Here is a 144,179-nt window from a genome sequence, read left to right as displayed (position 1 = left end):
GCTTGCTGGAAGTTCACCCCAATAAACATTGAATTGTTTGCACCTTTGGACTTCGGGTATTGTTGCTCTCTGTTCATGCGAGAAGGACCAGGGAAGTAAGCAGGTGAAGGAATAAGCCCCCTAACAACTGGTATCACTTCATACTCCATAATCCTCATTTCTAGACTTCAATGAAGCAATCTCCCCACACTCTTCAATGTAAGAATTCAAAAAGAAATAGCTGCAGTAATTAGTACACTGGTGGCTGTAAACAATTGCTTTTCAGGTAGATAGGCAGAAATCCTAGCTTTTGTTGCTATTTCAGGTATCAGAGTGGTAGCCATGTTAGTCTGTATCAGCAAAAACAACGAGGAGTCCTTGTGGCACCTTAGAGACTAACAATTTTTCCTTCTTTGATATTCACTCCTTTTTCGCAAAAAGAAAAGGAGTACTTGTGGCACCTTAGAGACTAAGAAAACGGCTGCTACTCTGAAACCTGTCACCCCTTTTTGTTAACTGTTGAGAATAGGCCACTTCCACCTTAAGTCTCCCACAGTATTCTTGACAGCAAGTTAAAGAAATATTGGCTGGATGAATGGACTATAAGGTGGATAGAAAGCTGGCTAGATTGTCGGGCTCAATAGATAGCAATCAATGGCTCCATGTCTAGTTGGCAGCCGGTATCAAGCGGAGTGCCCCAAGGGTCGGTCCTGGGGCCGGTTTTGTTCAATATCTTCATTAATGATCTGGAGGATGGCGTGGATTGCACCCTCAGCAAGTTTGCAGATGACTTTAAACTGGGAGGAGAGGTAGATATGCTGGAGGGTAGGGATAGGATACAGAGGGACCTAGACAAATTAGATTGGGCCAAAAGAAATCTGATGAGGTTCAACAAGGACAAGTGCAGAGACCTGCACTTAGGACGGAAGAATCTCATGCACCGCTACAGACTAGGGACCGAATGGCTAGGCAGCAGTTCTGCAGAAAAGGACCTACGGGGTTACAGTGGACGAGAAGCTGGATATGAGTCAACAGTGGGCCATTGTTGCCAAGAAGGCCAATGGCATTTTGGGATGTATAAGTAGGGGCACTGCCAGCAGATCGAGGGACGTGATCATTCCCCTCTATCTGACATTGGTGAGGCCTCATCTGGAATACCGTGTCCAGTTTTGGGCCCCACACTACAAGAAGGATGTGAAAAAATTGGAAAGCGTCCAGCGGAGGGCAACAAAAATGATTAGGGGACTGGAACACATGACTTATGAGGAGAGGCTGAGGGAACTGGGATTGTTTAGTCTGCAGAAGAGAAGAATGAGGGGGGATTTGATAGCTGCTTTCAACTACCTGAAAGGGGTCTCCAAAGAGGATGGATCTAGACTGTTCTCAGCAGTAGCAGATGACAGAACGAGGAGTAATGGTCTCAAGTTGCAGTGGGGGAGGTTTAGGTTGGCTATTAGGAAAAACTTTTTCACTAGGAGGGTGGTGAAGCACTGGAATGCGTTACCTAGGGAGGTGATGGAATCTCCTTCCTTAGAAGTTTTTAAGGTCAGGCTTGATGGTCAGGCTGGTATGATTTAGTCGGGGATTGGTCCTGCTTTGAGCAGAGGATTGGACTAGATGACCTCCTGAGGTCCCTTCCAACCCTGATATTCTATGATTCTATGATTAATTGAATTGGCCTCTTTAGCACTGACCCCCCCCCCCCGACACACTTGGTAAGGCAACTCCCATCTTTTCATGTGCTGTAATATTTATACTGCTCACTGTATTTTTCACTCCATGCATCTGATGAAGTGGATTTTAGCCCACAAAAGCTTATGCCCAAATACATTTGTTAGTCTCTACGGTGTCACAAGGACTCCTCGTTGTTTTTATATAAGATATGACTCTCCAGCCTCTTACACCAGTTTTAGATAAGCATCGCTCTAGGGATATAATGGAATAGAGACTCAGGCCCATTGTCCTAAACTACTATGTAGGTCATTGTGCAATTTCTCACAGTATATTGTATACCTATCTCTAGACCTTTGGAAATATCACTTGCCTCAACTCAAAAAGTGAAATATAAAATATTCCCTCCTTTTATGAGAAATGTATCCAGAAATTAGTAGAAGTAGTAATAGTTTGGAGCCTTCATAATGTGGATGGAACTGCTTCTCTGCCTGCCAGTCTAAACCAGGCATTAGCCAATGGAATCACACTGGTGTAAATGGGTGGAAATCACAGCCAAGATTTATCATGTATTTGCAAGGGAATTGGTTAAACTGGCTCTAAGTGCATTTCAAAAGGGTTTTCTGTGCCACTGCTTTCTTTGGTTATCATGCACATCTACGACTGTGAGCTTCAGCCAAAGCATCTGACATAGTGTATATCTTTTCTAGCATGGAGCCAGATCGACCCAAAGGGAATAGTTTGAAAGCGAAGCTAAGTCTCATTGTACTTGCTTGCACCAAACCGTCAAACCTACAACTCAGTGACTTCAAATGGCTATTTCACAAAAGTCTGAAGCTTAGTACGACAGACCTCATTGTGCTGCTGCAAAGAATACGTGGCTTTAAACAGGGCCTAAAAGCAGGCTGCAAAATGTGGTTATAGGAATAGCCTACTGAAGATTACACATTCACTTATAATTCCTGGTACTGCTGCCAAGAACCAATACATGATTGTGGGCCAAGATTTTTTACAATTATTTGAGGCTCTAGTTTAGGGAACTCATTCCAATCCTTTTAGGGACTGTGGGAGTTCAGATGCAGACTGCAAGCCATGCTGTTTTTGAGCTGATGGTGTGGGAGAGATGTGGGCAGACAGGAGGAAACATATAGCGAACCACAGCGCTCTATGACACCATCTGTTGAGTCATTTCTGGAGTGGCATAGACATTACCCTAGGGCAGATGGCTCATCTCACCTTCCCTGATGGAGAAAATGTGATGCAATAGGTAGTCATGCAGGGATGACAGATGTAGAGAAAAGAGACTATATGATGGTTTAGGGATAAAGGAGTTAAGGAGGGAATCCATGGATCCAGGAACTAGGTCAGACTAATAGATCCAGCAGGTCTATAGGTCAGTAGCAGATGCAATATAATCCAACAAAATAGTAGGCTAGAAGAGAGATGGTTATTCAGAATACTTCCCCTTCTTCTGGCTTGGGGTTTTCACCGTCCTGATTTTCATTGCATAGCCCTGTATGCTTCAATGACACCAAGAGGAGCCTGAAATATCTCTGGGGCCAATGTAACATAGAATCATAGAATATCAGGGTTGGAAGGGACCTCAGGAGGTCATCTAGTCCAACCCCCTGCTCAAAGCAGGACCAATCCCCAACGAAATCATCCCAGCCAGGGCTTTGTCAAGCCTGACCTTAGAGACCTTTAAGGAAGGAGATTCTACCACCTCCCTGTGCTGTTTGTGTCATAGCATTAGCACACTGTGGTACAATGTCCCACATAATGACTGTGTCCGGGAGGGCAAAGTTTTAAAAGTGTCACCTTTGGCCTCATCCTTGGAGTGGGAAACAAGGCGCTATACTCAGCAGTACTGGCCAGCTGCTTTTGACAAACAGGTGAGGCAAAGGCACTGTTAACCTGCCTTAACCATCGAGTTAAACTGCAGTTACAGCTGCTTTGCTGGATTGATACAAAGCGGGCAGACTGTACTTCAATGTCAGTTCAGGAATACAGAAAAACAGCTTTACCTGCTCCCTTCTGTATTGTTAATTTCACCCATTCAGAAATGAGTAAAGAGCTTTCCTTTAAAATACTAATGAATGAGGGTAACCCTAGGTTAGACCCTTTATTGCCACGCTACAAACTGCAGGAAAAAACTAGGTGCTTCAGATGCAAATGAGAGTAGCCTTTTAACTGCAGTATAATTAGGACAGTAATGTTTTGGGCCAAAATGGAAACGGTCACCTGACAGCCCCCTACATCAGTCCATGATATACGATGAAACATGTCACACCAACACTCTATGCTAGAAAGAACACTTTCCCAAGATCTAGGTAAAGGATTTTTTTTTTTTAAAAGACACGTTCCTGACTGATGGACCCAACTTCCAGGAGGCTGCTTTTACTTTTCCCGCCTATTTTCTTGCTCAGTTTTTACATTTCAGTCTTCCTGCTTTAATCACCTCTTGCTTCTCCCTTATTCTCCACCATTGTGGGGTGCCCTACCTGCAGGGAGCAGCATTGAATTAGCACTAACCCCACCTCTTTCAGGTGCTACAGTTTCCATATTTGGACCCATTACCAACTGTTTTTGGAAAGAATGAGTGGGACTTTCCTTTTTCTTTTTGGTAGGGATGTTTGGCTGGGAAATGGAGGAAAGCATTATGTCAAAGCTGCTCTGGCAAAATCCAGTGTAAGCTGCATGAAAACGAAAAACTTCTCAAAGCCTGTCTGTTCATATCTAGGATCAAGGATACTTAAGTCCTAAGGGCATCACTTCACAAGCTGTTGCAAAATGTAGAGTACACCTAAGAGTGTAAGTATCCATTTATAATTTATTTACTCAGAGAATAACAGCTTGCCTAAATTAAAAAAATGACCTCCTATACTGATATGCTGCTGTTTCTACAAGAAGGTCAACATTTTCAAGTGTGGTGTGATTTTAAATGCCCAGTTTTAGGCACCGTGGCGGCTATCTTCAGGCCCTGATAAGGATTGACATCAAGGGGAGTTAGGGGTGCATAGCTCCTTTGACAATCATGTTTCTTGAAAGAGTCTCAAGTTGGACACCCCTAAAATCACTGGCCCCTCCTGAAAATTATGGCCTACATCAGGACAATTAGCACCTTGGTCAAACAGTGCAGGGAGGAAACTAGTTTTTAGAAATGATCTGAATACAATTCTAGCAACTGACACCAATATTATATGTGAACTAATTCCATTGCAAAATATATTAGCATGTAATACTTGTGAAAAGTAACAGGTGACTGTAGCAGTGGGGAACTGCTTTTAGTTCCTTTTGTATTGAAAGAAATGGAAAAGATCAATCACACCATGCACCTCTCTCCATACACTGCATGGCTATGTGATCTCCATGAGTGGCTGCTACAAATGCACTAGATATGGGGGTTGTTACTGGCTATGTTCCTCTTTTCAAACTTCTGTTTGAGCTCTGAGACCAGGGCATTATGGGTGCTGCTGGGGCCCTTTTTCTTCCCCGGCTTGTTTATAAACTTGGGGTTTAGGGAGCCTGACACTGTGGTCACTCTCCACTCAGTGGTATTTATCTTGGGCGCTAAAACTGGGGAAGGGGGCAGGGCTGGGGCAGTAGGTGGCAGAGAGGGCACCTGGACATTATTGTTGCTGTTCTCATTCTGCAGACTCTTTGTGTCATCCTCAATGGCAAACTTCTCGGCAGGATTGCTGGACAACTTGAATTTCAGCCACTCCATCCTGACCGTCCTGGGTTGATGGATCTGTCTCTTTTTTATGATCCGTCTCACCGGCATGATTTTGTTGGATCTCTTATTGCGCCAGAACATGGCAGTAGAGATCATGATTGTGATCACCACCATTACGCCCATGACACCAGCTAGCACTCCTAAGGCTTTCATGGGGTTATCTTTAGTGTGCATCAAAAAGGCGGCCATTGGCCCTTTGTGAAGAGTCTGTAAAAGAGTACAAAGAGAACATGTGACTTACTCTATGGGACAGACAGAGATTCTATAATTTCATTTGTCCAAAATATGTAACAATGAGGGTGGACCAAGATAAGTTGTCTTTTTGTAAAAAAATAAATAAATAACCAATTTGATTAGTTTACATTTGAATTTGGGTCATTTAGATTTGATACCAAACTGGAGAAAAAGAAATCCCTACAGTATTGTACTGTAACAGCCAAACACTGATGCTTACAATGGTGTTACTGCAATGATTTGGATCAATCCTGTGTGATAGTGGAGTATTTAAGAGAAGAATTAGTTCTGCAACAGACAGCTGAACTGTTATGCTGTATTTTAGAATTAATTTCAAGGAAGGAACAATACTGTTGAATCCCAATAGAAATGTACAAGTGGGACATAATCTTTTGAGAAGAGCTGCACGTGGTACAGTTTACGGGACTGTGACTGAATATGGCATTAAAGATATTTTGAGGCAACCATATTTTTTTTATTGCAATGCACACAATAAGTCTCTAGCAGATCTGTGTTGCATTCTGTTTTCTAGTACTCTTTTACAGACATAACAAAACGGTTTGAGGTAATGGACCTGAGTAGAACAAGATGTTTCTTTTAAAAAAAACTAAATAAGAGCTAATGTGCACTATATATGGCATATTAAGGACAAATGAATGAACAGTTCATTTCACAGCTTAGCACACTGAGTGCTTTGGAGGTCCCCGTATAATTTTTCGGATTTTGCCCTGAGGATGAAGTCGGGATCTTTTCACACTTTTCCAGTATGTGATGGTGGAGATCACCATTGTTACAGAAATGGTGGAAAGGACGCCACTCATGCAAATTCCAAATATTGTCCATGGACGCTTCTTGAGGCCTAAAATATAGGATTTTACCCTTGACTTGATCTGGAAATGTCAAAAATAAGAGAACTTATCAACCTGTGCACCATTATATTCCAAAGAAACTGGCAATTTGTAAATATGGGCATAGCACTCTGGAGACACATGATGCCTAATTTTAGGTAACCGTGTTTGATGTAAATCTTTATCCTACATACAAGCTAAAATAAAAATTGCCAACTGTGTGAACTAATCCTACATTTTGCCCATCCCTCACCAGCTCCACAGCCATGAGAACTGTGGTAGATGATGAACACAAAAGATTCTTATCCACTGTCTTAGAGCAGTCAGATTATTTCCCACCCCTCCATTGTTCATGTTCTCCCCTAGCATTGGCACATGTTCATGGGAGAGCGTCATGCAATTGGTGATTCATGTGATTTGAATGATCCCCAGCGCCTTGACAACACTTACATCTGCGTAGAGTGAGGGCGTACTGAGTGTCCTCACAGGCCTAACAAAGTAAGAGCACTGCTCCTTGGAATGAGGGTCTGAGTTGCCCATAGACATACAAGCATCTATATCATACACAAACTCATGGAACAAAAACAGACTAGGCTCTCCTTAATAGCATTCTACACAAGCTAGAAAGCTTCACATCGGTGCACACACAAAATGAAATTCCCTTTAGAATGACCAGGAGTGGTGGATGTGTGAGGCAAAGTATCGCATATGGAAAAACATCAAGAAAATTAGCTTTAGCATGCAAGTGGCCATATTAATCTGATATGGCACGCTCATGTTCTTTTAATTAAAGCCTTACCCAGCTATGGGAAAGGACAGGAATAAAAAGCCTGGTACATCACAGTAATATATCTTCACCATACACACTGTTCAAATATGCAACTTAAAAGACTACTAATACCACCTTTTTGCAGTGTAGTTGTAACTGGGTTAGTCTCAAGACATTGGAGAGACGAAGTGGGTGAGGTAATATCTTTTACTGGATCAACTTCAGTGACCTGAAGAAGAGCTCTGTGTAAGCTCAGAAGCTTGTCTCTTTCCCCAACACAAGTTGGTCCCATAAAAGATATCACCTCACCCACTATGTCTCCCTGTTAATACTACTTACCATTTGAGACTTGTGAAGGTGACTCAAGCCGAAACTGTCATTGGCAGGCATATAGGCAATGCCACTATTTCTAAACACTAAGGCAGTGCAAGCATCATCAGCACAACAGGTAGTAGGCAAAGGTAGGTAATAACTAAATAACAGAAGTGGGTCTTAACAGCTTATTTATTCTTTTCAACGTAAACCTTGTTCCAGGCTTGGGCTTTCCATTCTTCAAAATTGTTATAAACCTCTTAGCAACCTTGAAACTTTTGCCATGTTTCATCAGCCCTATAATTATTCACAGCTCCTCACTGGCTAGTTTTCTCATTGTAACTGTGAAAATCACAGCAGTAGACATCAAAGAATCTTCTCCTGTTAAAATTGGTGTTTTAATTCCTTTGATGTGCTGTGAAACGATTGTTAAGGGCTAGCTTCCTTCCTACTTAAACTAGAGAAGACTGGGCTATTTAAACATGCAAAACAATTCACGTTTGTGAAAATACTACCGAAGCTTTTGGGACTAGCATTATTTAATTTCTGTGTATGAATATATTTAATGTGTACAAGCTGAATTGAAGATCTCAAACATACAGAACCGTACTATTGCTTAATATTCATAACTGAACAAATTACAGAGAAGTAATATTTTTCATATCCATTCCTATGTGCTGATCTACAAAGTATTAAAAAGCTGGCCAGTTTTCATTGGCCAATTCATTTCATTTCCAGTATAATAACTTGGGGATGTTTCATGTTTAATAATCCTATCTGAGCTGGATAGGTCTGAGGCCAAAATGTTCAAACTCCAGGACTTAAATGCTTCCTGACCTTCCCCTTGGGGTTATGTATCTCCATACCACTCCCAAGGTTGGCCTGTATGTTAATCACACAAACTGGGCCAGAGTGCTTATGCAAATCAGGCACCCGCAACTGATTATATAAGTGGTTAAACCCCCAACTATTACAGTCATGCCATTTTGATTTGGCTGAGAATTCCATGTCAGTATATTTTTACATGTTGTTTTATACATGTATCCTGTAAATGTCCTGATATTGGCAAAATGTGTATGTTCCATATGAGAGTGACAAAATGCATAATATTTTCAATATGAAATTAGAAAAATCCATCTTCTCATATGTACTTTAAATCATGCAGATTATGAAGAATATAACAAATACATCGGAAAGAAACTCTTTTCAATATAGGCTGAATCTGATTAAACCAGTGATGTTTTAGTTTTGGCATAAAGCAAGCTATTATAAATATAAATGCTCTTAAGAGGCCCCAAATTCAGTGAGATGGGAAGACAGTTCAAGGGAGTTGAATTCTGAATCTTCTAACATGAACGGTTGTGTATTTGAATTTAATAATGATTTGAGATTGTCAAATAGGCTCAAATAGAATTATTTAATCAAAGATTATTAATCAAAGATTAATACTGCACTATACAGAATACAGAAAGAAGAAATAGATGGTGAAGGGAGGGTAGTGTGGTCCCTTTTGCTGTAGCTACCTTCTACTGACAGGGTTCATTCTCAGTCTAACTCCCCAAACCTCTGTCCTTTCATAGGGTGTGAGACAAAGAAACTCCTTTTTGGAGGGAAAATACTTTCCCATTATTAATTTTTATCATGTGTTCTGTTTTCCTAATTAGTGATGGAATTTCTTTTATAAACCTCAGTTTATCTGACTGATGAGTAAAAAAGGAATCTCTAACCCAGTCATTATTACCAACTGCTGTGAAATCAACAGTTCTTAATGAGTTAAAAGCAAGTTTCTGTGGGTTACTGGTTCATCCATTTCAGAACCCTTCTGTAAAAAAAATTATTCCATATTCATCACCCAGTCCCTTACAGAAAACATCTGCTGTAACAAATATCCCTTATCAATCACCCAGTTTTATTTATAACATACTTTTCTGTAGATACTTTTATTAGTTTGAGGGGGGTCTTTTCCCTGGACACCTATATTCCACAGACTTGGAGATGCTGAGGATAATTAGATACAGCCCAGCACTCAATCAGATAAAAATTCCTGAGTACAGGTCACTGACAAGAGCCAATGCTCTGGGCCTGAAAATTTAAACACACTCTTAGCTAATACAAAGATTCTAGGATAATAGTTAATATGCAAATTAATTTAACATACCAGAAAAAGTGGTCTAAAAAGGTTAATATTTACTAACAGAACTCAAGGCTATATTGCCATGCAGACAGAATCTAAGCAATTTCATCTTTAAGCTGTATCCCTCTGGAACAGCTCTGTTCTGCTAACATAGATAGTGCTGGCTAATCCCATTTATTCATGACTTTCAGATAATACAGAGATGAGCCCAAGCAGCAAAATTTACATCTGGATCCAAACTTCCCCATGGTAAAACACTATCAGAAAGGTGGAAGTGCATCAGGGATCAACATTGAGCGCTTTCTTGTTTAGCCTCATGCTGGGTACACACACAAGGTGCATACCTTAGTGCATGCTGTTCACAGATGATAGAATTCAATGCAGTGAGGAGAAAGATAGTCTAGCAGAGGATTCTTGATAAATGTAGATATGTGCTGGACAAACACGGGCTCAAACTAAGCAGAGGAAGAACAGAGTATATGGTATGTTATTTTAATATTGTGAACACTGAAGAATTATCCATGAAACTAGCTGGGCAAACAATATCAAAACCACAAAGTTTTCAAGTATCCAGAAGTATGGTTTCCAGAATCTGGGGAAAAAATAGAGGACCAACTTAGAGCTAGGATAATAAATGCCTGGCTCAAATGGAGACAGATAAGTGGTGTAGTATGGAACAGTAGGATACGGGTAAGATTAAAAGGGAGAGTCTTTACAATGGTGGTTCATACTTTTTTAATGCATGGCACTGAATGTTGGGAAACCAAGAAGAAACAAGAGCAAATGATTTATTCCATAGAAATGCAATATTGAGATGGATGTGTGGTTTAAGAAAGATCATGTAAGGAATGTGTACGTTTGAGTCATGCTCAAAAGAACATCCAGAAAGGAAAAAATGAGGGAACGTGTCATCTCAGATGGTTTGGTCAAGTCAAGTGGAGTCCTGACAACTATGTGGGTAAGAGAGTCCAACCGATCAAGACTGAAGGGAAAAGATAGAGGCCAAGCCCAGAAGAAGTGGTGGGATGTCATAAACAAAAATATATTAGCATGAGGAATGACAGAAGACATGGCATTGAACGAGCACTTCAGCGGGAGTGGACTTATGGAGTGGACCCCATTTGATGGGATTAACGCACGAAGGAAGAATAAATAGCAACCTCTTCAGTATATATAATTTTTCTTCCTTTGTTGTTCCTATACTATGCAACCTTCAGTATCATGCTACAGAATAGATTTTGACAAACACTCACAATTAATGGAACTCATTTCAGGTCATGTACTACTCAGCAGGGTTTATCTGACACTTAATTCATCAGGCTTTCATATACAGTTAAGTAACTCAGGGGTAGAATTTTTTCATGCGTGTGGAATTAAATGCACAGTGATACAGCGATGCATCTGAACAACAAAATTTACATCTGGATCCGAACTTCCCCAAAATTTTGGGGAGTTCATATCTTGGGTTCTAGTTCAGACCCATCTCTATTTTAATAATGGGAACATTGCATCTACTGTCTTGCTCATCATGATGAAAACTCATAGGTGGATGAGGCATCATTGAGCTTCAATACAGTTCCTTTGCCAATTTCCCCAGGCAATAGGATACATTCAGGATGTGGTAACTAGTCTTGGATAAAGGTGCCTAGCGTGTGTTATAAAGCACAAAGAAATAAAAGATAATGTGCCTTATGACAAATGAGTTGTTCAAGAGCAATCTCTCTGCATGCCACTTTATAATAACCACTCGTCATTAAGCTATTTCCAAAGGACAATCTTATATAAAGTGGCCTTTCCCAAAGGTAAGGGATCAATCCAGGTGAGAGAAATTCTGTCATATCACTGGGCATTCATTGATTGCTAGCCTCACCTTACATTTGTGGAAACTGATTTTAAGAACTTCTATATGAATACTAATGCTATAAATACAAACCTCTTGTGGTAGGTTCTCTCTTTTCCTGATCATCCTGGTGTTAAAAAAAAACTCTCTTAATTCCTATATAAAAATGTTTCTATTTTAAATTTCTACCTTATTACACCCTGTCTTGTCTCTCATGCCTAATGTGTATGCTTATCTCCTGTACTTTTTCATATTATCCATTATATATTTGTTCTGTCATCATCATCTATATTTCAGAAGTCTAAATAAATACCCAAGTTGCTGAATGCCCAAATATACCACTGGTTTTAGGAGCCTAAATATGAACTTATGCCCAGTCCTGCAAAGAGCTGTGTCCAAATAGCCCCATAAACCTGCAGAGTCCCAGTGAAGTCAATGGGGTTCTGTGTGTATGCAGGGATCTATCTATGTGGAACACCCTAGAGAACTGGAGCGTTAGGTGCTTAGCTTTAGTCACTCACATTTGAAAATATTGGCCCTAGAGAATAAATTTTAAGCAGGACATAATGGAAAAAAAAAGAAAACAGTTGCTTCTTCAGCATATGTTTCTTATTCTGTCGAGCAAGGATAGGAGATAAAGAAAAGCATTGGGCACCAATCAACACCAATTTCCATCAAATCAGACTCAGTTAAATTAAACAGCTTCTGGATTTTTTTTATTGCTGTATTATTCCAAGAACAAAAGGCCTTTTTGATGTGCTCTACTGATGCACTTAGCCTCAAGGCATCTATCACGAAGGGCACAGCCCTGCACTAATTGCAATGGTAAATGTTAATCAGAAAAATATGCCTGTTTAATTACTCAGTGTGATTAACACTGTGAGAAACCTCTAGTTATGCTGTCAGAAAAGCTCTGCATCCAGAAGGGAGTAGTTAAAAAAAAAATCACTCAGCATACAGCACTCTAACCCACAGAGATGGTGCATGCACAGAGAAGAGAGAAAAGACACATTCACCTATAGCCAGTGTGTGGTTGGTGCATGATCCTAACAAAAGACTGTTTCTTCCACATGGTTAAGATTGTGTTGTCCAAACTAGATTTTGGATGCTATACGGACTCTTTTCCAGCACTTATGACCTCAGACAAAAGAGAGACAACCCAGATGGACTCTTCAGTGTGCTAACAGGACAGAAACTTAGCAGAGGTGGTCATAAAAAAAAGGAGAACCCATTCACAGCAGATTTTTGTATTTGGAAATTGAATCTCCCCCACAGGCTGAATCTGAGAGTATTTTTCACAGGTAACTCTGGTCACCACTGAAAAACTACAAGTGATGTAAGAAGTGATCAAGCACTGTGCAAGGATTTTTCTGTAGGGCATGCTACAAGATTCGTTTTGTAGCTTCTGCCTGCGTGGGCTAATTATGAAGGTTGTTATAAAAGGTTGTCACAAGGAGGAGGAAGAAAAATTGTTCTTCTTAACCTCTGAGGATAGGACAAGAAGCAATGGGCTTAAATTGCAGCAAGGGCAGTTTAGTTTGGACATTAGGAAAAACTTCTTAACTGTCAGAGTGGTTAAGCACTGGAATAAATTGCCTAGGGAGGTTCTGGAATCTCCATCACTGGGGACTTTTAAGAGCAGGTTGGACAAACATCTGTCGGGGATGGTCTAGGTAATACTTAGGGTATGTCTACACTGCCTGCCGGATCAGCGGGCAGCGATCGATCCAGCGAGGATTGATTTATCGTGTCTAGTCTAGACGTGATGAATCGACCCCCGAGCGCTCTCCTGTTGACTCCTGTAGTCCAGCTCTGTGAGAGGCGCAGGCGGAGTCGACAGGGGAGTGGCAGCAGTTGACTCACCGTGGTGAAGACACCACGGTAAGTTGATCTAAGTACGTTGACTTCAGCTTCGTTATTCATGTAGTTGAAGTTGCGTAACTTAGATAGATTCCCCCTCCCCCACCCCGAGTGTAGACCAGGGCTAAGTCCTGCCATGAGTGGAGGGGATTGGACTAAACGACCTCTCGAGGCCCCTTCCAGTTCCATGATACCTTATTGGAATATAGTGGACTGAAGTCCATAAATGCAATGCTAGGGGGATGGAACACTGACAATCATTCTATCTGAAGTTGGACTGAATGGAGGATACACAGTATCAGCAGGTTGCTAGTAGGAAGACATTAATGTAGAAAAAATAGGAGGAAGGATTGCTCCTCATTTCTGGTGATTGTGTCATCATGGTTGGGGAAGTGGAGGTGCATTAACTTTTTGATGAGCTGGTGCATGGGAAAGAGAATGGGGAGAAAGGAATAAATGTATCTGAAAAGTGTGCACGTCCCAGAGCAGGCCCAAAGTGCATGAGCACATGCAGGATGAGAAAATCCCTTGGTTTCCCAGCTACTTTCCCCACCTCTGTTCACCAACACTCCCCACTAGGGAATTCCAGGAGGGGAGAGGACACTCACAGGACCGTTCTGTTGCCTCTGCATTTTGCCCAGGGAAGAAAAAGCTGGTGTCAGGTCTGCCTTTTCTCCTGGAGGGGCAGGGGAACTGGAAGTGGCAGGAGCTCTCTCTGTCCCTCTCTGCACCTTGAGAGGGGAGGTGAAACTTGCTGAGGGACAGATATTTTCTGCAGGAGGCAGGCAGGGGACTCCCAAATGGACACATTCTCTTATTAAGAGCCAAAGCTGCTTCACCCACTGGCAGGAATTCTTGGAACCTTTAGATAACCAGCCAATCAACAGCTTCTCCTGCCACTCCCTCCTCAGCTTCTCTCACCTGAGGAGACCTCCTTTCGTCAGCCAGTGACCAGAGAGAAGAACTGGGAGGTCTGGGGAGCTGACCTCCCCAAGTTCAAGAGAGGGAGATGGAAAGGGGACATGGGGGAGCTCAGCTCCCCCATCCACAGAAGATAGAAAGGAGGGAACTTTCCCACTGCTTTTAGCAGAGCAGGAGGAATTATTTTTTAAGATGAAGAAAATATTTTAGTCATAAGAAATCCACACAGATATTCCTTAGATTGATCTCTATATATCTTAATATATATTATTTATAAATCTTAAATTTGGTATCTAAAAGTTCTTAGGAATAGTCCTTCAGCAGTGGCTAAGTGTGGAGCTCCTTGGAGGAGTTGGGAGAATGTTCTATGAGTTCTCTGCCTTCTCAAGTACCTTCTATGCATTCACCTCTTTCTTTTACCCACACTGAGATTATGGAGGTTACTACACCCAGAGGGCCATGCTGCTGTCACAGGGTAGAGAAATGGATTACAGTTAGTCTTTGATTCGATTGCCCCCAGAATCCTAGTTCTGATCACCTGCTTTCCAAGCTGTAGGGCAACTTTTGGTCCAGTTCCCTTTCATCTCTCTTGACCGACAGCTCAGAAATGTAGTAGTCCGACGGAAGTTTGGTCTCAGGAGCACATAGGTTCTTAACTGTCTGACATCAGATGAAAAGAACTAATCTCCCAGACAGATTCTAACCCCTCGTCCCAGCCCTTTCCCCTCTCCTCCAGTCAGGATTTTCTTAGGCCTCTGATTCCACAGAACATGGTTGGGCCTCAGGGTTCTGGAAAGGCATTAAAGTGTGGAGCTACCAAAAATCTGTTGGGAAAACTCTGATGGCTGGCATTTTATTTTATTTTTTTGCTATTATTAACTCTTGAAATATTAAACAGTGCTCTTTAGAAATGGTGTGAGTGGAAACTCCTCTTTGGTTCCACCCAAACATCTCCCAAGGCTGGTCACTTCTGTTCAATATCTGCTTACCTCTTCTGTGATATCAATCTTCAGCACTGCCGTCGTGCTAAATGAAGGGGAGCCCCGGTCCTTGGCTTGAACTACCACAGACCATATGCAGTCTTTGTCCTTGGTGATATTGTGAATGATATCCAGGGACCTGATATAGGACTTCAGCTTTATTTCCCCAGTACTTTGATCTATATCAAATACATTGGCTGGATCTGCTTGCATAATGGAATAGTCTACAATGTTGTTGGGTTCTTCTGCATCTTGATCTATAGCCTGTTCAGGAGAAATGTTGAAAAGAGACATTCATTGATGATGAATTTGGGTGAAGGGAGAACGTAAAAGTTCCTGGGCATGTATTTGCACACTTTAGGAATAGTCAAGAATCTGCTGTGAGATTATTGAAATATTAATGTGTGACTTTAGATGACAAAATTAGCAGTCCTTTCCATGTGAACAATTTTATTTTAGATTAAAGTAAACAAGAAAGTCAGTCCAAATATTATATATCCATGGATGTGATGGTTATAAATGATTCACTTTATAATAGCAGGCATCTTGTACTAATTTAGTGGGTATTTCCCAGCAGCCAGACTAGAAGGAACACCTTACACTTACAGGTGAAGTTGATAGAAAACAATTTGACAGCGAGCTAGCTCTACACCACCAAACTATATTTGTTTTTGTTATTATACTTCAATATTTACTTTTGCAACCATATGCATATTCTTGTCATCAGACTTGATCATGTATGTTTGCTAATATATATTTTAGGCAGATTCTCATTTAACTGTAGATGACATCTGCATTTTTTTTCATATTCCACACCAGACCATTACATACACTACTTGGAAACTGAAGTCCTCTCATTACAGAACCAATGTAACTACATGGACAGATGCAAGTATCCCCACACAATGGACTTGATTTCTGTTTTGAATGGTAGCCTGGTTTCAAGCTCCATGCACATTTACCCACTCCTTGGCATCTGTGCCAATGGTGATGCTGATGGACTTATTTTAAATCTAGCACTATACAGCCCATTATGTGCAAACTGATAATTTAAATGATGTAACTTGGGTTTATAATTTTTTTACAGAATCACATTTCTTTTGATGCACTTACCCTTTTGAACAGTATGTAAAATATTATCAGTCCATGTTTTAGATCTCTGTTCTACACTGCCACACCCAACAGGCAAACTAAAACATACTAGAGGGTAACAAATGTGTTTGTTCACCCTCATCCCATGTATGCACACTTAGGGGTAGGATATTCAAAGCACTTGGTGTTGTGCTAACTCTGTGTCCTCTGAAGTCTAAGACATCATTTCATTCCTCACCTCTATTTTCACTGGTGATCCAATGATCATAGTCTTTTCCTGGATGTTCTCACTGAACTCCGGAGAGTGGTCATTGACATCTAGCACAGTGATAAATACCTCAGCCAAGCTATACTTCCCCTCTGTGTCTTCTGCCTTCACATAGAAGTTGTACTTTGCAGTGACTTCAGCATCTAATGTGGCCCATGGCTGAGTATAAATAATTCCTGTTGATGGATGGATTAGAAATCTGGAGGAGATGCATGAAAAACAAGCATTTTGAGTGTCACATTGTGGATGCCCACATCCTAGTCTAGATTATTGAACTGCTGAGGTCAGATATTGGTACCCAGAACAGATGCAAGCTCAAGTTAATTTACATCTTGTCTTGTTGTCTCTGCATAGGCTCAGTGGTGTCACACGGCTTACACCAAAGGCTAAACAGTCAATTGACAAACACAGAGGCCCCCTAAAGAAGCAGTTGCGGTTTTCCTCTGACATTGGGAAACCTTGTGTGGCACAAAGATAGCATAGCTTGTTCTATGCCACCCATTTCACTGCCTCACAATGCAGGGTGGTGCATCTGGGATGGGCAGGGCTTTGTTGGGGGTGGGGGTTCACACCAGACACAGAAAAGATGCAGTACATGACACTTCACCAGATCTTTGGCCACTGCTCTAAGTTATATTGGATGCCTCTGCCCAGGACTGAGGTAGTGGAAACGTGGACTAGAGACAGCTTTCCTCCACCTTCTTCTCAGCTGCACTGAGTGTGAACTCTGCCTAGCTGACAACTGAGCCTATTGTACAGTACCGTTCAGTTATGGTCTAATCCAAATGAGTATTTAAAGATGTGAGCAGTGGTATAATGCTGGAATTTATGCAGCCAGGAGCCTTATACAAGGTCTCTCCTGTTCTGAAAACAGACCTAAAACCTGACAGATCCCAAATCACTGGCCCTACATATTTTTGCTTGTCCTTTTTGTTTTGAAAAACAGAGAATTATTATTATGTGGTGTTCTTTTATTCTTTATGTGTTAGCCCTTTCAGTTGCATTTCATAGAAGCTTTTGTACTTGTGCAATGCTCAGTGTGATGGCTTTTTCCCAAATGTGATCTCTTTGTGTAGAAACATTAGAGAACTGCATATTTATTCAGGTTATAAGTACAATGTATTAGATCATGTCCTGAATAAAATAAGATTGATTGATTAAAGAGCTGGTCTGGGCTCAGCCACCGCCACCTGGCCACACCTACAAGAGAGCACAGACTGGAGGAGGAGCTTTAAAATGGGGCAGAACAGCTCACTTGTTGGCAGACCAGGGAAAAGAACAGATCTTCAAACCTCTGCTCCCAAGGAAAGTGCTGAATGAAGGCAGGAGCTTCTCAGACAACCACTGCCTGATGGTCCCTGCCTGAGGGAAGCGAGGGCCAGATCTGGATACATGCTGAGATGGAGTCACTCCTCTCTATCCTTCACTAACTCTCTTTATTTGCATTAATTCCCCTGGTTTTGTGTTCACCAACTACCCTAGAAAGGGAGAGACTTTGAAGTGACCTGGCCAGAGGGCCAAGTCCCAGGAAGAGGCAGACCATCGCAGAGCAGCCATTGGCAGGAGACCCCAGTGGACAGAGTGCTGCTATGCCACACCCCGCCATGAGGAGGTGCCAGTGGTGAGTCGACCCTTTCACATACGGACATGGCTATTCCTATTTGGGAGGGGGAATATTCCAGTATAATGCACCTTCATACCAGTACAACTACATCCATGCTGGAGTTGTACCAATTTAACTGTTTTGGCAGAAACATCACAGCCCTAACTGAAACAGTTAAATTGGTACAAGAATTGCATGTAGCGCAAACCTAAGTGATGTGCCCAAGCTCACGCTGGAAGTCTGTGGCCGAACTGGAAATTCAACCCAGATTTCCTGAGTCTCAATCCAGTGCCTTAACCAAAAAAGTTCCATGTTTAGGAAAACAAACAAAAAGCTCACGGCAACCTCATTTCCCTGGTTAAATTCTATTTTAGCTTTAGGAGTGTGAGAATCACAATAAATTTGCACACACTTTTTTCCCCCACAACATCTTTTTTCCCCCCAAGCCTTCAGAAGTTTTTTGGCACCAGCTGTTATATTTTAAACTTAATAGGTCTGAGTGCATTGGCTGGCCTTTGCTTGCTTGCTTCTACCCGATTAACAGCTTGCTTGAGGATTTAGTGAGAAGCTCAAAATAAGCTGTGATTTAGAAGCTCCTGTATGTGCACCCTTGTTTGGATATTTCCCAATAAACTCCTGAAATTCTGGATTTTGACTGCCATAATTAGCATCCTACTCAAAGTGGGGAACAAAGCTTTAAAACCAGGTGGGGAATTTATAGAAGAAATAAAATTTTGCAGGAAAGGGGGATGAGAGTCTGGACAACGGACACATTTGCAAGTTCTTCTCTCCAACCACTTAAGTCATAAGGGTCAGGGGTTCAGCAAAACCATGAGAGATGGCCGGCCATATTTAGGATGGCTAGGAGCCCCAGCCAATTATTACATATGCAATAACGGGGTGGGGTTGGAGAGCTGATCAAATTGGTGCTCATTTTCATCTATCCTATAACAGGAAGCAGGAGCTAGGTATCTATTAGAGACCTGGTAAACATCCTGTTCCCTTCCTCCATGCCCTGCTGCGACTAGTGTTTCATGCAAGCAACAGTTCTAATACCCTGTGCTGCCAGCCACCAATGCTAGAAGTGCTAACAATGTCGGACATCAGAGAATGTTGTGGGAATTTGTAGATATGGTTCCCATGAATTTTTGGTCTTTTCTGTACATTGGGTTGAGTGTTGAAATGGCACCGTTTTTGCAGCTAAATGGGTGTGTGTGTGTGTGTGTGTGTGTGTGTATGTATGGGGGTGGGGTGTTGTCCACAGAACTTTAATAATAACCAGCACAAACAACCCTTCCTCCTGTGAAAAGTATTTTTTTAAAAATGGTAGTTTGAACAGATTCTATGTATTGTCACTTAGCTGCTCTATGTTTTTTGGGGGGCATGTGGGTAAAACACCATAGACTCATACAGCAAGTGTTTGCCGGTTTTTTGCAGGAGAAAATATTTTAACAGAAACAACTCAGGAAAAAGACATAGGGTAAGTGCCTCCCGGCCCCCCAGATAATCTCACCATGCATTAGTCTGAGATGCCAGCCGCTGTCTTAACCCTCTTATTTTGTCAGTAGTGATTTCTCTTTTTAATGTATTCAAAGGTTAACTTTTTTACTTACAGATCAGCTCCTGTTCCATATATGGAGTATTTGACTTCTCCCCAGAGTCCTGAATCTGGGTCTGCAGCCTTAAGAAAAGAATTCAAAAGAGTCCTGATTTATTAACCTGTAGTAAAGTATATTTTCCTATTGTGCCTAATAATAGCACACTGAATGCCAAACAGATTTTTCCCCTTTTAAAATATTTTGTCAGTATATTTATGGAACTTTCATTAACAATTTGCATTTGGAAGTTTGCAAAATCTTATAAAATCAAATGGTAATGAGTGATACAGCAAAGCTTTTTCATACAACCACCTCCTAAGCACTCTACATGAACATAAGCAGTATAAACTATAATATATATATATATATATATATATATATATATATATATATATATATATATATATGTATAATCTATAATACTTATCGGGTGACCCCATTCTTAGGCATTTGACATTATCTTGTAACATCCTTTCTTTCATAGGAGTAAGGAGTGCATTAGTGCACTGACCAAACAAACAACTCCTTCTCAAACTTTACTAGAGATCAGCTAAATATGAGTGCAGTGTCCTTGGCCAAAAAACTGTCTTTTAAATAACACAGAGATTTTTTTAAAAGTGTCTCTGCTGTGGTATATTTAGTTGATATCTGTACATAACATTATTTCAACCTGGCTGGTGTTTTGATCATTCTTGTGCATGTGGGCCCAGGTTGCGTTGCAGGTATCTCTTCAGATGTTGCAGCTTTGTTCTGCATTCTTATTAGTTTCTCCATGGGCTCAGGGTTGGGAGAAGCAGTTGAATTGATAGAGGGAGCTATTTATGTTTTCTTTGGTACCTATGAGGAATTTTTTGTTACATCAGTATGTCTGTCCATCTACCTCTAAATGCAGAGATACTTGATGTAGGAAGGTGTGCTGTTGAGTGCATACCTGGCTCCCTCAGTTGCTTGTTTAAACATTTCTTGCTTGTTTTGCAGTCTTTAGCAATGTCTTTGATTTCTAAACTCATGCAAGGCCGGTGTAACTCATCTGTGGCCTTGTGGGGAGTGGGGACATGCATCTGGTTCCTGATAACTACCATGGATTCTTGTCAACTTCTCAGGTCTCATAACTTTGGGTTCTTTTTACTGAAATCCATTTTGCGTGCTATTTTTTCCTGGGATGTCCAGTATTCTCTAATACATTTTTCATATCTACCCATCCTGCTAGAACAGTACTTTCCAAGCCCGCAGTATCTCAGCTTGCTGGGTGTATCTCTGAATCTGGCACTAATCTGGTGCCTACATGATGTTTAGTATTGAATATGAACTGTTAAGATTCACTGTCCTCTTTGCCTTTGACCAGAAGGACCTTATTTTGCTGCTTTTGCAAAATGTTTTTTTTTTAAACATTTTCTGCAGACCACCTCAGTGTTGGACACTTCTTCTTCTTCTTCTGACTACTACAATAAGGAACATCATAATCTCTATGCTGTGCTGCCTTGATGCCAGTGTGTCCTATGGTGAGCCTCTTCTTTCTAGTTTTGATGTTCTTCCCTACATAGAGTTTAGTGTTTTCACCTCCAGGATCTGCAGTTAGTACTTTCAGGCGCATGTGTGTCATTTCACTACCTCTGCAGCACATGGTAGGACTTAGTTTGGGCTCCCTTAGCATCCTGCCTCAGGCATCTATGTCTCTGGTGCCCAGCACTATGTGATCTTGTATCACTCCCAGATTAACACGTGGCTGTCGACTGCCTTAGCTTTGTGTGACATACTGAACTATGGGTTCTAGCTCTGACTCTAGTGGTTGTATTAAACAGATGTATAACATTCCTTTTGGGCTGGAAACATTTCTTCAGTGCTCACAGGGTCTATGTAACATTTTGCTTTCCTTCCTCTGGCAGCGTGAGATATTGGTAAATGTATAAACAATCTCTTCCCATTTCTGAACACATGAAAGCAGTTCTTACATTGGGGTCATTCTTTTCCAATTCTGGTGCATTTTTATAGTCTTGCTCGTGAGCATCATAATTATGCATGTAGCAATCATGTCACCTTTGCAATCTATGGAAGATGGGACTAGAAATTCACTAGCAGCCATTTTCCTTTTCTTTTTGTTCACCCTCAATCAAATCCAAGTCTTTCTTACAACAATGCCAGCCTCACTCAGCTATCACATCTTTCAGCTGAAGTGTGTGACATTTTTATGGCTTAAAAAAACAAATAAAATAAAATAAAAATGGCACTTCAGACACATTGTTTGAAAATGCTTTGCTGAAACAACAGCTACCTTGCTGAGCATTGTGTGCTAACATAATGTCAGACACTGAGTGGCTCTACACATTAGAGCTTAATATACCTGCTACTCTGGGTATGGTGATAGCTGTGAGTCCATATTGCCTTTATCCCAAATGCACTTAGTTATGAGACTGCAGGAGCAGGTATTCTTTTACTCATTGATTGAAAGATGTTTCAGCAGGTGAGCAGCCAACGAACACAGGAATGACTCCCACCCATGTTGAGGTCAATGACAAAACTCCCATTGACTTCAACATGGGAGTAGAAGAGAGCACATAAAGAATAAGAAGTTATTAGGAGGACAGAGCCACTGACATGTTTTGGCAGTTTCCATAGACAGATAGTTAGATCAGATATATCTCTGGAAGACTGAATAAAGCTTACTGTTACAGCCACTACATTGGACCCTCCTGGGGAATTCTCTGGAATCTTGGCAATGTAATAATCAGATGAGAACTTTGGGACATTGTCATTGGTGTCCAAGAGACGTATCACTATATCCGCCGTTGAGCTAAACTTCTCAGGAGTGTTCACCTCTATGGCAAGAAGCTAAGAAGATAAAATAGTGAATTCTACTATTATTATTGAACGTATTTGGGAAGCATCTATCACTATGCCTAGGTGCGTTTTATCCCAATTAGAATGGAAACCAACACCACAAGAAGGAAAGCACGGGTTGAGTAACTGGGCATATCATGCAAAAATCAAACTAATTTTTTAAATTGATAAATATTTTAAAATAAACTTCAGCCATGTCCATGCCCACTTTGTGTTTGCTTTCCTTGAAAGTCTGAGCAATCCATTTGAATTTTTGTGGGAAGGAAATTTCAAATTTGTCTCTGCAAGTATGTGCAGAAACCAAATTTTAAATCTGTATGTGTCATTATTTACAGAAGAAGTGCTTGCCTGACTGTCTGACTAATCACAGTTACCAGCATCACTCAGAGAGTGTGTATTGAAAATCAAATATCTGCAGAGAACTGTTCCAGATTTTAAAAAATGTCTCAAATACATTGATTAGCTTGAACGATGAATAAAATGATGGAATCATGATCTGCTGGTGAACATTTTGCAGACAGAGGCTAAATCATCAGATTATTTGCACCATTCCAGTGTTCTGCAGCTATTCACAGAAGGTGACTCAGCTTCCTTGGATGGACTTAGGATGGGAGACAGCAGCTAGTAGATAAAATATTAGGGTCTGCAGAACCTGGTGTCACTGAAAAGCCTAGAACAAGAAATGCATTTTACATCTCGCCATAAACACAGCCAGGCTGGGACTCATGTATTTAAAGGAGGATCAAATTCCAGAGGTTCCACCAATGAGAACTCCCAGCCCAAATTCCCTTGAGCTTCAACCTATCTGAGTCATACCTTCTGAGTGTAGGTGTCCTGGTGAAGCTTAGCGGAAGAGACTGCCTTTGTGCTGGGCCTGAGCAATTAGGACTTTATTAGATAGTGACCAGCGCCTTGAATTCCATGTTGAAATGACTACTGCACCAGGGCAGCTAGACAGAGCACTAGTCAGTGCGGGTTTCAAAGTAGCAGCCGTGTTAGTCTGTATTCGCAAAAAGAAAAGGAGTACTTGTGGCACCTTAGAGACTAACCAGTTGTGCGATATGTTATCATTCTGCCCCTCTGAAAAGGCAAGCAGATGCATGCTGCACCTGATCGAGCTGCTAAGTGGCCTTCTAGATTAGCCCACTGTAAATTTAGATTGTAACAATCCAGTTTGGAGGTGACCCCCAAGCATGCCCAAATAAATGTGTTAGTCTCTAAGGTGCTACAAGGACTCCTTGTTGTTTCTGAGTTACAATAGGCCTAGAGGAGTGGGCTCATTTGTGTGGTCAGTTGAAGACAAAAGATGTTTCTGGCCACTGTGCTGCTAACTGGGCATCCAGGAGAACTGAGGAATCTAGCAAATGCCCACGAGGGTGAATCACTGTGCTAACTGGAGGGCAGAAGCTCTCCACTGAGCCATTGTCTTTGTCAATTCCTCAGAATGTGTTCTGGTCAACTAGCTCTAGATCACTCCCTGGGTGTCGTGCTTTCCACCTACATCCTGAAGAATGGACCTGGCATGCTGCTGTGTACACTAAGGGCAGACTAATGTGTGACTGATTTCTATGGTATGCTAATGGGCAACTGTAAACTAGCAGGAAAGGAGTTAATCACTGATTAGGGAAGGTATAACAGTTCTGATGGACTGTTGGGGATAGGCATTAGAATAGAAACCAGCCCAAATCTTGTCCAAAATGTTAACTGAAAGAACTTACTCTGGCAGTGGGGGTAGCAAGTGGCTTGAACTTGTCAAGTGTATAAGACAGCTAGTGGGTTGTTTGAAAAAAAATAATTGCCATATTTCAAACCTGGATCTGATTTTCCCACCACCCTCCTTTCCCAGTAGGGAATTTAGAAACAGGCGTTGCATTTTTAGCAAAATCTGTGCAGTTCGACTTTAAACTCTTGTGAAAATCATTTTATCCAAACAAAGTGAGAGATCTCATAGGGGAAAAAATCCTCTTCACTTGTAATTACTACTTTTGGTGTTCATTGCAGTAGCATTCGCCTGAATTCTCTCAGTGTTCATGAGCTGGTTGGTTCAATATAGAATTCAAGGTATTCATGAGCTGTGTAATTTTTTTAGTGGTCTTTTAGTAACTTACCATGAATAAATCTGCACTACTTTTAACTGATTTGGGCAATGCTTCATAATCGGCCAAGAAGCTTCCATCTGAATACAATAATAATATGTTGTATTTCTATAGCACTTCGAATATAAGGAGTACCAGGTGCTTTACAAACATGACAAATGGTGGAACTGAGACACAGCAGTGAAGTGACTTGCTGAGGTTACATGGCAAACCTTGGCAAAGCTGGACATAGAACACAGGAAATCTGACTCCCACAACACTCCCTCTCATCATTACAGAAACTGCCTCTTTGTATACAAAACATGCAGAGCCCATTAGTACCGAACTATAACTTGGATAAAATAGTTTACGATTAACAAGGCGCTGAAGGCAATGAGCTACAAAAGAAAACTAATTACCCATCAGCTGGGGTTTTCCACCAGTTCCAGCAATAGCATACTGTAAAGCAAGACCATGTGCCACATGGCCTAAGACTGAGTAGGTGAAATCCTGGATTCACTAAAATCAGCGGGGCCAGGATTGCATCTAATGAACTTATTGGCATAAGTGAAATAGTCACCCTGATGTGCATAGTCTACAGTGCTTCAGAAACATCACAAAATGAAATTTCTATACAAATGTAACAGATAGAACTCCTTGCATTCACTGGGCCAAAGATAGCCCACAGTCTTCAGTTACACTCATTAAACACTACAGCAGTCAATGACCTGAGGGAAGAATTTGGCTTGGTGAGCTTCATTTACAAGGCCATAACATCATTAGCATTCAGTCAGACAGCCCCAGTTGAAACCAGAAGTCAAAACCCATCACGTATATGATTGGAGCGGGCAAGGAACATACTATACCTTAAAGGTTAACAACTGGAACTTCTCATAATCTATGGCAGCAGAGTTCTCCACTATTATGGTAACCTGAGCCTCATTCAGGACGGTTTGGGGAACAACTCGGAAGATGCCACCGGGTCCAACTAGCCGGAGGTTGAATTTAGCATTGGCCCCCTGGGAACAAAGCATAGGTATGAAAGTAAAAGCAGTACAAAGTGATGTTGCTTGGCTTTCAACAGCAGGGCTGCATTTACTGGTGCATTGCATAGGCTCCGTTTTTATTCAGTACGTGTATAATTAGAATGTGTGTCTGACTGCTGAGAACCTTCTGTTCCCCATCTCCTGGGTAAGAAAGTGCTAAGAGGCTTACTAAAGTAATCGCTGCAGCTCTGGTCACAGGGCACACGTGGCTTTTTTAAAAAAAAAAAGATTAATTATTCCTCCAATTACAATGGAAAAACACTGACTAGGGCTGGCTAGGTGGGCAATTCATGTGAGAAAGAGGCGTTGAGTAAGCTTCAAGGCTTGTGTCCCCTGAACTGGTTGTGTTCCAAGGAACCAGGAGCACATAGATTGGTGATTCTAATAAGGTTTATTCCTTCCATCTTCCTGACCAGGATTTTATAACAACCAGAGAAGCAAGGGTCTCCAGAGAATCCATCCTGTGCTTTGTAGTGTGATTGATGCATTGCTGGACAGGACTTAGTGAGTTTAGTCAGTACTATAGGTATGTGTATATAGAGCAATTAAGCTTTTTATGTGCTGCACTGCTTTGTCTCTTTTTTTTCTTTTTGATTTAGGAAGCTCCCTCTAACTTGCAGAGAACAGGTGACTGGAGGTAAAGGATGACCCAGTGGTGGAACAGTGGAAAACAAGTGAAATCACTGAACAATATATATAAAAGGCATCAACATAGGACATTCTGCCATGCACTGATAAAGGATCAAGCTATTGTACACCAGAACAATTCTGTCAAGTTTTATCTGAACATGGCAGGGGAATGGCAAAAAAAAGGAAGGTTCATACAGATAGCCGTTTTAGCCATTAATCTGGCAGACATTTATGCTTTCCTATAGAGGATGGGGCAAGATGAGCTGAATGTGATTTATCAACCAGCAGCAGGTACCAATCTCTCAACAGCTGTGATTCCCAACTGTCGCCACCAGCCAGGATCACTGATTGGCTGATGCTATGATGTCCCTCCAGAATGCCGTACTTCTAGTAGTGGTGATGTAGAAACAGGACAGCCCCCACTTGCTGATGTACACATAGGTGGACTAAGCCTGGGCAGTCACTACTTCAATACTTGCCCATCTCAAAGGGAAAAAAGCCAATGTTAATCCCCAAAGCAAATCGGAGTATTTTCAGGTTCAAGCTCAGCGTCTTGTGTTGCGCTGGAATCCAAACTCCCACAATTAAAGGATAGCCCATTGGCTCCTTTTTGCCTGCAGTGGAGAGCGGAGCGACACATACAGATACCAGCTGGATGTGACTGATGTGCATGGAATGAGTAAGAGCAGCGGCAATGCGGAATGCTATCTTCCCACCCAGGCAAAGATCCCCTATGCATGGGACTCCACAGGTTTTGAGGGGGACCATGCTGTGTTGGAGGTGGCTGCTCTGCATAGTTTGCTTCCTCCCAAAACTGAGTGACTTTCTGTCAAGAAATTTTGCAGACCCCACCTCTGGTCAGAGCAACCCATGTTCCATGAGCCCAGCTGGACAATCTCAGAGCAGGGGAATGTCAGGAGAGCCAGTGGAAGCATGGCTGCTGTCTTTCCTTATAGTGAGAAGAGGTGTGGAGCGTAGAGCAGATGGGTTTCACTCCATACTCCTCAGGCTTTGCAGAAATTAGAAGCTGTACCTCCTGCTCCACCCCACACCACCGCTTACCCATTCCACCAGTAAGCAAAGTGAGCCAAAGACTCGGTATGTAAAGTATGAAACATTGCTTTCTTTACATTTTGCCTTGAATGAGTGTGTGTGCAGAAGGGGAATAATTTGGCTTTAGGCCTTTAAAAGAAAAAAAAACATTGTGTGACACTGAGCAGCAGAAAACGTGTTCAGAAATGTATTTGATATAGGTACAAATGCTTTCTGTATATTTTATAGTCTGGTTGTAACCTACGTGACTTTTTTTTTTTTTTAACTCTAAGTAGAGAAAAAGCCAGCATGGAAGTTTTTCAGTTTGCTTCCTTCTGCTGCTGCAGCAGCAGCAACAATAGCAGGGCTGACTGGGCACTCATGCGTAAGTAGTCGTTTATCTGCTTGCTGCAGAGCAGCAGGGGGAAGCCATTGGGTTTGATAGCAGTACAATAGTAAGAGCACAATACTGAGTACAGTGACATAAGAACATTGCTGTTAACAGAATATAGTTCTGGGATGTTGTCACTCCGTAACCTCAGGCTAACTCAAATGGAGGCCAGTGGTACAGTAGCTATCTTAGGGTTTCCTATAGCAATATTGCCATAGTATCTAAGTGCTTCTTAGGTCAGTTAGAACTACAAGGTGAGGTCCCAAGTGGGCTTCATGGAATCTTTGTTCTTTTCCCTTGTCTGGCTATAGGACGCTCTTCTTGGAGTATAAGCTTTATCAAAGCATGCACTGCAACTCATGTTAAAGGATAAAGGCCAGAAGAATGATAAGTTGTAGGTTTTACTAACAGAAGCAATGAAAGGGGCAAGGACTGTATTGTCTCCATAAGGCTGTGGGAGACAGCAGTAATAAAGCTACTATTTGTAAAGCATTTTGAAGTTGTAAAATGGTAAGTAGTCCTCCCATTACCTCTAGAAATTATGCAAGAATGTATTATCCTCATTTTACATATGGAGAAACTAAGTGAGAGAGGTGAAGAGTCAGATGCTGATCCCATGTCATTGTAAATCATGCGTAACTCCATCAAACTCAATGGAGTTATATTAGTGGTAAAACTAGTTTGAGATTGTAAATAGGGCCTAAAATGTCTAAGGGCTTGTCTACACTTACCAGGGGATTGACAAGTGGCGATTGATACATCTGCGGTCGATTTAGCAGGCCTAGTGAAGACCCGCTATATCGACCTCAGATCGCTCTCCCATCAACTCCTGTACTCCATCAGAATGAGAAGAGTAAGGGGAGTTGACAGGAGAGTGTCTCTCATCAACACAGCATAGTGTGGACCCCGCAGTAAGTAGGTCTAGCTACGTTGACTTGAGTTACACTACTAACGTAATTCAAATTGCGTAGCTTAGATTGACTTTCCCACGTAGTGCAGACAAGGCCTTAGGCCCCAGCAGGAGTCAGTGTCTGAGCTGGGGTTAGAACTCATAGGGTTCAAGCCAATAGACCGTACCTCTCTTTTAAGCATTCACAGCACTGTTAATGGGCAATCGTATTATAATAATACTAATAACCTATCCTTCCTCCTCCCCAAAATTTAGGTGCCCAGATATTACAGGGAAAAGTGCTGGAGAAAACCTTTGGACAGCCAGACTAGATAGATACTCTTCACAAACTCACCTGATCTGAATCGTTGACTGTAATTTTCAGGCCCCTCAGGATCTCACCCTCAGGTGGGTGCTCATACATTGTCAGTTCAAATCGATTCTGTGGCCCATTTTCTCCATAGAAAGTTGGTGGGTGGTTGTTGAGGTCGACGACCCTTATAGTCACGATGGCAAAAGCATATGCTGTCACATCACCATCTAGACTTATTTCTGATGCCTGTGATAGGTAAAAGAAACAAACTGTAGGGCTTTCGTTGTGGAGAACTATCAGTTCAATTAAAATGTTTCTTTTCTCAGGCCCTCAGAGGGCCTTAATCTGTGTGAACAAATCACACTGATATTAAGGGGAACTTTTTACATGAGTTGAGTATGTCTGATGCCTTTACATTTGTCTATATCTTTAAATTCATGTTAGAAGGGAGCATAACCTTGGTATGAAGCTTGGGGTGGAATCTTGACTCTATTGAAGCCAAACCGCACTGACTTTCAGTGAGGTCAGGATTTCATTCTAGAGCTCTACAAACTTGCAGAAAGTCGTATTTGTCCTCAGCCATCCAAAAGCTTAAAAAAAAACAATGGTCCTGCATTGGCCACAAGACCATGTCTTCAGAAAAGAGCTCCACAATCCACATCTGTCCTAGAATGAAAACTGCTCTCTAGGGACGAATTATCCAATTGACATAAAATAAGATGATCTGAACTTTTGCCCAAAATGAAAATGCAAGGTGAATAGGAATCCAAAACTCTTTGAAGTTCCAAAAAGCTTGGACTTTTCCTCCAGGTTATTTTTCAGGTACCCAAGCTCTTCTTGGTTCTGGCAGAGGGCATGAGTGCTGAAGCACGGAGAGAACTGTGCTTTTGCAGTATTTGGGGGGCATATGGGAAGAAGAAAGTACTAGAAATTTCCTTCTGGAGAGGCTGTTCTCAGATTTATAGCCCTGCTTTGCTGACCCCATGGATAGGCAACCAAACTGAACTGAACTGAACTGAACCACCAGAGCTGTTGAGGTTCACCCAATCATTACTCTCTCATTGACTGTGCCTTTGATGTTTCTTCCACTACAAAGGAAACTCTGGCTGCTGCTTTGTGTAAGAAATTGGTTACCAGTAACTGAGGAATCAAACCCATTTCAGTCAAAGAGTGTTCAAACCAACACCAATTATGGCCCAATATTTCAACCTTTGTTCCACTTGCATCAACTGACTTGATGGTACAGCATGATGCAACATGATTTTAACATGAATTTCTCTAGAGGATTTTATGTCTTAAATCTCTGAGCATGCAGAGCCAGATTCTCAGCTTGAAGTCAATAGCATCCCACCAATTTACACAAGCTAAGAATCTGGCCCTTTACTATTGTTTTTAGTATAAAATAATACAGCATTCATTTATTTATCTTTGGGCTAAGTCACAAGGCTAAGGCTAAGGCCCTTCTAAAGACTTAATCCAGTTCTTATTCAGGAAAATTGCCATTGCTTTCAATGCATGTTTGTGTGAGGAAAAATTGACAAGGGCCTAATGATGTGGCCCTGTGCCATTAAAAGGTTGATCGTTAGAATCCTGTGTAAATTTAGGCAGCATATCACATTCATATTCTGTCTCTTTCAAATTCTGTTCTCTTTCCAATTCTAACCTTGGACGTGTGTGTCAAACTTTTGTGTTAGAGACCCAGTCAAGAGGATATGGATTTAATAGCTATGCTCCACTATTCAACATCATTTATCCTAACCCTCTCAATGATTATAGATTTAATAGTAATCCACTCCAGAAGATATGGATTTAATAATTCATTAATTTCCATACTCAGTAATAAAAATCGAAAACAGAGAGTTAGCAGACAATCACCTAAGGGAAAGAAGACTGGAGATCTGGGAATTAATTTGTGACTATTAGATTTTATTTCCAAGAGGAAACTGGGGGCACTTTGAATATCTGGGCAAACAACAGGAAATTATGCTGATTTACATGAGGTGATGATCTGACCCTTGAGCATGCAAATACAACATGTAGCACTTAAGACTTGGTTCATGTTACCTGTTTTTAAACACAGATTGACATTCATGGCTAGTAGATCATGGGCACAGGGAAACTATGGAACATACCTGAATTTTTAGTTCATACACTTCTTTCTTTAATTTACTTGGGTTTTTTATAACAGAAATAGCTCCAGTCGTATTATTTATTTCAAAAGATCCTTCACTTCCTGTCACAAGAGAGAGGGACATTTGATTATGCTGATCACATTTTCCAACTTCCTGAAAAAGAAGAGTTCTAAAAAACCACGAGCAGTAAAATGTACAGTGTTTTGTCCAAAAAATAAGTTGTAGTTCCTGTCTAGCCACTAGGTGACAAGGGACTGTGAGGTAGGGCACCTAACACAGTCTCTGCAAGGAGTAGTAATTTACCGGCCTGAACTCACTTTGGATACTAAGAGCTAGAAATGTCATTGCTACCACATTTTAGGCATATAGCTGGTGGTCATCAACGGGGTGGATGTAGATGCTTGAAGTGGTGCAATTTTTCTGTATCATGTAATGTTTAAATATTGTTGGGCAAAAAAATCACACAAAGGGCCATAACTCATAGAAACAATTTAATTTTTAACCAAAATTGGCAGAAAGCTTCTAAATACAATTGATAATGCAACTATAGACTCAAAATACGACTACTTTAGAAAGTTTGGGAAATATTTTGCCCCAGGTGATATTTTATGCATTTTCCCATACTTTTTTTTTTGCCTTTGATTAAAACACAACAGTATAAGCTCATCACACGACAGTCACATGACAGTCGGAGCTCATTTGTACTCATTTGTAATACATCAAAATATTTGTCATTTGTGCAGTGGATTGAGTTGTGAAGTTTTGCAGATAATAAGACTTTCTACCCTCTAATTATAAAACATGTATTTCTGATGTCATCTTTATGCCCAGAGACATAAGTCTAAACCACGCACGATACAACTGTAATCATCTTTTATGATCACTGAACCCAATGATAAACTATTTATATAAGAGTAATGACTCTTGGTAAGAGGGTCGTAGAATGTCTTGTATGAATATATCATGTGAATAACAAAGTATAGTAATGTACTCTTATTATCCCTGCATAACACTATGAGCTCCTGAAAGTCTAATGAAACACCCCTTTGGGCTTTATCAAACTCTGGAGCACTCCATGTAGCTCGAAAGCTTTTCTCTTTCACCAAGAGAAGCTGGTCCAATACCAGACATTATCTCACCCACCTTGTCTCTCTAATACCCTGGGAACAACATGACTACAACAACACTGCAAAAAACTTAAATGTGCAGGCAGGTAATATTTGCTCAGAGCTTTTTCTTTTGTGCAGAGATGCTGATGCTTTCCACAGTGCTTGTTGAGTGATTGCTTGATGCCCACGTCATACCATACACCACTAAAGAGTCTGGCAGTCTGGTATACTGCTCCCCCACTATCAGTTAGGGCATAATATATATCTGGCTTCTCCTCCTCCAGAAGTCTGGCTTCAGCTAAATTTACGTAACCCTATCTAGCATAATTCACATGACCATACTGGAAGTCAAGTGGAATAATCTCTACCAATATCTCAAGCTACATGGACTTGTTATCTTCTCTCTCTTTGCTCTCTGCTATGTAATCTATCAGTAGTTGGGAGAAATCCATTAAATAGTTTTCCCAGAAGAGAAATGTATCTGAACAGTTTTTTCCTTGGGTAATGTAAGTATCCATGAGCTGGAGAAGTGATTGGATGCTGATCATGATGTCTGCCTGCCAGAGCATTCTGTGTTTTTTCTGTGTGCCTTCTCTACATCCTCAAATGCTTCAATCCATGTTGGAGCTTTCTCCAAGAAGCATCTCTTCTCATCTTCTGAGAGAACATCATTGTTCATGGAATCACTAGCTGTCATCCATTTCAAACCATTCATTGCCTCATTCATAAGTTTGTGAATTCTAATGCCACCATTATATACATTCACTCTTAGAGCATGGCTGATGACTGAAACACGATAGATTTGCTTCCACAAGGATGTCACTTGCCTGCATGAGACTGCCTGTATCACCCTTTAAATTCATTGCACGATGCATGCCTCCTATCTCAAGGTGGTCATTATCAAATTCATGTTAATTCCTCCATTTAATCAACTGAGTGTTGCAGTAGATTGCTTCATGATACACGCCATAAGTCCAGTTTTGGATCAGAGAGGGAAACGTACCCTAAAACTATTTCATCATAGTGTATACCGTATTAACATCAGTTGCTGGTGCAGGAATCATTGGACAGTAGCCAATATTCATAAAACATAAAATAAGAGACAGGAAAAACTTCTCAAATCAGTCTATTCTACAAATATTGACAAATATTTCAATGTGTCTTGTGGTACAAATAAGCTCATGCTGTCTTGTGTCTACAGACTTTTGCTTTAACCAAAGGCAAAAATGTAGAGGAAAATGCATAAAATATATCACCTGGGTCTAAATATTTCCCAACATCTCCAAAACTGTGCCATCTGTTTTCAAGGGGACGTGGAATTCCTAATAGTTAGTTAGCAAAAGAAAGATCAGAGAGATATGTACAATATACAGAAGGGATTCTACATCAGGGTGGAGAATGGAGTAAGGTCGACAGCATTTCTCCTTCTATATAACGCTGTCCTCCAGTCGCACAATAAACTCAACAAGGCAGTACTTCTGTGTTAGGAAGAAGGGATAAAATGGGAATGGGATTCACTGGACACATTTTTCAGCAGTGATTGGTGCTTCGGATACTGTTGATTTTGGGTTCCCTGCTTGCAATGCTTTAAAAAGGCCTGATTTTCATGAAGTGCTGAAATTCAGTTTCCATTAAGGTGCTGAAGTTGGAAACTCAAAATTACCAGTCACTTTTGTACGTATTGATTTCATGTGCAGACAGAAATATGAATGAGCCTTCTCAGTTTAATTGGCAAATACTTAATAATGCCTCTGCAAAAACAAGAACCGCTCTCGTTAATATCAGCTAAAGCGAGAAGTCTGACAATCTCACCAGAAAACAGTCATTCCTTCTGCAGCATATATCTCTAGGGGCCTTAGATGTCTGGGCATTAAAATCTCAACCTCCTAAAAGATGATATTCTGTAAAAAGGCCTTCTGTCGTTATAGGGTCAAATTCTGACCTTAACACCAACTGAGGCTCACAGGCAGAATCTGGCTGATGGAGCTGGTAGGGCTGTGTATTGATTTCAGCAAACCCACTCTTCCATGTGTCTGGGCAGAGCATCAGTTGCACCATTTGTACTATGCTCCCTTTCTGACCTGGCTAATTCGTGGACCAAAGCAGAAGGCAACTTCTGGAAATATAATAATTCCTTGGGGACTTGCTGCCCACACCTGTGCCCCACCTCCTCTGATAAAGGTAGCCTGCTGCATGAAGAAAGTGGGTAGGAAATGAAGGCTCAGGAAAAGAGCCTGGCTGCAAATGCTTCATTAGTCTGAAAGAGAGACTTATGCTGGATATTTCTCTCGCGGCCCTGCAGCCTGTATGGAAATCTGGCCATTAATTGTGTTTTGTGGCAGAGCCCATGCACTCATGGACAGGTCCATTGTTGCTGCAAGGAAATCAAGCTGAAAAGAAAAACTCAAACCTGGAAGAGTTGCCTCTTCGGAAATAAAGGCTGATTACAGGAAAGCCCAGTCATTCTTGTCTCTGTCTAAATTGACTTTAATGCTCATTTTTAAACTGTCCAATAATGCTTTGTTTTGCTAATATCTGCAATACCTGCAACTTCATTAAAGTTCATTAGACACCACATTGAATGATACAGACGTATGTGGCAGTAAATCATTAAGATTCATAAGTAAAAGTAAAGTACTTTTTACTTTTACTGAAAAGTAAAGCCTGACTGAGAAGAAGTTGAAGTCAATAGTTTTTCAAGCAACGATACATCATGATATTGCCCAATTACCATAGGGAAACTGGTAACTCAGAGTGTGCCATTATGTACATTCTGTAAAACAGCATATTTTGAAGCTTAGGGTTTCCTTTTTAAAACAAAAAAGTGATTTTAAACAAAAAAATGTAATAATAATTACTATTCATAAATAATTAACAATAGCATTTTATGGTTTCCTTGCATTTTGACAGCACAAATTCAAGGTGTAGAATAGGGGCCTCCCTTGATTGAGGCCAGTGTTTGCATGGGGTGGGGGGAAGTAAGGCAGTGTTTTTCCTCCCATACCTATTCCCCCATCTCCAGGGCTTTGAGTAGCCAGAATATTCCCATCTCTTCCCATTCCAGAACCAGGATTGGTTCCCTTCTCTCCTTGCTGCTCCCACACTTCTTGCTAGTGAAACCTCACTACAATGTAAATGGAAACATGAATAAAATCTGCTGGCCTTGAAGTTGCATGGGTCTCCTAGTGTGTACTTCTATTGGCTACCAGTTTAGATGGGAAAGTCCCTCAGCGCAGGGATAATTTCTTCCTTTATGCCTAGTAAAGTGCCTGGCACAATGTTGGTGCTTAACAGGCAATAAATAAGTGAAATAAATGATTCCAAGATGAGCAATGTAGCTCCATGAAGCAAACACTAAAACTCAGTGAATAATCTCTGGGCTGCTCCCAGCTAGACAAGAGCCAGGAATAGTTTCAGGTGTCTGACCCTATTTCATGAGAGGGATCTTCAGCTTCACTAGACTCTAGCATGCTACATTCTAATTTATTGTCATGTCTACCTTTGACATCCCTTAGGATTTCATGCCAACTGTGTCTACTCACCAGTCACAAGACCGTAATGAATATTATTAGGCTTTCCTCGGTCACCATCAAGAGCAACGACTGTTAGTACCTCAGAGTCCTAGGGAGAAATAGGAATTACAGCTTAGGTAGTGAAAGCAAAGAGCAGTGAAATTGCTAGTGAATATTAATAAAATCCACTCCAGCCAGTTCCTCCCTTATAACCAGGTGATAGGTGCTCTTGCTGTGGCTGCATTAGGACAACAGCAGGGGCCCATGCTCCTGCCAGAAAGTAAGTCACAGCTTGACTTTGTGTCAGGCCATTTGACTGGTTGATCTACAGGCCCTGAGTGTGCTCAGGATTAGCTTTTGGGGTGGGCACCCTCCCCCTATTAAGGGATCTGGGGCTCTTTTGCCTCTACTCTTCTACCAGTAAAACTCCCACCTGCCCATCCATGTGCTGCAGCAGAGGGACTGGTCGTTCCAGGTACTGCTTGTAGACGCTTTCCTGTCAAGCACGGGGAGTTGATACGGCAGTCAGGTAAACTCTCAGTGTGAAATGCTGAGTGCTGACAGGTCAGTTCATGTGTGACTCAAGTGGCGATTAAAACAGGGGAAGTCCATGCCATTGAATTTGGTGAACGGGAGATGGGAATGTCACAGGACTGCAAGCGCTTGACCTGGGACTATTCATTACCAAGATGGAATGTTTTCTGGCTTATGGGCTATGCTAGCTGGCCAGGCAATATAGCTGACCAAGACCAAGTTAGCCAAGGGATCGACTGAAGGAGACCTAGGGGACCTCCTAATTATTAAGTGGAACAAGGGATGGCCTGCGCTCAGAAAATCAGCTGCAACTAGCCCTTGCTGCAAGGCCTATTTTAGGTTTTCCTTGTGATGATGATTATGATTATATTCAGTGCCGTCTGTGCCATTCTTTGAGAGTGGGAGCATCCCCACTGCAGTATCCTGAGCCAAGATCATGCCAGTCATTTTAGTGTCAGCAAAAGGTAAGGATCCGCAGGAGAGGCAGAAGTAACTTTTCTGGTTTGTGGGTCACACAGTTGTTGCAAGGTGTAACTCTGGCTCACAACTGTTAATCCTTTCTGTTGCCAAAATACTTGCTGACTTGTCCTTTTCCCACCTGCCCTTCTACCTTTTCCGACACAGCCTTTTGTGAGCAGCTACGGAATCAAAGAGAATGCTGCTCTGCTCCCCTGTGGAATGGCTCCTAAACCCATGTGCGCATTTCATGTCAATGTACATTAGCCCGAACTGAGGCAGTGAATTCTATTCTGCAATGGTTTTAAGCCCTGTTGCTCTTTACTTCCCAGGGAACAGATCACCATGGTAAGTGTAAGTGGACAGAGCTTGGTAAAAAAGAACCAGAGATGGGCACAAGCCATACATTTGGATGAAAGTTTCTAAGTCACAGTTTGGGAGTGTTCACCCTCTAGGTGTTAGTTAGACTCATGACATTGCAAAGACTGGAGCAACTTACAAAATTCAGGTGTGGATTGGAATTCCCTGGCCATCCAAAAGTTTGAGAGAACTCAGTTTTAAGATTTTTGGTTCATGTCCACCTCTGATTTTAAGCAGAGGAAGTCAGCTCTATTTCTTCTGTCCTCTCCTCATACAGACACTATATTCATTTAATGAGGGCACCTTTGTTTCCTAAAACTCCTCACTTAGGACTTGTCTTGCAAAGTCCTCTCTCACTTCCTAATGATATCAAAGGAGTTGAAATGCCCAACACCTTGCAGGCTCAAGTCCTCTGATTTGATCCTGGAAATGCCACTCAACTGTTGTAGACCTCAAATATGTATGTACTGGTAACTACTCCACGGGTTTCCAATGCTTGGAATTGCAACGTCTGATTGCCACGTAATTCACCAAGCAGCAGATAGTCATGTCTGTTCTCTCCAATAAAATCAAGATAGACAGCAGAAGCAATCAACGGATCCCAAGGCAATGTGATTGGTAAGTTGGTATGAAACAACAAGGAATTTGTGGCTGTCTTTAAAATCTTTACAGTCTTTCATTTTGCCTAATTAACATTGCTGTGGGCTAGATGGTCACCAATATCAATAAGTTTTGCACAATTTCCTCACACAGGTAGGCCAATTGACTGAACCGGGGCTGCTCCCCCAGTAAAAATACTCAACACAATGAGCCAGACTGGCACATTATAGGCCCCTTTGTAAATTTCAGTCTACATCAACATAGAGCAAGGGAACCCTGAGATAATGTTAAATTGTTGCAAATAGTGATTGGAAATATTTCCATGACAACCACTGTATACTTCAAAAACAATGGCAAGGTTCTGTCAGAGCAACAGCAATAACACAGTTTACCGTATGTGCTGGCAAAAACCTTCATCAAAGTTACTTAACTTCTTTACCATGTTGATGAACAAGATATTCACAGAGAAAAAGATGGACAAAGAGCCACGGAAAAGGTAAGTGTTCTATTTCTAACTTTTTATGCTGGAAGATGGATTTAAAGAATGGCTATTGGAAGAACTCCAGTGCAGTCCCTTGGATGGAGATAGAGCACTTTGTCACGGGTTAAAAATGTTAAATCCAAGAACAGCACCACCCAGGGGAAAAAAAAGGAGCAGCTTCATGGAACGAAAGCTGACTGCGTAAAGAAGAGTGAAAGCAGCAAGTGCATTTCTCGGTGTGAAGTTTGCTGTCATGGCTGAGGCCACGCTGGGAAGGACACTAGTATTTCCATCATTACATCATCATAATAGTGGAAATTGCAGGGCTCAGACTGGATGTAATTAATACTTACTAACTCATGGTTTTCACAGTAAATACCATGTACTGTGTGCACTTGATAGATATGGGCCTTTCAAGATCACTTGGTAACCACATAGGGTAAATGAGTATATATCCCATTTTTATAGCCTCTTTCAATCCAAAGGATTGTAAAGTGCCTTAAAAACTACCTACAATATGTACAGTAATCCCTTCCACCTCACTACCTAGCTGAAATGCAGCACTTTAGGCAAAGAACTTCAGCAACTATTTAACAGTATACAGCACTGCTAAATTATAATTTAGGACAGAAATTAAAGAAGACTGCATCTATTGAAACTGCAAGGGAAATTTAGGTAGACAGAATGTAGCCACACTGCCACTAGAGGTCAAAGAGTCTACAACTCAGTAACTTCATGACTAATAATACCATTTGCAGTCATATGTGCTAAGAGAGGATAAATCAAAATCTCATGCTTAAGAATGAAAGCAGATCTGCACTGGGCTTAGGGAGGAATTTCCACCTCCTTCATATATAACATTGCGCAATTGGCTAGAGATATTATGGTTTTGTTTCACTTTCCTTTGAAGCATCCAGTATAAGGCACAGCTGGAAGCAGGATAGTGGACTTGATGGACTATGGCTTGATGGACTAAGGCTATGGCTAATACCCTTTGGATTATATGCTACGGTTACATGTGGCTGAATCCTTTCTGTTTACATGTGGCTGAATCGTGACTCAGGATTCTTCCATATCATGGAGCACTCAGGAGCTCCACAGTCTGCCTGGGCTCTGTAGCCATGGAATAGAAATGACACCGGATGAAGATATCCCCTCAGCGGCAGCCACATACTTGCTGTGTAGCCACTGACCTCCTGTCTCCACACATGAGTTATTTGACAGTTTGGTTTCGGAGTTGTCAGCTGACTCTGCAGGCTGTAAAGGCCGCTTGGCCCATTCCATCTCCAGAGCCGTCATTCAGCAGAGAAGATCCCACATTATTGGCATGTCAGGGGTAGCTCCTCCCTAGTGACTCCAAGGGAGACCATGCCTGGGATCTGATAGCTTATAGGGCAGTAGGGGAGCAGAGTCACAGAGATTTCTTTGGCCCATACCCTAGCTGATGGCTCCAAAATAGACCTCTGAGATGGTAAGAACAGGTTCATTTAGGTCAAAGATCTCCACTTGCAGCAAAAGTCAGAGGCCTCTGCAGGACCTCTGCAGGGCTGGTTGGGTTAATGGGGGTCACTCATTTGAGCTCTCAACCACTTTCAGAAGTGCTGCAAGTCCCTACCATGGAGTGGCTGATAATCATGGTCTGATCCTACTCGTACAAGTAAAAAATCCCTTTGACTTCAAAGAGAGCTGGAGCAGACTCTCTGTAATTTTGTGATGGACACAAATAAGTACCAGCATGAGATTTACCTGACTCATTTCACTTAAGATTCAAGTCAGAGTTTGAATGTAGGTCTCCAGAATTGTAAGGCTGGTGCCATAAACCACTGTGGCAGCTGGCCCCACTGGTTTGTCATGTTGAAAGTTTCTCCATTGCTTCTGGGTCTCCTGTAGGTGAAAGTGATACTCACTGCCAGGGTGTCCTCATAGACGTAGCCATAGTAGGGAGTCCCAATGAACATGGGAGGGGTGTCCTGAACATCTTCCACATTGATAGTGACTGTGGTTGTGGCTGAAAACACCTTGTTGTCTCCCCTGAGCTTCCCACCACCGTCCTACAACAGAACGCATTATCAAGTCATTATGCTGAAATTCACCCACTGGAACTCCTGATTGGAGATTTATCAGCTCACAGAACCACACACTCCTGATTAGTGCACTCCCAAGACTAATGCATCTCCTGCAATACATACAGGGCCAGAATCATCATAACAAGAATGTGTGGAGTTATTTATTCTAATCTTAGCAAGAAAATGGTCAATAACAGGTGGAAACAGCTCAACTAAACAGATAGCTTTAGAGCTAATCAATGAATGCCAAGAGTTATAGAAAACTCTGCTCTGTCCTATTCCCTCTATTTTCGGTTTGTTTGGTTCCCTCTTTGATTAAGCAGACAGCCCTGAGTCTCCCTGGAGTCATTTTAACATTAAAAGTGGTTGTGCTGGTACATGGAATCATGTGTGTTATTTTGCGTTTGAGCTCCTATTTATCAATGCCACCTAGGAAGAAAATTAGTCTTTGCAGGAAACAGGTGAGTGAGAAGAAGAGGCCAAATCTGGAGGAACATCTATAACTTTTCATGCTAAATGTAGGGCATAACAAAAGACACTGCACTGCTGGGGAAAATTAAATTCTGCATATGATCAAAGTCTCCTAGGGACTCTTGTGATACAGTCAAAGGTGTGGAACAGCATAAAGCTGGGAATTGTTAAGTGGCCATGGTGTAATCAACTCTGTTCGCGCTAATGACACGACAGAGCCAATTAGAGAAACGCCTCAGTATATGAGAAGATTTTAACCCCTTAATAATTATGCTGGCTATTAAAGCAGTGAATGTAGCAAGAATAATTTTGCATCCCCATTTTTATGAAGGGATACGTCCACTCCCCCCCTCCCCTTCATATAGTGAAGATGACTGCACTATAACAAAGACAGGTGAATTTGGACCACATTTTGTGACAAACTCCTCCCTGGCTCAAGTCTGGCCCCAAAAAATTCAATGACGCCCAGGCCAAGCTCTTCTTACAAAACACAAGCGCACTTAGTAGGTCCTCGAAAATGTTCTTTGTGGCCTAGCAGAAGTCATGTCACCACATAGCACCTGCCGAAACATGTCTGTCAGAACTACAGGTCTCATATATTTCTGCAAGTCTCTGCGCCTCAGAATCAATAGTTTTGCAGTCTGTTATGAGTCTACAGCAGTGCCACAAGCACAGATTCCATAGGATTTATAATAGCGGGGAGAGGAGTGGAATGAGCAGCTGCCTCTAAAGGATGTGAATAACTATGGTCCATTAGTCAGCCCATAAGAGAGGGAAGAAAATATACTCTTTTTAGAGAAGAGATGTGTCACCTCTGTTCTGCAGCGTGACTATTCTCCACCTGCTGTACTGACAAAGAGCAGTGATGCACACAGACACTGACAGTACTGCAGTTAATTACTCTACTTTATGTGTTGATAACTCTGACTCCTAGATATTGCTTCATGCCTTCATAATGGTAGGTTCCCTACTACAGCACACACACTGCTGATTACTGCACTAGCCAGAATGAGGGTAGCTCTGAAGGCATACTTCTCTGGGTCTAATTCTTCCCCATTCTTCTTTGGGCCATCCTCAGATGTGGCTTTCCACAGTTAAAGTCCTTCCCCTTCCTGCCTCTTCTTTCAGGAAAGAGTTTGATACCTTTGCTACCACGGTGACAAAATGAGTTCTTGATTTTTCATAGTCTAGAGTGATCCCTGTTTTGATGCGAAGAACACCACTGTGTCGGTCTATGGTAAACTTATTAGTACGGATGTTCTAGAAGAAAAGAAGAGGAGAAGTGGTGAAAGATTACTGGTATGGAAACAAGATTGGTATTTGGACTATCTTTCATTTAACTTGCTAAAGATATAGGCTAGAATAATAAACAGAGGTGGGTAAAAAGTCTGTAATGAATGATTCATGTGATTAATTTCACCTCTTTGTGTTCAGGAACAATTTATGAACAGATCACAATTTTCTGATTATTCAAAATAATGCAGCAACCTTAACTTCGACATTTCCCGGCCTTTAATATTTAACTATTTTGCCATAAAATTTTGTTAACATCGTTTATTAGATGGAATTAAAAAGAAAAAAGAAAAGGAGTACTTGTGGCACCTTAGAGACTAACCAGTTTATTTGAGCATGAGCTTTCGTGAGCTACAGCTCACTTCATCGGATGCATAGCATATCGTGGAAACTGCAGAAGACATTATATACACACAGAGACCATGAAACAAAACTTCCTCCCACCCCACTGTCCTGCTGGTAACAGCTTATCTAAAGTGATCATCAAGGAGGGCCATTTCCAGCACAAATCCAGGTTTTCTCCCCCTCCCCCCCCCCCCCCAGACACACATACAAACTCACTCTCCTGCTGGTAATAGCCCATCCCTCTTTGAAACCTCTCTTTATAATGCGCATGATAATCAAGGTGGGTCATTTCCAGCACTAATCCAGGTTTTCTCACCCCCCCCCCCACACCCCCCTCCAAAAACCACACACACAAACTCACTCTCCTGCTGGCAATAGCTCATCTTACAATGTGCACAGCAATAATCCAAGTTTAACCAGAACGTCTTGGGGGGGGGGTTTGTAGGAAAAAAACAAGGGGAGATAGGCTACCTTGCATAATGACTTAGCCACTCCCAGTCTCTATTCAAGCCCAAATTAATAGTATCCAATTTGCAAATGAATTCCAATTCAGCAGTTTCTCGCTGGAGTCTGGATTTGAAGTTTTTTTGCTTTAAGATAGCGACCCTCATGTCTGTGATTGCGTCACCAGAGAGATTGAAGTGTTCTCCGACTGATTTATGAATGTTATAATTCTTAACATCTGATTTGTGTCCGTTTATTCTTTTACGTAGAGACTGTCCAGTTTGACCAATGTACATGGCAGAGGGGCATTGCTGGCACATGATGGCATATATCACATTGGTGGATGTGCAGGTGAACGAGCCTCTGATGGTGTGGCTGATGTTGTTAGGCCCTGTGATGGCGTTCCCTGAATAGATATGTGGGCACAGTTGGCAACGGGCTTTGTTGCAAGGATAGGTTCCTGGGTTAGTGGTTCTGTTGTGTGGTATGTGGTTATTGGTGAGTATTCGCTTCAGGTTGGGGGGCTGTCTGTAGGCAAGGACTGGCCTTTCTCCCAAGATTTGTGAGAGTGTTGGGTCATCCTTCAGGATGGGTTGTAGATCCTTAATAATGCGTTGGAGGGGTTTTAGTTGGGGGCTGAAGGTGACGGCTAGTGGCGTTCTGTTATTTTCTTTGTTAGGCCTGTCCTGTAGTAGGTGACTTCTGGGAACTCTTCTGGCTCTATCAATCTGTTTCTTCACTTCCGCAGGTGGGTATTGTAGTTGTAAGAATTGGATACTATTAATTTGGGCTTGAATAGAGACTGGGAGTGGCTAAGTCATTATGCAAGGTAGCCTATCTCCCCTTGTTTTTTTCCTACAACCCCCCCCCCCAAGACGTTCTGGTTAAACTTGGATTATTGCTGTGCACATTGTAAGATGAGCTATTGCCAGCAGGAGAGTGAGTTTGTGTGTGTGGTTTTTGGAGGGGGGTGTGTGTGTGTGGGGGGGGTGGTGGTGGTGAGAAAACCTGGATTAGTGCTGGAAATGACCCACCTTGATTATCATGCGCATTATAAAGAGAGGTTTCAAAGAGGGATGGGCTATTACCAGCAGGAGAGTGAGTTTGTATGTGTGTCTGTGGGGGGGGGGGAGGGTGAGAAAACCTGGATTTGTGCTGGAAATGGCCCTCCTTGATGATCACTTTAGATAAGCTGTTACCAGCAGGACAGTGGGGTGGGAGGAAGTTTTGTTTCATGGTCTCTGTGTGTATATAATGTCTTCTGCAGTTTCCACGATATGCTATGCATCCGATGAAGTGAGCTGTAGCTCACGAAAGCTCATGCTCAAATAAACTGGTTAGTCTCTAAGGTGCCACAAGTACTCCTTTTCATTTTTCTTTTTACGAATACAGACTAACACGGCTGTTACTCTGAAACCTGTCATGAAAAAAAAGTAAGACACTCAATTTCTGTGAGAGAAATGGGTTTTCACATAGTGACCTGATCTGAGGGACTTGTCAGAATTGCAGAGTGGATTTGTAAGTGGCATTGAATTTAAAACGACAGTTCGATTTCCTTTGCAGTAAGATCATTGTGTTTGTTTTTTGTGTCTTTTTTGGCTGACTACAGTACCTGGTTCAGGATGTTTTTTCTTTCAGTTATCTCATGTTAAGAGGATTAGCTTTATTCCTACATAAATATTTGCATTTTCTCAAGTAGACACTGATTCCTGCTCTCACTTTTGTCAAAGTAAATAGTGTAATGAATGAGTTAGTCTATGTGTACCACTTCCTCTTACTGGGGAGAATCAAAATTATTCAGCTGCAGGCTTAAGCTTTTAGCAACAGTAGCTCAGGTTGTAGCTACTTTCTTTACAGGATTGTCTTGATGAGGGAATGTGGTCAACTCTTTCAAACATGCCTATTACATATCTGTTATTAGTTCACCCAAGGCAGTGCCCTTGTTTGTACTTCTCTTCACTGAGATAGTGCAAAAGTGATAGTAGCTACTTGCCTAGGCTCCCTATAAACAAGAAAGAGAATAAGTGGGGAAGAGAAAAGGACACAGGAAACATGGGAATGCCAATGATGTGGCAGGAGACAGATGTTCTGTTAGACCCTTAAAACACTGCATAAGTTAATCAGTGTTGTACGTATGAGCAGGAGGAGAGCAGCAAAAGTGAAAGGACGTGTGAATATATATGATGGAGGTAATAGAAAAATATTTAGCTGTATGTATTAGTTTTTTGGCAGATGAACCCTACTGCACCATCAGATCACAATGCAGACCCAGTCACATGAGAGCTCTTTCTCTGCTGACCTTCTCAGCTGTCTGACTCTTATCCAGAGTTAACAGGAGTGCAAGAGAGGTTTTCTGACTCACCTGACAATTCAGCAGTGTTGTTTCCTCCTCCCACACAAAGGACTTACTTAGTATAAAAGTTGCACTGCATTAGTTATCCTGGCATAGTTAAAGCAGTACATCCCCCCTACTGTGTATGCAGTTATATTGGTGTACATGTACTTACACTGGTATAACTTATTCCCATACAGGAAGGGAAATAATCTATACTGGTCTAAGGCACCTCTTTCTGATCTAACTGCATCTACACTAGAGGTTGTACCAGTAGAACTACTACAATAAATACAAAACAAACAAACAAAAACACACTCCCCTAAAACCAACTAACTATACTGCTATACAACATGTGTGTAGACCAGGCCTAACAGGTAGCCAGGAGAGACAACACTGACTTCACTGAGAAGCAGAAGGAATGTTGTAGCTGAAGCACTGCGGAGAACCACGTGTGGCTAGGAGCTGCTGAGAAAGGCTGAGGAGGGATCAGAGAAGGCAGGAGGAGGGCTGAAGATGACTGAATCCTGAACTGAAGCTGAATGCTAACAGTTCCCAGTCCACAGTCAACCAGCTCCAGCCTTTTCCTAGGAGGTGCATATTAATTTAGAATCTATTTATCTAATGCATTGTCTGGGATCACTCCTACTGCTATGGTGACACTTCTAACAAGCAACATGGCCTTGTTTTTATCCTCCTGGGGCCTGAACACCTCAGTAAATGAGACTATTTTTAAACATACATGTGATGCCCATACCTGCAAGAAGTAGGTGATACTTCCCCCAGAACCCGTGTCTTTGTCCGCTGCCTCGATCTTAAAGATACTGCTCCCTGAGGGAGTGTTCTGTGAATCAAAACAGTTACTAGAATCAGGGGGACTGGCAGAGTAATGGGAGGTAAAAGATGAGAGAGGCAAGAAATGAGGAATGAATGATAGAGAGCTGGAAAGCAGCAAAGGAATGAGAAACCAAAAAAAGAAAAACAGGCGGGAATGGGGCATTCAGAAGGTAGAAGGAAAAGCAACTGAAAGGGAGGGGAGAATGAAACACAGAATGGGATGGAAAGTGAATGGGCACATGTATGAGTAGGGATGAAAGTGAGGGAAATCATGGGATGAAAGAGGAAGAAAATATATTAAAAATAAGGGAAAGTCTGGAGCAGAAACAGGAAGAGAGAAATGTCTGTTTAGGGGTCAAGGAGACAGAGAAATGCTGCTGCTCCTCCTCCCATTAAAGTCAGTGGTAAAATCCTCATTGACTTTAATGGGAGGAGGAGCAGCAGGCTTCCTGTGGAAAATATTGTGCAAATAAACATCACAGGTTTCCCACAGCATGACTTCCTCATTAACTGTACACTTTAGTGATACTCAAAACCTAACCAGCTAAACACTGAATTAATCACATTAGTGATGGTATGTTACAGAAAACACATTCGCTCCTTTTCCCTGCTCCCTGTTCAAACGTACTTATAGCATTGAAAAAAAACCTCAACCAACCTCTGGGACTTGGACTATGTAAGGTGTGTTGATAAACTCTGGACTCTCATCATTAGCATCTGTAACAAGGATTCGGACTTTTTCAGCAACCTGGAGTGGAATATGATGAACACTTATTGAAATAAACTAAATTACACCATAGGCTTGTTCATTTGCATACTATGATCCCGACTGGCTAAGGAGTTCAATAGCAGTGAAAAACTGCTTTGTTATGGAATGTCCTCAAGCTACCATCATTCAGTAGGAAAATGGGAAGGGAGAACATCACGGGCTTCTTAAAGAATTCTCCCGCCCCGCCAAAAAAGAAAAAAAAGAAAAGAAAAGCAATGTAAAGCTTTCCCTGAGATTATTATTTATTGATGTATATAATGACTTTCAAAAGTCTCAGGGCACTCTCTGAACAACAGATTATGGGGCTGATTTTCAAAGTTAGTTTCACACTTACTAGACTCTTCAAGAGCTTCAAACGTACCTGATGCATGCACACAAATGAGATATCTGTGCATAGGCAAGGCTACCTAGGTGCCTAGCTGGCTATGATGTGCACAGATACCTCATTTGATGCCACTGGTGTTAGTGTGCATTAATTGGGTGTGTGCAAATGCATGCAGCTAACTTTGAAAATCTGGCCCCATTTATACCTAGAGAGATCACTCTGACATCCAACATAAAGGAGCCCCTTCTGGGATGGAATGCAGTAGCTAACATCAATTCCCAGCAAACCTGCACCATTTTTTGTGAAGTGAAGATGTATACTTGATCCAGATACTTTTATTTAAGGAGATTTCTATGGCACTGCTCATTATAGCTGAGCCTCCTAAACATTTATTCTCACTATACTCCTCCGAGTAGGGAAGCATTGCAGAGTATCATTATTCCAGTTTTACAGATGAGAAAATGAAAACAGAGATTAAGGCCCAGATCCTCAAAGGTATGTTGGTGCCTAACTTCCATTGAAATCAATGGGAGTTAGGTGCTGAAATACCTTTGAAGATCTGGGCCTATGTGACTTGTCCAAGTTCCTATGGATAGTTTTGTAGCACATCCAGAAATAAAACCCAAGTTTTCTGACCACCAGTCCTGTGCCTTAATAATAAAACCATCCTTCCTATCTTTAAAGCAAATAAAAACAATAGGGAAACGTATGGGTCTCATAGTGGAATTAGGTCCGGATATTGGTGCAGTCACTTCAATTACTCTTGTGAAAATGACATCAGGGCCTTAATAATCAGAAATGATCAGAGCTTCAACAAAAAAGAAAGAAAACAAAACAAAGAAACAAAAACAGCACCCCAAGCAACACGGAGCTTCTTAGTGCATGCCATGCCATGTAAGTTCAGTAGTGACTCAGAGGGAGGAATGCCAGCTATGGACTCTCCAACACTAATTCCTGCAACACTGAATTTTTCATTATAAGTCTCCAAAAATTGACCAGGCCCTACTCTTCTTTGGGCTTGAGACCCACTGTGGTCTCAGCCTAAGGTGACACCTTGTATGAAAAGCCACCATGGTTTTACAGCCTACTTTGAGTCAGACTTTTGCCTTGGACCACAGAATCCAAAATCAGTTTGAAATGACTGCAAGGAGTTGGACTTAGGTCTGAGTTACTGTGATTTCATCAAAGAGCATAAGTAGCATAAGACCCTCATTGGACCATGTTTTCTTATATAACAAGATACTGTCTGAAAGGTGGCTAATGCAGAAAAGTTGAGTTTGACAAGCTTTGGCACATGTGAATACTCACTGTACTCAGGCCATCTGAAATACTGACTATAACTTCAATCTCATCTTCTTTCTGCAAACAAAGACAATTCATTTAAACAGAGGTTCAGTATTTAGCAAGATTATTCAAGGAGAGTTTGCGTATTTAAATGGATTGCAAGAATACCCAGAATCATAACAGTTAACACTAACAAAAAGAGTATTGGAAAGGAAATAAAGCCTCATGTTTTGGGGCATAAACCGATCTCTAACTATTTGGGATTAGGATGAGTCTTCCATGAGTGTGGGGTGGGAGGTGGAGGAAATTAGCCCACATTGGCATTTTGTGGGATTTCTTGCATTTCCCTCTAAGGCATCCAATGTTGGTCATTGTTGAAGACAGGATGCTGGACTCTATGGACCATGCAATTTGATCCAGCAATTCCTATGTGTGAGCTGCTGGAAGCCAACCTTTGCATTTTTCAAGAAAATGCTAACTAAAAAGGTATTGTGTGAAACTTCTGCTCACCTGATGTACAGTAGTTTAAGGGATTTCATAAATATTGGGCAGTCTCACCTGAAAAGGATTTCCCCCCAAAACAGGTCAAATCAGGAGTTTAGAGCATCTGATCTTGAAACAAGGTTGCCTAATATGCCGTGTTTGGTGGGACTATCTGAGCTGACAGGAAGGGCTTTCATTTAACTGGATACATGTTTCTTAACCCATTTTAGTGACTTTTATTTCTATTATTTGTAATCAGTCCCAAATGAAGCATTTAAGGAAATTCAACAGCAGCAGTCTAGCACTTAATTGGGGGTCCGACACCTAAGAAAACATGCTTGTGTGTATGTGGGAAAGAGCATATATGCAGAGCAATATTCATCTTTGGTACATAATCAATCTGTCCTTGAAAAGTAATTACAGAGAACCTGACTCATCCTACATCTGGGAGAATCCTAAAGAAATTGAGACTCCATCTCCAAGGATTAGAGAACCTTAGCTGCATCAGGAACTAGACAGAAAACAGAGCAGTAATAAATACTGAATTTTCTATTTGGCAAGAGTTTAACAGTTGGGTATTCCAAGATTCTGTAGTAGAAGCAGTGGAAAAGGAGGTGACAAGTGCAATAATATACTGTATTATGTTAATATGGATAGAATTAGACTGCAGAATAAGTTCACATGATTTGGAAGCCAAACAGACTCAGACTTTATGGCCAGAAGGGACCATCGTGATCATCCAGTCTGACCTTCCACACATTGCAAGCCACAGAACCTCACCCACCCTTGCCTGTAACAGACCCATAACCTCTGACTGAGTAACTCAAGTCCTCAAATCATGACTGAAAGATTTCAAGTTACCATTTACGCTAGGGTATGAACTGACACTCTCCCTTAAAACTATTAATCAAATTAAGAACTTGAATCCATTATAGAAACATGCAGATGGGTACCATTTCATTATGCTTTACCTCTCTATCAAGCGCCTCAATCAAAGTGACATTTCCAAAGTGTGTGTCAATGGCAAAGTAACTTCTTGACCCAGCTTCATAAGTCATTCCGTAGGTCACAGGATCTCCTTCTGGGTCGGTTCCATTTAGAGTGTACACATGTGTACCTGAAAAAATAGATTTAGTCATTCCACAAGACTTCCCAATGGTAACTTCAACCAGGGTATGTTTTCAATGAACTATTTCTTATGCATTTAGCTCCTTTTTATGGTTAGTGAAGTTTTGTGAACCAGCTCCGATTTCTAGGAATGTATTCCTAGAGTCTCAGAGTTTAAGGTCAGAAGCAAACCCCACATCATACGTAACAGTTCAATAGTTATAATTCATAATTTTCTGCCTATTGGTTAAACCCAGATAATCAATGCGGGCAACTGGTCCTCCCCTTCCTGACCCCTCAGCTGCAGAATACCACAAAGTTCAATCCTCTCCCCTCATATTGTTCATTTGGATGAAGAGTAGCTGACTAACCCTGAACCCAAGCAAGGCTGAGGTGATGCTGGTAGGAAGAAGTAAGAGCTCTGAATAATTTGTATCCTCTGTAATATTCCCCACTATTGAGGGTAACTGTCCTCAGATTGTTAAGCTGGTCCATACCATTGGGGTCCTCAATGCTATTCGATGCCCAGCCAGCCATGGGAGCATTAAAATGCCCACTTCCATCTGCAGCTGACAGGAAGACTGCTGCCCATCCTCACAGGACAGCTATACCTCATTGGAACAATGGAACTGTCAGTCAGTATGGGGAGCTCTGTGAATGCTGAAGACAACTTCCACAAGAGCTGGACCTGGACTATGGAACTCTCCCCTGACAGAGATATCAGAATGACCACAGTCTTACCCAGTCTCAGAACTAAATAAACGTCAGCGTCCTCTCTTCCACTTAGCTTTCCCTTCATTTAAATTCTTCACACAACGCACCCACCCACCCACTTACTCGCACACAAACGAATAAATCCTATAAACTAATCAGTCTAATTCGCCTACAAGATGGTCAAAAGAGATATTATTTCTATTTTTAAATACTTGAGAAGACGGTGCCAACTTGTGTGGTGAAGTGACTCCTTTTATCAATAGTGACATTTCCTGAGGGGCTGCATTTTCAAAACATTGTGGGGCATTTACTGGGCAACATCCTTGAAAGTCCATTATCCTACTTTGAATTTATATAGCACCCCTTTCATGCAAGGATCTTAAAATACTTTTCAAATGCCAATTAACTGGGCCTGGCAGGTGGTGTTATCCCCATTTTACAGGTGGGTAAACCGAGGCACAAACAAGTTATGTGAGTTGCCCAAGATCATACGACAAGATAGTGCCAGAGACAGAAGTAAAACTCAGGAGTCCTGTGGTCCAGTCCAATGCACTGGGAAGATCATTCTTTCAAGTAAGAACCACATAAAAAAACCCGGCAAACAACTCTGAAAATTATGCTCAGAACTTTTCTCCCTTGAAATTCTGAGGCTTCTGTACACAAAACCATGCTTATGGAAACTTATGTTTTATATTGTGGCAGAAGTATTGTAGCTGAGTAACTCTACCGGCTGGGTGAACAGTGAAATTTGCTTATACAACAGACAGCCCACAAAAAGTCATAGCTCCTTCTCCTAAAGGAAGGATCGTGGCTGAGGAAGTTCTTTGGCAAGGTGATTAGAAGGAAGATTTTTTTTCCTGGCTCTGTCAGTGGCAGCATGAATGATCCAAGCACAGCCCAAGAGGTGAACTGTACTCTCCTAAAAATAAACGTGGCAGAGGTGGGCTCCAGATTTAAGGATTCGCACAAGGTTAGTGTGTATTGTCAGATGAAACCACCAAGTTTTGCCTGGTTCCTGGTTAAAACCATTCAGAAACACTGAGTTTTGCAAGATTTTCACCCTAAGTTATAAAGCAGCTTAAGATCACGCAGAGGTTCAATATCTTTTTGATATCTGCACTCGAGCACACGTGGTTATTTTAGCAGCAGAGACAGACAATGCTGCTGCAGGTTACTAGCTCCTTAACTACAGTTGATGTGCTGTGGATTGTGATGCTGTCAGTAGCAACTATGCACCATAAATGTTTTGTTGTATTTTCTCGGGTTTTGTAATAAAAGCTTTTCAAAGATCACTTGCTCACTCTTCAGATACAGAAATTAAACCTATCACAGGCACAACACAATGGAGCAAAAGGCTAAAGGGCGGTGGAACATCAGGCAACATGGCATCTGATGCTGACACTCAGCACATTTGGTTAGCCGCAAGGATAGAGGGATTATTTTGAGAGGCTAGTGGAAGATTCAGTCAGACTGCATTGCATCAGGTCTCATTTGTACGGCAATCTCTGCTATTGGAAGTGCTAAAAAAGTGGTGTTTTCTTAAAGTAAAAGTTTAAATTTTGCAAAGAGTAACAGAGGGACCAGAGGAATGCTGGTAATACACACTGCCAAGATTCAGCTTAACTCATCCCCAGGGAGTATGTAGAGTTTGGAAAACAGGCGCACAAAATTGCAAACCAAATGTTTTCCTGGGGCTTTTCCATTTAAAAATTCCCAGGAAAATTATAAATATAACTTTGTGATTCACCAAGTAACTAGGAAAAGGCACAGAGGAGTCAAGGAGTTATTTTTGCTTTACTGCAAAATAAAATAAAGGGGGAAAAAGAAAAACCTTGGTCTGAGATTTTTCTCAAAAAATGGGGTGTTACAGTGAGGTGTCTACATCCTGACTGTATAAGGGAGCTGATTTGCAAAAGAGATGAACATCCAGCAGCTCCCATTGATTTCAAATGTTCCGGTTTTTGAAAATCTTTGTCTTGATGTTAAACACGTTTCAGACAGATTCTGCTCTCATTTCTACAGGCATATATCTGGATTAACTCCATTGACTTCAGTGTCAATGCAGTCTTTTTCTCACTCTTTTTTCATGTATTCATAACTTTCCACTTTTTAATTGCCTCACTGTTATATTTCTCACTCTCTCGGTCTCTTCAACCTGATATATCCCTGTGCTGTCTATTTCCTCTCCAAATGCGTAACTGTTTTTCTGCCTTCCAGCTGATTTCTTCTGCCTCTCTGAGACATCCTGCTGTGAGTTTCTAGCACATTTGTCTGTCTGTGGCAGCTGTTCCAGCTGTATTATCTGTTTAAAAAGCTATACTGGGAGTTTCGGATGCCATGAACATTAGTGATAAAAATAGCACTTGACATTTGCAATACAGGATACCTTTCATCTATGGAAATCAAATCACTTTAATTAAGCCCAACAATACCACTGTGCAGCAAATAATATACCCATTGTACAGATGGGGAAACTGAGTTAAAGAGGCCCAAGATCTCACAGCAACCCACTGGCAACCTAGAAATCCTGGCTTCCAGTCTCATACACAAACTACTCTTTCAGGCAGGGATCTCCTTTTTATTGTGTTTGTATAGCACCTAACACAATGGGGCCCTGTTCCATTATCGGGACTCCTAGGAACTGCCCCAATACAAATAAATAACAATAATAATATCACTCCCAAGAAACACATGACCATCCAGTAGACAATGCAGCATAAGGGCTACAAAAGAAGACTTTTATGCAAGTGTGTGAGAATGTATTTCAACCTGAACTTGTGCAAATCCATCCCTTCCCACCGAAGTATCTGCAGGATGGAAACTGAGTGAACAAAAACCCAGTAAGGTTTTCATCCTTTGCACAGTTTTCATCCTTTGTGGACGGGGAGTGGGGGGGGGCAGAGGGAAGAGGATCCGCATGGAGGGAACACCACTGTAAATCAAATATTAGCCATACAGTCTGGCATCTTTGCAAACCTATGCACTAATCATATCAAAATCTCTTATGGTAATTGAAGAATTTTACCTGCTGCAGTTTTTAGGGACTTTCTTGTAAGGGCAGCAGGAAATTTCTACTGCTGAAGGTAATACGAAACATTGACATTCATGTCAAGTTTGCGATTGCTGAGGTCTCCCAATAGGAAACAATGGGGTTGATTGATCTTTATGCCCTACTGTTTCCTGAGCTGGTTTTTTGGGTATAACTGATACACTTGTTTATGTGACTACTGGGTAGTTAATGTGCCACTGAAATTGAATTGTTTGATTGCAATTTCTCTTCCAGTTCAGTCTCAGCTCCTTATATTGGATGAGTTACATATGAATGCACAAGCTCTCCATATCATTAACACCCTGGGAACACTTCCCAGCACACTGTTAATGCCAATTAAAAATCTATCCTAGACACGCTGACTCCACTTGCTGAAAAAGAAATACATTAAAAATCCAACCATAATCCTATCTGTGGGTTCAAGCAAACAGCCCCCTCCTGTCATAAACAGAAGCAAATAGAGTATTATTCATACAGGGACAGGGGAAAATACAAGAGTAACTGATAAAGCCACAATCTGGCCCTTTAGCTGCAACCTCGGTGAGGGCAGAAATCTTTGCTTAGTGTAGCACTCAGCACATAGGCAGCGCTCAAACGGCACATTAGCACTGAAGCAGCTGCCCCACATGGATCCTTCATTTGGGGGAGCCTTAGAATAATAAAATCATAGAAATGTAGGGCTGAAAGGGACATCAAGAGTTCTTCTAGTGCAGCCCCCGTGTGCTGAGGCAGGACCAAGTATACCTAGACCATCCCCAACAGGTGTCCAACCTATTCTTAAAAACCTCCAGTGATGGGGATTCCGCAGCCTCCTTTGGTAACTTGTTCAGGTGCTTATAGTATCGGTACAGTTAGAAGGTTTTTCCTAATATCCAACCTAAATCTGCCTTCCTGCAAACTAAGCCAATTACTTCTTGTCCTAGCCTCAGTGGACACGGAGAACAATTGATCACCGTCCTCTTCATAACAATCTTTTACATATTTGAAGATTGTTATCAGGTCCCCCCTCAGCCTTATCTTCTCTAAACTTCACATGCCCACTTCTTTCAACCTTTCACCATAGGTCAGGTTTTCTAAACCTTCTACCTTTTTTGTAGTTTTCCTCTGGTCTCGCCAATTAGTTTACATCTTTCTTAAGGTGTGGTACCCCAAACTGGACACAGTACTCAGCTGAGGTCTTACCAGTGCCAAGAGATGGGAGCAATTACCTCCCGTGTCTGACTCTTAATGCACCCCAGAATGATGTTTGCCTTTTTCACAACTGCATCACACTGTTGACTCACGTTCAGTCTGAGATCCACTATCACCCCAGATGCTTGTCTGCAGTACTACCACATTGCCAATTATCCCCCATTTTGTCATTGCGCATTTGATGTTTCCTTCCTAAGTGAAGTACTTTGACCGTGTCTTTACTGAATTTCATCTAATTGATTTCAGCCCAATTCTCCAATTTTTCAAGGTCATTTGAATTCTAATCCTGTCCTCCAAAGTGCTTGCAACTCCTTCCAGCTTGGTGTCATCCATAAAATATTTAATCATACTCTCAACTCCAACATTTAAGTTGATGGAAATATTGAATAGCTCTGGACCTAGGATAGTCCCCTGTGGGACCCCACTAGATATTTCCTTCCTGTTTGACAGTGAACCATTGAAATTACTCTGAGTTTTTTCAACCCATTACACATCTAGACTGTCTGTTAAAATCAAAGTAAAACAAATTTACCTGCAGGCCAATTCAATGCATGCCTCTGTTACTAATTTATTTTCTCATTTTTCTTCATGGCACATCCAAGTTCTAAGCAAGACTGGAAAGGAACATACCAAAGTACTGCCAGAAAAGGTGTTTTCACACTACTTCTAGCCCACTCAGACAAGGAAATCTCAGACCAAAGAGGCTCGGAGAAGCACCTAAATGGCAGGGCCACCATCTCCTGGCTTCTGGACAGCAATCCCATGTCTCCTCTTATGAGACCTGCCCGCATCTTCTTAAGTTTCTGAGCCTAGCTAGTTGCCTATCAGAGAGGCACTTCTACCTGGGACTTTGAGACCACCTGAGATCTAAGCCAAAAAAACAGCTCCCTCTCTCTTTCCCCTAACCTCCTCCCAACTTGCAGCTTCTGCCTGGGGTTTAAATGATTTGATTATTTTTGAGGGAGCCCTTAGCATCTGGGTGAATTTCACCCAGTCTGAAATGGCACGAGAGTCCCATTTTGCTTCATTGTATACTAATGGATTTTCAGTCCTCTTATAGGCTTGGTCTCTGTTGGGATCTTGCCTTGATTCCAGTAGTCACTGGTCAGCCACTGATGTAGCTTCCCCAGAACAAACCCCAAGTGTAGACAAGAAAAGCTGGGATCTACCTGAGTGTCAGGGGTAGTATCCACTGGTGCAAATCACAACTTTCCTGACTGCACTGGGGGTTTGCTTGGTGTGGGTACACTGGTGCTGGCCTTCGATTGCTGGAGTCAGAGCAAATTCCCACTGGCACGGCAGCTTCAGTCTGCTTATAGTGAAACTCAGGTTCACCATGGGCAGGCTCCAGCTGAGCTAATTCCATTGGAAAATGCATCACTTAACACTATAAGCCAGGAGTAGCCAACCTGAGCCTGAAGAGGAGCCAGAATTTACCAAGGTACATTTCCAAAGAGCCACAGTAATACATCAGCAGCACCTCTCCCCAGCCTCCAGAGCCTCCCACCCACTGGCAGCTCCACCGATCAGCGCCTCTCCCTCCTTCCCCGCACCTCCCGATCAGCTGTTTCATAGCGTGCAGGAAACTCTGGGGGTGGGGGAAGAGTGAGGGCACAGCAGGCTCAGGGGAGGGAGTAGAAAGGGGTGGAGTGGGGGCAGGGCCTGTGGCAGAGCCAGGGGTTGAGCAGTGAGCACCCCCCGGCACGTTGGAAAGTTGGCACCTGAAGCTCCAACCCCGGAGTCGGTGCCTATACAAGGAGCCACATATTAACTTCTGAAGAGCCGCATGTGGCTCCGGAGCCACAGGTTGGCCACCCCTGCTATAAACTATGTGCTAAATGGTGCATTCCAAGGGGTTATCATTCCTTCCCCTCTTCTCTGGTTGATGTTGCCATTCTCCCATTGGTGGGAAGAGCTGAAGAAGAAACTCTGATCCCCCATGTCACAGAACCCATCAAAGAGTAAAGAAGACTCAGACCAGATCTACAGTATGGGGACTGTAGCAGCACAGCGATGGCACCATAGCTATGCAGCCATAACCTCTTAGTGTAGACATGGCCTACAGCGATGGAAAGGGTTTTTCCATCACTGTAGGATCATCACCTCCCCAAACGGTGGTAGCTAGGTCAATGGAAGCATTCTTCCGTTGACCTACCTGCATCTACCCTGGGGGTTAAGTTGGCATGGCTACATCGCTCAGGGGTGTGGATTTGTCACACACCTGAGCAATGTAACTATGTCAACCTAAAATTTAAGTGTAGACCAGGCTGCTGTTGCCGTAGTCTTCCCCCACTGGGAGTGGCCCTTTGTCCTGTAGCTGCGGGAACTGAAGAGAACCTACGCCATCATTCCCAAAAGGAAGAGAAGGATCATTTTTGCTGCATAGGTCCTTTCCTGTTAGCGTGAAATTCCACTGGCTATATCTTCACCACCACTGAAATGCAAGTGTGTCTGGAGTAGAAGCAACCAGTACATAGTACCCCAAACAAGAGTGGGATGGGGATACTTTTCCCACCTACACCATGACAAACACCTCCTGTTACAAAACATGCCAAAGAAACTTTAGGGTGAGATTTTCCAAAGCATGGTGTTGCCCCACTGATGACAATGGGAGCAGAATCAGGCCAATGCTGAGCACTTTTAAAAATCTCACTCACTTTAATTCCAACCAGAACAGATAGGGCCTATCTTTTATGGGGCTCATTCAAAAGTTAGTAACTACAGCCAGACAAGAGTAAACACAAAACAGAGTCCCAGTGCTGCATATGGATGCATTGCTGTGTTATTTTTTTTTTTAAACCATAACATTTTTAAAGTAGAGCTGGTTGGGAAATAAAACCTCCAAAATTTTCAATACAAAAAGGACTTTTTCCCCCCCAGTTAGTAAAAAAAAAAAAAAAATCACAAAAATATTGTGACAGTAAATATTCAGCTATTTCTACTTTAAACATAAAAAGGATAACCATTATTTGAAGAAAAACCTGGTGTGTGTTCTCTCTTACTTTCATTTCAGTGTACAGTTTGCGCTGTCGGCTTTCCTATGAGGAATATAAGTGGTCATTAATAATGATCAGCAACTCTGTTCTCTTCCCATAAAGATCTGCCTGGCCAGACAAGAATGTCTCTTAATATCACAAATCATTTATGGCCTCACAACACTTGTGCTCGGATGCTCTGGGTGAATCAGGTGACCAATCGTGTGGGAGAGAAGAATAATGATTTCAAAATGCAGTTTGCATTCAAACAAGTCATTTTAAATGAAGCGAGGTCCATATGGAGAGAAAGAATAACATTTAAGTGCACCAAAGGCAAAGCTACTAGAACATTTTGGGCATATGTAATGGACACCATAACAAAATACATGGTATGTTTTCCCATTCCTTTGTAATGATCCAGGCAAAAAAGGACAACAATTTTAGAATTTATTTGAACACATGCACAGTGATACTGACCAACAGGTATGTCTTCTGAAAGGCTGAGAAGTGCCATGTTCCCATTAGTGCTGCTGGCTCCATTATCAAAGAAGTAGGGGGCATAATTTGCCTGAGCTGCAATTAAAACAAAGCAGAACCCAAAGAAAAGCGTTTCATAAACTGCAGTAAATTAGATTTCCTATCCTGCCCCTCTCTCTGTACAAAGAACGATGAGCCCTTTGGGAAATAATGTGAGTTTGCATGTAACATATCCAATTACATTCATGAACTTTTTACCTTTTAAATTTATATATATATATACATACAAACACCCACACACACACACACACACCCCCCCCCACCCCGATATAACGCTACCCGATATAACATGAATTCGGATATATCGCGGTAAAGCAGCGCTCCGGGGGTGCGGGGCTGCGTGCTCCAGTGGATCAAAGCAAGTTCAATATAATGCGGTTTCACCTATAACGCGGTAAGATTTTTTGGCTTCCGAGGACAGCGGTATATCGGGGTAGAGGTGTATATATGTTAAATTGCTCCTCTGTGGTGGTGTACCAACAGTTCATATAAATACTGCACAGCAGCATTTAAAGAATATGAGTAAGGGGGAAAAAACTAAACAGGATATGTTTAAAGAGCCTCAAACATTCAGCAACTGCGTCTTGCAAAGTAACCTTCACAACCCTTCACCATTTATGTATACAGCTCTCATATACTCTGTGTGTGTATGCCTGACAACTGGCCAATGGCTAAGTAATAACCTAATCAATATTCTAAACATATTTTCAAATTACACCTACTGAATGAGCAATAAGCCATAATTAAATAGTTACTTACTTGCTGCCAGACAACAAAGTTAAAGAAAAAAAAAGAAAGCAAATTAGTTGTCATTCTAATCACTCATAGTTAAAAATCAAAATAGCCCATTTGAAACGAAATTGCAAATATGGAAACAGGAGGAGGGGGTAACCTGCACAGTGACCAGTCTCTCAGGAAACAATTTCAGGACCACATTATCCCATCAGTAAGGATTACTGCAGGATATGCCATGTCCTCCTAGTTGTTTATTAACAAAGAGAAAGCCGTACTCACCCAGGCAAACATGCACCAAATTGAGAAATAAAGATGGGGCGAAATGCCTGACATGCTTCATCCCACTGAAGGAAAGGCTAATTTTTTCTCTGTTTCAAAGGTGTTTTGGTTTGTTTCTTTTCGTCTAAAGGGACAGGCAAAGTCTCCTTCAGACCTGTGCGGTGGTGAAATGTGCAAGAGACAGTAACAGATGTTAAGATGTTAAGCGGATGACACGTCTTAATTTCTGAGGAATTTAAAGAAGCTCCTTCCTACCACCTAATTAGACCAATTGCTTTGCAAGGAGCTGTGGGACTCATTTCTGATACAAGGTTGGGAGGAATCAACATCACTCTCATAGGGTCGGTCGGTTGTTTGCACTGTGCTCAGGTTGCCTAATGAACCACTCTTCACTGCTTGAATATAGAAGCCAGGTAAAGTTGAATTTTTTAAAATGTGTCTTATTCTCTAACTTACGCCTCTGCTTTTCAGAACTAAGAGGGGGTTTTATTTATTTTAGATTTTGGCCTCATTGAGAAACAAGGGGGTAGGAACTCAAAACAAATGCACGGCACAGTAACCAGCAATACTTTAATATCAATACTTTAAAGGAGGCCAGTCATCAATTACAACAGAAAATATCATAGACAGAAGCCAGCGATGTTTTTTTTTATACTTGAGATGGCCTAAAGATTTGTTTTTTTAAACGTTTGGATTTCAGTTAAGTTTTTGATGCATATTTATAGCTGGTATATAACTTATAATTAACATCCTGAAACTTTTAAAAAAGTACTCCAAAGACAATATTAATGAAATAGTTTTCTCCCCCCCACTTTGTTTTCTGTTTCAGACAGTTAAAAGCATATTTCATGCTATGCAAATATATCTATCTATTCAGTAAATTCAGGGGGGAAAAAACCCACACTGGAAAGTGCATATAAACAAAACATAAGAGAAACTTGGCAAATGGTAATAGTTCCCAAATGGAGATGTTTCAGTGTTCTAGCTGTCAGCTTGATGCAGAATTCTTTCCCTTTAAGAATGCTCTAATGTACTTTAATGATGTTTTTGAATTTACAGAACACACACACACACACACACACACACACACACACAAAACAACCCCCTCAGAAGTTAGTAATAAATTAACACAAGTGCTTTTTATTTTTGTCCAAGATTTTTTTTTAAATAAACCATGTTGCCACTCAGGTGTGATCAAAGTTACTTTTTCTTCTGGCAGACATGAACTATGTACATTGGGACTGAATGTGAATTGGAAGCGTTGGTGAGATCAGTCCCATTTCCAGGGGACAGGTAGCCAAGTCACCATGCCCGTTATCACAACTGCACTAGCTAGGCACTCTTGCTAGCAGCTGTCAATAAAGGCAGAGAATACCAACTGATCCTGGAGAATGAAATAATCTCTCTCTTCCTAAAGGTGGTTCCCTCTAAAGCATGCCTCGTTTTCTGGATCCAAAGCACAGCACGTATGCACGTGCTTACCTTCACTAGGATTACTCACACTCTTCCATGCTTTGCTGGATTGAAGCCATTGTCGATGGGAGTAGGACTGATCCTTGGTGGGAATAATTTGCCCTGTGCTGTCCATGTCCTAGAGGGCCCAACCATGCAGCAGCTGCAGACGGGATTCCAGTGGATGTACTTCATTTGTCAGCACTTTCATGATCATTCCATTCATTTTATTATGATTAACTAAGAATTTGGAACAAGCTTTCTGTTCTGTCCAACTGCCTTAGACAGGCCAAACCTCGAATCCTTACTCAGCAAGACTCCTATTGGCTTCAGTGGGACCTTTGCCTGAGTAAGGAGTGCAGGATGTGGTCCCATGAGTGGGTGAAAAGCACATGCATTATTTCTGAAACATATGAGAGCCATGGGCTTGGCTCAGCTTATCGCCTGGAACTTCCAGGCTTGGTTTAATGAACAAAGAGTTAAATTGCCCCCCCCCCACCCCCATGTGTGGGTTTTTTTTTTTTTTTTTTTTTTTTTGCAGAACAAACAGGAAAATCTGCAAGTTGCTACTCACAGGGCCTGATCCAAAGCCCACTGAAGTCACTGGAAAGACTCCTATAGGATCAGACTGAGAGTTCCTTCCATATTGTTCTGTGGATAGAGGGTAGTAAGTGTTCCCCATCCCACTCAAGGAAATAGCAAGGGATTTGGTCCACAAACACACAGATTCTGGGGGACCAGTCAGAAGTTATGGTCACCTCTCCAGTGGCCTGAGCTGCTTCACATCCTCCTGACCCTCTCCCTTAAGCCTCTAGACACCTGGGAGCATGGATCCAGCTGGCAGCTGCTGCCCCTGATACCACCCTCAGGGGGAGTTTCAGAGTGCAGAGGGGAACAGTGAGGAAATGAATGCTGAGAGAGTCAGCAAGACCTTATTCTCGGATTTTCCACGGGGACAATTCCATGGACAAAACAGCTCTCTCTCTGCTCATGGAACCTGGTCACTGCAAAGCAGCCACTGGGGTATTCTGCAGGGTGGAAAGAAGGGAAGGATGGTGCTGAAGAGGCAGCCTGCCCCTCTTCCTGCTTGAATCCACCAGGTTTTCATCCTCTCTGACCACACATGTGGAGGGGACAATCTAGCCCAATATACTTTATTTTATTCATTTTCCACCATACAAAGGGCACCACTAATTAGATACTGTTATCTATACAGATAGCCACATGCAGTTCATCAGCCAGGGAAACAGAAGCCAGAGCAAAAACAGAGAACCCAGAATAGAGACATCTTTGAACAAGATACACACTGTCCTCGAGCATTAAACCCCAACACAGGTTTCCTGGCCTGCAGGGAGAATCCCATTGGAACACATTGTGTTCCTGTACGGACACTCTTCCTGCAGGACAAGTGAACTGCAAGGCCTCAGCATGGTAAAAAGTACATTAAAATTAGTGGAGTATTATTAGCAAAGGCTCTGTGTAAATCTAGGATGCTGTTAACTTGTATCACTGATAGTAATTATCTTATTAACAATTACTATACTAAACCAACAGTGGTAGTATAGCAACATATACAAAATGGCCTACGAGCGGCACCTTGTGACTCCCAAGAGAGGAGAAGAAAGCCAGCCTGCCGGTCGCAGTGTTGGTTGGCTGAGAAAATTGAGGCATATGTAGCTAGCACCAGAACACAAAGTGAGAACATAGTCCTCAACAGAGCAATGGGACTGCTTGTGTGTGTAGAGCTACACACGTGCATAAGTGTTTGTAGAGTCAGGGTCTTGATTTGTTCCCTTCAGTTGTCTTGCTTTTTAGCAATACCCTTGAGGACAGATGGCTCTCACCACTGTCTGTCCCTTAACTGACCCTCTTCTCTCTCCTAACAGGTCATGTTCTAAGCTCTTCATCCACATAGGCCCAAATGTGGTCTTCAGGCCTTTAAAATGTGAGACAAGGGAAGGACACAATGGCAGCAGAAAGGAAAACATGCAGTGAGTTCTTTCTACAGGGTGCATTAATAGCAAGAGTGGCAGGAGGTTTTCCCTGCTGCTAGTGCCTGATTTTGCCCCACTGATATCAGTGGGCGCATGACCATTGATTTCAAGGGAACAGGATCAAGCCCTTAGTCTCTAGGGCTGGGATTTTCAAAGCACATGGCACCAAACTCCCATTCAATTTCAATAGATTTGTGCCCCTAACTCTCCTAGACTCATTTGGAAACCCTAGCCAATACCCTTTTTGTGTGTACACCTACGTACTTACACCTGCCAGAACTGGTTGGAAAATGTGGAACGTTTTGAAATTTTGATGAAAAACCAGAAAAAAAGTCAAATATTTTTGCAAACTTTCTCCTCTCCCACCAATTATCCAACCATTTCTAATACCTACTGTATTCAGCTAACATTGCTGTGTGAGCACGACCCATTCCAGGACCTCTGTGAACACGGTCATGGCTAGTGCCCTGGAAGACAAATGAATAAAACAGAGGAAACAGGATGTAACATCAGTAACAGCTGCAGTCAACACTCCTGCAGTTGAATGAAAACCTCCACAAAGCCCCAGCCCATCTGAGCATAGTAAACATAACTGAAAACTCTTCTTATCAGGAGAGGCACAATATTACTCCGAAGAGTATCTCTGCAACAGCAGTTCCCATAATGGGGTATAGGGAGACTCTTTCGGACAGTGGTCTGTTCCCAGAAGGGAGATGTACTAGAGTTCAGCGGGCAATGAACAAGTGCCCAGATTAGTCACCATCACCACAACAGGCACTAATTGCCACCTGCATTGGCAGTCTCAGCACAGAAGCCAAGGGCTGAATGGGTATGGAGATAAAGTATATTTTCAGCATCATATTATGGGTGGTCACTTCATGTCATAGCACATCACATTAGCCAGATGTTATGGAGAAGTCTGCCCATGCTGTACCTGTTCAGTGAGTAAATACAGGATTTTGCTTTCCTGGGTTGGCAATCTGGTCCCTTTCACGTGCATTAAATTAACATATACATTTAAAAGAGAGAGACAAACAATAAAAGAGAATAGAGGGTATAGGCTTTCTGCTCTGCTTCACGTAAACTAGGTGTGGCCTTCAGTCTTCTGCAAGTTATTAATGTAGCCTTCACTTGGAGAAGGTTTAGACGTACACCTGCTCTAACCTCTGTGCCTTTTTATGAGTGAAAAGTTGTATATTCATATTAAATCATTCAAAATAAATAGCTTGAAACACCACCTTCTACATAAACCTTCTCTTTCTGCACTGGATAAACATGACAGATCATCTCCTAGTGAAAACATCTAGAGGAAAAACTGCACCTTTTCTTCACTCTGTGTGTGTGTGTTAAAGTTAAATCAGCAGGTAAGTGTGCTCTGCGTTGTATTTAAAAATCTCAAGAATGAGTTGAGGCTCCACCCTGCATTTCCTGTCTGGGCCATGTGAAGGGGAGAAGAAGCTGTAATGGCCAAGCAGAGGTTCCTGGAGCCATTCTGCCTGTGTGAGGCAGAATGGCACAGAGGAGCACAATCAGCAGTGCTGCATGCCAGTAGCTGGGAGGGAGGGGGATGGAACCTGACCTTTTCCTTGTGAAGCCACCAGGTTTATCAGGCATGCCCCTTCCTAGAGAATGAGAGGATACCCATTTGGGAGTTCCAAGGGGGGGAGAAGTGAGGGGAGAACGGGGAGGGGGAGGAGATGTACCTCTCACATCCATGCAGGACAAGGCAGAATTATGCCCTATATGGCTCAGCTTGGTGTAGCTGCAAATGTATATCAAATGGTTCTTTGTTTTCAGAGGAATCGTGTATTGCATCTCACTAGCAACTCTCACAGAACTGCCTGAGTGTGAATTGTTCAAGCTGTTCTCCACATGTCACATCTGCAGCAGGAAGTGCTAAGGTACAGTAAGTGTGACAAATTTCACTTCAGTGCTTGCATGCAAGCTCCCATCTCACTACTTGGCTAGACAATATTGCTTTTGATCTCAGTTGAACCGATTTAGCATACCCAGGGTTGATATGTAGTAAAGGCACAATCCACAAAAACAGCATAAAAAGTACTGGTCCCAAAAAACAACCAGCACCCAGTGTATCAATAGAGAGTTTTCAGAGTAGCAGCCGTGTTAGTCTGTATCCGCAAAAAGAAAAGGAGGACTTGTGCCACCTTAGAGACTAAGAAGTACTAGTGGCACCTTAGAGACTAACCAATTTATTTGAGCATAAGCTTTCGTGAGCTACAGCTCACTTCATCCGATGCATTCTCTAAGGTGCCACTAGTACTCCTTTTCTTTTTGCGAATACAGACTAACACGGCTGCTACTCTGAAACCTTAGAGACTAACAAATTTATTTGAGCATAAGCTTTCGTGCACGCATCCGATGAAGTGAGCTGTAGCTCACGAAAGCTTATGCTCAAATAAATTTGTTAGTCTCTAAGGTGCCACAAGTACTCCTTTTCTAATAGAGAGTTTGATATCTGAGATAGAGCAATGTCACTCTGTCCCAAGATTCAAGGCTAGGGAGTAAAACGAGGGTGGTGCAAAACTAGGAGCAATTTTCAAGAATGTTTTGGGTGAACATTCTTATAATTTAACTGTGGGTGATTTTGCATCTGCTAAGTTTTGCATTTCTGCAACATTTTGCAAAATCTCCTTCCTCTCTTGAAACATGCAAAAATTGATTTTTGGACCAAAAGGAATTTCCAAATGTTGAGGTTTTTGCTCTAAAATAGGACCATTTTTAGGTGAACTTTTTAAAAAATCCTGTTTGCGAGGCAAAAATTCAGTCCAAAACTTGCATGTTTTTCACAAAAACTTACATTTTTGCAACATCACAAGAAAACAGAAACCCTTTAGAGTTAAAGATTTTACAATCTGATTATTTTCACTCAGCCCTAAGATAAACATAGAGGGGCCAATTGACCCCTGTGCTGCTGCTTGAGCGGAAGCAGTTTGTGCCTTCCCTATTCAGAAGCTTTGGGGGTGAGTATGGCTGCAGACACAGGATAGAGAAGCTAGAAGGGATGCATTAAGTCATGCCGCTGCTGAGACACAGAAATCCCCAGCCACACACTGTCTTTCCCTTAGGGCTCTTGGATAAGAACATAAGAATGGCTATACTGGGTCAGGTTTCAGAGTAGCAGCCATGTTTGTCTGTATCCGCAAAAAGAACAGGAGTACTTGTGGCACTTTAGAGACTAAGGGTATGTCTACACTACGGAATAAGGTCGAATTTATAGAAGTCGGTTTTTTAGAAATCGGTTTTATATATTCGAGTGTGTGTGTCCCCACAGAAGTGCATTAAGTGCATTAACTCGGCGGAGTGCTTCCACAGTACCGAGGCTAGAGTCGACTTCTGGAGCGTTGCACTGTGGGTAGCTATCCCACAGTTCCCGCAGTCTCCGCTGCCCATTGGAATTCTGGGTTGAGATCCCAATGCCTGATGGGGCTGAAACATTGTCGCGGGTGGTTCTGGGTACATATCGTCAGTCCCCCCTTCCCTCCCTCCCTCCGTGAAAGCAAGGGCAGACAATTGTTTCGCGCCTTTTTTCCTGAGTTACCTGTGTGGACGCCATACCACCGCAAGCATGGAGCCCGCTCAGGTAACCGTCACCGTATGTCTCCTGGGTGCTGGCAGAAGCGGTACGGCATTGCTACACAGTAGCAGCAACCCATTGCCTTCTGGCAGCAGACGGTACAGTACGACTGGTAGCCGTCCTCGTCATGTCCGAGGTGTTCCTGGTCGCCTGTGTGAGGTCGATCAGGAGCGCCTGGGCAGACATGGGCGCAGGGACTAAATTTTTAGTGACTTGACCAGGTCATTTTTTTTAGTCCGGCAGTCAGTCCTATTGAACCGTCTTATGGTGAGCAGGCAGGCAATATGGATTGCTAGCAGTCCTATTGCACCATCTTCTGCCGAGCAGCCATGAGATGTGGATGGCATGCAGTCATTCTGCACCGTCTGCTGCCAGCCAAAGATGTAAAAGATAGATGGAGTGGATCAAAACAAGAAATAGACCAGATTTGTTTTGTACTCATTTGCCTTCTCCCCTGTCTAGGGGACTCATTCCTCTAGGTCACACTGCAGTCACGCACAGAGAAGGTGCAGCGAGGTAGATCTAGCCATGTATCAATCAGAGGCCAGGCTAACCTCCTTGTTCCAATAAGAACAATAACTTAGGTGCACCATTTCTTATTGGAACCCTCCGTGAAGTCCTGCCTGAACTACTCCTTGATGTAAAGCCACCCCCTTTGTGGGTTTTAGCCCCCTGAAGCCAACCCTGTAAGCCGTGTCGTCAGTCGCCCCTCCCTCCGTCAGAGCAACGGCAGACAATCATTCCGCGCCTTTTTTCTGTGCGGACGCCATACCAAGGCAAACATGGAGTCCGCTCAGCTCACTTTGGCAATTAGGAGCACATTAAACACCACACGCATTATCCAGCAGTATATGCAGCACCAGAACCTGGCAAAGCGCTACCGGGCGAGGAGGCGACGTCAGCGCGGTCACGTGAGTGATCAGGACATGGACACAGATTTCTCTGAAAGCATGGGCCCTGCCAATGCATGCATCATGGTGCTAATGGGGCAGGTTCATGCTGTGGAACGCCGATTCTGGGCTCGGGAAACAAGTACAGACTGGTGGGACCGCATAGTGTTGCAGGTCTGGGACGATTCCCAGTGGCTGCGAAACTTTCGCATGCATAAGGGCACTTTCATGGAACTTTGTGACTTGCTTTCCCCTGCCCTGAAGTGCATGAATACCAAGATGAGAGCAGCCCTCACAGTTGAGAAGCGAGTGGCGATAGCCCTGTGGAAGCTTGCAACGCCAGACAGCTACCGGTCAGTTGGGAATCAATTTGGAGTGGGCAAATCTACTGTGGGGGCTGCTGTGATGCAAGTAGCCCACGCAATCAAAGATCTGCTGATATCAAGGGTAGTGACCCTGGGAAATGTGCAGGTCATAGTGGATGGCTTTGCTGCAATGGGATTCCCTAACTGTGGTGGGGCCATAGACGGAACCCATATCCCTATCTTGGCACCGGAGCACCAAGCCGGCGAGTACATAAACCGCAAGGGGTACTTTTCAATAGTGCTGCAAGCTCTGGTGGATCACAAGGGACGTTTCACCAACATCAACGTGGGATGGCCGGGAAAGGTACATGACGCTCGCATCTTCAGGAACTCTGGTCTGTTTCAAAAGCTTCAAGAAGGGACTTTATTCCCAGACCAGAAAATAACTGTTGGTGATGTTGAAATGCCTATATGTATCCTTGGGGATCCAGCCTACCCCTTAATGCCATGGCTCATGAAGCCGTACACAGGCAGCCTGGACAGCAGTCAGGAGCTGTTCAACTACAGGCTGAGCAAGTGCAGAATGGTGGTAGAATGTGCATTTGGACGTTTAAAGGCGCGCTGGCGCAGTTTACTGACTCGCTTAGACCTCAGCGAAACCAATATTCCCACTGTTATTACTGCTTGCTGTGAGCTCCACAATATCTGTGAGAGTAAGGGGGAGACGTTTATGGCGGGGTGGGAGGTTGAGGCAAATCGCCTGGCTGCTGGTTACGCGCAGCCAGACACCAGGGCGGTTAGAAGAGCACAGGAGGGTGCGGTACGCATCAGAGAGGCTTTGAAAACCAGTTTCATGACTGGCCAGGCTACGGTGTGAAAGTTCTGTTTGTTTCTCCTTGATGAAACCCCCCGCCCCTTGGTTCACTCTACTTCCTTGTAAGCTAACCACCCTCCCCTCCTCCCTTTGATCACCGCTTGCAGAGGCAATAAAGTCATTGTTGCTTCACATTCATGCATTCTTTATTCATTCATCACACAAATAGGGGGATGACTACCAAGGTAGCCCAGGAGGGGTGGTGGAGGAGGGAAGGAAAATGCCACACAGCACTTTAAAAGTTTACAACTTTAAAATTTATTGAATGACAGCCTTCTTTTTTTTGGGCAATCCTCTGTGGTGGAGTGGCTGGTTGGCCGGTGGCCCCCCCACCGCGTTCTTGGGCGTCTGGGTGTGGAGGCTATGGAACTTGGGGAGGAGGGCAGTTGGTTACACAGGGGCTGTAGTGGCAGTCTGTGCTCCAGCTGCCTTTGCTGCAGCTCAACCATACACTGGAGCATACTGGTTTGGTCCTCCAGCAGCCTCAGCATTGAATCCTGCCTCCTCTCATCACGCTGCCGCCACATTCGAGCTTCAGCCCTCTCTTCAGCCCGCCACTTACTCTCTTCAGCCCGCCACCTCTCCTCCTGGTCATTTTGTGCTTTCCTGCAGTCTGACATTATTTGCCTCCACGCATTCGTCTGTGCTCTGTCAGTGTGGGAGGACAGCATGAGCTCGGAGAACATTTCATCTCGAGTGCGTTTTTTTTCTTTCTAATCTTCACTAGCCTCTGGGAAGGAGAAGATCCTGTGATCATTGAAACACAGGCAGCTGGTGGAGAAAAGAAAAGGGACAGCGGTATTTAAAAAGACACATTTTATAAAACACTGGCTACACTCTTTCAGGGTAAACCTTGCTGTTAACATTACATACATAGCACATGTGCTTTCGTTACAAGGTCGCATTTTGTCTCCCCCCACCGCGTGGCTACCCCCTCAACCCTCCCCCCTCCCTGTGGCTAACAGCGGGGAACATTTCTGTTCAGCCGCAGGCAAACAGCCCAGCAGGAATGGGCTCCTCTGAGTGTCCCCTGAAGAAAAGCACCCTATTTCAACCAGGTGACCATGGATTATATCTCACTCTCCTGAGGATAACACACGAACGGATGTTGCTTGAACGCCAGCAAACATACACTGCAATGCTTTGTTGTACAATGATTCCTGAGTACGTGTTACTGGCCTGGAGTGGTAAAGTGTCCTACCATGAAGGACGCAATAAGTCTGCCCTCCCCAGAAACCTTTTGCAAAGGCTTTGGGAGTATATCCAGGAGAGTCGCGAATGCCAGGGCAAAGTAATCCTTTCACATGCTTGCTTTTAAACCATGTATAGTATTTTAAAAGATACACTCACCGGAGGTCCCTTCTCCGCCTGCTGGGTCCAGGAGGCAGCCTTGGGTGGGTTCAGGGGGTACTGGCTCCAGGTCCAGGGTGAGAAACAGTTCCTGGCTGTCGGGAAAACTGGTTTCTCCGCTTGCTTGCTGTGAGCTATCATCTTCTTCGTCCCCAAAACCTGCTTCCGTATTGCCTCCATCTCCATTGAAGGAGTCAAACAACACGGCTGGGGTAGTGGTGGCTGAACCCCCTAAAATGGCATGCAGCTCATCATAGAAGCGGCATGTTTGGGGCTCTGACCCGGAGCGGCCGTTCGCCTCTCTGGTTTTCTGGTAGGCTTGCCTCAGCTCCTTCAGTTTCACGCGGCACTGCTTCGGGTCCCTGTTATGGCCTCTGTCCTTCATGCCCTGGGAGATCTTGACAAAGGTTTTGGCATTTCGAAAACTGGAACGGAGTTCTGATAGCACGGATTCCTCTCCCCATACAGCGATCAGATCCCGTACCTCCCGTTCGGTCCATGCTGGAGCTCTTTTGCGATTCTGAGACTCCATCATGGTCACCTCTGCTGATGAGCTCTGCATGGTCACCTGCAGCTTGTCACACTGGCCAAACAGGAAATGAGATTCAAAAGTTCGCGGTTCTTTTCCTGTCTACCTGGCCAGTGCATCTGAGTTGAGAGTGCTGTCCAGAGCGGTCAAAATGGAGCACTCTGGGATAGCTCCCGGAGGCCAATACCGTCGAATTTGTCCACAGTACCCCAAATTCGACCCGGCAAGGCCGATTTAAGCGCTAATCCACTTGTCAGGGGTGGAGTAAGGAAATCGATTTTAAGAGCCCTTTAAGTCGAAATAAAGGGCTTCATCGTGTGGACGGGTGCAGGTTTACATCGATTTAATGCTGCTAAATTCGACCTAAAGTCCTAGTGTAGACCAGGGCTAACACATTTATTAGAGCATACTGGGTCAGACAAAGGTCCATCCAGCCTAGAACCTGTCTGCTGACGGTGGCCAATGCCGAGTGCCCCAGAGGGAGTGAACCTAACAGGTAATGATCAAGTGACCTCTCTCCTGCCATCCATCTCCACCCTCTGACAAACAGAGGCTAGGGACACCATTCCTTATCCATCGTGGCTAATAGCTGTCATAAACATACAGCTAAGGGTATCATAAAATCCCTCCTTACCTGTAAAGGGTTAAGAAGCTCAGGTAACCTGGTTGGCACCTGACCAAAAGGACCAATAAGGGGAGAAGATACTTTCAAATCTGTGGGGGAAGGGTTTTGCGTTCTCTCTGGGTCAGGGAGGAATCGGGACAGGGAAAATACATCTCCCAAAGGCCTACTTGAACTAAGCATCTAGATTACAAAAATTGTAAGTAAAGCAAGGAAATGTGTTAGTTTATCTTTTGTTTTAGCTTGTGAATTTTCCCTGTGCTAGAGGGAGGTTTATCCCTGGGTTTTTTGTAACTTTTAAGTTTTGCCAAGAGGGAAATCCTCTGTGTTTTGAATCTGATTGTCCTGTAAAATTACCTTCCATCCTGATTTTACAGAGGTGCTTCTTTTACTTTTTTTTCTTTATTATAAAGTTCTGTTTTTAAAGAATCTGATTGGGTTTTTAGTGTCCTACAAACCCAAGGGTCTGGTTTGTGCTCACCTTGTTTATTTTTCAAGCCTCCCCAGGAAAGGGGATGTAGGCTTGGGGGGATATTTTGTGGGAATAGGAACTCCAAGTGGTCCTTTCCCTGATTCTTTGTCTAAATCACTTGGTGGCAGCATACCTTGGTTCAAGGACAAATAGAGATTTGTGCCTTGGGGAAGTTTTTAACCTAAGCTGGTAGAAATAAGTTTAGGGGGGTCTTTCATGCGGGTCCCCACATCTTTACCCTAGAGTTCAGAGTGGGGAGGGAACCCTAACAATAGCCATTAATGGACTTAACCTCCATGAATTTATCTAGTTCTCTTTTAAACCCTGTTATAGCCCTAGCATTTTAGTTGCCCTTCTCTGAACCTTTTCTAATGCCAGTATATCTTTTTTGAGATGAGGAGACCACATCTGTATGTAGTATTCAAGATGTGGGTGTACCATGGATTTATATAAGGGCAATAAAATATTCTCAGTCTTATTCTCTATCCCTTTTTAAAGGATTCCTAACATCCTGTTTGTTTTTTTGACTGCCGCTGCACACTGTGTGGATGTCTTCAGAGGACTATCCACGATGACTCCAAGATCTCTTTCCTGATTAGTTGTAGCTAAATTAGCCCCCATCATATTGTATGTATAGTTGGGGTTATTTTTTCCAATGTGCATTACTTTACATTTATCCACATTATATACTGGCATTAGAAAAGGCTCAGAGAAGGGCAACTAAAATGATAAGGGGTTTAGAATGCGTCCCATACGAGGAGAGATTAAAGAGACTAGGACTTTTCAGCTTGGAAAAGAGGAGACTAAGGGGGGATATGATAGAGGTATATAAAATCATGAGTGGTTTGGAGAAAGTGCATAAGGAAAAGTTATTTACTTGTTCCCATAATATAAGAACTAGGGGCCACCAAATGAAATCAATGGGCAGCAGGTTTAAAACAAATAAAAGGAAGGTCTTCTTCACACAGCGCACTGTCAACCTGTGGAACTCCTTGCCTGAGGAGGTTGTGAAGGCTAGGACTATAACAGGGTTTAAAAGAGAACTAGATAAATTCATGGAGGTTAAGTCCATTAATGACTATTAGCCAGGATGGGTAAGGAATGGTGTCCCTAGCCTCTGTTAGTCAGAGCGTGGAGATGGATGGCAGGAGAGAGATCACTTGATCATTACCTGTTAGGTTCACTCCCTCTGGGGCACCTGGCATTGGCTACTGTCAGTAGACAGGATACTGGGCTGGATGGACCTTTGGTCTGACCCAGTATGGCCTTTCTTATGTTCTTAAATTTCATTTGCCATTTTGTTGCCCAATCACTTAGTTTTGAGAGATCTTTTTGAAGTTCTTCACAGTCTGCTTTGCTCTTAATTATCTTGAGCAGTTTAGTATCATCTGCAAACTTTGCCACCTCACTGTTTACCCCTTTCTCCAGATCATTTATGAATAAGTTGAATAGGATTGGTCCTAGGACTTACCCTTGGGGAACACCACTAGTTACCCCTCTCCATTCTGAAAATTTACCATTTATTCCTACCCTTTGTTCCCTGTCTTTTAACCAGTTCTCAATTCACGAAAGGATCTTCCCTTTTATCCCATAACAACTTAATTTACATAAGAGCCTTTGATGAGGGACCTTGTCAAAGGCTTTCTGGAAACCTAAGTACACTATGTCTACTGGATCCCCCTTGTCCACATGTTTGTTGACCCCCTCAAAGAACTCTAATAGATTAGTAAGACATGATTTCCCTTTACAGAAACCATATTGACTTTTGCCCAACAATTTATGTTCTTCTATGTGTCTGACAATTTTTTCTTTACTATTGTTTCAACTAATTTGCCTGGTACTGACGTTAGACTTACCGGTCTGTAATTGCTGGGCTCACCTCTAGAGCCCTTTTTAAATATTGGTGTTAGATTAGCTATCTTCCAGTCATTGGGTACAGAAGCTGATTTAGAGGACAGGTTACAAATCATATTTAATAGTTCCAAAATTTCACATTTGAGTTCTTTCAGAACACTTGGGTGAATGCCATCTGGTTCCGGGGACTTGTTACTGTTAATTTTCTCAATTAATTCCAAAACCTCCTCTAGTGACACTTCAGTCTATGACAATTCCTCAGTTTTGTCACCTACAAAGGATGGCTCAGGTTTGAGAATCTCCCTAACATCCTCAGCCGTGAAGACTGAAGCAAAGAATTCATTTAGTTTCTCCGCATTGACTTTGTTGTCTTTAAGTGCTCCTTTTGTATCTTGATGGTCCAGGGGCCCCACCGGATGCACCAGAGAGACAGAAAAAGAAAAGTTACTTGACTGACAGACTAGAGATTTTGGATTCAGAGTAGCAGCTGTGTTAGTCTGTATCCCTAAAAAGATTTTGGGTGCCTCAGTTTTTGGGTGCCCAACTTAAGACACCTTAAAGGGGCCTGATTTTCAAAAAAACCCCAACGACCCTGAGCCCAAAATTCAGGCCTCAACCATCTCAAGTAGGGCAGCCAAAACTGAGGCTCCCAAATTGTTAGTTACTTTGGAAATTCTTGGCTTTTTTGCTTTAGACAAAACAGAAAAAAACATGTTTTTGTCATGTACTGAAACTGCTTCAGGAAGGATACAGTTGATTATCTTCATCTCCGGATTTAACTAATGAAAGGGTCAGTTTCCCTCAGTACATGTGAGTTTTGAAGAGTGGGGGGTTGCTACTTCTCAGTATGCAGAAGGCACTGCTTTTCTTTTTAATAATTTCCTAATTACTCTCAGTTTTGGACCATCTGTGATTTTCTTACTGGCTCAACATATTGCATTTTGATCCATCTCTTCACTAATAAACTGTGTATAGTTTGTAAATAAAGGCAGCTGTACTTTGAAAATTCGCGACTTGAGGCGAAGGTCAAAACCTTCCTGACTCTTAGGGCTGGTCAAAATTTTTCCATCAGAACTGTTTTTTGACAGAAAAATTGATTTTAAACTAAACAAAGATTTTGGTGAAAAGTATCTACTGCCTGTGGATAATTTCAATTGAAAATGATGCCACTGTATCTCATGGAAATTGTACTTTGGGGGATTTAAGCTTCCATTCTCTTCTATGGGATGGACTCTCTTGCCAGACTACATCTCTCATGATGCACCATGGCCAGGGACTATTATGACACTCTCCCTTCCTCGCACCAAGAAAGTGGAGCATTATGGGAGACGTAGTCTGGCTAAAATCCCTGGCCCATAGAAGAGAATAGGAGCATAAGACCTGAACTCCACTCCCATGAAGCATAGAGGTACCCGTTTTGAATTGAATTTAACAGAAATATATATGTAACAGAAATGCCTAAATTTTCAGTGCAAAATAAACAAAACTATTTTCTCTAAATTTTCTGAGAGGGAAAAACCCCTTCGTTTCTCCCCAGCTCTGCTGACTCTTTAACAGACCAGGCTCCCTGCTTTGGCCCCAGGAAGAGTGAGCAGTGCTGTTCAGACTGGCTTGGGAAGAGGAGTGGACTGGTCCTTGTTCAGCTGTCCCACAGTCCCAGCAGTGCTGGAAGGGGATGAGGAATAGGGGCAAATTGGCAGCTTTGGTGGGAACAAGGAAGAAAAGCAGAGAAACAAACTCCACATCTCCTTCCAGCACCGTGCAAACTTCCCTTTGGCTCTGCATACATCCCTACAGCCTCATTGCATTGACTCTATGTTCGATGGCAGAGCAAAGCTAATCTCTAGCGTCCCCTTTGGCTCACACCCTTTCCCATTCCACCAGCTGGAGAACCGTACCTCTTCCCTGCAAAAGGGTATCATGGCAATGAATGGTTCGTACACACCAAGGGAAGGGAGGTGAATGGGATAATAGGAAAGTCCTTTCTACATACTCTAGATACCCATTCATCTCATTTTATCCACTAGAGGCCGTGCTTTTTTGCTGCTGCCACAAGGGGGTGTGGCTACTTCCCCTAACTGCAGACATTAAGTGGAAAAAAATATTGTGGAGCCTGCTTTTTTATAGTGAGGTGGATTCCAACAGCACCCCTCAAACGCATCTGCCACAACTGCAAGAAAAAGGAAAGTACATAGCTGACCTGGAGTACTGTGCCCCACACAACAACTATCCTGCTTGGGAGGAAAAGGCTGCCTATAGCCTGGTGGAGGGCCACATATAGGTCCTTCCCTGTCCCCCTTTTGTTTTAGAATAGTCCTTCCACAAGACAGGAGGTCGCTAGAAATTTGCAATGTGTGGATTTGATTTTAAACATATGTTTTCCAGGTTACCATGTGTCCTGTATACGTTGCACAGATACAGCATAAAATAGACATGCCAGATATCCTCCCTTATTTAACAGTGAGTAGCTAGGGTAACAGTCAGTCAGTGCTTAATTTGTGCCAGGGTTTGCCAGGGCTGAGCCCCAGCACTTCTAAGCTTGGCAGTTCATAGCCCCAGTACCGCTCGGCTTGCTGTATAAGTTATGTAAAAAAATTGCTGGATCCTGAGCACCTCTTTCATTACAAATTAAGCACTGCCGTCAATAGAAACAAATAAAATCCACAGTCCCTCTCCTCCCACCCCACAGAGGGGGGAGGGATAGCTCAGTGGTTTGAGCATTGGCCTGCTAAACCCAGGGTTGTGAGTTCAATCCTTGAGGGGGCCATTTAGGGATCTGGGGCAAAAATTGGGGATTGGTCCTGCTTTGAGCAGGGGGTTGGACTAGATGACCTCCTGAGGTCCCTTCCAACCCTGATATTCTATGATTCTATGAACTGCCTTGTGTAGCTATTACCAAGTCTGGTGAGAAGAGATTTTGAACAGGAAAGAAAATTTGATTTCTACCTGGCAGTAAAATTGTTTATTTGCACTCAGTTAGACCAAGATGAAAGAGAAAAGAAAGGAGCCATATAACATGAGAGATATTACGTCAATTATATGGACAAACTTTTGTTGCTCCATGCTCAGAACACAGTCATCTGCACGACTGATGTTCAGAGTCAGCACTCCTGGAAAGGAAATCTGCTTGCTCGTCAGAGAATGTGTTAAAAATAAACACGCTTTCCTCACCACCACACATAACTAAGTCAGTAATGCATTGCAAAGGGGGGCACCAAGGTCAGGGACATGGGGTGAAATATGTGTGGAGGACTGCCCTTGAGGCCTAAGGATATTTATCAGATCTTAAGTGGGATTTAGGTGGTGAATAGCTGGTGTGATGGTTACAGAGTTAGCTGCAGATCTGACCCCTCTCTGCTTTCTCTGGGTGCAACCCCACAAGTATCAGGCCTCATGCCTTCACCTCTCTCAGGGTGGAAGCCTTGATTCTTCCACTCTTAGATCTGGTCCTGGGGTATAGCACTCAGTATTGACTGTGCTTACTCAACGGATCCAGTTAGGTTCTGCATTTGTGGTTCTTCTCTTAAGGAGTCTAGCGATATACTGAGCACTCAGACAGCCTTCTTAAACCAAAGTATTGTTTAATCTTTACAGTAGGAACAAAGCATAACATAAGAGAAAAGGGTTTTAAGACAACAGAAGGGCTACAAACATGTGTGTCTTACCTGAGGCCCTAGACAGGCCTATCTTATCCCAGATCCCACAGGGTCTATTCTTCCAAACAGTTCCCAGCAACTATATAGCCTCTGGACAGAGACAGTCCTCAACTGTTTCTAGTCCTTTTCATGTGTTGCTTCCCAGCATCAGCCAGACAAGCTCTGTTATTTAGCCGGAGCCTGGAAGGTAAGCTCTTCACAGTTAATAGCTCAGGCATTGTCTCTTAACTGCCCTGAAATCTTAGCTTGGAGGTATCTTACCTCAAGTCATTATTTCATTTCCTGCTTGTTTTTCCAACAGCCATCTATTAAAGCAAACCAATATAGTCATACAGTAAATATTCCAATAACCAGGTCAACATACAGTATTCATAGATTATTGAAGAATGCCCTTCCCTTGTAGTAACTGCAAGTTTCAGACCACGTGACAATTACACAGCAGGTCCAAACATAATTCCAGTTTAAAGGACAGAAATAACATACTCACAGTACCATACAGCAACTCTGACACTACAGTGTATCAACACTGCAGATTAATTATTAATACTGTAACTCACATATCAGTAAAGGTATTTCTGCCCTGGAATTGAAAAGATCCCTTGCACAAAGATAATGGTTGAGGATAACTAATACAAGATGACATTATTTTGTGTCATATCTTTCCTACAAACTGCATCCCAAAATGTTTCGCAAAATCAAATAAAATTATAAAGTTAAATTAAATTATACATAGTACAGGGAGACAAATAGTAAAGGTATAGGCAAAGGGTCAAATGGGATCTGAAAATAGATGCAGAGACAATGAGGCTGTGAAATACAGGATGGCTGTTCCAGAGAACAGGAGCTGCACAGAAGAAAGTTCTTGCATCAACAGTGCTAAAATGAAGGGATAGAGAGAAGGCTGGGGATAGTTTAATAGTTTATAAGGCCAGAAGGGACCATTGTGATCATCTAGTCTGATCTCCTGTCCAACACAAACCATAGAACGTCCCTGAATTAATTCCTATTTGAACTACTGCATCTCTTTTAGAAAAGCATCCAGTCTTGATTTAAAAATGACCAGCGATGGCGAATCCACCACAACCCTTGGTAAATGGTTCGGTAATGGTTAATGACCATGACTATGTGCATGCCGTATTTCTACTCTGAATTTGTCTAGCTTCAGCTTCTAGCTCTTGTTACACCTTTGTCTGCTAGACTGAAGAGCTCATTATCCAGTTTTTGTTCCCCATGTGGGTACTTAAAAACTGGGATCAAGCCACCGCTCTTGAAATTCTTTTTGTCACGGTAAGCAGATTGGGGAAAGGAGCAGTGAGACAACAGTTCTGTGAGGTAGGGTGGACTAAGTCCAAAGAGAGAGTATCAGGTTATAGTCACAACAATCCAGTTGACCTCCTTTTTCCAGATTCAAGGCAGGATTTTAAAAAACGCTCAGCATTGGCCAGACTCCGCCTTCACAGAAGTCAAAGAGAATTGATTTCAAAAATGGGTCAATGGGGCTACATGCTTCAAAGTTAAGCACATACATATGTGCTTTTGCTGGTGAGGCTTTCAGGTGAGGCTGTCATTCTGCTTATTGGTTTCTGTCTTCCATTCACTTAGCTAAAGATGTTTACTATTGGAATATGAAGGGTCAGTACAACTTTATCAGAGGCACAGTTAAACCCGGGTTGAGTGCTGACTTGCTTAACTTTGCTATGTTTAACAATAAGATGATGAGATCAATAATATACTCCATTACAGCCATTCTAAATCCATAGTTAGTGTCCTCTGGAGCAATAGAAAGTTAACCATTAAAAAAAGTTAGTACATTAAAAAATTCACCCAGATACTGTTGCAGTAAACTTCATCCCATTTATGGGCTTTTGAATGGTCTCTTCCTTTCTCTTACTACTTTTCTTAATTAACAGAGATATTTGTATTATTAACACAGGCTTCTGCCTGCACATTTTCATCTCCTATGAGATCTTATAGTGATACTGACTTTACAACTTGGCAGCATTTCCATGGTGAAGGCTAAAAAACCAAATGATTGAGGGCTTGGCTACACTTGCAAGAGCGCATTAAAGCAGCCCCGGGAGCCCTAACTCCCGATGCGTCAACACTGGCAAGGCACGTAGAGCGCCTGGACTCTGCAGCTGGAGCGCTCCTAGTAATCCACCTCCATGAGAAGCATAAGACTTACTGTGCCCCGGCTGAAACGCCCGGGCGTCAGTGTGAACGAGGTGTTGCGTTACTGCGCTGTGATTGGCCTCCGGAAACGTTGCATAATCCCCTGAAGTCAAGCGGCCACTCTGGTCATTGTTTTGAAATCAGCTACAGGAATGCAGATATGCCCTTTCAAAGCTCCATTTCTGACAGCTGGCATGCTTATCTGCCCCGGGACAAAGCAAACCATTAGTGTGGAACGCTGCTGTTGTGAGTGTGTGTGAGGTGGGTCTGCTGCTGTCTGAACTTACAAGACAGCATGCTGACATGCTCTCAGCCCCCCAAAAACCCACCGTCTCTTCCCCCACGTATACACAACACACTCCACCCCACCCATTTGAAAAGCACGTTGCAGCCACTTGCACACCGGGATAGCTACCACAATGCACTGCTCTTTGTGGCATTGAAAGAGCTGCCAATGTGGCCGCGCCAGTGCGCTTGCAGCTGACAGTGTAAACACACAGCAGCATTTTCCCTGCAGTGGTCTCCGAAGGCTGGTTTAATTCCCAGCGCTCTACATCTGCCGGTGTAGCCATGCCCCGAGAGTCACTGACTTATTCAGACAGGGATCTGCAACAGTAGTCAAGGGAATGGCTTAAGACAGCTTCTCAAGCTATCTGATGTGGGGGACCGGCAATTTTTTTTCCCCCAATGTGTGCACCGACTGGCAGCCGGTGGCTCGCGGACTGGCACCGATCCACGGACCACCACTTTGAGTAGCACTGGCTTAAGAGTCTAAACAGAAAGGCCAAGATTTTCTAAATCAATTATGAGTGCTTAACTGTATGCATATGAATAGCCTATTGACTTCACTGGGACTACCCACTTATGCAAAAGTTAAGGACATGCATAAAACGTGGCTGGATCGGAATTTTATTTGACAGGTTTAAATGTTTCTAAAAATCTCAGTTTTCCAATTCAGTGATTGTTTTTTTCTTTCAGATTGAACAGTGCACAGGTATAAAATGAATTAATTCCAGGATGTCTATATCAGCTGCAGGTGCAACGGGGTCTGAACTAACTCCCTCTCTCACCCATTCCTGCTCCTCTTTCACAGATATTCCCTTTGAAAAGGTTTGAGTTTAACTATAGTTGTGATGAACACAAAAACCAGTAGGGGGATGCCTGAACTGACTATGGCCTGTGCTCTGGTAGGGGTTAATGAGAGACAAGTTTTCTGTGTGCACAGATTTACTATTGCATTCAGTCTTTTAATTAGTGTTTTGAATCTAGCTAACATTCAGAAGCAAAAACTGTAATAGAAACACCTTAAGGGGGATTCCAGCAAAGGTTACCCAGGAAGCCTTTACAGGTTTCAGTACCAGGTAGTTTCTTGTCCTTTATATAAGAAGTTTATTGTCAAAGCCATCCATGCTTAGATGTTATTGTGATATCAGAGCAGGAGTATAAAACCACCTTAATAACCGTCAACAGCAGGAAATGTGATCAGAGAGGAGGAGGAGCTGCTGGTTAATCAGGGCAGCAAAGGTTAGGTGGGAATGGAATCAAGAAGAATAGGACACCGTGGGTTCTCTCCGCCATAGTTTCCTTCCGCTCTACCCACACCATCAACCTTAAACTGAGATGTGTAGTAGTGCCCAATCAGTGGCACCTACAGATCCCCTGGGGAATAATGAAACCACAAAAAGAGCAATCACACGACTAAAGGGCAAGTGGGAGGGTGACAAAACCCAATCTATATATACTAGCATAAAGTAGCCAGAGAGTGGCTGAGAAGCTGGGACAGACAGTAAGTGCGGAATCACATACATTTCTTCTTTCCTCTAGGAAGAGATTGGTTCTTCCTGATCCGTACACAGTCATGCCATAGGATGGACAGACACACCACCCCACTGTTGAGCGGGTCAGACAGCCAAACTCCACTTCCCTCTAACCAGTGTCCCCAGTTTATTCTGCTATGCTCCATATCCTGATCTGTCTCCTCATTGGCTGTGCTGTGCCACAGGCCAGCAGCTCAGATCACCTCCTCCAGGTAATGGTGTCAGATAAAGTGTTAAAAATAAATAAATGACAAGATTCTGTAAAGGAAGCTAACATGGAGTGTAAGTTAATTTTTTTATTGGCATTTCTGGCTTGCTCATCCGAACAGTATCTGGGCAGCTGTGTGATTTAATATTAAGGCAATGTGAGCTTAGCAAACATGTTACCAAAGCAAGACCCTCTCTCAATCCAGTTGAAGTTTCATGATATTTCCTCCTCTCCCTCCCTCTTCTTTAGAGCACCATTCGCCCTTGGCATCCCTTTGCCTCCTGCTCTTCACTCCCTTTGCCGAACACCTGCTGTCCCTGGTGCCTTATATTTGTGCCCCTGCTGAAACAGGCCCTAGAGCTACCAAATTAATGTACACCTGGGTCTGTGTTCTGGGAGCTATAAAACTCAGATGAACCCAGCCACACCCTTGTTAGGCACATTAAGCAATAAAGGCCAGACCATAAAGTGTCAGGAAATGAGAGCATATAGTTGCTCTGTGCGAATATATCCCAACTTTCTCTTAGGGGATATATTTTACTTTAGGGTTTTGTTGAGCCTAACTGGTTCATCTGAGACATTGAGATGGTTAAATGGCCAGCACTTATCTGACCTAATGTTTATTATGAAAATAGTTACATTCTACATATGAAAAGCCAAAGCTCTTAAATCTGACCTTCACATTTATACAGTATACATGATTTCTGGCGGGGACTTAGAGAAATGACTCTTTCAATAAAAAACTCACCAGAAATCAGCAGCACTCCTTTCCAGTTCCTTAACAGCGATTGTATTTCTTTCTTATTAAGATGAAAGGAAGCCTCCTCTTCCTGCTGCTACACAGGCAGGTTGCATGAGCAAGGTCTACAAGGAAAGATAAATAAACAAACCAAACCACCACCACCAGAACTTCCCAGTAGGCTCATCAAAGAGGCATAGTTACCTATTCAGCTGCTGCAATATATCTACTGAGGAACATGTGAATACAGGATACAATGAAATTGGAGGGAAATGTTAGGGTTATACAGTACTTGTGGATTATTGATGAGGAGCATGTGGTGGGGGAAATGGAAGATAATTAATTATGGGGGAGATCTTCACCTTACAGATTAGGCCTTCTGCAAATATCACCCAGGAAGTCAGTTTAATACCAGAGCCTTTGGAGGAGGAATAAAAAGCAAAAATGAGGAGAACCTCCTGCCTGCCTAACTCAGAAAAGTACAACCAAAAATAAGCTCCGCTAGATTTTAATTGAGGGCCTTGGTTTCTAACGACCTTTAGATAGTCCCCCTTTCAAGAGTGTTAGGATAGCAAAATTTGCTGGATTGACATTGCTGAATACTGAAGCCCCTTTACTCACAGCAGACAGCCACCTTATGACTAGGGAGGGGGAAGATGGTTAGTATTTAGATAAAGGTAATATTTGTATTCAGGGAGCCTAGGGCTCAGGAAATATTTGTTCCCTTCAGCGTACTCAGTTACTTACGACAGTTGCACATGCAAGTGGATAGTATAGCAGGCCATAATTGTCTATTTCCATTCACAACAGCCCATTTTGCATTTGTAATTATGGATACATGTTGTGCATCTAGTTTTTGCATACAAACTAGTTCCTCCTTCCTTTTTTGAAAGTTTGGTCTTGAATGTTTCTCCTCCATCATGAGTAGCTTTAACTCCCTCATGGACATCTGCTTTGTCTTTCTATAACAAATGCTAATCAGCTCTCAGGAACATGACTAGCAGGTTGTTTGACTCATCTTCAGAAATTGGACCCAGTATGTTGCAGTTCCAGAATTTGTGTGTGTGTGTCATGATGGGAAAGCTTGTCTCTCTCACTAACAGAAATTGGTCCAATAAAAGATATTACATCACCCACCTTGTCTCTGCAATATTCTGGGACCAACACGGCTACAACAACACTGCATACAGCAAGATGAGTATGTTCTCAGTTTGGCTGCTCTCACTGACAGTCAGTGACCCAATTTCTTGGTTTACACTTTTGTAGGCTGGACAGATGGTGTTACGACTATAAGATGATTATCCCACAGCAAATCCCTGGCCTTAGTCATTCTCCCACAGAAGGTGAGTCAAGTAGAAAGTATGACCTTAATCTTCCTTCACCTGAAGACACTTATAAGGAACTGCGTGTGAGACAAAAATAAATATTGAGGGTTGGGCTATGACTCAGGAGCTCAAACTTCAACCCTATTCCCAAACCCATCTTTCTGCTTTTCTAGGAAAGAGAGAATGCTGTCACTCCTGCACTTACATGCTTGAGGGGATAGAATTCATACTTAGGGGATTCATGATGCATGAAGTGGAATCATAAAGAGAGCACTTTGGGCTGGATCCAGTGTCCATTGAAATCAATGGGAGTCTCTCCATTGATTTCACTGGGCTCTGGGTCAGGTTCTTAGTGAGAGGTAAGATGGCAGCACTCTTGTTCTGTGTCTGTACATTGGTGAACTGGATCAAGACTGTGGTGAGCTTACTGCCTGGAGCTTGTCCGTTCCTTGGTGGGCTCTTTATATTTCCTGGCACCAGCCCCACGTGGCCTGGCTGCCAATGTATTTTAAAATCAAAATTACTTTAAACTCAAACCTTGAAAGCAGCCAGTGTCTTCTGAGTGGAGTAGTTTCTCATTGCTCTCCCACAGCCTAGGATGAGAACTTCCAGGGGGTTGCCAGTTTACCAGCAGAGCAGCATCTCCCTCCAGGAGCACTCCCTCACTGAGAGCAGGGCTCTTAAGTGCTGCTTTTCCTGCAGGGTTTTGTTTTGATTGGCTGGGGGATTAATTGGTTGATTGGAAGGGAGGGGAATCTTACCCTACCCTTCATTATAAGGCTCCTGGCCCTGGATCCTTAAAGAGACAGCTGTCTCTTCTCATTGAGACTCAGCCTTACCTTGGTACCACTTCCTCTCTCCTATGTCTGCTCCTGCTGTCACCAGGGTTTTTGTACAGTTGGTGTTATTTGGAATGGGGTAGCCTGGGCCTCCTCTGACCCCTTGATTCTTCTGTACTTAAAGGGCTGTTGACCAAAAAGCAGGGTGGTGCTTTTTTTTTGTGCCCCTTCTGTCCTTGTATATTTCATGTACCTACTCATTGCTCTTAATTAGTATATGAACTATAACATGCTTATCCTTTGGTAGAGTAAGGGAGAAGAGAATGGATTTTGTTCCTTTACTCTGATGAGCATGCATAGCAATTAGAGGAAATGTTATCCATGTACAATATTGTTAATTTAGCAGACACAGCTGTAAATGCCACCATCTTGGCCGACAACAGGGATTGAACTGGAGACCACCAAAGCTAAAATCATGAGTCTACAACTTGAGCTAAAGAACCAAAAGCTCTCTAGCACTGAGGAGTAACAGACTTTCGTCCTCTGTGGACTGAGTATAGTGGGGGGACAAACAACACACCATGACCAGTGGCTACATAATAATCTTCTTTTCATTCCTTCAGGTATAAGAGAAACATGATTGCGTACCGTTTTATTTCTTCTAACAACTGCTTTTGAAAGAAGTCAGAACCCTTCTTCCTCCTTTTCAGATAAAGACTCTTGCCTGTGTCATGATGTTTACTTTTTAATATTACTGCTTTTACTACCCTCTTTCAAATTTCCAGTTATTGGACTATCACATGGGTCACTCCATGAATCACAGAAGCTCAGAGTCCAACACTTATTCAGGCAAACACAGGGATCAGTCAAAAGTATCTTTATTGTAACTTGTAGGGTACATGGTTGTTCTGTTTAAACGTATTTAACTTAATACATTAGCCAGATAAGCTAGGACAGATTTTGTATAATATATTTATTGGCCTATTTTAAATGCAGTAAGTAAAATACTTTTAGATCTAGGTAATGTAAAACATACATAATCCAAGAGAAAAGAAAGGGAAGGGAAGAACAGGTACTTGTAACTTATGTCATGTGCAGATTCTAGTTGCATGCTACTAGGTAGTAAAATACTTTAGTTTGTCCTTTCAGGATTAGAGCCTGATGCTGAAAATATTCCTGTACTCAAGTAACTTTAGTCATGCAAGTAGTCCTACTGAGTTCAGTTTGACTATAGATATAAATAAAGTAACTCAGATGTGTAAGAGTTTGCAGAGAGTCAGGCCATTTCATGGAAAATATTCCACAGAATATATTTTTCCACTGTTGCTAATGTATTTTTGAACTTAAGTTTTTGTTATCCAGTTTCAAACTCTTTTTCTTCCCCTTCTCCCATCAACTGGGATTGGGTTATTGTGGAAGCATCCACCATCATCATCTCTCCCAGCTGGCACTAAGTTTCAATTACATTGTTTTAAAGGGCTAATTTTTTCAGAGAATCATGTCACTTGCTTAGAGATGAAAACGAATGGGGTTAAACGTTAGAGACCAGAATCCCAGTACTGGTTATTACTATGAAAATAATTTCTTCAGACCCATAAATGTGCATTGTGATTTTTAAAGAGTAAGTCAACCTCCTTGCCCCAAACAGATCACAGTCCAAGATACATGTATTACATTTAATTGTATTAGACACATTCATTCAACAAACTACAAAACAATGACAAAACTGAAATTAACATATGTGCCAATGAACCAGAATATTCAAACAGCTGATTTACATTTCTGACCTCTGAGATTAATGACATTTGGCACCTGCCTATCTCTGTTGAAAGCCAATTCTGTAGTTCCTGAGCATGGAGATAGAGAGCCTATATTACAATGAGAATATTAAACACCAAGCAGAAATGTAAATGTAAGAAATGATGGAACCCATCTAATGTCTGAACTGGGGACCACAGTACTTATAGTTAACTGCAAACGAGCCCTGCCAGTCAGGTTTGAGTGCACTTTCTGTTGTCCTTATTTTTCAATCCCTTGGTATCATTCTATTCCACCCTTTCAAAATGTGCTTTTGTTTATGTGCCATGAAACACTAAATTCAAGAGTGCTTCAGAAAGGACAGGGTTAAATAATTAATGTTAAGGGGTTTTCTGAATATTGCTCATCAACCAAATAATGCCATTCTCCTAGAGATAAGGCATCTGCATTTTGGAACTTGATCCAAAGCCCAGTGAAGTCAGTGAAAAGCTTCCCACTGGCTTTGTATCAGGCCCTTAATGAATACTTCAAATTGACCTGTTTGCCCCTGTGTTGTGGTTCTCAGCTCCTGCTCAAAAGGGGGAGCTCTCTCTCACGTGGGAGAAATTTAGCTCTCTGGAAAGGGCCAGCAGAAATTCTAAACACACCCATGTAAGACTTAAAGTGTTGCCTTGGTGGGCTTCATCCAGGTCCTCTGCATAGAGGCAAATTTCAGCACCTAGACATCTGTCTAAAATTGTGATCCATTTGCAGATCTAAAATAAATCATTTCCAGAAACGTGGATTTAGGGAAAAAAACTGAATGACGACACAGAAAAACAAACAGTCCCTCCCCAGCACAGGTTTTTGTGCCACAATGATGTCACACAGAGTGGTAGTGTGGAAGGCTTTCTAGCCGGATCTGTTTGCTCTACCACTTGTTGGGAGAGATCCACTAATGGAATGGAGGGCTGATGTGTAACTGTGGAAATCTTGAAGACCAATGACAGTCCACTTCACAGAAAGGCTTTAGCACCCCAGCTGGAGAGTTTTAACCGTATGCAAAGGAGAGGTGAGAACGCTATGAATGGATGAACATTAGTGACTGAAAAGCAAATACACTCCTGATTCCCCCACAGAAGGCCCCAAATGAAGTAAAAGTATTATGAGATGTGGCAGCAGCCAGACTGCCATGGACCACAGGCCTTTTACGCGCTGCTGAAGCTGTTCACTTTAACTCTGAGGAAGCGGTCCTGTTTTCCGAGGCAGCATGGGTTTTTTTTTTAGGGGATTACATGGTCTGCAGTGGTGTCTCTTTAGTTGGCCAGCCATGTCTGTAAAACACAGATGGAAAGGAGAGAGAGAAGGGAGGCAATGTTTAACTACAAGCATACAGAAATGTGTACATTTTTAGCAACAGAACACATTGAAGCCTTTACCTTGTCCCAGAAAATTCAGTCTTTGGATACCAACCCGCTTCTTTAGAATGATTGACACCAGAGTCTGATCCACAGTCTGCTGAAGTCAGCTGAAAGTCTCCCATTGACTTGAACAGGCTTTGGACCAGGCCCTGACAGCCTACTATTAAGAACATCAGTGATCTGAAAATATCCATTTACTTTATATACTCTAGACGCCAAAAGAAGGATTGAATATTTTAGGGGATTGATAATAGAATGCAAAGTCTTTCACCATTTGGCTGATGGAAGAGACTAATTCCCAATGGACAGATGTCCCATCATAGAAACTGCCATTGTATTTGTCACTGTTGTTGGCCGTCTCCGCAGAAAGACAAAGGACTGGATGGGCATAGGGACAAAACTACCCTCTCACTCTAACCCATGACTCACAGCAAATGAACTGGTGCATGCTGGCTTACCCCCACCTCGCACTCTAGTCCACTTAGAATGAACTATCTGGTGGACAATATTGCATGTTCTGTACTTTCCATCATTTTTATTGCCTCAGTTTTGGTATTAGAACTATATTTAGGCAATCAGGATCTTTGTTAAAATTTAATCTGAAACTGGTTGCTTATTTTCCCCCTAAAGTCATACTTACTATTTGGATCCCCAGATCTGGTTGCCCGACGTTTCAGGCTATGTCTACACTAAGGCCATTGCAGACATAATCCCAGAGTAACTGTATAGATACAATGTACACTGCAATAGAAGAAGATTTTCTGCTAGGATAGAAACACTATTATCTCCCTGAATGACATTAGCTATGCTGACAGGCGCACTCTTATGTCGGCATAGCTGTGTCTACGCTGGAGTTTTTGCTGGCATAGCTATGTCAGTCCAGGATGTGGTTTATTTCACACCTCTAACTGACATAGCTATGCTGGTAGTTTTAAGCTTAGACCAAACCTCAGATGAGTATGACTTGAGCTGGGGAAAAAGCAACAGGAGTCAATGAATGCTTAAGGAACAACTACCTTGTTTGTGTTCAAAATGTCTTTAAAAAAGTTTTAAAAAATCATTCGTACTTAAAGAGAAAGCAGCAGGTAAGCCTATGACACAAGATCTACCATTACCCCAGTATTCAATATCAGCACAAAAGAGATGGGCCTGGGCTGGGAAGTTCAGATCCGGAATCATATATGAATGCTGGTCTGACCAATTTTGACAAGACTGAGCACTAAAGTTTGTCTCTAGATCAGGATCAGAGTGGGTTCAGATCTGGTGGTTTTGTATAGGTGAACCTATAATTAAGAGGTACACTTTGAGCACTGGAGAAAGGGGAGCTACTGATAATTATTTATTAATTATCTGTACAACAGCAGCAGCAGGCGGCCCATTGTGCTGGGAATTGAGCAAACCCATACTCTGAAGAGATTACAATCTGACTATGTGGCAAAAGACAACAGAAAGATACAGACAGACTGGGGAGCACGAGGGAAGAGTGAGAGTTAAACAATGCAAGAAGCAGAGGTCACAGCACACCAGCTGTCAGTCTAACCATCAATGAGTTTTTGTAGGCATCATGGCAGAGGAGGAATTTAAGGACAATGTGGTGACTTTGTAGATTTTTATGAGGAGCTCTTTCCATGGACCTCTTTTTCCCAGCACAGCCCTCTCCAGTGATCCATGAAACCTATGGGTATTTGCACATGGAAGAATTTGTAAAGGGGCACACTGAAAAGGCCCTCTCACCTGAGGGACATTCTACTCCATTAGCACCTCCAAAAACCAATCAGAAAAAGCAAATGACTGTTTTACAAATGGAGTTTGAAATACTTGTCAGATCTTCACACCCTAGAAGATTTCTCAGTCATATTAACAAAGACTGGAGATTTCAATTCAGTGCTCTGGAGAGATAGTAGATTCAACCAGAATAAAGCATCCATTCCCGCCTATCCCAACCAGCAGCAAACAATGAACTCTTCCTCTCTTTGACCTACATTGAAAAGGAGAGTAACAATGCCAAGTGTGTTCAGGCTTGCCTAGGAACGCACTGGCAATGCTGCAGGGCGTAACTGCATCAGTATCCAGAAAAATCCTCTGGCTCTATTCCACATGATAATTAAACCATACTTCTGAGAGAATCACATCTTCACGCTATGCAGATAAGATGGAATTGGCACCATCCCCAGTTTGCCAAGTCAATAAAAACAATCATATTCCTCTGGTCACAGGAATGATCCTGTCAGGTGCTTAGTGTTCTTGGCTTGCATTGTACAATCTAGTGTACATAACCTCTCATTGGATCAAGCTCATGCCACTAGGTGAAATAAGCCTTCCATTTGAAAGTATCAGCCACATTCACTGATTAAAAGAAAACTCCAGAGGAATACAACATATGAGGACTTCTAGCTAGCTCATCTAAATACAAAGAAGAGTAAAAGTACTTAAAGAAAAAAACTAATATAAAAATGAAAATGAGCACACACAGAATGCAACTATAGTAATAAATTGATGATGATAGGACTGAAAGATCAGCCACTCATAGGAAATTAAGAGAAATCAGATTATTGTAGGTAGGCCAAGTTCTATACTTAAAACAAACAAACAAAAAAGGATTAATTTAACCAAAGTTAAACCTTAACAAAAACCTTTAACAAAAGATTAAGCCTAAATAAACAAATTAACCTTAACAAAAGGTAAATTTAAGAAATTTAAACAAAAGGGTAATTTCAAAATTAATTTGAAAAAAAAATAAAATTAAAAACTTTATTCTGCAATATTTACTCTAGCCCTTTATATATGTAATGATTTCTAAAGACTACAGAGACTGATCTGCAAAGACGTATGCATGTGCTTCACCTATGTTAACGAGACCACTGACATGCAGAAAAGCAAGCAGGGAGTACGCTCAGGAGCAGGGTCTTATTTTGGGTCAACCACCACATTCACTAACTAGTGAAATGGAGACAGGTGTTTTGAAAAGCAGCTTTGAAACTGTATTTCTTCTTTAGGAAATATTTCTTTAGCTGCCAAACGTATCGTTAACTAGAACTAGGAAAATACATCAATACACGCTTTGCGTGTTCGCATTTTGTGAACATCCCAACAAGTGAGCTGACTGGCAAGAATGGGCAGGTAATACAGGAAATTTTAAACAAATAAAAGAGAATGCACAAAGTGAATGCTTAGTTGCAGATGTGAATACTTACACTGAGATCCTAACTGTGGCTATGGCTACACCTGGAGCTGGGGGTGTGATTCCCAGCTCAAGTAGTCATAGTTGGGCAAGATCTCATTGAGCAAGTTCACTAAACATTGCAGTATCACCACAACAGCATGGCAGTAGTGGGGTGGGTAGCCCACGCTGCCACTCATGTATACCCAACACCTGCTATCATGGCTTCTCTACTATTTTTAGCATGCCAGCTCTATGACAGCTAGTGCGTGTGTTTGCACTCAAGCTGGGGATCCCACCCCCAGCTCCAAAAGTAGATGTAGCTTCTGACAATAAACACCAATACCCTCAAAAATACCATAGAGCTATGGTTAAGCTTTTAAAAAATGACTGGTGATTTTGGGTACTCAACTAGAGACATCTTAAAGTAGCTTGATTCTCTGCGGGTGAGTGGTCAGTATTTTTCATTTTTGAAAATCTTGGTCTGTGCATCTTACTGACCAACACAGCTTAAATTGTGAATACTTCCATGTCTTGCTCATGCTAAACAATGTTCCTTTCCTGTTTCCCTACGGAACATGTGCTTCCAGTGTGTCACAGCAGGAAATGAATCTTATTAGAAACAGTTCAGTTCCATCTGAATATGAGCGCACTCCTGCCCACACAATTCTTAAACTTTTCTGCTAAGGCTGAGTTGGATATTTGTGAGCTGCAGGGTGTGGGGCAAGCTGAACAGAAACAAAATAAAAGTTGTATTTGATTTACAGAGATGTGCTTTATTTAATCTATAATAAAATATGCCCTGAGAATGCCGTGGACATCTAAGTGGGACCTGAGCAGACAAAGGACAAGAGAAGGACCATGCAAACCACAGAATGACCTAATTGCTATTGTGCGTTCTCTTTTTTTCTTATTCATAAGAAACACCAATGTCAGAAAAATCTTACACCTGCCTTCAAAACAATAGCAACACTTTTTGCATAGCAGGTACTGATAGATGGTCATTACACATTAAAACAGGAGTGAATTAGCCTTCTCTGATTGTTTTATTATGTGTCCTAAAGTGGTTTCACTTCTACTCACTCTTGTGCTGTGCAAACAGGTATAATAGCCAAATAGCAGTGTGCATCTTGGTGCTCAGATATCAGTGGGTAGGGGGCAATATATGAACCTCAGTGGAATAAAATAACAGTCATCTTCTCCCCAGCCTGCTCCTTTTTGGGGGGAGGAGGGGAGAAGGGATAGCTCAGTGATTTGAGCATTGGCCTGCTAAACCGAAGATTGTGAGTTCAATCCTTGAGGGGACCATTTAGGGATCTGGGGCAAAAATTGGGGATTGGTCCTGCTTTGAGCAGGGGGTTGGACTAGATGATCTCCTGAGGTCCCTTCCAACCCTGATATTCTATGATTCCTCTCATATATATATTTCCTTTACACACCCACTCTTTTAAAACTTGTGCCCAAGCTCAAGACTCTAACATATTATGACAGGAGTTAGGAGAGAGATGGGGAGAAAAGGCTAAAAGCTTGATAAAGGACCATGTATGGAAGAAAGAAAGGTGAACTACTCATGGTGATATTGTGATGGATCCAAATTCCTGTAGAACACTGAAGGTTTGAGGATAGCTGATTATACTGAGAAGAGCACACACATCTCATACCAGTAATACTAAAGTTTTCTGTTGTTCCTCTTTCTATTGAACTAATACTAACACTGAAAACTTATCTAGCAATTAGCATCTTCAAGTGGAGGCAGTGTTATCCACTGGATATGGCACAGGACTGAAAATTAGAAGACATGGCTTTTATTCACAGCTCAGCCTCTGATTTATTGCATGATACTGGCAAGTCACTTAACCTCTCTGTGCCACATTTTCCCCGTTTGTACAGCGAGGCTAATATTGCTTACTTGCCTTTGTGAAAGTGCTGTCAGATTTACAGATAAAAAACACTATGGTGCTAGATATTATGATTAATTTATAAATACCAAGTAATTAATCTACCTAAAACTCAGATATATTATTATTACCTTTGCGAATTTTTGGACTCCGTCTGCAGCAGTGTTTTCGACTGTACCGACCTAAGGGTGAAAAACAACAGGTTGCCAAAGGATATAGAGAATATAATAAACGTGTGTATATCTGAATATAATCTATAGATACTGATGTTATTTCATTTATAGAAAATCTGAGCAAAGATAGCTGGAGCTTTACTGCAAAGCAGAACACATAGTAAAAGGATCATCAACAGCAATGCTTCAGTGTAGAACTTGACCACCAGCAGGAAACAGGAATGGAGTTTGCTGCTCACCCGTCATTGCTAGTTGATACAATTGGCCAAGTACTGTAAATCACAAAGATTTTCTCTCTCTCTCTCTGAAATGTCAGATGCTGGCAGTCAATACAGTCAATGCATGACAAACTGCTTTAGGCAAGTTTCAGAGTAGCAGCCGTGTTAGTCTGAAAAGGAGTACTTGTGGCACCTTAGAGCCTTTGACTGGGAGTGGATGTGTCATTACACAAAGTAAAACTATTTCTCCATGTTTATTCCCCCCCCCCCATACTGTTCCTCACATGTTCTTGTCAACTGCTGGAAATGGCCCACCATGATTATCACTACAAAAGGTTCCTCCCCTACCCCCCGCTCTCCTGCTGGTAATAGCTCACCTTACCTGATCACTCTCATTACAGTGTGTATGGTAACACCCATTGTTTCATGTTCTCTGTGTACATAAAATCTCCCCACTGTATTTTCCACTGCATGTATCTGATGAAATGAGCTGTAGTTCACGAAAGCTTATGCTCACACAAATTTGTTAGTCTCTAAGGTGCCACAAGTCCTCCTTTTCTTTTTGCTTTAGGCAAAGAAATGATAGATTTGCAATGCACATTGGGGAGTAGGGAGAATTGCTTTGACGAGACCTAGTCATTTAAACCTTGGTTTTTCCTTGATCACTAGATCTGAACTGTGCATACTGAGCTCTTGTACAATAAGATTTGTTTTTAATACAGTATGCTTCATTTAAATCCATTACAAAGAGACAGTCACAAGGTGCAAAGTGGATGACCTGGTAGGACAGGAAGTGAATCTGAGGACTGGAGGGTGAGAGAGGAGAGTTTGAGATAGGTGAAGCATCAGCAGGAGATGCCACGTCTACACACAGTGTTATAACATTATAACATTTGCTCTTGCAATAAAGTGGTCTTGGGCTAGAGGAGTTCTGTGACCACACTAATTATTGGGGAGGGCTTGCCCACTCTTGTGCACTCCACAGTGTGAACTAATCAGAAAATATATGATTATAATAGCGTTCACATGAAAGTATTGCCAAATAGGTGTTCTCTGGGAAACACAACAATAGGTTACCTATCTGATGAAAGTTTTAAACTATCATACTAGACACTGTGCAACGGAGAGCAAGACAGATTACCTCTGCACTGCAGAGCTAACAGTATAAAACAAATGGAAAGCTCTGGTGCAAGACCAAATTCAGGTCTAACTCCTTCTCAAAAGTACCAGGTGTTGGTAGTTTTAGAGATTGTGAAATCAGCCTAAAAATAGCAAAATATGTACTTTAAGTTGAAAAATGAAAGACTAGGAAAAAATAAAAGCATCACGGATATGGTTAGTAGGAGGTTACTGTACCTTCTGTGGAGAAAACACTGAGGCACAGGATCAAGACAGACAGCAAGCCAAAGAGCGTGAAGAGCTTCATTCTTCCAGCTAGTCAGGCAGTTTCTTTGAAGGGAGACTGAAGCAATGTTTTTGGTCTGCTTTCAGATATAAACTGGTGCTTTTATAAGGTATACTAAAGGACGAATGCTGTGTTCATAATGGGTGGAGATTTGGCCTTTGTATTTCCCTTCAGGCTACAGAAAGGACCAGCCCTTCCCAAGCTAAGAAATGACTGGCTGCCAAGAAGTCCCATTTGTATTAACGATTGGCCCAATGTACAACACTGGGATTCTGGATTTTGAGCACAGAGCATTCAGGGGTGTTTGCATTCAGGGTTTCAGCTTTGGACCCTTCTTTTGTTGGGACTGTACCAGCTTTGTTGAACAACATTGCATAAGCTTTAATGTATGCTTCGAGAATTGTCTGGGTGAGCTATGGATGAGAGGTATCAAGAGGTGATTGGTACTGAAAAAACTTTTAAAAAAAATCACCCTGGTGTTTACATCAAAATTATTGTCTATAGTGCTGTCAACTCAACAAAATAATAAGACTTCTGATCAAACAGTGTATCTTCGGGTTTATTATTAACTTCTTGATCATTATCATATCTGCAAATACAGCTGAGATAAAGATATCCATCAAACTCCATACAGAATCAAGGTCCGGAAGGCATGTACTGAGAATGTCTTTTCTAGTTTTAAGTAGGGATGAGCTGTGGAGCTGCATTCAGCTTGAGATCAGGTAGGGATTCGGGTCCTACGGCAGCAAAATCTCAAACATTATCCTTGAAAATTTTATCCTTCAAATGGTAGAAATTTCATGAGACTAGCTCTTCTTGTGAGGTTTCAGCTGCATTAGAATCTGAAGTAGAACATAGACTCCTTCAGGACTTGGATCTGCTTGCAAAGGAAACTAGAGTGGACAGTTCCAATCCAGGGACTCTGACGTCTCTTCCCATACACACAAGTTGAAATTCAAAGGGTTCAGAATCCAGATTCTGGATTTGGCCTATCTCCAGTGTTCAGGTGTAACAGTTTCAAATCTGACTACCTACTTATATGCATTTAGAGCTTGCTACTTGAACGAATGTGGAAGCATGTTGATTAGTGTATCTTGATATATCTAGAAAATCTGATGATTGACATTGCTTGATACTGAGATTTGCCAGAGCTGCCATCACCACCAACAAAAATTTAAAAAATAACAGCACTTACTACACATAGCAATGTTATTTTCAAAGTGCATTACAAATATTCATGCCTCAACAATGGGGCAAATTAGACAGCCAAAATTCTACTGGTTCAGCCTGCTGCAAACTCTTCAGTTTGCATCACTGCTAAAGCCTTTCATGATGTAAGTCTTTCTACAGTTCAGTTAATGATGTTGAGAAAGAAGAACTGGACAGCAGAGGCTTGATGCTGCTTAACATTATATTCTCAGCCTGTCCACTGATAGCACAAGGGTACACATATAAACTTTGATCCTGCACCACTCTCTTTGGGAGTCTTGCTACCGATTTTAACAATCATAGGTTCATCCCTATAATACTTAGATCATTGGATCATGGTGGAACAAGCAAAGTCCGTGGCTTTTTGCAGCTCATCTTTTACTTCATAGTTTACAATTCTCAGTTCTGGCTCTCTTCTCTAGGAATTCACTTCCTTTCAAAGGACAAACCCAAACCAAAAACCAACCCACTAACCCCATTAGTCAAATAGGTTTTTTTGTTTTCTTTAAAGTGCATTATAAATGACAAAAACAATACTATTACATTTAAACCATCAGGCGGTACTGTAGGAGGTACTCTTGATTGGAAATGTCTTCACAGTTGGTTTCAGCTACACCAACAGAAATGTGGAATAACTCCATTGACTTCTGTGAGTTGTTCTGGATTAAAGCTAATCTGAGAGCAGAAGTTAGCTCATATTAAATCAAGTGGTTTAAGAGTTGAATCTCTTCAATTTAACTTTCCCAAAATAACCCTTTCAATCATACCAGCATATTTATGCTTTATCTGCCTGGTATAATGTAGTTCTGTTGACTTCAATTAATAAAAAATATACATTTTGAAAAATCCCAGCAATAACTTTAAACTTGCTCTGGCTAGCAGAGATTAAAAAGGGTATTTTTGTTTGATGTCTCTTGGAAGGCATACAGATACCATGGTGACCTTATAACAACTGATAGGGAGACTATTTTCTAATTGTCTTTCACTCTTAGAATCCATAACCTATATAGGAAAGAAAAAGAAATACTGAAGTGGTTTAATGCTGAAGGTCTTATCAGCACGAGTTTGGGGTGGCTGCATGACTTATGATTAGAGTTGGGTGAACTTTTTTGGCACATAGCAAATTCACCGAAAAGTGTGTGTTTGGGGGCACTGAATCTATTCGCGAACGTGAGTTGAATTCAAGCAAATAGTTTCAGTGGAAAAAATGAAAACAAAAATTTCAGAAATGTTCACGTGGTTTGTTTCAAAAATGTCAAAATGAACCTTTTCGATATTTTGTTGTGAATCAGCATTGTCTGATCAGATGAAATGCAGATTCAAAACAACATTTGCAAAATGAAACTGATTTGAATTGACATTCAAAACATTTTGTTTGACCTGAACAAAATTTTGGTTTTTCATTTCAGCAAAAAAACAAAAAAAAACACAAAAAACCCACAAACAAACAAAGAAATTCAATTTCAGCTTTAAACTGATTTGTGTGCGTGCACGCATTTGTTTGTTCAGATGCACTTCTGATCAGCAAAGTATTTCAAAAAAGTGTCCATTCAACCTTTAGGCAGCACAGTCACTCAGGACCCAGTTCAGGAAAGCACTTGCTTAACAACAGCATGGTTAACTGCTTTCCTGAAAAGGAATGTTTTTCTGAACCCAAAGTAAAAAAAGCTGAAGTTTTAGATTTTCTAGAAAGCAACATTGAGTAAGTGACATTGCCATCAATATTATGGGAATCCTTTCTTATTGCTAAATCCTCTCAGAATTAAAGAGTCAAGAAGGAAAATAAAACAAAAGAAGAAAATTAAGGACCTTTAGATTCAATATGCAAATTTTCAAAACATTTTCATCCACTTCTGTTCAAAGTGAGCTTTGTAATATTGATAATGAGGCAAAATATGTGCTTTTTTCTCCTTCAACAAAGACATTATGATCATGGCGAGAAAGCAGGGACATTTGACGTCCCAACTATGTTAAAATCAAACTCGGCATTCATCTCCTGCAATTAGTTCCCTGCAGGTCAAATTAAAACAAAACCAGAGGAAAGCAATAGGCGATTCTGCTGTAGTTGCAATGGAGCATGTTTGTCATAATCTGCAGCTTCTGGAGAGCACGTATAAAGATCTCTCAATAAACTGGATAAGCCAAAACGTTGTAGTGACAAAAGAGAGCAAACAGACTTGGCTTTTTTCACCAGGAAAAAAATACGAAAGATATAAAAATCATTAAGATCAGGGAAATCACTGGGCATCTGATCCTATTTCTTCTGAGGTCAGCCAAAATTTTGATATTTACTTAAATGGGGACAGAATTAGGTACTGGGAAGAGAGGCGTATTTCTCTGTTGCATTCTATCAAACCAAGTTGAGATGATTTCCTGAAGCAGATATTTAATGAAGTAGGAAATATAGGGCATTTTTCATCTAATTCAAACTCTTATCTCCTCTTTTCTCTCTCCTGTGAAAATTACAGGCCAAGCTCATGAATAAATGTGGATTTTGCAAAACACTGGGATACTTGGGATTTCCAAGCAGTAAAAAACAACATGGAGGAGGGAGTAATATTAGCAGCAATGGGTACTTTTAGGATGCCTATGATAGACAAGGAAATAGAAGATATACTCCTGGCCAGGAGGTCTCAGAATAGGAGCAACATTTTAAATCAAAGAGAAGCAGAAGTATCCCGAAGAGTACAAGGAAAAGACTGGCAAGAGAATTAGCTAGAAACAATTCAATTTAGAGAGAATTCAGCTATTACGTTGATAGGCACTAAAGAAAAATTCAAGACAGACAAAGCGTCAAAGCCACAAGGTATCAAAAAGTAGACAGAAAAACTTGTATGAAAGAACTGGCTTGGGGAGAGTCTAAAGACAGTGAAGGAGAGCACAACACTCCCTGATGTTGTGTCGTGTTGCTTTTTGCCCTTTGATACCACCCATTGTGCCCTTTCCTCATTACTCTACTGCTAAACCCTTGCCCACATCTTGGCTATTTATTGCCTGGAGTAGTATAAATCTCTGACCTCATTTCTCCCACTCAAGTCTATTTTAAAGGGCACTGTTTAAAATATCTTTCCAATATCTTCCAGGTCGTCCCCTCTTGAAACCCCATCTAGCCATCCTGACTATCTGTGTATCAAATTTCAGTCCCTCATCCTCATCTACAAGGCTTTACATAATTTTGCTTCCCTGTACCTTTTGCTCTGACTTCCTCCTCTTCCCCCTAATCTCCTTGCTTTACTGCTCCCTTCATCTCTTGCCAATATAGAGCAGGACCGGGATATCATACAGGAAGATCTGGATGACTTTGTAAACTGAAGTAATAGTAATAGGATGAAATTTAATAGTGAAAAGTGCAAGGTCATGCATTTAGGGATTAACAACAAGAATTTTTGTTATAAACTGGGGATGCATCACTTGGAAGCAACAGAGGAGGAGAAAGACCTTGGAGTATTGGTTGATCACAGGATGACTATGAGCAGCCAATGTGATATCGCCATGAAAAAAGCTAATGCAGTCTTGGGATGCATCAGACGAGGTATTTCCAGTAGAGATAAGGAGGTGTTAGCACCGTTATACAAGGCACTGGTGAGACCTCATCTGGAATATCATGTGCAGTTCTTGTCTCCCATGTTTAAGAAAGATTAATTCAAACTGGAACAGGTACAGAGAAGGGCGACTAGTATGATCCGAGGAATGGAAAACGTGTCTGCTGAAAGGAGACTCAAAGAGCTTGGCTTATTTAGCCTAACCAAAAGAAGGCTGAGGGGAGATACGATTCCTCTCTATAAATATATCAGAAGGATAAATACCATGGATGGAGAAGAATTATTTAAGCTCAGTACCAATGTGGACACAAGAACAAATGGATATAAACTGGCCATCAAGAAGTTTAGACTTGAAGTTAGATGAATGTTTCTAACCATCAGAGGAGTGAAGTTCTGGAACAGCCTTCCAAGGGGAGCAGTGAAGGCAAAAGACATATCTGGCTTCAAGACTAAGCTTCATAAGTTTATGGAAGGGATGACATGATGGGATAGCCTAATTATGGCAATTAATTGATCTTCAATGATTAGCGGTAGATATGCCCAATGGCTTGTGATGGGATGTTAGATGGGGTGGGATCTGAGTTACCACACAGAATTCTTTTCTGGGTGTCTGGCTGGTGAGTCTTGCCCACAGGCTCAGGCTGATCGCCATATTTAGGGTCGGGAAGGAATTTTCCTCCAGGGAAGACTGGCAGAGGCCCTGGGGTTTTTTCGCCTTCTCTGCAGCATGGGGCATGGGTCACTTGCTGGAGGATTCTCTGCACCTTGAAGTCTTTAAACCATGATTTGAGGACTGTAATAGCTCAGACATAGGTTAGAGGTTTGTTACAGGAGTGGGTGGGTGAGATTCTGTGGCCTGCGTTTTGCAGGAGGTCGGACTGGACGATCATAATGGTCCCTTCTGACCTTAAAGTCTATGATTCTTTCCATCCCTCTCCGCTCTCTTTCTCCCTCTTATCTGCCAATGGCTCTCTCCCTATTCCAGTTCACTCCCTTCTTGAAACTCCCTTGTTCCAAGAATGCTCCTACTCACCACCTCTGATTTCCCAACTCCTCCCTTTCTCATACTCTTGGGCTGTGCCTTGCCTTTGTTTGCCTTATTTTATATCTTCCAGGCAGGAAACTTACCCAACTATTTGTAAAACTTCATGTAAGTTTATAGTGCTATAGATGTGTTTTTTAATTATGCATCATCCCGAATTTCTTATGAATTCCCCACCTTTCCAGTTAAGGGAATTTCACATTATAGTGTATGTGCCAAGAGCCATTAGAGTCTTGGCATACATTTATGCTGTAATTAAATCAGTTTCTCATATAGACCTTTTCATCAGGATGGTGCAATATCCTCAAGATATTTCCAATGTTAGTCTATGTAATGCTCTCACAGAGTCAAATATAGGAATCAGAGTAGCAGCCGTGTTAGTCTGTATTCGCAAAAGGAAAAAGGAGTACTTGTGGCACCTTAGAGACTAACAAATTTATTTGAGCATAAGCTTTCATGAGCTACAGCTGTAGCTCACTGCTGTAGCTCACAAAAGCTTATGCTCAAATAAATTTGATAGTCTCTAAGGTGCCACAAGTATACCTTTTCTTTTTGCAAATATGGGAATGATATCTTTATCTATGGAACCAGCACAGCTCCTCCACACTGCAGTTTACTCATCAAGGAAGGGTGGCCTCTTACACTGAAGTGCTCGGGGGGGGGGGGGTGTTTTTTCACATCCCTGAGTGAGAAAGTTGCAGAGCTGTAAAGTGCCCGTGTAGATAAGCCCAAGTTCTTGCGATGGGAAAGTAGTTAACTACTTATCTCAAAGAACAGTGAATGATATGTTGCCTAATTACATCTACATATCTATCTTTTGGATCTGAAAAAAGTGATGCAAACAGGTGTGAACATGTTCTTTGAGAAAAAGAAAAAGATATTGGCTAACCATCTCACCTCTCAGTTTAGGTACTCTGAGCAAGAGCATTAATATGGAAGGGGTGATAGTTAGGGTTGCTGGGACTGGAGCTGCTACCTTGTCTGTTGTTTTTAGTTCTGGTTATAACACTGATCACCGTACTTTTGTTAACAAACACAATCGTGTTGCCACAAACAGGGATAGGATACAGAGGGACCTAGACAAATTGGAGGATTGGACCAAAAGAAATCTGATGAGGTTCAACAAGGACAAGTGCAGAGTCCTGCACTTAGGACGGAAGAATCCAATGCACCGCTACAGACTAGGGACCGAATGGCTAGGCAGCAGTTCTGCAGAGAAAGACCTAGGGGTAGGTCTGGAGAAGCTGGATATGAGTCAACAGTGTGCCCTTGTTGTCAAGGCCAAGGAACTGGGATTCTTTAGTCTGCGGAAGAGAAGAATGAGGGGGGATTTGATAGCTGCTTTTAACTACCTGAAAGGTGGATCCAAAGAGGATGGATCTAGACTATTCTCAGTGATAGCAGATGACAGGACAAGGAGTAATGATCTCAAGTTGCAGTGGGGGAGGTTTAGGTTGGATATTAGGAAAAACTTTTTCACTAGGCGGGTGGTGAAACACTGGAATGCGTTACCTAGGGAGGTGGTAGAATCTCCTTCCTTCGAAGTTTTTAAGGTCAGGCTTGACAAAGCCTTGGCTGGGATGATTTAATTGGGATTGGTCCTGCTCTGGGCAGGGGGTTGGACTAGATGGCCTCCAGAGGTCCCTTCCAACTCTGTTATTCTATGAAACAGCTCTATTAATGTACCGAACAATTCTTTTGCCCCAGTGAGGTATATTCCCTTTTATAGCCATGCACAGAAGAGCTAAACTCAAACCGAAAAGTCATTTTTCTTTTAATGAGCAATTTAGCAACGTGCCACGTGAGGCCATTCCTTTGCAATGATCAAGACACCAGTTAAAAATGAATGAATATTAATTTTAAATGCTTGAGCATGTTTCAAAGGAGTGCCATGACAGTGTTTGCTTCTTGAAAGTTATGAATTTTGCTAGCCATGATCATATTAACCATTGACGGTTTGACATCTAAAAGGAATCTACTACTAGAAAAAACTTGAGCTTGTGGACATCATATGTAACCAACACATAGATAAATGCTACATAATGGATCTGGAAACTGAAATCTTCCTTGAGTGTGAATGTAGCACTCATGAAAGATGACAGACCAGCCTGAAACCTGAAGTCCTCCAGTCACCTACAAAAGTACAGTATGTACAGCAGAAGAACATACCTCTCACGTCGTCTTGTCAACGTGTTTCAATACTGGTTGCGAGACCCGGAGAAATCTCTGTTCACAATCCACAGGCCATTCATTCATTGTCCCCTCTGGTGAGACTGCTAACAAGAGTGCCAATTCATTCTGATTAGGGTGATAGATTTTGTGCTGTGGATGCCCGTTCACTGAGAACTAGACTGAGCCCACCACTCTTGTTCCACAAGGGCAACTGAAGACATCAAATGAGATCAACTTTTGACCACTACTGACTGACCTGATCAAGAGGTGACCCAGAAGTAAAGGGTATGTATATCATCAATCCCACTGAGTGGTCCAGCCCTGCTTTTCCTAAAATAAGAGAGCTTTATCCTTACAAAATAAATGTTTCAAAATAATAAAATACACTAAAGGTGCTTGTATTGCTCAACTATGTTTTTTTTTTGAAGAACTTGTAAGAGCATGTGAGAATTTCATGAAACAGATGTACAAGTAAAATTTCAGCTACAAGGGAATAATAAAAGGGAATGGCCCTGAAGAAAAAAAATCCCTTATTTATTATTCTGACCAGAAGGATAGATTTAGGCAAGGCTATGTTCCACACCTGTGCCCCCAATACATGCCTCAGTGGAATTTTGCTAAATAATTTCCCCCCAAATTAAAAATCTTGCTCACGAACAAAGCCAACTGACTTGCAAAAGTTGTGTCAGCGATGGGACATTGGGTGGAGTGAGCCAATACTCTGAGGGGGTAATCAGAATTCTCTCTCAGGTGCTTGACTGGTGGGTTTAAGTGAGTGCCACATGTGGGGTCTGGAAGGAAGGTGAGATTGGCAGGGCCAGCTTGTTTTTATAGCATAGCTCTGCAGTCTGGGGGACTAGTCACTTGCAAGGATTACCTGGGTCTCTCTAAATAAAATCAATTCCCTGCCCTTGCAGAGGCCTCAGACATTGGTAAACCTCAGTCCCTCCTATCCTTTGTTTGTGGCACATACTAGTTTAGTCGTCTGAGAGCTGTATTGCTTTGGTTTAATTCTGGTTGCTAGGTTTAGTGTGTGGGTGCTGGGTGGTGTTTGTGACCTGTGATATACAAGAAGTCAGATTAGATGATCTGATGGGTCCTTTCTGGCTTTAAACTCTACGACTACTTATGACACTTTTCTCTTTCTCCACTCAGCACAAGGACTATCTGTTGTGTTAGTGCCGTGTCTAGCACAATGGGGTCTTGGTCCACGACTGGGGCTCCTAGGTGCTACCTCAATACAAAAAATAAAACGGTAATAGTAAATGGAGAATTAGAATGCTCCTTAGATTACCTCTCTTTATGGGGAAAGAAAACGAGCTGAAATTCATACAAAAATAGGAGCTGTGACAGCATTAGCCTCTCATCTCCGAGGGTCTAGTTTCAAATTCTGGATATCTGATCATATGCAAAAAAAGAGTGTATTACGGCACATTACCAAAACTGCCAAGCAATATGGGATCACTGGCCCTTTCATGGGTCTACACAGGATCAGCAGGTGTGTTGACCTAGCAGGATTGAGGTATACTGCCGGCATGGGTGGTGAGAAGCTTCCCATACCAACCCTGCCTCAAACCATTGCTATCAGTCCCTCACTTTTCAAATTGATCTGAGTTTTTAAGAAATGATTTACATGAAGATTAGTCAGTCTTCCTCAAAGCCCTGAAGGGTGACAGCTGCACTGTGCTTTCTCCTCAGTGGGCTAGCTCTGGAAGTGCAGCAGTTTATGAATTTAGATAAATGGAAAACCCAATCTCTGATAAATTGGCAGAACCCCAGGCATGTGTCATTCTCTAATTACAGGATGTAATACTTCCTGGAACAGGTAATTTCACTTCAGATAAATGGCAAGCAGTGGCCAGTTGAATTATTCTTCAAAGAGGTGTTATAAAACCATTTAGTTTATGTCAGGAGTAAGGCCCTGCAGCTGTGTCTGCTCAGTACTCCCGACACCTTAACGAGCCAGCTAGGCTGCCTGATGGAGCACCCTGCCCGACTGGCTGAGGAAGCCAGAAGGCCGATTCTTAAACTCAGCAGCTTCTTGCTGGTTATTCAAATACCCATGGACTCTGCCTCCCTAAGCTTGTATTTCTCGCCAAACTCTGCTCCTGTTCTGCCCCACCACAGCTCCAGCCCAGAGCCTACCCTCCTCCTGCCCTCTTGATAATCTCTCTTTGACACCGGCCTGGTTCCTGACTCCGACTCTGTCTTGACCCTTGACTGTGGCATTTGGTTTCTGACTCTGGTTCTGATCTTTGGCTTTGCCTCAAACCCTACCTCTGGCATTTGGACTCTGACAACTAGACTTGATAGCATATTTCTTAGACACAAAACTTCTTAAATTCAGCCCAAGGAGCTTTTGCATTCTCTTACCAACTTATTGAGAAAAAAAGGCAAGGAACAATACTAGATTTCTCAGATAGTGACGGAATAAAGGATGACTGGTGTCTTTGTAACCATGGTTAATGAGAGGACAGGAAAAATTTTCACATTTAGGCTGCATGCATTTTCTTCACTTTACATACAAACTAACCATAGTAGGAACATGGCTATAAGTGCCTGCATAACCAGATGGTTACCAAGATATTTCTGATCATCCTGGCTACTACAGAAGGGTCAGTTCTTGTATTTATTTTTTATGAGAGTCCCAAGCAGATTGGATCTCAAGAACTATTTATTAAATTTTACTAACCAGAATAATAGGTTTTGCTTTAAGCATGGGGTGCCAATGAATGAAACCAGCAAGCTTTGATTGTGCTTCTTTTAAACCCTTGTTTGCATTATTATAAGGCATAACATATGAAATAAGCTCTTATTTAGCTCTCGTTTTAAATACTATATCTTTCATTAACATGTTTGGATTGGGATTGAATGATATAGGCAAAAGACTTTTGTTCACTGCTGTTCTTTAGAAGCTAGGTATGATAATAGCCCTGATCTTAGTTGGAATCTCTAGCTACTATTGTAATACAAATAATCTGTCTAGTTTAAATAAAGGGAAAATTGAAATTGCTTGTTTAAGAAAGTGAGTGAAACACTACTATCATTTCTCCCCTTCAGAGGTTGAAGGAGTAGTTAAAAAAAAAAATCAGCGAAATTTTTTTTGACAAAACCCTACTAGAGTGTGCAAAGCAGCTGGCAAATGTGACTTTGTGGGAGGGATGGTTTTGTTTATATATCCAAACTAAGAGGGATCTGACTGTAGAGAGCAAAAATAGAACACAAGGAAGAGAGGAACTACAAGGTAACACATAGGCAAATCAACTCTAAGATGTTTGAGCTCCAGAGAAGGTAAATCTACAAAGACAAAAACAATGCTTTGAAGAAACTCAGAGAAAGGCAGAGGGAAACTTTGAGCAGTCAAGTACTCCAGGGGAGTAATCCAAGTAATTCTTAACTTGCCATAAATGGTTATGAGAAAGTGCTGTTCTTGCATTTTCTTACACTGTTACCCTGACTCCAAAACTCTACCTGTTACAATGTTCAACACTTTCATTACATCTTTTCCTCATAATGAAACATCTGAAATTTCTTCAAAATACAGCCTTTTTCAATGAAAATGAGCCAAATTAATCCCTGATGTACCTTTACCAATTCCACAGAATTACACTAGGACTGCATCAATAATGCATTTGTTGTGCAATTTCTTCAGCCTCTCTCGAACGCACTAGTTAAGGTCTTATTTATTTCCAATTTTAACACTATCACTTAGTCCAGCTGTTTCATCTCCCTGGCACAAATAGCAGCCTCAGCCCTCCCAGCCTGTTTGGGAGTGTGCTCCCAGCTGAAGTACAGGTACATCTCAGGGTCACTAACTTTCACAATTTTAGCACAAGCCTTGCAGCATTTGGTGTATTTCTTAAAGCCCCAGCTCCTGAGGTCATGTGGATACACAGCAATCTCAGCTGTCTTTCAAAAACAAAGTAAGTTTCTAGTCATCATGGTTAGAGAGAAGAACTTGAAAATGTGACCTGAGCAACACCTAAAGGTTAAAAGAAGATAAAGAAGAATACATTTGGGGTTCTTGTTTAACAATCACATGATTTGGGAGGGTGGGTCTCACTCATTTCTGAACTAGTATTGGGGTTGGCAATACTAGTTTCACACTCTAGTCTGGGGAGAACTCTGGAACGCTTCCATCTTTTCACTTAATCCTTGGTAGGTTTGGAACAGGTCCTGGAAAGTGATAAAGACCCCAGCTCAACCCAGAAGCAAATCTCTACTGCTCTTTTGCCCAACCAAACTGTTCCCCAGCTGGCCATAATCCATAAAACTTTCAAAGCACCTAAGTGACATAGGAGCCCATGTTTCAGTAGGATTTAGCCTCCTAAATCAATTTGGTGCTTTTAAAAACATGTCCCTTGTCTCTATGCACATGCACACTCTCCCCAAATACACCTGCATTGACACAGTTTTGCTTCACTTTCTTATAGAAATTATTAAAGTTTAGATTTTGGATTGTGAGTTGGTGGGTTTTTTTGGTGTGTTTCCCTGGATCTGGGAGGATTTTGGAGATCGGAAACCTCATGTATTGCTTCCACTATTGCTTTTCTCCCAGCTGCACGGCTTGCTCAGAATTTATTTTTCCTGCATCCCCTCTTCTTCCATCTTGTTTCAGGTTGGCTTTATGATAGAGTTCCAAAGCTTCTTCAATCCCCTGAGCTGCTGGTGCCAGTGGATTTTTATGTGGAAGGAAGACAGCTTCCTGTGTCTTACCATTGTAGGATTTTCTCAGCACTATTGAACAGTCTGGTCTCCAACAGTCATTTACTCACTAATAATCTTGCCTTCATACACAGCTACTTGTCAGGAGCATTTTCTCCACTTTCTCTCCCCCTCCTGCAGACTATGACATATAGCATTCAGAGAGCAGAAGCCCTGTCCCCTTAATGAATATTCATAACACCTTTTCCTATTTACTCCACTCTCTCCACCTACTGGTCAAAACTGCAGACTGAAACCCTACACAACACACTCTTGAACCTCACATGTTCTAACTTCATGAAAACCAAAAATCCTTATGGTCTCATACTAAGACTATTACTTTTACAAAGTTATTGCTGAAGACACAGCACCTCCCACTAAATCATTGGGACTACTCTGGTGAGTAACATTACTCCCCATCTTGAATCTCTGCAGGACTGGGCTCTATGTTTGCACAGCAGAAGACAGATCAGAAGTTCTGTCACCAACCAGTATTTATAACAATGTTAGTCTGTTCAGCCAAGGGATTCCTCCTCCTCCTCAGTAAATCACAAAGGGACAAATCCTGACGTCCTTAGTCAGATGAAACTTTTAATGAGCGCTTACCTGAGTCAGGTTTGAATAATCACTCCGGTGGTCGGATAGAAGTGTGAATAGTGGCTATAGGAATGAAGGTAGATGGCATAGATACACGGGGTCAAGGTTTAAGCACTGGAACTTTTTAGTTAAACATATTGTATAACTTGGTATCAGAAATGAAAATACATTTATGTAGCTGTAAGAGCTCTTTGGGACATCTGAGATAGCTTCAATAACCAATATGTAACGCTGGCTTGGCAGAATTCAATTTTTATTTTTTGATGAGTGGTAAAAGTTAAATTATTCCAGTACTCCGCATTTTACACAATACAATCTAGCTTTTCTTCAATTGTATCTGCTTTGATATTGTTGCTATTCATATGAGTTACATACTTTCTGAAAAAAATTCTTTTTACGAATACAGACTAACACGGCTGTTACTCTGAAACCTGTCATACTTTCTGAAACATCCATAAGCAACAGCAAAAAGCAGCTAAGATTGTTTCCTACTAAAAATTTGGGTTGCATCAAATATTTACTAGAAATAATTGGACAAAGAAAAATGTCCTTTTGCAGAAGATTGTGTTGAGTACTACTTATGTTCCAATGTCTCAATACTCCTCGTTGGTAAGGCCAAAAACGAAGGAACCATTGGTAACAAATTTATGAACTAGCTTGGATTATGTACACAATTCCATGTGATAAGCAGTACAGATTATAAGAAGATTTATTTACTGATCAAAAACAGTGAGATACTTGTGAAAAGTACATACTAAAGAGGTCAAGAAAACACGACCTGTGATTTCAGCATCACAACTTTCACTGCTGTTGGAATGCAGTATTGTGTAGCACAACAAAACAGAATAGGTACATCTGCTACTTTAAGGACAGCTAGGATAGCATAGCATCTGCATTGTCTCACTTTAAATTATTTAAGATATTCAAGATTAATCTTATAGTGAAATAGTTGTCAGAATACATCAAATACAGATGCAGTTAATTTTTAGTAAGTCACTAATGCTGTCTATCTCAATTTACCTGAGCAATGCAACTAGTATTTTGAGATGGGCAAAAGCATTTTTACCTCCCATACCAATTTTCTCAAGAGTTGCCTTACCCTTCTCTGCCCCCGCAGACAAACTTGTTAGTGACTGAATATACCAATTCTAGTATTTTTGTTCTTAAGTACAGCATGTTTGTTTTCTTCATTTATGTACAGACTAGTTTTAGGAGTCCTCATCCAGGAGTGCAGGGTGAGAATCAACCAGAATAGAACAACAGCAAGCTCTCGAATTTTCTTTTGGCAAAGGCAGCTACCTGTTCTCATTCTTGTCCAATAAGTAGCATGTGTTGATGGAAGACCATCCTTTATCTTACTTTGGGACCTGGTGTTAGGCAAGGAGGTAAACCAATTAGAATTAGTTACCCGCATTTATTATATGAAGAGATGCAGTTTCTACACTGATTTGTCTTTTGCAAACCTATTATAGTCAATACATCCTGGAGAGTACTAGACTGTACTGATTACGGAATCAATTGTGGAGTCATCCCTCATATATGCACCACTACAGTTCAACTGTAACCAAATATGTTCACAAGGGCTGCTATTAAAACATCTCTTCCAGTGGTGGAGAGGCTAAGGGGGTGGGGGGATAAAACAGTAAATATCTCCCTCTCCTACCAAATTAAGGCTGAAAAAGTGGATGCTGCCATATTTTCCTTCTCTATGTACAGGCTAAGAACTATGTACAAAGCCTCTAACTTCAAACTTTGCTAAAGAGATTGCCTCCCCTTGTGTTTAACTTTGTATAATAAGGAAGTGATATTGCCTGAATATACAATTGGCTGCCATTAGCTCCAACAGTTCTTTCCTGTATTTTCCACAGTATGCATCCAATGAAGTGAGCTGTAGCTCACGAAAGCTTTATCCTCAAATAAATTGGTTAGTCTCTCAGATGCCGCAAGTACTCCTTTTCTTTTTCCACAAAGATCATCCTTACACCAGTGAGATTTTTAAAAGCCTTGCCTATAACTGTCTTGGGACTGGACAGCCATTGATCTTTTCTCTTGGTTTTCACCATCTTAGTTACTTCTTTTGATGTCAGTGCTCCAGAGTTCACTAGAACAGTTAAAATTACTCCCAGTCTGTTTTAATTCCCTCCTTGGGTTGTAACAAACATATCTTTAGTTTAAATAAAAGATTTCCTAATTAAAAAAAGGATTGTTATAGAGCAATATAAAAGCCAACTGAATACACCTGCACATAGCTTTATTGATTCAATGGAATGTAATAAAAGTTAAGATTTATGTGGTCACTATATTTGAGATTAACGAAGACCCACCCACTAAATGGGCTACTGAATCTTCACTTGTGACAGTATGATCTGGAATCCATTAGTTTCCTCAATGAGGATCTAATTCAAAGCCCACTGAAGTCAATAGAAAAGTTATCAGATCTGTCCCATAACAATACGACTACATATGGCTGCAATGTGGATTAAGCACACACAGCAGTCATGTAGCAAAACTTACTAAGAGTGGTATCTACTGTAAAAGATTGTGCAATGTAATCTACTGATGCAAAAAGGAATTTGACAAAATTCTTCCTGACATGCCACTGCTCTCCCCCCAAATGCAGTCATCTGGAGTACCAGACAGTTGGGCACTGCTCCTTCTTGTAGGTGAAGCTGATAGTGCTGTCTAGTTAAAGGTTGCCCAGCACTTCTCAAATTTAGTGACACCAAAAGTTATACCATGTAGTTCCACAGGGTGAGAAAAAACTTCTTTACACCATGAGTAAAAGATACTAGCATTTATTCCACAGAGTTTTGTCCTTGTCTATAGTGTTAATTGAGAAGAAAATGCATCTGGAAAAATAGCATTGTGGACTCTACTGCAAAACAATTATGCAGACACTCCACACAAGGAGTAGGCACTGTTCATTTAATTCTCTTATAAGACGAGGAACTGGGGGGAAGGAGGAAGATGAAGTTACAGTGCCCTTACTAAACTAAGTAACGTACTACAGTATAAACATTATTTGAAAGAAATAAGAGACCAATGAACTGTTGGTCTTGGACTTTATTGTTTCAGAAATCAGTACACAAGCACAGCACATTGTCAGCATAGTACAGTGAAAGGATAAAATAAGTTTCTCAATTGCTGATTTGATCTTTGCCAGGACTGGTAACTAGGTTGAGTACAGCAGCAGTTACATAGGCCTCATTTACTTTTAAGGATTTCCAGCAATAGCTTATGCCCAATATTTTCACAGGCTTACCTGGTCTCCCAGCGTAGAATACTTGTATTTGCCAAACCAAGTATGGTACTAGAGCAAACAATGAAACAGTTGTAGAAATTCACCATCAATGTTAGTGGGACATTTTTGTTAAATATGATAAAGAAAATACCAGTTGTATGACAGCAATTTGGGAAGAGGAGTCAAAGGATTACAGGCAAAAGCACTTGCAAGTATACAGCATTTGGTTTTGCGGCCTGGAAGACAGGTCAAAAAAGCAGAATAGAGTTCACCTTCCCTTTGTTCCTGTACCATCATTAGACACATTTTAGAGTGGGACTAGTCACTGAGCTCAGACCTCAGGAGGCCATCACCAAAAAGAACAACTTAGTTGATTTCAGTATTTAAAAAGTTAATCTATAGTTTTATTGGCCAACACACACATTATAGCCTAAATATTTTTTGGTTCTGGAAACACTTCAATAGTTTGATGTCCCCCATGTTTAACTTCTCAGTGCAAAGACACAGACACAGCTAATGAACATTAAGGATGCTGGAAACATTACAGCTACACTGAATACTAATTTTTCAAGTATATTCAGGAAAGGTGCTGAAGTTCTATTTACTCACAGGACAAAGTAAGAGCACAAGCTTCTTTACCACTGTCCACCATTCCTGAAGGGTCGCATTGCCTTTCCAAGGCCTTTGTATTTCTCTGTACTCACCCTAATCCTTTCTAAAATTTCAGTTGAGATGTTACAAGGGCACAAATTGTGATAGACTAAGTCAAGTTCTAGTAGATAGAGCTCCAATTCCTTTCAGATAGGTCACCCAAAGGCCAGCCAATAGCAGCAACAGCTCTCAGACAACACCACCACTTTCTGTTTAGGCACAACAAGGTTCCATATTCCAATATCAGTCTCTTGAGTTATCTTGTGCCCCTTTCTGTATACTTGAGTCCCCTTTTTGGAGATCAGTTTCTTTTTACTATGCAATTATGGTAAATGCAAAAAGTGATAGTCATAGAATAATATGTTGTCAAACCTTTCAGAGAAGCAGACTGATTTGGTTTTATTTACTTAAGTTTAGAATATAATTTACTGAAATATATCTTTCCCATTAAGATATCACAAATTACGTACAAGTGTTTGCACTGTAATCCAAATTTGACCTTTTCAGAAGAACTGGAAAATGTATCCTTGAGATTCATGTTGTACTGAAACACCTTAATAATGCTGAAGTGCTTCAAACTTCTGACTTCTACATGAAAGCTGCTTGTACACCAGATTAATTTTTACTAGGCATACACACTAAGCAGACAGAGTTTGGTGAACTATCAGATTGTTGCAAAGAAGAATCTTAATTCATTTCTTCCTGCTACTCCCACCAGTGGCAAGCATGGTGGCCACTCGAATAAAGATGTTCAGTGTATCCATGTAAATACCCAGACACCTAAAAAAAAAAAAAAAAACACCCCAGAAATCCAGTTAGTTTAACTTACTATAAGCAGTGTTATAAGCAACATTACTCACTCAATGTCAATACACCACATTAGGAAACTTTAAAAATCAGGTTGAGGACCCAAGTGTCTCACTCAACTTGGTTTTTAAGATACTACATTGTGTATGTGATTCTTGTTTTTCTGAAGTGAACTGTGACCATTACAAGCAGAAACTGACTCATTTGCCATTAAGACTTCAGTTATGACATATAGCTCCTATTTATATTTGTTTAAATCATTCTGGAAACTGGAATGACAACCAAATTTGTTAAGCAATAAGCTACAGATGGGTAAAAATGCACAGTAACTTCTCATGGGACATTACATTAGTAGCTAAAAAACATATTGGAACTAGGATTTGGCCCAAAACAACTAAGCTTCCATTAAGTTCAGTGGGACCAGGATTTAGAACAAAGTTTTGAACAACGTTTGGTAGCTTCCTTCTTTCTTCCTCCCAACAGCTTACATCTCCCCCCTCAATCCCTTTTCTTTTAGGGTCAGTTATTTACGTAAAAGTAAATACTGAACTTAATTAAAAGGATAACAGAAATATGCCTTTCCAACTCAAAAATATAACTGAGGATTGAAGAAACACCTTTACAAAGTGAGAACGTTAGAGCCAAATCTGATAATAGGCCTATTGAGGACAATTAATCCCTATATTACTATTAGCTACAGTGCTCATAAAAGTTTTACTGATTTACAATGACAAAGGTTAGATATATTATATAAACTAAGATATTTTACAGCTTACAACACAACTAAAATTGCTTTGTTTGAACAGGTTAAGAATGTGAGCTGAAAGTGTTTCAGAAAGCAAGTACAAAGAATTTCCCCCACCCACATAGAAAAACTGTTAGAACTAACATTGGCTGAGAGAAGGAAAAAACCCCCAAAACCAAAAAAACCCCTAATTTTTTGGCATATGGAGTACTTATGTATTTCAGTAATAGTTTTATCCCCATTAACTATTTTCATATTGTATTTGGAAAATAATGTGGCTATAATCCTGTACATTTTAGTGTAAACTGAGGTTTAATATCCCAAAGTGAATTTCTCTCTTTAATATCTGTAGGACAGCAGGTACATTTTCTTTATACACTACTGCATAGCTTGAAGGGACATCATCATCAGTTAAAATAGTCTTAAAATCAGATCAGTGTTGACACCAGGATAATACTTACGAGTTGATGGGGTCATACTTTGCTACTCCATATATGGACACTGGGTGTGTCTCTGCACGTTTGATAACTTTTTGTGTGTCGTATAGCAGGAACATGCCAAAGAGTATCAATCCACCATAAACTGCTACAGAATACAGGCCTGCTCCAAATGCAGAGGTAGGAGGCAGGAACACAGATCCTGGAATAAGCATGCAAAAAAGGTGTTAAAAGCAAGCCCTTCCTTTATGTCTATGCATTGTTACAGTCTTAATTATTCGAGGAATAGCATGATTTACAGTGTATGATCATGGAAGGACCATCCTGTAAGAGTACTCATGTCATTCCTGGTGCTTCTGAAATGCCAGCTATTTTCATGGATTCTAGCGTACAAGTACACCATAGTAAGAGATGTGTCATTTATTCAAAATTGCAGAAGAGTACTATATAGGGCTGTCGCACGATTTAAAAAAATTAAGTGTGCGATTAATTGTGCTGTTAAACAATACCATTTATTTAAATATTTTTGGATATTTTCTACATTTTCAAATATATTGATTTCATTACAACAGAAGACAAAGTGTTCAGTGCTCACTTTATTTTTGATTACAAATATTTGCACTGTAAAAAAGCAAAGTATTATAGCACAATCTCTATCATGAAAGTTGATCTTACAAATGTAGAATTATGTACAAAAAATAACTGCATTCAAAAATAAAACAAATGTAAAACTTTAGAGCATACTAGTCCACTCAGTCCTCCTCCTTGTTCAGCCAATTGCTCAGATAAATAAGTTTGGTTACAATTTGCAGGAGATAATGCTGCCTGCTTCTTGTTTACAATGTCACCTGAAAGTGAGAACAGGTGTTCGCATAGCGCTGTTGTAGCTGGTATCAAGATATTTATGGGCCAGATGCGCTAAAGATTCATGTGTCCCTTCATGCTTCAACCACCATTCCAGAGGATATCCTCCATACTGGAAACAGGTTCTGCTCGATAACGATCCAAACCAGAGCGGACCTATTCATGTTCATTTTCATCATTGAGTCAGATGCCACGTGCAGAAGGTTGATTTTCTTTTTTTGGTGGTTCAGGTTCTCGTTTCTGAGTGCTGCTCTTTTAAGACTTCTGAAAGCATGCTCCACACCTCATTCCTCTCAGATTTTGGATGGTACTTCAGATTCTTAAACCTTGGGTTGAGTGCTGTAGAAATTTTTAGAAATCTGACATTGGTATCTTCTTTGTGATTTGTCTTAAAACGAACATGTGCTGGGTCATCATCTGAGACTGCTATAACATGAAATATATGGTATAATACGAGTAAAACAGAACAGGAGACATACCATTCTCCCTCAAGGACTTCAGTCACAATTGTAGTTAATGAATTATTTTTTTTTAAATGAGCATCAGCATTGAAGCATGTCTTCTGGAATGGTGGCCAAAGCACGAAGGGGCATATGAACGTTTAGCATAACTGGCACATAAATGGGGCACACATGCAACCCTCACTTCAACATTTTGTGACTTTTGAATTCTCAACTGTCTAGCCTTAAGTTAAAATTTAAATAGTTAGAACTTGTAAGCCTCTCACAAGTTTCCTTAAAGTATCTTTTCACCTAGAGGGTGAAACAAAACCCACCTAATTGGTGTTATTTTCATATGAAACTTCTATGTCAGACCATTTCACAGAGCAATTCAAGCAGGTATGTTACAAAAAGAGAATACACAGAAAAAATATTCAGTAGCTAATCTGAGTCACATTTAACCTGTCAATTTTAATATTTGTTACCAGAAGACACCACTGCAGGTTTTTGCCATGTTACAGTTTACTGAAACTTTAACCAGATGGATTTTTATCCTAGACTTTTTAGAAAAAAAAAAAATGCATGAACTCCATGTCTATCAGTACTCTTCACTGAGAGTATTTATAGTGTGTTTTTAAAACAGCAAAAACATTTTAAAACAGGGACATGCTGACAATTTGCTGCGGTGCCAGACTAAAAAAGCAAAAAACAAACTTGCGGCCTGTCTACGAGAAGGTTAAGGGGTGACTTGATTACATGTACCTACATAGGGAACAAATACTTAATAATGGGCTCTTCAGTGTAGCAGAAGAAAGTATAACAATCCAATGGCCGGTAACTGAAGCTAGACAAATTCAGACTGGAAATGAGGTGTAAATTCAAAACCAGTGAGAGTTAACCATTGGAACAATTTACCAAGGGTCATGGTGGATTCTCCACCACTGACAATTATTAAATCAGGATTGGAAGTTTTTCCTAAAAGATATACTCTAGGAATTATTTTGGAGAAGTTCTATGGCCTCTGCTATTATCCAGGTCAGGCTAGATAATCACTGTGGTCCCTCCTGGCTTTAGGATCTATGAAGATATCAGCTCCTGCAAATACTATCTAGCCAGGTACTTTTGGGTGTTCCTTTCTCAGTCAGGGCCAGTCTCACTGTATTAAAGATATAATTAGGTGAGCTCAGTTTTAGACACTTAGAAGTCAAACATCAAAACAGTATTTTGTTTACCAATTGACGAAGCAATAACAAGGCCCAGGCCTACTCCCAGTGGTCCTCCCATGTTCAGAAACTTTTCACTTGGTGCACATATGGCCACAGTAGAGAGACCACCTACAATTCCTGCTGTGTACCAGGCAGCTCTGATCAGCAGAGGACCACCCAACAAGGTCAAAGGAGCCACCACTGCACCCATAACACCTAAGTGAAGAAAAAGACAAGCAAGGTTGGAAATTTAGTTATGTTTAATGCCATATATACTGAATGGCTGAAGATAAATGCCCTATCCCAATAGGGTATTTTTCAGCCACATAACTGAGTCAATAGGCCAAACTCTGTATTGATTTACACTCTGTTCAATCTTATGAGTTCAATCGGTTTGCACAAAGAAAAGCCAATGCAGAATTTGGCAGAAAATATTCAATACAATGCCACAAAACTTAGATCTTACATGAAATGTGTTACTATTCATTTAATTATGAAGGACAGTTCAGAAAAAAGAGCAGTCTATGCTGGCTGATGACAATTACAAGGCCTGTTCAAACTCAGCAACAAGTATATCTTGAACTGATAAATGCTTCAGGCAGTACAGTCAGCCTATGAAATGCATTTTCACAGGAAGCTGGAGTTGTAGCTGTATTTTGAAAAAAGGAGAGAATTCTTGACATTAGGAACAGCTACGCAATCAAGTCACACGCTTCAGGGTACAAAGCGAGCAACAAAAGCATCAGAAAGGAATCCCTCTTCCCCAATACAGCACTGTGTATTATAAGAATTTGGCCTACCTCTACAGCAACAGTATTAGACTTGACTGTATATGTCAAGTCCTTTGATCTTAACCACCATACTAGGTCCTATACAAGCTAGTAAACACAGTGGTTAGGCATATGCAATACCACCACATTAGCATTTCTGAAATCCACAGACAACTGCAAACGCAGCATTAAGGTTTCTAATGGAAACTGCGTTGAAAGCAAGCAGCAGTGTCACTTGAACCCGTTAATACTTTTTCAGTGAGACATGCGTAATTCTTTATCAGATTTCTAACCAAAGTTAAAAATCTGCTTGATATGAGTGAAGTTCATCAACCGTATCTGACAAAGTGTTTCACAACAGTGGGTTTTCAATGCCCACCCTGACAGGGAATTGAGCGTGTGGACATTTAATAGGTCAAATAATACTAACCTTTCGGAAGTTACAAAAGCAGGAGAAAGAGGATAAATGCTCTTCCTGATAACATACTGTGAACAGTACAATTACAATTCCTCTACTGAGACACTTCTGTTCCCTAAGAGAAGATGGTCTTTAGAGGACAGACCTTATTAACAAACAAGTTGCAGGAGACCAGCTGCATTATATTTAAAAGTGAATGAATACTGCACACAAGGTACACAACTAGCTGGTAGCTCACATCGCAGTGGATATAACTGGTGTTGCTCTACCCCTTCCCAGTGATCCACTGATGGTTCACTGATATTGTGACAACATAGTGAGTGACTGGCTTACTTCAGTCATTTGCATGTTACTATAATGTTAAATTATCATAGATCAAAAGTAATGGTACATTCATTTGCACAAAAAAAAAAATTCAATTCAAGTGATACCTTACTTGCCCACAACAGAACTGCGGAAATAATCTGCTGCACATTGACTCATACAACTTGATTACATAGGACTGCTGATGAGGCGGTTAGGACCAGTATGATACTTATAAAGCCATGCTAACCATAAAGCAATCATTCAGGAGATAAACTGAAAAGACAGCTAGAAGATGCAAGTAAATTTAATTTACTAATGTGACATATATTGCAGGTTTGATTTGAACATGCATTCTCACAGAAGAAAAAAATTACAGTTCTTTAAAGGGACACATATTTGACTAACCACATTTCCACCTAACTGTTCTTACCATTGTAACTCCTAAGATCACTATAAAAGATTCAAGCAGAAAGTATTTCGGTTCTTTAGTTTGTTCATTTGAGTCTGTTCATTTTTGTACTGTCAGTTTCATTGTTTTGCGGAAGGAATAAAGCCTTCCCCAGGCTCTTCAAGAACATGCTTTACCTGTATTAGCAACTCTGACAATGAAATCAAAGGAAGTAAGAAATAGAGAAACAATGTGCACGAGAGGAAGAAGGGGTAAGTCTGAGCATATTTGCTCTTTTGAAGGGTGTTTTCAAAGGGCTCCAAAAGAAATCAACAGGGAGCAAAACATTCCTTTTGGGGTCGTTCTTTTAAAATTTTCAAAAATGTGTTTAAGGGAGCCCATAAAATTCCTTAAAAAATAAAGTTGAAAGATGCTTCGTAAAAAGGAAGTCCCTTCAACAAACAAAGGAATGGCTTTGCTTTTTCCATTACCAATGATGTGTCTAAAGTAATTGTTAATTTTTAATATAATGGAAACATTTATGTACCATTTTTTCTATTAATAATGAATGCAAATCACAATCTTTCAGCAGATGCTCTGCTGAAAACAGCCTTGTGACTAGTCATGAGGACTTCCAACATAACCGGCAACATACCACTAACCGACCAGTAATTTCTATGTTCCTACTGAGCTACTGAACTGAAGCTCAATAAATTCACTGGTCAAGCATAGGGTGGGCAGAGGAAATCACCCCAAACTTTGACCTTTGTAGGATCTCTGGTAAAGTCAATCTGGATTATTAGCTTTCAACTGCTCAGGTACCCTCTGAATCCTATCATGAAGTCTGAGCTTCCAGGCTGCCACCAGGCCCTCCATTTTTACTTAACCATCATGGGAGGGAGCCCAGGTTCTGGCTTCTATTAAAGTGAACAGATTTGGGAAATGGTTAGACTGAATCAGAGAGCCTTGGCTGTTCTGTGGCAGCTGAGTACAGTGAATAGAGGGTAAGGGTTCCTCAAGTGGAAAGGCATGCTTGCAGAATCCAGATATCCCCAGTACCATTTAATGAATATTAGCAAGAGAGAAAATGCACGGCAAATACCAATACCTGCAGCAACTTTACAGAGGATCTGTTATCAATCCATTTATATTTAAGAGAACAAGGATGTCAAAGCAGCTCAATGCTACACAATGTACTTGGGGCAAAAGACATCTCCACAACTCACCTATAAGCCCCAGCCAATGTAAGGAAGATACTTTAAAGAATATTTCATTAAACAGCCACACAGAAGGTGCTGTGAACAGGAATGAAAGGAACTAAAAGGAAGTTACGGCCTCCCCAAAAGCAACAGTTATTTCATTAAAGTTTTGGGAGACTAAGAACTTGCTTTCCTTTAAAAGTAGGCTTATCTTCAGCAAAACCACAGACATAATATTTCATATTAAGTAGCTGATATACTGTCACACAGAAAATTAAGTGCACCTACCAGCATGAAGCATCCAGGCAAGGTGTTTAGTACCAGGATTACCTTCATAGGATATTGACCTAACCAGCATCCCAGCACCAATCATAGCTGCAAAAGTTGCACCTATTGCCTGTAATATAAAGAATTACCATATAAGAATTCAAGAGCACACTGAGATGTACAAAATTCTCTACTCTGCTTCTGAAATCTTTTTATATTAATTTTTTACTAGCCTAAAACTCAGTGGTACTCCTATGCACAATTATTTCTCAAAGATTCAAGAGCAGAAAGCTGCACATAGTTGAGTAAAAGCACAATTAACTCAAGTACACAACTAAACTTCACACAGTAGCCCAAATCCAGTAGTCCTTACTCTAGCAAGACCCCAGTGAAGTCAGTGCATTTTTTAACCCACAAAATATTAGGGCTGTACAAGCCAGGTGGCATACCAATTGGTGCTGCGTGTCTAAAGCTGTCCAGTACAAGATATGCCAGGTAACAAACAAAAACAAAAAAAAAACAAAACACACACACACACACAGAGAAGCAGCTAACTGGATGATTCTAAAGATATCCTCTGATGGTTCACTGTATGCCCACTTACGACCTTTCATTTACTTAAAATATTTAAGCATTACTGCTTGTTCCTAGTACATGTTTTCGCCCCAAGCCCCATCCAAATACCATCTGTCCCTGCTCCCATTTGTTTCCAAACCGTATGTCTCTCCCCTCGTGCTCAGTCTAGCTGCTTCCTGCTTGAACAGGAGCGTGTGGCCAAGCAGCTAATAGATGGTTGACTGAGACCATTAGCGGCTACTTCTGGTTTGCTCTTGCCAAAACCACATCTCTATGACATGCCTAAATGGACCTTGGGGCAATTCTGTAAATAGATTAAACATGGCTGGCTGTAGTTATGCCTTCTACTTTGTCCAATTATCTACATTTACCCCTTTCAGCACACATGCTCTGCAGATACCCAGCCGCCGCTTTTAATGTATGTCTCCTGCTCTCCCCCTCTCATGTATGCGCACATTCATTGGAATTTTACTCTGGGGGGAATTCTGCACCAAAAAATTAAAAATTCTGCAGACAATTTAAAATTCCGCAATTTTATTTGTCAAAACACAACGATCACTCCAGTTTCAATTATTTTGGTAATTTGTTTCAAAATACTTGTCAACAGTACAGACAAGAGCAAAAAAGATCCCCCCAGGAGTAGAGAGTTAAAGACACCCCTACAAAAACCCAGTTTCAGTGGGGGGTGGGTGGGTGGGTGCTGGAGAGAGCTCTGGGGACACCAGCATCCCCCTCCCCACAGAGCCCAACCACGGGGCAGCCTCCAGCCCAGACACCAGCACCCCCAGAGCCTTTACTACCCCAACTTCTTTACTGTCCTGCTGAGGGACATGGTATGGTGCGGCCCAGCCCTTCCTCACCATTTGCCAGAGTTGGCTGGATCTCCCAGGTCCTCTCCTATCTTGGGAGAGTGAGAATCAAAGAGCATGCAGCCTCCAGCCCCACCAGGCTGGGCACTCTGCTCACTGCGAGCTGGGCTGCTCTGCGAAGTCCAGTGGCCCCGAGAGGCAGCCAGAAATTCTGCTGGGTAAACAGGGAATTCTGTGAAATTCTGCATTGCACAGAATTCTCCCAGGAACAGAATTTACACCAGCATGAACATTTGAAAATTTGGACCTGAATGTCATCACTACAATATGCACAATTGATAAATGGATTTGCAGAATCTGGTACAGATGTCATTTTAATACTAAATTTTCAGTTAGTCATATACCTACAAATGCCAGCGTGCATGTTCACAGGGAAGAACAAGCAGGAGGACATGCATACACAAGATTTCCTAAGGAGGTGGCTGGACATCCACAGAGCATGTGTAGATGCAAATGGATAAACAAGATTAACAAGCCTGGCCTCAGACAGCCAAATACCATATTCATAATTGTGCATGCCGCTGATCAACTTATGCGCAGGCAAGCTAGGCATCGTTCTGGCAGCAGCAAGTCATTTGACCTGCCTTTGAACAGTTAGCTATTGGCCACTGGTAGGTTTATGCAGCCTTTGATGACAGTCTGATCAGATATGTCAAGTCTGATGCGATAGGTCACTTTCATACCAGAAGCCACAGCTTTAATATTTCACCAACTTTAAACTATGCTTAATTGTTCAATATGACCAGCTGAAGAAACTTTTACATGACCACAATAGACTATTTTAACAAGTAATATTAGCTAGCACACATTAGGCTCTTGACATGCAAATATACCTAAATTTAAACAGAAAATGAACTTAAGTTTATATATGTATGTTTAGTTAGGATTCTTTGATGTTCTTCATAAAGCCATCTTTTACAAGGATTAGATAATTAGCAATAGCTCCCTCTACCGTACATAATGTGCCCTTAGCAATATTTCTGAAACAAAATGTTTAAAATAAAACCACATTCAGCACTTTGTGGAGTAAAATTAGTTTAACCTTATCACCATTCTTATTGCCAAGTTATGTACTGTAAATTAGCCACAGTTTAACTATAACTAAGCTATGCATGTTTTAGCTAAGATAACTAAACCTTCAGTTCTTTATGACACTTTAATAGCTATTTTAAAGTAATTTAGAAACATTTAATGCGAACAAATTGAGTAGTGGTAAAGAGTGTTTAAAGCAGACTATTTTCAGCTTTTACTACTTTATGCTGTTAAACCATCTAGCCATGAGAAACTGATCTTGTTCAGACGAGTTTAAGTCTGAGGTTATCCATAAATCCAGTTACCTAAAAAGGGAGCCACATGTAAAATTATGAATACCTAAGTATCATACTGGTTAGTTTAAAAATAGGATTTACCTCTACAAGCTTATTTCAAATATTCCTGTTACGTTTGTGAGAGATTGCAGCACATTAAAGTCAGATTTCAGTTTTATTGGGTCTTTAGTAGAGCTGACTAGAAAACTGAATTTCAGTTCTGTGAAAATTCCTGAGTGTTCACAAAATTTTTATCCTCAAATCAGGACCAAAAGGCAAAAACCTCAAAAGTTTTTGTGGAACTGAAATCCCACTATATTGTTTTGGAAATATTTAGATATGGCATTGCCAAAACAAAACATGCTCCCCAGATACTTGTCAGCTTACCAAGAGTCTGGCCAGTTTCACCAGTACAATTAAGTGGTGAGCAACAACCAAACTGATCATCATGTCAATTTCACAGCTACTAGGATTTCCAGGGTCTCTGGTGGGTTGAAGAAAAACCTGGAAGTGCCAGCTCCCAAATTTCAAGGCTCCTTCCCAAGCTCCCCTTCAGCCTGCTAGTGTTCTGTTGGAAGTTAACTGATGCCAAACCATTTCCTTGAAACATATCAATTTTGACTAATCATTATATACCAACAAAAATGTTTCCTCAGAATTTTTCCAGACACCACTAGTATTTAGCTTAACTACTGAGACGCATTTAAGAGGAGACTGAACAGTCAGACCACTGAGCTCTAACTGCTTTCAGGTGGTCATCAGTCAGGTAGTCATCACCTGTCATCAGTCAGGTTTTTTTTACACTAGAGCAGAGGTAGTCAATTTTTTTTTGGTCAAGGTCCAAATTTCTTGGACAAGTTATAATCAAGATCCAGACTCCAGAGAAAATAATAAAAAAAACCAGTAACGATAAGTACATTAAAAAAAGATGACAGTGTCTGTTCAAAAGTGTATGGTGGGTCCAGATTTGGCTTGCGGTCCACCTATTGACAACCCCTGCCCTAGTTCATGTAGGACAGGGGTGGGCAAACTTTTTGGCCCGAGGGCCACATTGGGGTTGCAAAACTGTATGGAGGGCTGGGTAGGGAAGGCTGTGCCTCTCCAAACAGCCTGGTCCCCATTCCCATTCGCCCCCTCCCACTTCCTGTCCTCCTCAGAGCCCCCGACCCATCCAACCCCCCTTGCTCCCTGACTGCCCCAGCCCGACACGCCCCTGGGACTCCCATGCTTATCCAACCCTCCGCTGTTCCCTGTCCCGACTCCCCTCACCCCAGAACTTCTGCCCCATTCAACCGGCCCCTGCTTCCTGTCCCCTGACTGCCCCCCGGAACCCCCTACCCCTTATCCAACCCCCCGGCCCCCTTATCATGCCGCTCAGAGCAGCATGTCCCGGCAGGAGCCAGACACACTGCCCTGCAGGAGCTCGCAGCCCTGCTGCCCAGAGCGCTGTCTGCGCGACGATGTCACTGGGAGAAGGGGGGACAGCAGGGGAGGGGCCGGGGGCTAGCCTCCCTGGCCGGGAGCTCAAGGGCCAGGAAGGACGGTCCCGCGGGCTGGATGTGTGCTGTAGTTTGCCCACCTCTGATGTAGGAGGAAGTTTCTCATCTTCCCCGCCCACATCAATGACCAGAAGTTTGTAGATGCGCTTTATTCAAAGAATTATGTAACCCTGTATTGCTGGTACCAGGTGATTGGGGCTACTTTAAGATAACTAGACACACCCCATAAAGTTTCACACCCCCCAAGATTCCAAGTTCTGCTTCAAAACAGTTTTCTTAACACTAATCTTTCTGGTGATTAAAGAGAAAGCCCATATAACCTTACCAGCCAAGAACCCCTCATCATGAGGCTCATGAGTGCAGGAGATCTGCTGACTGCTACAGCAGACAATGCTGTCAAACCAACACTTCCTGCAAAGTACATGTAGGTAGAACGGATTCGGTCTTTCACATACTGAGGCCAAATACTGAAAGATGAAATTATGAACAATTATGTTGCTATTTTTTCATGTTTTAATTGATCTCACCAGTTATTCTTAGTTCTGGTACAATCAAACTTATGAACATTTAAGATTAATGAGATCCATCTTACACAGTGGCATGCAATATTCAGTTTAGAGACATTTGTCATGAAATATATCATGTTTCAGGTCTTAATTTGTTAACTTCTTTTCCACCATGCACAAAATTATGTTGTTTCCATGGAACTATGCTAGTCTACAACAGACCAGTTTCACATTTCCTGTGTGCATTCCTTTCACCCCGTCTCCGTAAAGTATCTATCTTACTCTATCACTATTTAAAAGGCAAGAGAGTGATGTGAATAAGTATATTATAGCTTTTAAAACTGTCTAAAAGGAAAAACCCTTAGTCTATGTACTAACAATTGTAAGTAATTTAATGAAATGGTCACAAGTTGCTAAGTCACCAGAGCAATGTATCATCACATGACATACATGCTATGTTTTGAAATAAGGAATACCCTGGAAATTATAACCATAGATAGGAAAAACTTCTGTACTACTATGTTTAAAGAACTACAAAGACAGAATTTCCACCAGTTAGCGACATTTAATTAAGAATGCACATTCCATTTTACAAAGTTACTATTTTCCCCAGAAGTCCGCAGACAATCCGAAAACATCTCAAAAGTGCAATCTGTTCCCCATTTATCTTAATGGGTGGTAAATGAATGACAGGTATTTGAATGTTAACAGAGAAGGTTGTCAACTGTATTAGAAGACTGGCACAATAGGATGTTAAAGTGAGATGTCACTTGAAGCAAGAATGCATGGAGCTTGGAATACCACTTCTTCCCTATCTTTCTGTTATGAACCTAGTAAATTTATCACAAAACTGAGCAAGATTTTCTTATTTTAAGCCCACGCATTCATAAACTTTAACATAGGATTTATCGCTTGAAGACTTCATCATTAGCTAGGATGCTCCACCCCCGCTGTAGACATGGAACAAAATTTGTTATACCAAGGGCAAACACTTTTTGTAAGTTAGTGTTTGCAAGAGACAGGTAGATAGGGAACAATTATGACCTGCTTACAACGTTTATATTTTCTTACAGCTCTTGGTGAATTCAAGAAGCTATTTTTGCTTTCTGAACAGGGTCTCAGAGGAACCCTAGATAATGTGGATTTAACTAGCACTTTCACAGAAGTTAGAACATCCACCTACATTTTAACTCATGACATTCCCCAGACAAGAATATAGATGCATACCATTTGAGATGGGACAGGAGGCAAAAATACTTCAAAGTTAACAGTATTTGCAAGATAGGAAGTGGGATATTTATAGCAGCAATCAGCCAAATTGCATTTAATCCCAAAGCTTTACCAAAATTTGTTTCCAGGTTTATATATAAAAAATCAATGCTTTCTGCAAGAAACTAGGGTTTCTCTTTTTAGTTTAAAGTCATAAAGAGTAAGCATGCACAGAAGGAGACTGGTTGGGAGAGAAGTTCACGTGTAAATAAGGGTGAGTTTCAACTGTTCTAGCCTTGATTTGAAATAATAAGCTTGGTATTTTGCTCACACAGCTTTTTCAATGGCTCCAATTTCATTTGACATTCCCATTCCATAATAACATAGAGCTCCAAGACCAACAGCAGCCCCTCCGGCAACAATCCATCTTCCCATCTGGTCCACTGCACAACAGAAAAAAAAATATTGATATTCCTGTAAGAGTTTTGTCCTGGGATCGAGTAGAACAGTTTTCTAATTTCAGTTTAATTGTGTATATAACAACTGATAAGGAAGGGAAAAACCTCAAGATTTATAAAAACTCTTCATTCTTAATGTCCAAATGAAAATGTTACCTGTTAGTCTATCATTATTTTATAGGAGCTTCTCATCCACACTGCTTGTTTCTCTTCCATGAAACCAAGTTTAGAGAGGAACAAAGATGCCCTCTGAATATCAAATTCTCTTGTACTGCTACATGATGCAGTTTCAAACTATAGCTAGCTATGTGGATCAATAAATAAATGTTACATATTTTAAGTTTATCAACAGGATGCAGCCATTTCTAAGACTATACAGTAATTGGAATAAAAACCCAGAATGAAAAATCAAAAACAATGTCACCCACTAATTGGTTAGTGATATGTGCCTATCATCTAGGTAAGTTTCTTCATTAAAAACAGGAGAGGGGAAAAAAAAAAAAAAAGTCAGGCCTTTCAGGTCTCTTACCCTTTTGCCCTTCCCTCTCAATGTTGCCTTCTAAACCTGCTCTCATTGACAACAGTTATAACAATTTTTTATCCATCAGAAAGACCTGAAATTAGATGTTACTGACACTGCTGTAAAGGATAACTGTCTAATAAAGTGAGAAGTAGCAACTGTTGATATTTCCAGTTGCATGGTTTGTTTTTTATTGGAAAAACTATAGTTTCTCTCAAGGAAGTTTTATGAAAAAGATTTAATATAAAACAAACCTGGGTATGTGTGTACTGGACTAGATGTGCTACTCAACAGTAAATCTGGTCTATCTGTGGTCTATCTGGCAAAGCCATATTTAGAAAAGCAGAGTTTTGAACTTCTTGAATATCTGAAGTCACGCATTTGGCATCTGTGTTGTGTACATTATGACAGCAGATTAAAATCAAAATCGTTGTACACTTTTTACTAACTACAAACACAGGAAGACTGATTTCAGTAGCTATGCAGCGCAATGCTAAAAGGTATCAAGACAAACATTCACTCTTAGAATAGAAGATAGCCATTCTCTACATCCAAAGAAGTGTTGATTTCCATTAAAAAAAAAAAAAGACTTCAATCCTCAAGCTTATCTAATAGAGCAGTGGTTCTCAAACTAGGGCCACCGCTTGTTCAGGGAAAGCCCCTTGCGGGCCGGGCCGGTTTACCTGCCCCGTCCGCAGGTTCGGCCAATCGCGGCTCCCACGATGCAGCAGGTAAACAAACCGGCCTGGCCCGCCAGGGGCTTTTCCTTAACAACTGGCGGCCCTAGTTTGAGAACCACTGTAATAGAGTCAAACACCACTAACAGCCATAAATTGCCACTAAATTTATAGTACTGTAAACTGGCACCAGTTCCAGTGATTTCAATTGAACTGTACTTGTTTACACTAGGGCTCAATTTGGCACAGTTCTCTTTAGTCACATGAGGTGATTGTTTAAAACCTTGCCAATTCAGAAGCAAAGAATTATATTTTGAAATTATACAAGCTCAAAGTAGCTGATCAGCTAACGAGCAGACCCTGGAACTAGAGCTCAGTTTATCTTCCTGCTTTCCGTCGTGTCGCCTCGCCTCGCCCCGCCCCCCCCCCCGGCACCAATCCCACACTAATATTAGAGTATCAGGAGATGTGAATTCTGTCACTGACTCACTATATGAACACATGAACTTGGGAAAGTCACTTAACCTTTTTGCCTTCAATTATCCACCTATAAAATAGAAGCAATACCTCAAGGATGTTGCAAGGCCATAGAAATATGAATCCTACACAAAAATAGATCTCCGCTTCTTAAAGATATATTTAACTTTTTAAGAAACTTTACTACTGACATATGAATGACAGAGAGGGTCTTCAAGTTCAGGAATTTCCACATACTTCACAATGGTTATGACTATGAAGAACTCAAATTGCTCCATGGCTACTGGAGGTATTCGCAATATCAAATGTTGCGGAGAAATGAAGAAACCCATTTTTCAGACATTTCTTTTCAAAAGCATAATTGATACTTAGTCAAACTCTATAGTAAGTCATAATGATCCAGGATTTTAAGCTTATTTCTTAGAAATAGCTTTACAGTTGGTGTTCAAACATTCTGAATACTTGAGTAGAATGGTTATTCACCTTTAAATGCAGTTTCCATTGCTGGCTCAAAGGCTGCTTCTTTAATTTCTTGGCCAGTTCTTCCACGCCGCACACCCATTTTTGCTTTGGAGGCATACCCCTGTTATGAGCAGACAGAAAGGGAAAACAGTTAAATAGATCCTAAAACAATGTACATATTTACAAGCAGTACCTACAGAGTAATGGAAAAATCTGTTTCAATGAACAGCAAAATAACATAGTATAATTAAAAAGGAGTTATCTAAATATAACTGATCCCTTCTAACTCAGGTGTCATTATCCTCTTCAAACTGTGCGACACTCTAACACTGATTACACTAAATTACAAAAATATCAATTGTATCTTAATATATGAATACTGGCAGAGCAGACAGTATGATTTTATTCTGAGAAAAAGCTCAAACCTCCCACGCTACCCACTGGCCCTGTAAGTGGCCAGAACACACTTCTTTTTGGCTTTAAATAAAGCTAAATATTTGCTGCTTATGTGCTTGTGAACAGGCCAGACTGAAAGGCGTGGAGACCGAACTCAAACTGATCACTGTTTTGGGTGAAGCAGTTATAGTAGTACTCCAACCTTCTTCACATTGTACCACTTGAATCCTTAAACTCTACTCTGAAGGGCAAGAGTAGAATTAGGGCCCATAAATTAAGATTTTATGGCAGGGAAGGTCTAAAAGAAGAGATTTAAGATAAACGCCAACAAATTTTTGAAATACAAGCAAATCAAAATTTTATGATTTCTATGATCCTTGGCTCTCACTGGTTAAAACATCCCCTGGAAATTTGAAGCCATTACACTCTCTTGGCTTTATTAATCCGCACATGACGATGTGTTCCTAAATATGGGCTGTAAGCACCTAGGAAATTAAAATATTCTGCAGGACTGTTTCAACACAGATTTAGAAAACATAAGGAAAGGAGTGGCAGTCAAAGTTGACCCTAGAAATTTAACTGTACTTGTGAGGGCAACATATATCACTTCTGTTCTAATAGGTATCAGCATTTAAGAATTTAACATTTTTTTTTTAAAAAAAAGCAATTTACAATGATATAGTACAGAAGATGCACTGTCGCACATAATCTACAAAACAAACCCAAAGTGCACAAAAAGAGGATATTTAGAATTTAGTTGAAATAACCTGGACTTTAGTGGTCATGAAAGTGCCACAATAAAAATCCGGGAGACAAAAACACTGTTTGCTTTGTGCTTAATCAGAAACTTTCCTCAACCCAATTTTTTTTAAACTCTGCAATTTTTTTTGGAGGGGGTGGGGGAGAATATACCCCTGGTGATACAGACAGGTGAAAGAATTTTAAAATGGAGTTGTTTCTAAATCTACTCAGGCCACAATGGTAAATATGCCCGATTCCTGTCTACACTAGTGTTTCCAGTGTAGCAGAGACAGAAGTTGGGTGAGGGAGGTAATAACTTCTGTTGGTCCAAAAAAAGATACTACCTCACCCATCTTGTCTGTACTATCTTGAGCCCAACATTGCTACAACACTGCAAGTTTCCAGTGTAGTGCCAGAATAAGACTGAGAAACTGGTGCAGGCTTTTCCAAGAGATCAGTGCCAGAAGACAAGGTGTTCCCAGACACTACTTGTGACGCGAAGGAGTCCAGTCTGTGAAAGAAGCTTATTGGAACACCTCTGGGGGTGAGATTTCATCTATAAATCAGTTTCTTAACGTATTAGGCTTAGACTTGCCTGTTGTGTTTTATTTTGCTTGGTAACTTACTCTGTTCTGTCTGTTACTACTTGGAACCACTTCAATCCTACTTTTTATATTTAATAAAATCACTTTTGTTTATTAATTTGCCCAGAATAAGTACTTAATACCTGGGGGAACAAACAGCTGTGCATATCTCTCTATCAGCGTTATAGGGGGCAGACAATTTATGAGTTTACCCTATAAAAGCTTTATAGAGTAAAACAGATTTATTTGGTGTTTGGATCCCTTTGGGAACTGGGTATCTGGGTGCTGGAGACAGGAGCACTTTGTAAGCTGTTTTCAGTTAAGTCTGCAGCTTTGGGGATGTGGTTCAGACCTGGGTCTGTGTTTGCAGCAGGCTAGCGTGTCTGGCTCAACAAGGCAGGGTTCTGAAGTCCCAAGCTGGCAGGGAAAATGGGCTCAGAGGTAGTCTCAGCACATCAGGTGACGGTCCCAAGGAGGTTTCTGTGATCGAACCTGTCACACCACTAACATGAGAGATCTGAGGGGGTTTACCCAAGCTTGATGTGTGTGGTTGGTGAATGATGTGCACACAGAGCAACAATGAGGAACACTTGCATCCCCAAGACAAAAGAGAGAATACATTTACTACTGGAGGAGGACACAAGGCCTTATCAGAGAAGCGTGGTTTGATGTCAGACATGGCTTAAATGAGCAAGTATCAGCTCATGAAAGGCTCAGCGTAGCCTTAAAGGCTAAATGCCCAATGGGTGCAAAACTCAAACACTGTTGCAATACAATATTTTGTATAAAAAAAAAAGTTCTGCACTTTGCTAAAGAAGAGAGGGGAACAACTGAGGAGTTGCGTATACCGTAGAGTTCCTGCTTGTCATCTGCAGTGGCCAGAAGGAATTAAGTGGCTGGGGGAGTATGCTCTCTTATAAGTCCTTGAATCGCATAGGGTGAGAGGAGGGAGAGAAACATAAGGACAGGCAAGGTCTGACCACATCTCCAATGATTGCTGCTGTTCAAGAGTTTTGAGCATGGATGCTCAAGATGCACATGACATTTAAATGGGAATCTGTGCAGACAATGCAAGAAATACCACTCCATTCTAGTCTTCGGAGCCAAGATTTCTAACAAGCGAGTCCCAATTAGAGTAAAATATTCATTTTACATCTTTGGGCCACTGTTAAATAACCTTTTTGCCACTAACAACTTTACAGCAGGTTGCTGCTTCAGTAAAACATTGAAGTGCTGTCGTCCCATTAAGTTGGGCCTTCCATTTCAGTTACCTCACTTACATTTTGGTGCAGATGAAAACGTGTCTTTTGGTAAACATGGAAATGGCCTCAATGGTCTAATTTGACATCCTTTGTACAAGCAATCCTTATCAAATTAAAAAAAGCTACCTTACCCGGTTAGGTTGCAAGATCCACCGGTTCGCTTTTATGCTGTAATTCCTTAAAGCTGGGAAGGTCTGTGTAAGCGCAGGACGGAGACTCTGGCGTGGCAGTGTCCATAAACACGCTAATCTTGCTGCCAGCATGGTTGCTGCTATTGATTCAATAATGAGTATTCCTGTAATGGCATGAGAAGTGATGCTTTAGTATTTGGTTATTGTATCACAAAAGGCACAAATAAAGCAGTAAGATTTGCCAACAAAAAATTTGTAACAAAAAATAAGTTTTGTTTATGATCAACTACTATAAAAAAAAAAAGAACCGAGCCACTACATGAAATGTTCTGGAGTTAAATACAGCCAGTACAGACACAGGCGAGTTGAACAGTGCACTCTTTAGTTTAGGAAGTCAAGGATTTGATTTCCTATGCCAGAATTTTTATTCATACCACATGCTCACCAGAGAAGAGGGAAGGTTTCTCTTCCTCTGACTTATCTGAACAATCTTGCGTGTGCTCATAACTAATGGCAATCCAAATGCAGGTTCGAGACCTTGTGGCAACTAACTTCTGATATTAAGAAATAAACTAAATCTCCTGCTAAACATTCACCCCACCCTAAATTCTGGAAATAGAATGAACTACCGAAGACTATCACGTACGTGGACTACTAAATCAAAATATCACCTGAAGTGCTTTGAAGTGATGTGTAGTACAACCCCACCACCAGCAAGCTCTTTTTAAATAATTTTAAGAACACAATTAACTAGCTTCATCTTAATACTCCACCAAGGTCACAGATTAAAGCACCTATACAAGACAAACTCAGTTTTATTTTATTTACAACAGTCAACCTACTGTATGCTTTACTAGTACTACCAGAACTACCAACTTATTTTCATGAACACTGCTTTTTCTAGTCTTAAAATTTTTTTCTTCTACTACAAAAGATTATATGTATGACTTTTCTCTATAAAGATAAAACTAAGCTATGAATACACTATCGCAGTTACTTGACACTTTCATAGACACCAATTTGCTTTTATTTGTATGTAGCACCAAAGGGATGCATAGTACAGTTTTAATCCTCATTTCAGGCTCCTACAAAAAATACAAAACAATTTTATTTGCATTTACGCACACTAGAACAAGCACAGCTATTTTTTAGAATTCAGCTGAAAGTTTCTACTAGCCCTTAGAGTAAGATCTTTGGGACAGTCACCAGGTCTTTGTTTATATAATGCCCAGCACAGTAGAGTGCTAACCTGATTGATCCCTCAAGCACTACCATAATATAAATATTAAATGAGTCAATTTCAAAAGAAGTAAAGCAAAGCAAATGTTCATAACTCAGCTACAAAACAAAGTGAATTTTTTGAAATGCCACTGTTACAAAGAGTTTTTCAGAAACCAGTAGAGAATCTTTTGTTTTTTGTGTTACTACATTCTCTAAAAGGCTGATAAGTGATGCAATTTATGACAAATTTTCAGAATTTTAAAGATTATTTGGGATAGGACACACAGCTTTTAATTAATTTTCAAAACAGACTTGCTCTCATAAGTCTTATGTATTAAAACTTTGAGCAGAAATTCGGTAGGTTATCAACAGAATGAAACAAATCCTAGTAACGTTTCAGATCATCTTTTATGAAAGAGCATGAGGCAAGAACACAGTTTGGTCATCACTATGACATCATATAGGACACAAATTCTAATCCAGAAGGCCTTTTTACACAGAAGCTTTGCTAGTACACTTCTTAAATAGCGATGGGATCAACCAAACCTACAGACTGAGTCAAGACTCCTGGATTCTGTTTCCAAACTGCCACCAACTTGTTACAAGCAAGCCATAGCCTCTTTGTATTTCAGTGTATTCATCGCTCACGTGGGCATAAATACCTAACTCTCACAGAGCATCCCAGTACCTTATTAGTAGCTTAAATGGTATTACATATATGGCCAGTGAAAATTTATCCAAGATATGTAAGGGTTAGGCTTTTACTGTCATTTGCCATACATGGATTGCCACTGACAGTCATTTGAGAGAATAAATGTACCACACAATATTGGGATAAATCTTGATTTCATACGCCTCTAAGTAAAAAAAAAAATTCAAGTTATAACTAGAAACGTGAGCCTTTAATCTGCATTAAATGCCTTAGACCATCAGTTACCCAAAATAATACAAACAAGAAACTGGCCAGCCTGTTTTTAGGTGGAGAGAGTTCTGAAATGATGAGGTATTCAATTTGAAAAGAAATTCTTGTTCAGCACACTCCCCACAGCCTGCATTTTTGGTTCACAAAATACATCCCCCAGAAGGTTGAGTGCACATTCGGGCTGGGGCAGTAGAGCTAAGGTCACAGGGAAAAGGGAGTGAATTACTGTTCCACACCTGGGAAGGGGGCGGCCTCTCCCCAGTGTCATTCCTACCCCAGGATTACTCTTATTTTAGAGAAAAATCTCCCCCCCCCCCACGCTGGCCAGATAGTTCACTGCATCCCGTGGGAACTCCCATGGCACTTCCCTCTCCCCAGGGCCCTCCCCTGACACAGCAAGAGTGACAGCTCCCCCGTCCTCCCCCAGGACCCTTCGTGTCCCCTCCCGCACGGCGCTCCGGCGCCCGGCTGGCGGGGCAGGAGGCACAGTTCCCCCGCAGCGCGCTGCCCGGCTCTGAGAGCGGGGCCGGAGCAGGTGGGGGAAGCTCACGGGGCCGGGGCCGACAGCCGGCTCCAAGACCGCTCACCTTCCCAGCGCCCACGCTACACCCCGCCACTGCGCTCTATGCCGTACGCCTGATGTGCGAGCACAAATTGTGCGTCACGAGCTAAGTCACATGTGATGACGTCTGCAGCAAAGCCGAGTGGCTCACTCTTCTCGCGTGATCTTAAAACGGGACACTGCCGTTGGCTACAGCGCGCTCAACTGCCATATTAGATTTGGGCAGCGAAGGTACTTGCCCCATATTGAATAAGGGCAAAGAAGCCATCTTTAATTCGGCCGTGGAAGCTTCTGGAAGACATCTTGCCTGGGAGCGATGGAACCATTGACAGGATCTGGGGCGTTAGCAGCCATCTTGCAAGAGGGCATGCCTAGCTATTAGCAGCCATTTTGGATGTGGTAAAGGCAGCCGTCAGCGACAGCCATTTTGAATGAGGTCAAGGAGGCCTTGCTCAGGCTGAGAAGCCTGTGGCTGGTGCTGGGTCAAGCACCTTGCCATTATCCCTCATCCTGTGGTGTGCTGAATACTTGCAGGGCACCCTCCCTTTGCTGCTGGGGAAAGCTGGAGCTCTCGGCCGCCCTCTGGGGAGCAAGAGGGCTCGGCCGCTTGGCCTGTATCCCCCACCACATAAGCAGGCCAGGCACCAGCCTGGGGCAGCGGCGTGAAGGGTTTGGCGGCCAGGCCCTGGACGGTGCTGACACCCTTCATTGGCCCTGCAAGGGGCACTGCCTCAGAACCTGCTGTCCTGCCTGGCCCGCTCGGCCCAGTGCTGACTCCTCCGACTCCCCAGGACGGGAACACGGCCCTCTCCCACAACCCCACCCCAAAGGGATGATGTTTGTGGTTTACAGTTTAATGCTCTCAGGGGCACGCAGTAATTGTAAAGCAGACAACACCCTCCCCACCCATTCTAATATCTGTATGCTCTTTACTTAACAGCTGAAGCCCAGGGGAGTCCAGATCATACAGAACATCCTAAATGCAATGTCCCTCACTAGCTCAACCCTCCCTGTGGGAGGTCTTGGGGTATCATCTGTTATCACCCTCACCGACCCTGCCCCTGCAGCAGCCTCCCTCTTCTTAATCTAGTGAAAAATGGTTCTTTTCCCCCCATCCCCCACTGTGAGTTCCTTTATAGACTCCTGCTGGATCATCTGCTTCTTTTCTGCCTTTTGGTAATTTTCCATTACTTCCAGCCCCCTCCCCAACTTCTGACAAAAAGAGGAAATGTTTTCTCCCAGGTAGGTGCATTTGTCCCAGTGTATTTTACTTTGAGTAGACCATTGTTGAGTGCTGATTACTCACCCTATCTCTAGCCTGGCAGAGACATGACACACCCCTGCTAACTCAGAGAAGATCCCCATGCATATCTGCTTTTCATAACAAAGTTTCATAAAACAATGTACAGTTCAGAAGTGGTACAAACAGAACCCCATATTTGTTACAACATTCCACAAAATATGCTATCAGCTCTGTCAAAATACTTCTGTGTGTGTATGAGTGTTATTGGGAGGTGAACGGCTGAAGAAAAATAAAATCATAACACAAACCTGGGGGCTACCCTATGAAATTAATAGGCTGCAGGTTTAAAACAAACAAAAGGGAGTACTTCTTCACACAACACACAGTCAATATGTGGAGCTTGGTGCCATGGGATTTGTGAAGGCCAAAAGTATCACTGGGTTTGAAAAAGAATTAGATAAGTACATGGAGGATAATGGCTATTAGCCAAGATGATCAGGGATGCAAACCTATGCTCTGGGTGTCCCTGAACCTCTAACTGCCAGAAGCTGGGACTGGACAACAGAGGATGGACCACTCAAAATTGCCCTGTTCTGTTCATTTGCTCTGAAGCATCAGGCACTGGCCACTGTGAGAGACAATATACTGAGCTAAATGGACCATTGGTCTGACCCTACATGGCTGTTCTTATATTAATGAATTCAGTTGTTCAATGTGCAGTAAAAGCTGGGATTAGTGGCTTTGTGGTGAGAAACAAAATAATGAGAGTTACACCTTTAGGTCTATTGATGTTTAGAGAATAAAGACTAGTGCTCCTATGAGATGTTTATTAATTGCTATGTTAGTTCTGGGTAGCTGTGTTGTTAATACAATATTAGCTAAAGTGTGGCACTGAGCCATAGCCTTTTGTTAGGGGCCACGTGGAGCCAAGCTATCCCAGCAGGAGCAATGAAGGCTTTGGACCCACCTATTCCTTGCCCCTTTTGCATAGCTAGTGTCAAGCCTAGCCTCGGGTACATGTGCTTGCCAGGTTTGGTGGGTGAATAGGAGGAAGGAGATAGTTTGGCATAGTACCAAATAAAACCTTCTGAAGAAAACCTACTCTTCATCAGAAAAAAAAAGATTCACTTAGGGCTGGTCTACACTATACAATTAGGTAGACATAAGGGATCTTATGTTGATCTAATTAAAGTGTCTACACGACAGCCTTACTCCCACCGATGTAAGTGCCCTGCTACACCGACATAATAACTCCATCTCTATGAGAGGTATAGGGCTTATATCAGTCTAGTTAGGGCGACACAGTGTCTGTGTAGACACTGTGTTGCTTACATTGGCTGTTGGCTGTCTTGTCAATTTCATGGCAGGAGCTGTGAAATTGACAAGAAAGCTGGGAGCTAGAGCCCAGCTACCCTCTATCCCCCACTCTCCTGGAGAGCTGGAGGGCTGGACTCCACTCCTGACTGGGAGCCAGGGCAGAATGGGAAGCCTGTGGGGCAGCCAGGCTCCCAGGAGAGAGCTACCTGTGGAGCTGGGGAGCTGAGAGCCTTACACTGCCCCTCTTAGGTTGGTGGAAGTGCTCCTGGTGAGACCACTGATCCAAGGAGGGTATGCATATTGACATATATGGACATGCATACTGCAGTGTTTGTAAACTGACCTAATGTAGGTTGACTTACGTTTCTAGTGTAGACATACCCTTATATACAGTTTTGAAGCTCAGTTATGACATTCCACCCCCAAAATCCCTTTCCTTCCCTCCCCATCTATCCTTCCCTTCCCCCTATTTCTTTTGCTCCCTCAAACCTTCCTGGCATTCTTCTTGTCTCCACGCTTCTGCCCCTTTAGGCTGGGATTTTCAAAGAAGCCTAAACAATTTAGATGCCCAGTTCTAACTGAAAGTCAATGGGAGTTAATTCCTTTTGGTTCCTTTCAAAATTTCAGCCTGTATCCTTCCCCATAAACAAAACACTAAAAAGATGTGTTTCTATCACAATTCTGCTCAGTTTGTATGTTGCATCCTTTTTCCAACCATGTTTTCTTTTTAAATGGTAAGGTTTTCAGAGCAGAAATTATTTCTTTATGTATTATAGAGTGCCTAGCATATTGTGTGTGCTACTGTAATAAAAATAATGTATCTATTTAGACCTTGTATGGAAGTTAGGCGAAAGGGTGTGGGGGAGTCTCACTGAACCTTTGCCTTCCTTTGAGTGTGCACAAACCCTGCTGCAGTGGCAATTTGGTCCAGAGTGTTGTGCATCCTATGGACTGTAAAATAGTTTCTCTTTGTTTCCAGCAGATGGCATTAGCTGTGTGAAAATAAATACGAAAGAAGGCTTTAAAAAGTTAACTTTCCTTTCAAGGAGCAGAATAGTCCATCTTGCTCTCTGTGAGTTTCCCTCCATTTTGTCAGAACTGTGTTTGCTGAGACAGGCTTTAGAATGGCAGCGAGGAGAGGTTTATTAGCTAATAAATGCAGCCACTGAGCCGTAATAATAATAGGCATTTGATCACTCTGTGTCAGTGGTATTTTGTTTTAAATGTGTGTTAACAATGACAAAGGTACAGGCAGCAGGCAATGACCACCATATATGTCACTGTATAAGTAAATAAGTTATTTATCATTTCCATAGCAGCATACTGTATGTATGCATGGAATTTTACCGACAAATAAAAGATACTGTAAGAGCCTTGAGAGATTTAAGTCAAACATAGGAGAACAAGGAATTTAGGGTAAACTGAATAAAATGTGAAGGTTGACAGAATTATTAATGATTGGGAGATTAGCGATTGTATGTCCACATCTGATTTCCTTTTTTATTAAGAAAGTTAATACAATAAACAGATAATCTGAAGAAGCAAATTCTGGCAAAAATCATGTGGGGCAGATCGATGGACAGCTGATCAGAACATCGAATCTTGAGGAGGGATTTGAATGAGAAGACTGAGGCTGCAATGGTGCACACAATCTGGGAGGATATTCCAGGCAGAGCAGGGCAAGTCTAATGAGATTCAGGGCCCATTGTTATTTACTCTAAAGCTTGTTTACACTGCTCTGGTATAACTGAAAAAATCAGCCCCTTAGAGCTTTGAAGTCTGTTGAGTTAACTTCAATCCCAGAGTGCTACAGCACTGAAGAAAGTGCCAGCTTCGAGCCTACTGTAAATTTTATTTATTTAGAGTTTTACAGTGCTTATTGCAGGCTCTAAACACTTTATAATTCTTACATAAAAAGGATTCAATAGAGAAATTTAAATTTACACTGCAGCTAATAATCATGATCCATGAAAACAACACATCTTTCCTACTAAGGCACTCGGATGACAGAAAAATACCTTTGGGACTTTCAGTGCAGTTAATCAACCAGTTCTGTCCTAAATCCTAATTCAAAAATGGCTTTGCAGTTTGCCAGAAAGTTCATGAATCCACGCTATAGCGGACCAAGGTGCAGAACAAATTCCACAACGGAAGTGAGTTTATGGAAACTGTTCTGCTAGCAGCCCCTCCCTTTGTAATGGAGGGGGTTCAAGCGTTTGCAGTTCACTCAGTCAAACACAACTGTAATGATATATATGTAACCAGGTCCACAGCCATTTAGGGCTTTTAGATTAAAACCAACACTTTGGATTCCACCTGGAAACCTACTTGCACCAGTGTAATGTGCTCCTTTCACTTAAAGGCACACATTTCTGCACTAACTTCAGTTAGTGCATGGCCTGCAGGTGTACCCCCATGGAAAGTGCTTTGCAGTAGTTCAGTCTTGTGGTGGTAAAAGCACAGATGATACTGCAATAGCAAGGTTGTCTTTGAAAGATAGGGTAGTCAACTGCAGATGCTGCATTAAAAAGCAGATTTTTCCAAGCCATGATTCCTTCTCAACCCTCTACTTAGGACTGCATCTAAATTCTAAAGGCTCAATTTAACTATGTATTCTTGACCTGAAGTTTGAATCACCAAAATAGAAATGATCTCTGAGGAGCCAATTTACACAGGACCAATTTACGCCAATTACAGCTGATTGGAAAATGGTATTTCCTGTAAATATTTTGAAAGAAATGAAAAATTTCTGAGGAAATAAACATTCTGTTTTCAATAGATTTCACAGAAATTTTGGCTTTGACAAAAACCTGAAAATTTGATTTTTCATAAACTAAAACCCCAACATTTTTCAGTTTTCCCATAAAAAAATTCTACAAATTTGAACAAAATGAGATTTTTCTGTGTGAAAATTGGAATTAAAGAAGGCCATTTTCACCAGTATAAGTCTTGACAGAAAATTTTCAATCAGTTTTAATGCCAATGCAGGATATGTTGGAAAAATCCAGTACACAACAGACACTGTCCATCTTGTGAATAAAGATTAAACATGCACTTCCATCCAGTAGGCAGTGTCTACATATATCTCCTTTCTATTGCAGGAACAGAAAGCATGGATGTAGTATGACTACTTTAATTAATTGAACCGGTATAATTTGACCTCAGTACAGCCATAAGGAGTCCCCAGACAACTCTTCCGTTGTATGGGGCCACTTTGGCAGGTGCTGAGCCAGCATAGTTGGCCCTACACACCTTCCCTCAGAAGATCCTGGTACAGAAAGGACTCGTACTGAGGGTGGGAGAGTTTTAGTTTGCATGATCTTATGTCCCAGTTATTTCCCAGTAGCATGACAGACCATTGGGCCATTTCTGCCAAGGCACAAATTAGGTTGGCATCAGAATGCCCTAACCAGTATTGGAGGCTGAACTAGCTGCCATCAGGCTAAGGTAGGGGAGTGTGGAAGGCTCTCCGCCTCTTGAGCACCCTCTCATGGCCTGAGGTGGCTCTGCAAGTGGCCCCTGCCTTGGAATTCCCTTATCCAGAGACGCTAGTAACAAAACTTCTTCTACCTTAATTCAGAATTCCCCAACACTGTCCAAACAGTACATTCAATCTTTCAAGTCCCAACAGTCCAACAACTCACTAGTTACAGCTCCAGCATCTCTCTTTAGGCACTCAGGTATAGCTCTGACATCTCTCACCCCACCCCCTCTAGCTGGAGTGCTTCTCTGCCCTGTTTCTTTCTCAGGTATGGTTCTAGCTCTCACCCAGACATCAGCAGGCTCACCCTCCATTGTTCCCCAGTCTTCAGTCCTTTCCAGCCCCACTGGCTTCAGCTCTCCAGCCACGGCCATGCCTACACTACAAAATTTGGTCAACACAGGTTATGTCAGCATAAAGCCAGTGGAGTTAGTATATTGCTTGTGCCCAGGCATATTTGGCTCCTTGCATCAACGCTGAACTTACTCACCAGGAATGTGTTGCTATTGTTGTGTTGTTTTGCTGCACAGTGTGTGCACCATGGGTAGGTATCCCAGTATGCAGCCCATCACCATCCAGCACACTGTCTTTTGGGAAGTTTTGTCAATGCGTGGTGGGGCAAAAACAAGTCATGCAGCAGTGACTAGGAGCAAGGGGTCAACTTCCCAGTGTGCAACTGTCTTCATCCTATTATGTCTTCTATATCCCATAATTCTCATGCATTTTTTAAAAATCCCATGAACCTGTATGGCCCTCCTCACTGTCTGCCATCTCTGACAGAAACACAGTGCCTGCACAGCTCTGCACTATTCTCATAAGTGTTACAAGCACAGGACGCATAGTCCTCTAGTATTTGCAGATCCAGAAGGAGAATCAAATCTGTAGGGAACAGGATGATTTCTTGGAGGACAGATTGCTGTGGGACACAGTGAGAACCAATTCAAGGTTTTTGGTGGCATTCACGGAGCAGCTGAAGATGGTGGAGTGCTACTTCCGGGCCCAAGAAATGAGCAGTGACTGGTGGGATCACACAGTAACGCAGGTTTGAGATGACAAGCTGTGGCTGCAGAACTTTTGGATGTGCAGAGCCACATTCCTGGATCTGTGGGTCAATCTCGCCTCAGCCCTCCAGTGCAGGGACATCAGAATGAGAAATGCACTGACAGTAGAGAAGTGAGTTGCAATAGGACTGAGGAAATTTGCAATGCCAGATTGCTACTGGTTAGTGGAAAATCATTTTAGAGTTGGACAATGCACTGTGGGGGCTGTCGTCATGCACATGTGCAGAGCCATTCGTCGTCTCCTGGTACACAGAATTCTGACTCTTGGCAATATGCAGGACATAGTGGATGGATTTGCAGCAATGGGGATCCTGAACAACAGTGGAGCAATAGGTGGCACGCATGTCCCATTTTTGCACCAGACCACCTTGCCACAGAGTAAATCAACAGAAATGGTTACTTTTCTATGGTTATGCATGTGTTGGTGGATGCTTCACCAACATCAATGTTGGCTGGTCAGGGAAGGTGCATGATGCGCACATCTTTAAGACTGTCCAGAAAACTACAAGCAAGGACCTTCTTTTGCCTCCAGAGGATTACCATGTTGAAATGCCAGTAGTGATCCTGGGGGACCCAGCCTGCCCCTTGCTCATCTGGCTCATGAAGTCGTACACCAGCCACCTTGACAGCACCAATGAAAGATTCAGCTATCAGTTCAGCAGGTGCAGAATGACAGTTGAATGTACTTTTGGTAGACTAAAGAGATGCTGGCATTGTTTACTTATAAGAGTGGATCTCAGTGAAAAAAACATCCTAATGATTATAGCTGCCTTCCGTGTCCGACATAATATCTGTGAAGCAAAGGGGAATAGTTCCTGCCGGGGTGGAGGTGGAGTGGCCAAGTACTGAGTTTGAACCACCAGGCAGAAGGGCTATTAGAAGAGCTCCAGGGAGAGTTATATGGCTCAGGGAGACTTTGAAAGAGCATGTTAACAGTGAGCCACAGTAATGCCATTTTCCAAAGATGGTGCTGATTTTAGCTGATCTCTCATTCCTGAGAGTATTAACGGCACAGAGTGTACAGCTGCTTCTGGCATCCTGAAGCTGCACGTATGCTGCGCGTTTGTGTAGTACAATGGTGCCTACCAAAGTTATTGCTGACTGGTGTGGGAAAGTGTCCTACTGCAGAAGAAGAAATAAGGCTGTCAATGCTAGAAACTTTCAGGAGAGGATTGCAGAGTACTCCATGAAAGTTTCATCGAGATCTCTCAGTACAATTCAAGGGACATCCCTGTGTAAATAAACAAACTGCTCCACATGGCCTCCCTTGCCTAACTCTGCGGGGGAATGAAAAGTAGATAAAAACACTACCTCTCTTTATTGTACCGCTATCTCTTCTAATACAAGTAAATTAATGAAAAGTCAATATCTGTGTCCTGTTAAGTTGCGGGCACCATCAGTACATCACTGTAATGGGAAATATAATTACACCCTTTCTTGAGGTTCCTTCCCCTGCCCAGGGGTCGCCCATGCTCAACGGCCAGGACTGACTGGACTGTGATGGAATCTCAAACAGGTCTTGGCTCGTGGCATAGCTGGACCCCCCGACTGCATGTCCTCCATCCTTCTCCTGTTCCTCTATCTTCTCTTGGTCCGCGCTGTTCACACCAGAGGCGTGTGACCAGTGTTCCCTCTAATTTTTTCCATCCATGTTCAGAATAAATTTTGTTATGTGCACCGAGGTAATGTGCAGATGTGCACCACCAATAGAAACAAAAAACCTAGATATAATATATATTTTTAAAAAGTTACCGTGGGGATAATTACTCCAGCCAGGACAGGTTAGGCATTTTGGAACTCACTACTCAAAGAATTTAATTTAAGTGTAAGAGAGAAATAAAAATTATGAAATGCATAGACCAGTCAAAAAACTAAAATAAAATACTTTGAAAGAATAAAAGTAGAGAGAATATATATGCATTGCAGGAAGTACCAAGAAGTAACAACAACAATAATACAAGTATGTGTTGGGAGGTGAGTGTGAAAGACTGTGTGTGTGTGTCTGTGTGTGTGAGAGAGAGAAAGAGTGTGAGAGAGATAGAGGGAGAGAGAGAGAGATTGAGAGTGCTGGCTGCTGGGGAAGTCTCTGAGAGACTGTGCGATGTCTCTTTACGACACTCACTCATTGCCCGGAAGGCTTGTTTAGACCTCAGACTGCAGCAGCTCTCCTGCTCCTGAGCTCTGTCCCCCCGCCCCCGCTCTGAAGAGATGGGGTACAGGGGAGGGGGGGCAGGGAGAAGGGGACACCCTGACATCAATACCCACCTTTCCCCCTGACTCTGCACAGCCAGCAGGCGGGTCCCGGGAGCAGGGGCTCCAAGGCAGAGGGTAGGAGCAATGTGGCTGCAAAGCAGCGGAGGGAGGGATGCTTGAACACACCCTGCCAGACCTGCAGGGCTCTGCTAATTAAGTGCACAGCACTTGAATCACTCCTGGGCAGCCGCCCAACCGCGCAGCTTAAAGGGAACACAGCCTGTGACTCAGGCTCCTCGAAGGGATCCACAGTGATATGTGGGGTGGTGGTGGGGTCTCCACCAAGTATGGCATGCAATTCTTTGTAAAAGCAGCAGGTCTGTGCCTCGGCATCAGATTGACTGTTTGCTTCCTTGGCCTTTTGATATGCCTGATGCAGCTCCTTCCGCTTTCATGCGACACTGCAGCCGGTCCCCATCATACCCCTTCTCCTGCATCCCCCATGAAATTTGCTCATAGATGTCCACATTTCTATGGCTGGTCCACAGCTGTGCCTGCACAGCTGCATCTCCCTACAGGCCCAGGAGATCCAATATCTCCTGTTTACTCCCAGTGGTAATGTGTCTGGAATGTGTAGCCAGCATAGGTATCTGTGCAGTTGCACAAAAACATGGAGAGCTGCTAAGTGTGCTGGCCAAGCTGGCCAAACAGGAAAAGACATTTCAAGAATTCACAGGGCTTTAAAGGGAAGGAGTGGGCTTTCTGGTGTTTGTGACCCCTGGACAGTGGAGTTCACAATTGTAACCAGAGCAGTCAGTATTGGGGATTGTGGGACAGCAGCAGGAGGACTGCTAGGGTCAACATAAGTAATGCAGCATCTACACTTGCACTACATTGACCTCAGTACATTGACCATGGCTTAGCATCACCCAGGGAAGCTGTGTTACTGCGTTGCTGTAACAGGGTGCTTATAGCAGTGGGAGATAACTTTAAGCATAGACACATGAACAACTACATCAATGCAAGGCGGCTTACATTGACCTAACTTGGTAGTGTAGACCAGGGTCAAGAGAGCCAGCAGGCATCTACCTCTGCTGCTGTCAGCCTTCAACCCTCTCTGGCCTGGGGAAGTTTGTAGGTGAACCCCCACCTGCCTTCCGCTTTCACCAGTCTCATTGCTGTATGGCTAAACTAGGGAACTCTCACTGCTTCCTCCTTCAGGGGCTTCCCCTCTCTGATGCTCTCAGCCAACCTCTGGTCATCTTCTGAGCTCTCTGTTCTTCTCTAAATAAGCAGCTGAGCTCTCTCCTTCTGTGTTCTGGACTTTCCCTTGCCTTTGGGCTGTCTCTCATTTATAGCTTCCAAGGGTAGCCCCAC

General features: G+C 41.8%; 2 protein-coding genes and 1 long non-coding RNA gene across 5 annotated transcripts; 1 reads left to right on the top strand and 2 right to left on the bottom strand.

Annotated features, from left to right (window-relative positions):
- Positions 1–1,698: 1,698 nt before the first annotated feature.
- CDHR1 (cadherin related family member 1) lies at positions 1,699–59,694 on the bottom strand. 2 transcript variants are annotated; one of them, XM_074958730.1, is made up of 17 exons: positions 59,480–59,694; positions 58,406–58,501; positions 49,864–50,009; positions 48,434–48,484; positions 46,690–46,779; positions 45,952–46,038; positions 41,924–42,040; positions 40,151–40,294; positions 35,843–35,921; positions 31,192–31,292; positions 29,102–29,305; positions 25,625–25,777; positions 22,510–22,674; positions 19,861–19,928; positions 16,615–16,843; positions 15,294–15,548; positions 1,699–5,593 (listed from the first exon to the last, which is right to left on the bottom strand). In XM_074958730.1, the coding sequence occupies exons 1-17, from the start codon at positions 59,538–59,540 to the stop codon at positions 5,042–5,044; spliced, it is 2,598 nt and encodes an 865-aa protein (XP_074814831.1). In that variant the 5' UTR covers positions 59,541–59,694; the 3' UTR covers positions 1,699–5,041. The 2 variants fall into 2 exon arrangements, with proteins under 2 accessions (XP_074814831.1, XP_074814832.1); XM_074958731.1 differs by lacking the exon at positions 45,952–46,038.
- Positions 59,695–62,814: 3,120 nt separating this feature from the next.
- On the top strand, positions 62,815–83,346 carry LOC141991613 (uncharacterized). Of its 2 annotated transcripts, XR_012640405.1 has the most exons (5): positions 63,826–64,289; positions 64,723–64,826; positions 80,223–80,354; positions 81,069–81,273; positions 83,275–83,346. It is a non-coding gene; the product is annotated as an uncharacterized LOC141991613 (long non-coding RNA). The 2 variants fall into 2 exon arrangements; XR_012640406.1 differs by lacking the exons at positions 63,826–64,289; positions 80,223–80,354; positions 81,069–81,273; positions 83,275–83,346 and adding exons at positions 62,815–62,922; positions 66,983–67,762.
- A 27,297-nt stretch (positions 83,347–110,643) lies between these two features.
- Positions 110,644–133,668, bottom strand: GHITM (growth hormone inducible transmembrane protein). The gene is made up of 9 exons (XM_074958729.1): positions 133,533–133,668; positions 130,803–130,966; positions 127,710–127,809; positions 125,426–125,537; positions 123,705–123,846; positions 119,150–119,258; positions 115,808–115,996; positions 113,296–113,473; positions 110,644–112,062 (listed from the first exon to the last, which is right to left on the bottom strand). Exons 2-9 carry the CDS (start codon positions 130,932–130,934, stop codon positions 111,975–111,977), a joined length of 1,050 nt encoding a protein of 349 aa, XP_074814830.1. The 5' UTR covers positions 130,935–130,966; positions 133,533–133,668; the 3' UTR covers positions 110,644–111,974.
- Between the last annotated feature and the right edge of the window lie 10,511 nt (positions 133,669–144,179).

Source organism: Natator depressus, chromosome 7, assembly GCF_965152275.1.
Source record: "Natator depressus isolate rNatDep1 chromosome 7, rNatDep2.hap1, whole genome shotgun sequence".
Taxonomy (NCBI): Eukaryota; Metazoa; Chordata; order Testudines; family Cheloniidae; genus Natator; species Natator depressus.
This window is presented reverse-complemented; position numbering and strand designations above follow the sequence as displayed.

Coding starts and splice junctions, on each gene's coding strand:
- CDHR1 (XM_074958730.1), bottom strand. CDS start 59,540: ATGAAGCATGTCAGGCATTTCGCCCCATCTTTATTTCTCAATTTGGTG. Junction 29,306..31,191: donor TGTATGAACTAAAAATTCAG/GTATGTTCCATA, acceptor TACCTATCACAG/GCATCAGAAATAAGTCTAGA. Junction 25,778..29,101: donor CAGTCAACGATTCAGATCAG/GTGAGTTTGTGA, acceptor CTTTGTTCCCAG/GGGGCCAATGCTAAATTCAA.
- GHITM (XM_074958729.1), bottom strand. CDS start 130,934: ATGCTGGCAGCAAGATTAGCGTGTTTATGGACACTGCCACGCCAGAGT. Junction 125,538..127,709: donor AATGGAAACTGCATTTAAAG/GTGAATAACCAT, acceptor TCTGTTGTGCAG/TGGACCAGATGGGAAGATGG. Junction 112,063..113,295: donor AAGTATGACCCCATCAACTC/GTAAGTATTATC, acceptor TTTTTTTTTTAG/GTGTCTGGGTATTTACATGG.